The 143,533-nt window shown below is 43.7% G+C and overlaps 7 protein-coding genes and 1 non-coding gene across 10 annotated transcripts; 4 read left to right on the forward strand and 4 right to left on the reverse strand.

Moving 5' to 3' along the window:
- Nucleotides 1–1,428: 1,428 nt before the first annotated feature.
- LOC139368102 (twinkle mtDNA helicase) lies at nucleotides 1,429–7,702 on the reverse strand. The gene is made up of 5 exons (XM_071106673.1): nucleotides 7,623–7,702; nucleotides 4,075–5,465; nucleotides 3,590–3,830; nucleotides 3,247–3,496; nucleotides 1,429–2,921 (listed from the first exon to the last, which is right to left on the reverse strand). Exons 2-5 carry the CDS (start codon nucleotides 5,438–5,440, stop codon nucleotides 2,538–2,540), a joined length of 2,241 nt encoding a protein of 746 aa, XP_070962774.1. The 5' UTR covers nucleotides 5,441–5,465; nucleotides 7,623–7,702; the 3' UTR covers nucleotides 1,429–2,537.
- A 190-nt stretch (nucleotides 7,703–7,892) lies between these two features.
- Nucleotides 7,893–10,519, forward strand: LOC139368104 (mitochondrial ribosomal protein L43). Its single transcript, XM_071106676.1, has 3 exons — nucleotides 7,893–8,157; nucleotides 8,356–8,462; nucleotides 8,824–10,519. The coding sequence occupies exons 1-3, from the start codon at nucleotides 8,027–8,029 to the stop codon at nucleotides 9,039–9,041; spliced, it is 456 nt and encodes a 151-aa protein (XP_070962777.1). The 5' UTR covers nucleotides 7,893–8,026; the 3' UTR covers nucleotides 9,042–10,519.
- A 139-nt stretch (nucleotides 10,520–10,658) lies between these two features.
- LOC139368103 (sema domain, immunoglobulin domain (Ig), transmembrane domain (TM) and short cytoplasmic domain, (semaphorin) 4Gb) lies at nucleotides 10,659–47,610 on the reverse strand. Of its 2 annotated transcripts, XM_071106674.1 has the most exons (16): nucleotides 47,525–47,610; nucleotides 41,822–42,095; nucleotides 28,214–28,362; nucleotides 27,698–27,760; nucleotides 27,244–27,342; nucleotides 26,986–27,079; nucleotides 26,732–26,845; nucleotides 25,102–25,256; nucleotides 22,796–22,971; nucleotides 21,195–21,333; nucleotides 20,613–20,835; nucleotides 20,336–20,451; nucleotides 20,074–20,228; nucleotides 19,452–19,513; nucleotides 16,870–18,981; nucleotides 10,659–13,095 (listed from the first exon to the last, which is right to left on the reverse strand). In XM_071106674.1, exons 2-15 carry the CDS (start codon nucleotides 41,949–41,951, stop codon nucleotides 17,957–17,959), a joined length of 2,700 nt encoding a protein of 899 aa, XP_070962775.1. In that variant the 5' UTR covers nucleotides 41,952–42,095; nucleotides 47,525–47,610; the 3' UTR covers nucleotides 10,659–13,095; nucleotides 16,870–17,956. The 2 variants fall into 2 exon arrangements, with proteins under 2 accessions (XP_070962775.1, XP_070962776.1); XM_071106675.1 differs by lacking the exon at nucleotides 47,525–47,610 and having other exon boundaries at nucleotides 41,822–43,667.
- A 7,640-nt stretch (nucleotides 47,611–55,250) lies between these two features.
- Nucleotides 55,251–63,607, forward strand: LOC139367490 (major facilitator superfamily domain containing 13A). The gene is made up of 8 exons (XM_071105717.1): nucleotides 55,251–55,528; nucleotides 57,450–57,716; nucleotides 57,884–57,963; nucleotides 58,203–58,652; nucleotides 59,016–59,233; nucleotides 61,030–61,201; nucleotides 61,702–61,895; nucleotides 62,080–63,607. The coding sequence occupies exons 2-8, from the start codon at nucleotides 57,546–57,548 to the stop codon at nucleotides 62,328–62,330; spliced, it is 1,536 nt and encodes a 511-aa protein (XP_070961818.1). The 5' UTR covers nucleotides 55,251–55,528; nucleotides 57,450–57,545; the 3' UTR covers nucleotides 62,331–63,607.
- Nucleotides 63,608–66,465: 2,858 nt separating this feature from the next.
- LOC139369041 (U5 spliceosomal RNA) lies at nucleotides 66,466–66,581 on the forward strand. The gene has a single exon (XR_011627042.1). It is a non-coding gene; the product is annotated as a U5 spliceosomal RNA (small nuclear RNA).
- Nucleotides 66,582–80,106: 13,525 nt separating this feature from the next.
- Nucleotides 80,107–94,177, reverse strand: LOC139368105 (pleckstrin homology domain-containing family M member 1-like). The gene is made up of 12 exons (XM_071106677.1): nucleotides 93,932–94,177; nucleotides 92,867–92,958; nucleotides 90,793–91,040; nucleotides 89,752–90,399; nucleotides 88,998–89,427; nucleotides 88,132–88,309; nucleotides 85,776–86,744; nucleotides 83,547–83,692; nucleotides 83,116–83,309; nucleotides 82,482–82,545; nucleotides 82,184–82,341; nucleotides 80,107–82,086 (listed from the first exon to the last, which is right to left on the reverse strand). Exons 2-12 carry the CDS (start codon nucleotides 92,918–92,920, stop codon nucleotides 81,978–81,980), a joined length of 3,198 nt encoding a protein of 1,065 aa, XP_070962778.1. The 5' UTR covers nucleotides 92,921–92,958; nucleotides 93,932–94,177; the 3' UTR covers nucleotides 80,107–81,977.
- A 2,164-nt stretch (nucleotides 94,178–96,341) lies between these two features.
- On the forward strand, nucleotides 96,342–109,691 carry LOC139368106 (histone acetyltransferase KAT7-like). Of its 2 annotated transcripts, none has more exons than XM_071106679.1 (14): nucleotides 96,342–96,564; nucleotides 97,118–97,268; nucleotides 97,471–97,719; nucleotides 97,884–97,966; nucleotides 98,089–98,169; nucleotides 98,648–98,746; nucleotides 99,056–99,166; nucleotides 99,306–99,497; nucleotides 101,451–101,540; nucleotides 101,921–102,061; nucleotides 102,220–102,313; nucleotides 102,637–102,783; nucleotides 103,426–103,532; nucleotides 108,401–109,691. In XM_071106679.1, the coding sequence occupies exons 1-14, from the start codon at nucleotides 96,547–96,549 to the stop codon at nucleotides 108,500–108,502; spliced, it is 1,665 nt and encodes a 554-aa protein (XP_070962780.1). In that variant the 5' UTR covers nucleotides 96,342–96,546; the 3' UTR covers nucleotides 108,503–109,691. The 2 variants fall into 2 exon arrangements, with proteins under 2 accessions (XP_070962780.1, XP_070962779.1); XM_071106678.1 differs by having other exon boundaries at nucleotides 96,370–96,564; nucleotides 99,056–99,164; nucleotides 99,292–99,497.
- On the reverse strand, nucleotides 109,582–111,101 carry LOC139368107 (protachykinin-1-like). Its single transcript, XM_071106681.1, has 6 exons — nucleotides 110,988–111,101; nucleotides 110,708–110,798; nucleotides 110,481–110,516; nucleotides 110,212–110,265; nucleotides 109,845–109,919; nucleotides 109,582–109,648 (listed from the first exon to the last, which is right to left on the reverse strand). Exons 1-6 carry the CDS (start codon nucleotides 111,099–111,101, stop codon nucleotides 109,611–109,613), a joined length of 408 nt encoding a protein of 135 aa, XP_070962782.1. The 3' UTR covers nucleotides 109,582–109,610.
- Nucleotides 111,102–143,533: the final 32,432 nt, after the last annotated feature.

Genomic DNA, 143,533 nt, shown 5'->3' on the forward strand with positions numbered 1-143,533 from the left:
CAGATCAGATTTAACAAATCATAAATCAAAACAACAAAGTTTCAGGACTTTGAGGAACTGGGGATATCAATACCTGATCATAGTTCCTCTTTCAAAACGGAACTCTTATTCACTGCTTATGGTTTCCTATGTACTCAGTCCATTCAATAGCAGGTTTCTATTCCATGTGATCTTGCGGAAATTGATAAACATGGTTGTTGAAATGCAATATATAGCTGTTACACGAAGAAGAAAAACATATGTGAACCATTCAGGGTTTCATGGATGTATGATTATCACAAATGCTGACTACGGTAATGACTGTTTTTTACCATGTGTGCGTAGAAACATGTGTATGTGACATATGCATTCAGTTGTGTTTGTGTACGTTTCCTACCCCTTGGAGCCGATGCTGGCAAGTGATGGAGCCGCCGTCCCCATCCAGGAACGCCCAGAGAGCACAAAGGACCTCTTTCAACCACTCTTTTAACGCCAATGTCCCACACCCACACTGTCATCCAGACACCCAGAACCACACAGCCTGGAATCATTATGGAATGTTCTGTTACTGTAGCCTACTTCGACAGCAGTAAAGCATTCACATGAAAACGGCACATTAAGAAAAACCTCAGAACCGAGGGGGGAAATCATGGAATGAAAAACCTAGCACCAAATCTGCCCAGAAACTGTCTCCCCTGCTGCTGTCTCAGCAAAGCTGTGTGTCACACTAAAATTGCTCCCATGTCCATTGCTTGTGTTTAGCAATGAGTGGATGATATCCTGTTGGTTTTCCCTACCTCTCAAGCCAAGTACAGCATGCGACTCTGTGGCTAGACTACAAGAATACAATACCATTTTTTTTTTTTTTTTGGGGGGGGGGGGGGGGGGGGTGATTAACTGTGCTAAGAACAATATTTTAGTTCCAGCAGCTGCCCAGAGAGCTCAGGTGGACTACAGGCCATGTGTTTAAACAGTGTGTCTTGCCAGCCAGGAGCTTCCTAGGACTGCTCTGTGTAGGGAAGACCACTAGTGGATCTGACAGACTCCACAGTCTTATCATTTCAATCCTGAGAGAAGAGGAACAATACTATGAACCCCGATATCCCTGTACTGTACATCAATCTGAATATCATGAGAATCCCTGACATGGAATGCAAGTTAAGGAATAATTGAGTGTTCTTTAGTGAGTATCTAATGTAGAAACGCATGGTCTGCGTCGAGGTCGGTTTAAAAATGTAATGCTGTTATGACATTGGGACACAGTACATCAGGGGTGTCGGATAATGTTTCAGTAGGGGGCACAAACCTGATTTTTTTCATCTGGACGCTGGTATTACATAAACGTACTAAGCTGTAGGTTAGCTACATAGGCCTACTGTAAATAAATCACTCATGAGTATGCAAGGCAACTCACTGCGGACACTATTTGGATGAATCACAGACACCCTCTAGGGATCAGAATTGCACATGAGCGCTTGACGTTTTAATGAGGCAAACAAGCAGCAGCACTATATCTGTGTTCAGTAGAGGGTAATGTTCACATTCTGCAACAATCCACATACAGTGATGGTGCTTATCCTTGTGGAATACTGTACCTCAGAAGTCCTAGCTCCTGTTATGACAGTATACTGTTACTATATAGCAATACATGTAATAACATGGACAGTCAAGGGTTTGGATTAACGGAATTTAGCTTAACGGAATTTCACCACCTTTGAGTGGGGAAAAGCAGACATAACAGTACAGTAGTAGTAGAAATATAAATACTGTCAGAACTTCATTTCGGTAAGTCAACTATTTTTCAACTATTATTTTAAAGGAGCTGCCCAGTGAAAATATCACTTTTTTAGAAGTTAATATTCTGTTAACTCATATGCAAATAATGTTGTTGACTTGTCCTATATTTGCATTTGTGGCCAATGCATAAATTGAAGAAAAATCAAAATAAAACCATCTCAAACTTATATTTCAAACATCCAGTTTCAAAATGCTTGCTATTTCCCCATAGAATATGATGTCATCTCCCTGAGGTGGATGAGCTGGCCAATCAGTAGTTTAGAGGAGGATGAGCTGGCCAATCAGTGGTCTACTTGAATGAATATCTTATGACCATTATATGCCTACACCATTCCAATACAAAAAAAGCTGCTTTTCAACCTACTTAATTACAATTTTTGTAAGGAAAACTATTTGCCTCATTATTGTAAGTATTAATAATCATTTCATAGAAATCTGGAAACACTGGGTAGTTACTTCAAGTGCCAATACTGTACTCTTCAATGGTCATTCGTTGCCAACATCCAACATATCAACATATCATACTAATGTTATTTTACACAGCTCTTTTCTCCTTTAGATAACACCTTTCATTCCATCTTTCTGTGACACAAGTAAGCACATGTTCCAACCAGGTGACAAATCATCAATATTAAGCAATACATTTTCCTTCCTTTTATGATACTGTACCATAAATGAAGTCCCGATACCTTTCTGTCATTTCAAATCATTATACACTGAGACAATGTTCTTTGCTTAGATCAATGAGTGAAGTCTTCTCTCTATGGCTGTTTCTTCCCCTCGCCCTCTGGTGTGCCCTTCCCTGCTGCAGGACTCTTAACAGCTCTGGGAGTTTTGGTAGCTTTGGGTGGCCTCTCCAACTTCACTAGTTTCTCCTTTTTAACCGTTGTCTCCTCCTTCTTTAGAGTTTCTCCTAAAGACTCCTCATTATCTGACCCCTCCCCCTTGTCACCTTTGACCTTTCTCAGCTTGTGCTTGCCCTTGACTGGGGCGGAGAAAGTAAGCGAGGCCTTGTTGAACTCCAGAGGGAAAATGCCCACGTCTCCGTCGAAGCGGTTCTTGGCCACCTGGAGGGACCTCCGGCCGGGGCATGTCACCAGCTTCTTCTCCTGCAGGATGAGCACGTTGTCTGCCTCCTGGCTGGCCTGGTAGACAGGAGTTTCAAAGGTTACTAGTACCAACACATATAGGTTAAACATACATTGGTGACAATGTGTGTTGTGGTGAATCTCTTTGATTGAAAAAGAATGCGGGCCTGTGAAACTAATACATATACAGTACATGGAACTGTTTTTGATAACGTTGTCACTAGCACCACCTATCAATCAAACATAGCGATGCGCCCAACAGAATGACAGGTGTAATGAAAGCACTCAATGCTTTAAAGAGGCAAACAAGGAAGCCGCGTTATATTTATCTGTCTACATTTATATTGCCATGATTCACTATTAGATTTAACCCTGTACTCACCTTGGCTGTTCCAAAGATGGACGCTGTCTGTAGTTCTCTGTCGTCCTCCTCTTTCCTGGGGTGAATGATCAGAGTGACGTGACAGCTGCTGTTGGTGGCAAACTTCCTGAAAGCTCCGATAATGTGGTCCTGGACGGCAAACTTGTCTACAGAGAGGTTCTCCTGGCCCATCATGAACTGCAGGTTGTCAATGATCACGTGACTGATGTCGTAAAGGTAGACTGCGTGTTGCATGGTGTCCAGCACAGCTCTGCAGAGGGAGAGAGGAGGAAGTTATATACAACTCAAGCTGTACAGTACATCTACAGATTGACATATCACTCAACACGTTCAGAGGACTCACTTGATGTTCTGCTGCCCATGGAAGGTCATGAAATAGAGGGGCAGGTCCTCGAACCTGTCGGCCCACGAGTCGTACTGGTCCAGGTTCTCCTCCAGCCTCTGCATGGCGAACTGGGTCAGCATGATCTTGGCCAGGCGCACGTTGTTGATCTCAAAGCTGCCCCACAGCGTGTTGACGCCCTGCATGCACAGGTCCAGGGCAAACTCACTGATGAAGGTGGTCTTGCCGCTGCCCGTGGGTCCTGGAGGGGAGAAGAAAAAAAAGGGAGGAGAGGTACGTTAAAGTTAGAGCCACGATCAACATAGTCTGGTAGCAGATTGATCATTTGCTTTTGTTTTGACTTACACAGTAAAGCAATATTCTCAGTCTAGTGTCAGGTTAAAAATCAACCTCAATTTGAAGCATATTCTACCATAACTAGCTATATACGTCTGTGTAGAACAACATGATCAAATGACAATATGTCATCCTACTATACGCTATACCTGTGAAGACTGTCAGTTCCCCTTTGCGATGACCCTTCATGATCCTGTTGAGCTCTGGAAACCTGGTCCATTTCACCCCAGCCACCTGTTCCGTATTGGCAAGCTCCCCGTAGACGTCCTCCCTGAGCTGCCTGAACGACACAATGGACTTGTGGGCGGCGGGGATGGAGGCTTTGACGATGCGGGCCAGGTTCCTGCCCTGGAACAGGGCCTCCAGAGGACAGGGCTGGAACTCCCCCGGGCGCACTAGGGAGCAGCGCTTAAGACCCAGCTTCCTGGAGAAGATCTTGGAGGCCTCCCAGGAGCGCATGTCCCCTCCCAGCCACAGGGTGACCCGCTTGAACTGCTCCAAGTAGGGCAGGAGAGCTGGGGGCAGGGTGTTAACACCCCGGGGCAGAGCCACACTGGGCAGGCCTGTGGCCTGGCTCACTGCCAGGGTGTCCACCTCCTGGCCTGTCAGCACCACCTCAGAGTCCATGCGTCCCACCAGAGGCAGTCCAAACAGGTTGTGGTAGGAGCCAGCCTTGGGCACCGTGGCCTCGGTATAAGCCACCGTCCCGCCCTCCATGCTCTGGGCGGATAGCAGCTTGACGCCCCGCAGGCTGGAGTCCCTTCCACCAAACCAGGGGAACACCAGGCTCTTGGTGGGCTTGAATAACCTCACCGCAAACTTTTTGAGTGTGGCGTTGGAGATCTTGCTGATCTGGAACATGGTTTTGACTAGCTGTGCCTCCTCGTCAGGGAGGTCTGAGAAGGGCACGGCACTGGACCAGATCCTCTGCACCTCCCTGAGCTCCTGTTCCTTCTCCTCCCGCTCCTCCAGGCTCTCGGGGTAGCCCAGCAGCACGTGAGGGCTGAGGGAGGCCTGGCCCTCCTTTTGCATCACCTCCAGGCAGTCCTGCAGGTCCTCCCAGCTCCCCTCCACCAGCGTCTCCTTGCACAGAAATTGGCCTGTGGTTTTGTCAATGAACATTGTAAAGCTCTCCCTCCCTGTATCCGCAGGGACACCCACAGCCGAGTCCAGGAACATGCTGGGGGCGTGCAAGCAGCTGTAGCCATCATGGAATGGGATGTCTTTAGAGCGTAGATATTGTTTGATATCGGTCACTGTAATAGGGTCGACAGGAAAGTCTAGGATAGACTTGGTATCCTTTTTGTAGCTCCTGGTACAACTGATTGGCAATGACATCCCCCATAGTTGTCCCTGAGGATAGTATGAAGGAATAGCAAATCTTGGGGTGTGTGGCTTGGTTAGGACTCTGACAAGGGAGGAAGAGAGGCATCTTTGGGGAGGCAGCCTTGGGGTGCTGCGGGCTGCCACCTGCAAGAGACAGGTGGTCCCTTTCAGGAACCAGCTCATCCACATTTGTTACCTGTTCAAGACATTGGAACTGAAACATACAAAAGAAGGATTACACATCTACGCTAATCAGTTAGCTCGCAAGCTACTAGCTACATACTGTACATTAGGGATCCCAACTACATTCAGCCGCGGGACAATTTTTTTATTGAGTGTATAGTCAGGGCCGGAACCAGTGTTTACGTTAGCCGTTAATTGCCGGCCTTTGCTCCCCCCCCCCCCCAAAAGAAAAGCAGGTAAATAAAACTGTTGTTCGACAAAATTACCAGAAAAAAATCCATGGCAAAATAATGCTTTTTATTCATTGATGGAAATACCAGTTGATGTAAATACATTTTACCTTCATGCTTATTGGTCTATAGGTTAATTTGCATTATTTAGTGGTATTAAATTGGTCTGTGTGTATTTTCGTAATTCATCATGTATCTTATTTATCCAACACACACACACAAGCCTTCCACAACCATAAGACCACTAAAAATGAATTTATTTAATCAAAATAGTTTAACCTGCTTTTTATTTGGCTTTCAAGTATCTATGAAAATGCCCTTTTTTGTTACAAATTTAACTAGAACTAACTTCTTGTAGCAGGCATCTGGCTATAGAAAATTAACACTGGTCTCAACAACCTCAAGGCCTCGTGCTAGTGATTAACCAGCTAATCTTTATATTTCAAGTTTAGACAACTTGGATCTATTTGCTAGCTAACAAATTTGAACTGTTATGAACACACCGTTCTGTCTGTCTCCAACTGTTTGAAAAGCATGTTAGGCTGTCCACTTCAGCACTCAGCAGTCTTGTTCTGTGAGCTTGTGTTGCCTACCTACTTCACGGCTGAGACGTTGTTGCTCCTAGATGTTTCCACTTCACAATAATAGCACTTACAGTTGACCGGGCAGCTCTAGCAGGACAGAAATTTGACGCGTTGGAAAGGTGGCATCATATGACGGTGCCACGATGAAAGTCACTGAGCTGTTCAGTAAGGCCATTCTACTGGCAATGTTTGTCTATGGAGATTGCATGGCTGTGTGCTCAATTTTATACACCTGTCTGCAGTGGGTGTTGCTCAATTCACTAATATATACTTTTGTATATATAGTGTATCTCAAATGGCCGGTAAATCTAAATTTTCCGGGTCACCCAGTCCGGCGCCACATTTTCCTAATGGAAACCATGGCCAGAAAATATAATTAATTTGTACACTGCAAATTGACCACAAGAAGCCCAAACAAATATAGTTAGCTAGTATTTGACAAAAATAAAATAATGTCTTGATAACATTTGTTTACGATTCCATAGCTATGTCTCTCTATTTATGCTGGAAATACTTGAGAACAGATTTCCTAAATAAAAATGGCTTTGAACTGATTTCCTGGGGATTTCTTTATTTTCTGTTATTTATTTTGTTCAGAAAACTTGGGGCCAAATCAAATCTATTTCCAATTGGGGAACCCTGCTGTACATTAACCACTAGATCAGGGGTAGGCAACTGTTCCTGGAGGCCGCAGGTACTGCAGGATTTTGTTCCAAATGGGCACCACACTTCTGACCAACTGAGACGATTGATCAGTTAAATTACTGCCTAAATTTATCCCACCTGGTCTTCCAGGTCGGTTAAATCAATAACACGTGGCACTCCAGAACCAGGGTCACCAACCCCTGCACTAGATGCTGGTTGTTGTTAACCAGCTAACTACCGGTTTCCACTGGCTATATTGTAAACATTCATGGGAGTAGCTTTCTGGTCTTAATTTAAGGTTAGTCATAAGGTTTGCTGTGTGGTTAAGTTAAAATCACATGTTAAGAAGATACATTTTATAAATTGGTGTGGTTTACGACTTAGTGGCTGTGGTAATTAGCTAACTGACGTGAGTAATTTGTGACCTAAGCTAGCTAGCAACATTTTTACAGGGGTGTCAAACTCAAGACCTAGACAACCAGGTGAGGGGAGTTCTTAACTAATCAGTAACCTTAATTCATCAATCAAGTAACGTTACTTGATTGACGAAGGGAGGAGCGACATACCGCAAACACTCGGTTCTGCATGGAATGCGTTTGACACGTGATTTAAGAGGCCAAAAAAAGGAAGACAGAAGTGTACAAAAGCGAGCTTTAACCTTTTATATTGATATGCATCCCCGCATACATTCTTTCAAACTAAACTAAAATTATAATGATGCACACCAACCTTTTCTTACAATTATTCTCCCATGCATGCTTTTGTGGGCTTTTGTTGCGTTATAAAAATACGTCCGTGTGAAACAAAGCCATCAAACCAGTATTCTAATCGCATACACAAATTATACAAAGAGAACGCTTTGATTGTAAGTTTGTGATTGATAAATCTATTTTATATTCATATTTTATATTTTTTTTACATCGAAAATCCAACTCAAATGTATAACATGTATAAATGAATTCAACATTTATTGATTCCTGTGTTTTGTCTTTCCGCCCGGACTTTTCACTTGACGGACTGCATGTTCTTCTCATGCCCGTCAAATCGTCCTTTAGCTACTTAGTCCATGGAAGTTAAAAAACATACACATTTTACATTTATATAGAGGGCAAAGTATTTATCAATATTGCAAAATGACATCTAGAGGCACCCCGAGTCGCTTCCTACAAAGTGTTCTGCAAAACGGGGTGGGTCGGTATGTTTGTCAAATGAAGCGCATTTCCCTCATCTTCTCCAAGAATGGACAGAGCTCTCTGGGAGCCAGGTTAGTGTCAAAGCTAGCTATCTATCTAGCCTATTGTGATTAGTTACCATTTATTATCTAGTGTGCTTTCTATGCCTGTGATATGTGGTTGTCCCACCTATTTATCTTAAGATGAATGCACTAACTGTACGTCGCTCTGGATAAGAGCATCTGCTAAATTAATAAAATGTAAATGATTATCAACAAATTCTTTCTTAGGGAATTCATCGAAGAAGGAGTGGTGGATTTTGCCCAAAAGAACCCTGGAACCGTTGTCTACGTATCTCCTCAGTCCTGCAGGATCCCTAAAATTGTTGCAGAATACTGTAAGTGTGAATTAAGTAATATTTTGTGTGGAGAAATGTGTTCACGTCGATGTATTAAATATTGTTCCGCCATATTAGAATTCACTGCTACAGTAATATGAACTCGTCACATTTTTTGGATGCATTACACAAACATTACGGTAGGTGGCGCTAGAGCCAAACCGTTCATGATCTGTCATTGAGTGTGATCCAGGATCATTGTGCAGTGAAAACCAATGTCGTTGTATAGATTTTTTTTTAAATTCATTTTTACATTACATTGTGATTATTGCAGTTTGGATATTCATGTGATGCAGATCACGTTTTATCAAAACATCCCATATCTCGAGGAATTGTGAATGTGCCTTGTGTTTTCCTGCAGTAAACGGCAATGTGAAGGAGGAAGCCATCACAAGCAAGACGTCTCAACAGATCGCAGAGTTAATAACCAAACTGACCAACCAGTCTGGCCTGGATATCATCCGTATCCGCAAGCCCATCCACACAGACAGCCCCAGCATCCAGGGCCAATGGCATCCCTTCACTAACCGACCCCTGTCCATTGGACCAATCGGACCCCAGAAACAGCAGGCCAACTAAAGACTATGAAACCTCATCATACTGGCAATATTTTTGTCTGTTATCGTCACCCTCATCAGTGGTAGAACGACTACAAGTCAGGTGTCCACTCTCCACAGAACTGTCCAGAGCAACTCCATGGCAGACAAGCCATTGTGTTTCTGAAACACCTGAATCACCAGATATGTTATAGCATATCTGCCCTTTTCGTTTGAATGAATTTTGCACAGTTATCAGAGGCTTGTCAACTGGTATCAGTGGCGTGCATACAGAACAGTTTGTGTGTCCAAACCAGTATTTCAAACTGCTCACTGCAGCTGTGTTTTACGAATAGAATAAAGTGGTCAATGTTTTAGACTCAGAAGTGACTAATTTGTGATAATTTGGGAGGGGCTAATTTAAGACCCTGCGAGGCTAGGTATTTACGTGGATGATCATTTAAACTGTAAAAGCGTTTGAATCAGTCGACTGAGTTCTCTGAAAGACACATCAAAATAATTACAGATGACTACGACAGACAATCCTAGACACATTGTAGAGATGTTTATTTTCCATGGCATGTAGCAGATGTACTCATTTACACCAACCGCAGTGTTTCAAGTTGCCATTACACCACAGTTCAGACAGAATCTCAACTTACAAAATGTCTGCCAATCTCCAAAACCATCTAAACATTGTGGAATGACCCAGAAACATATGGCTCTTGAACATCTCTATCAGCTACCCATCAATAAGAGAACAGTGAATGTTCCCAACGACTTGACTGTAAGCATGTCTTGTATGAACTCTGTGTTGATTGTCTGCCGATGACAACATAGCTGTGGGTGGTGCTGTAAAATAAGTGGTCAGATAGGATTTCTGGTTGAACTTGATGGATGAGTTCCAGGCAGGTTGCGTGTGACTGGTCACAGGAAAGGAAATAGTATAATCCGAAGGTTGATTGTGTAAAATGCAAAGGGTGCGTGAGTCATGAGTGTGGAAGGGAAGAGGAAGTGCACCTGTGACTGCAAAGCAATTACAGTCATGTGGTCATGTGTTCTCAATTTGTTTGGCATTACGTTTTCCGGCTGTGAAGTCAGTGTTATAGATTATAGTTTAAACAATTCATAAAATGTAAAATTGTGCCTCTTCATTCGGGTATGTTTTTTGACGGTTACCTGTCAGAATGTAGGGTGGACTTAAAACAGGAGATGATGACCTTAATAGAGTCCACTTCATACTAGTTATTTAAGTTGGGAAAAATTACAACAGTCTGTTATTCTAAGAACATCTACTGAACAGACTGCTGATTTTTCTATTGATCGGAGTTGGGTTGCCACTAGTATTAACATAGCTAATTATTTATCACACACCGATTACAGGCAGCAGAGACTGACCAGAGTAGAGTTCTCAAATCACATTTTCCCCCCCGATGAGAACTGTCAGAGCTTGACTGACACTATGGGTGTAAAAGCTCTAAATAAAGATTGCTGTTGCTTAGTTACGGCCCTAGACCGCCACTCAGACTTGCCTTTTTTCCCACCAGTCTTTCAGCCTGTGCTGTACCCCCATACCCTGTCACAATCATATGTGTGAATTACTCACAATGATATGTTGCGCAGTCTGTGGAGAAAACAGGGTCGTGTTCATTAGGTTCCAAAACAAATGAAAACAGACTAAAATAGGGAGGGACTACCGGTCTTTGCATTGTATAAAACGTTTTCCATTGCGTGTCCTAATGAACATGACCAAGGCCTTGATTATCATCATCACCCAACAGCAATACTATTGGGTATCATGCTGTCGAGACAAAAGGACGCTGTTGGAACATGTTTTGCATAATGCTGTACGGTACTGACTTCGCCCTTGGGCATTGACACACAGGATTATTTCCAGTCAATCTGATGCAAAATAGTGTTTTTATCCTTTACAGGTAGTTGCACAAAACAGTTACAACATACAGTGCCATTCAAAAGTTTGGACATTCCTACTCATTCAAGGGTTTTTCTTTATTTGTACTATTTTCTACATTGTAGAATAATATTAAAGATACTTTGGTATCTTTAATATTATTATACAATGTAGAAAAAACTATGAAATAACACATGGAAGTAACTAAAAACGAACAAAACTAAAAACACATGTAGTAACCAAAAATGTGTTAAACAAATTAAAATAGATTTTAGATTCTTCAATGCCTTAATGACAGCTTTGCACACTATTGGCATTTTCTCAACCAGCTTCACCTGGAATGCTTTTCCAACAGTCTCGAGGGAGTTCCCACATATGCTGAACACTTGTTGGCTGCTTTTCCTTCACACTGTGGTTTTTAACCCTTTTTCTCCCCAATTTCATGGTATCCAATTGGTAGTTACCGTCTTGTCTCATCGCTGCAAGAGCCATGCTTCCTCCGAAACACAGTCCAACCAAGCCGCACTGCACACAATGTCCACTTAACTTTGAAGCCAGCCGCACCCATGTGTCAGAGGAAACACCGTACACCTTGCGACCATGTCAGCGTGCACTGCGCCCGGCCCGCCATAGGAGTCACTAGTGCACGATGGTACAAGGACATCCCTCTCAGCCAAACTCTCCCCTAACCCGGATGACGCTGGGTCAATTGTGCGCTGCCCCATTGGTCTCCCGGTCGCGGCCGGTTGTGACAGAGCCTGGACTCGAACCAAGAATCTCTAGTGGCACAGCTAGCACTGCGATGCAGTGCCTTAGACCACTGCGCCACTCGGGAGGCCTAAATTAACTTTTAACGTGGCACACCTGTTAATTGAAATGCATTCCAGGTGACTGCCTCATGAAGCTGGTTGAGAGAATGCCAAGCGTGTGCAAAGCTGTCATCAAGGCAAATGGTGGCTACTTTGAAGAATCTCAAATATAAAATATATTTTGATTTGTTTAACACTTTTTTTGGTTACCATGATTCTATATGTGTTATTTCATACTTTTGATGTCTTCACTACTATTTTACAATGTAGAAAATAGTCAAAATAAAGAAAAACCCTGGAATGAGTAGGTGTGTCCAAACTTTTGACTGGTATTTGTATGAGAATTGTATTTTCTCCTCAAGTTCAATGATGGCCAAAGAATTACACATGACATGGCCAATTACATGGCTGATAAAATACTAAGTAGATTGTGAAGTAGTAGTCATATCTACACCGAGCCAGAAAACAACACATAACATGTATGTAACACATTGATGTAACACTTTACAAGGGTATACTAAATCTCCTTATGTACAGAGCAAGAAAAGTCCTCGCAAGAGGTATAACGCAAATGAATCATTTAGTCATTGTTAACTCAAATGTATTCTGTAGGTGATGTGGAGTTAAAGGCCCAGTGCAGTCAAAAATTCGATTTTTCAGTTTTATTTATACTGTATTTCCACACTGAGGTTGGAATAATAATGTGAAATTGATGATCCTTCCCTTTTAGTGTAAGAGCTGTTTGAAAAGCCTGCCTGAGTTTTCAGCCTTTTTTGGTGGGATGGAGTTTTGGCCTGCCTGGTGACATCATAGTTACTAGACCAATAGGAAAGAGTTCCAAACCTCTCTGCCAATATCAGCTAGTTTTCAGCTAGTTTCCCCCTCCCCACTTAGACCACTCCCAGACAGTCACAGCAACATTCTTGCTTGAGAAATTGCCCTTTGCTAAGAAGCTATTTTTGTCACAGTAAGGTACTTCATTGTTACCTAGAAATGATTTGATATTGAGATAAAAACGGCTGCACTGGGCCTTTGTCTAAACCTCCATTTGAATGTTGTCATGTCTGTACAGTATGACGTGAGCGAGTATGTTTGTTGAAATAAGTGTTCCACAATGTTTATGGGGGCATACAGTATATACTGGAGGTGCGTATTTGACTGTAGTAGCCAGCATATTTTCCAATTGACCGTAAGTAGTAAGTACACTACAATAACCATATCCAAGTCCCCTGCCATTGGAGATTTCACGTGCTGATTGTCCTTCTGTGTATTTTGAGCAGTCATTGGCTCAGATCATCAGGGTTCCTCACACACTCCTTCTTCCATCCATCTTCTCCATCTCTTCTGAGATCAATGTGATCTGGCTTCTTGCATATCTAAAGACAGATGCAATATAAAACAGCAGACATAAAGACTTAATATGGCAGCAATACACTCTACATATACATATACATGTCTGTTTTTTGTTGTTGTTTTAAACTAACTTCTCTCTGTTAAAACTTTAAACGTAACGTGACAACATCAGTGAATCACCTCTAATGAGAAATGACATGCCCTACAGTTTAAATGCCCAGTTTGTCATAAATGTCCAGTTTGTTCTTTCAACTTTGAATGTTCTATTCATAGGCTGAGTGAACACGCTCAACTACCCTCATTTGTGTGATTGCACTTTCGATACATCATTATTTATTTTACATGAAAAGATAATAAGATAAGCAAAACACATTCATCCGGCTGCTGTAGACAAGCTTTTGAACAACATTAATATAACGCTCCTGTGCCATTGTGTTTTTTACACTTCCACCGAGACACCTTGTGAAAACTGCATGTGTAATGACACACATATCATACTGCATAAATATTCTAAACAACCAGGTTCTGCTCGGCTATTATAATGACCAATGGGAGATGTGCCGTTTTTGTTATAGCCCAGCACTAAAACACCCGATTCAACATAAATCACTGCCAAGCCCTTGATTAGTTGAATAGGGTGTTTTCATTAGTGCTGGGCGAGAACAAAGAATGCACACCCGGTGGGTCCTTCCAGGCACAGGGAACAGGATTTAGGAACACTGCAGTAGCCCCTTTCCAAAGACAAGGTCACAGGCACTGTTTATAGGCCAGGCTTAATTGATTGGGGTGCTATCATGGAGGTTTGTGAACTCAGCAGAGTCCTCTAGAGCAGGGTGTCCCAAACGCAGTCCCCCCCCACCCCCCGGGTGCACGTTTTGTTTTTTGCCTGAGCGCTACGCAGCTGATTAAAATAATCAAAGCTTGATGATGAGTTGGTTATGCTGGTCAAAAACCAAAAACGTGCACCCAAAGTGGGAACCCAGGACCAAGTGTGGGAAACCCTGCTCTAGGGGAGAGGGGGGGTGAGAGAAAAGGAGGGCAGGAGGGGATGATGATACTGTAACGTGGAGAGGCCAGGGAATGGAAAAGGGAGGATATAACGAAAGAGAGGGAGGGAGTAAAGGTAGGGGGAGAGAGGGTTAGGAGGAGGAGCAGGAAACCTCTTGGGGTGCAAAGCAGTTCCTGACAGCCCCCCTCCCACACACAAATACAGACACGCACATATGCACACACCCTCCCTCTCCTACTCTATCAGCTCACTTCATCAATGCCCAGGACACACAGGTCAAAGGTTTCCCTGTGCCGCTCGGCCGCCTTCGATAGAATCCACACAAAAAAGGACAACAAGCCTTCACTTGGTGTCTCTATGGAGTCCAGCCCATGAGCGATGCCAAGCACCGCTGTTACCGTCAGCAATGCAGTAACAGATACACAAACCGGCGCGCTGTGCTGCGAGCCACCAGGGAGCAGCCGGGCAAGAGCTGATTGCACTTCACTGTGATGAGGAAAGGCCTTTATTTATCACGGCAAGCCTTGACATGTTTAGAGAGTACCGACTGACTGGCTGTTTGTGATCTTGTTCCTATGCTGGATGCATATTCCACCATACGGCACCATATTCCCTATGTAGCGCACTACTTTTGGCCAGAGCCTTATATATTCCCTATAGTGCACTAAACGTAGTGCACTTTATAGAGAAGGATGCCATTTCAGACACAACCACTACTTGCTTTGGTCAGAGTGGACTCAAGGAAATGAAGCAGTGGAGTAGGTCGTCGCTAGCGGCATACGTTGTTTTTGCGTTGACACTGATGTCACGTAAACATTGAGAGAGCGTTGCAGGTTAAGTAACAATGACGCAGGTCTTTTTTTGTGCGAAGGTCCTATAGCTCATCTGGCATGTGGCCACCAGCTTGGGACAGCAAAGGACACATAGCAGCAACATCAAACTGGGATGGAATCTGGACTGGACTGTTTCTTTTATACTGTTTTTCACACTGTGTATCCATATACTGTATTATTTTACGTAACTTATTTTAATACATCTACTACTGTATATATCATTCTTAGTAGATCTTTTTGGTGTACAGAGCCTTCAGAAAGTATTCACACTCCTTGACTTTTTCCACATTTTGATGTGCTACAGCCTGAATTTAAATTGGATTACATTTAGATGTTGTGTCACTGGCCTACACACAATACCCCATAATGTCAAAGTGTAATTATGTTTTTAGACATTTTTACAAATGAATAAAAAATGAAAAGCTGAAATGTCTTGAGTCAATAAGTATTCAACCCCTTTGTTATGGCAAGCCTAAATGACTTCAGGAGTAAAAATGTGATTAACAAGTCACATAAGTTCCATGGACTCATTCGGTGTGCAATAATAGTGTTTAACATGATTTTTTAATGACTACCTCATTGATGTACCCCACACATACAATTATCTGTAAGGTCCCTCAGTCAGGCAGTGAATTTCAATGGTTACTTTAAAACAGTTACAGAGTTTATGGCTCTGATAGGAGAAAACTGAAAATGGATCAACTTTGTAGGTACTCCATAATATTAACCTAAATGACAGTGTGAAAAGAAGGAAGCCTGTACAGAATAAAAATATTCCAAAACATGTATCCTGTTTGCAACAAGGCACTAAAGTAAAACTGGAAAAAATGTGGCAAAGAAATTCACTTTATGTCCTGAATATAAAGCGTTATGTTTGGGGCAAATCCAACACAACACAACACATCACTGAGTACCACTCTTCATATTTTCAAGCATGGTGGTGGCTGCATCATGTTATGAGTATTCTTGCCATTGGCAAGGACTAGGGAGTTTTTTTGAATAAAAATAAATGGAATAAAGCTAACCGCAGGAAAAATCCTAGAGGAAAACCTGGTTCAGTCTGCTTTCCAACAGACACTGGGAGACAAATGCACCTTTCAGCAGGACAATAACCTAAAACACAAGGCCAAATATACACAGGAGTTGCTTACTAAAATGAGATTGAATATTCTTGATTGGCCTAGTTACAGTTTTGACTTAAATCGGCTTCATAATCTATGGCTGTCTATCAATGATCAACAACCAATTTGACAGAGCTTGAAGAATTGTAAAAAGAATAATGGACAAATATTGTACAATCCAGGTGTGCTAAGCTCTTAGAGACTTACCCAGAAAGACTCGGTTGTAATCACTGCCAAAGGTGATTCTAACATGTATTGACTCAGGGTGTGAATTCTTATGGAAATAAACTATTTCTGTATTTAATTTTCAATACATTTGTAAAAATTTGTAATAACATGTTTTCACTTTGTCATTATGGGGTATTGTGTGTAGATTGGTGAGAAAAAAATATATTTAAATTTACATTTTGAATTCAGGCAGTACCACAAAAATGTGGAATAAGTCAAGGGGTATGAATAGTTTCTGAAAGCTCCGTATCTACGAATAGATTGCATTTGGATTACCGATACAGTGTTATTTGGGATTGTTATCTGGATTCGTTCTGACATTCGTTTCTAGTTTTTAATTGTTTGATATTTGTACTGCACCGTTAGGAGCTAGTAACACAAGCATTTCACTGCACCCGCTACAACATCTTCTAAACTGTGTACATCAATATGTCTGCCGCAATCGCCTTCCTCTTTCATGGAGAGGAACATGAAAGCTGATGTTTGGTGGTGGTGGACTTTGACTTTCAAAAAAAGGTTGAAATGACAGTGACAATGTGCATGTTCATAGTAATTTGAGAAGTATTTCAACAACATGTGCAGGGCACAGCTTTCTCTCAGTCTTACCTTTGCCTTCTGGTCTCCTGTTGGGCTCACACATCTCTGGCAATCAGATCCATCATCATCATCATCATTATCATCACTCAGTTTCTCTGATCAATCTGACCAGAGATCAGTCATTAACGATTGTCTTCATTCTTTAATGATAGTCTTCATCCCCGCCAAGTTGAGATAAAACCTGCCGTCTATCCATTCTGCTGTTTTCCCCCTTTGACACAATCCGACGCTAACAACACAAAGATGCTAAAAAGTTCCATTTCAATTTGGTTTCGGCGCAACCATTTCAACTGGCATTGTTGCTACTGATGGCTGCCACAGCGATACTATTGCTATTTACATAAAGCACAAAAGAAAATGAAGATAAGTGTGTGGTATTAAGTTATGACTGCAATGTATTATTTGTCCAACCATATTTGCGCTCATATGAAGTTCTGTAGGCCTGGGTCAATAAGAGCCATCTTAGACGTGTATGGCACTAAACTACCGTACCCATTGTTCTCCGAACTCAATAGTTTAGACGATGGTCTATAATGTTCATACCGGATTTGGTAGTTCCTCACAGTCTTACGTGCATCACCATCTCACTCCATGGTCGTTGGTCATATGACCTGGGCTCTCATCGTCCCGTGTCCGACGATACACCACAGCACTCGCTGTCAGTGTGCCTGCTGACCAGACCATCACTGACCCTACTTCCCCAATAGGGTAAGGATCTGAGGTAGGATTGTAACTAACTTGTGTATGTATCATGTATGTGACCTTAGGTCCTTGAAAGTCAATCAAAGGGTCCATGTAATAGTAGAATGTGTGTCCAAAATGGTTACCATGACTACATCAATGACTGCTCCAGTTTGGTCAAAGTCAGAGAGTCTTCTTTACTCCAGTGTTCAGGAGGGAACGTGGGCCACTTGTCTCGAGTCACAGGAAGCTGCACATTGAGTTTTAGGGATGGATACTCCCACAAGTTGCTTTGACACTGGGTAAAGAGCAGCAGTATAATACAAAAGTTCGACCTCCCTGCCTCTTGGGGGCACTCTGGGGTAGTTGGGTTAAACCAATAAAACAGATCAATGGGAAAGTGAGGGGGGGGGGGCTAGACAGAGCTCTCGTCTGGCAGCTGGGGGTCCATTTGTGTGTGCTTCCTCTTCTCTAGGATGCGGTTGAGCTCTTCGGTGAACGAGTGGTAGAGGGGAGACGTGCTCCCCTCGGGGTCTGCCGTCTGCCTCAGCAGCACGTAACTGTTGCCGTTCATCTTGCGAAGGACACTGGGTAACGTGGCCGACATCCCGTTGGCGTACTCTGACGATGCGTACGCCGAGGAAGGCAGGGGCGGCGGCATTGGGAGAGGCGGGGCGGGAGGGGGCGGCGACTTTCCCGGAGACCCTCCCCCAGGCACAATCTGAAGGAAGCTGTCGCCCACGTCGTCCACGTTAGAAGCCGACAGGGAGCGGCGTCCGCGCTTGCTGTCCTGCCTGCCGTTGCAGTGGATGGACATGGTCTTGAGCTCCAGATGAGAATGGGAGCTCTTCTTCCTCTCGGCTGCGGCCCCTGACTCGGGCAGCCCCACCTGGGAGTACTTGCGGCCCTGGTAGGGCCCTCGTTTGCAGAAGCTGACGTAGAGCAACACTATGGTCAGCACCAGGCACAGCCCGCCCAGCACAGCCACCAGGGAGATATACATGGCCTCCATGTGCCTGTAGGTCTGGAACTCTGGTCCAAAGGGGAGGGGAGCAGGTGGGGAGGGCAGGGGCTGCTCGGTGGGGGTGCTGGGGGTAAGAAAAGTGCTTGGTGGGGCGGTAGTGGCGGTGGTTGATAAAGTGTTCGTCGTGACTGTTGGCCCCACAGGGAAGGGCAGGTCAGGGTGCACCTTCACCGTGTACAGCCTCACTGGCACCCACACGTCGTTTTCCACGGCGTAGCAGTGGTAGTCTCCACTCTGTTCGGCCCGGGCGCCTATGAGGAGCAGGCCATCGGTGCCCACGCGGTGGCCCGAGTCGAGGTCATAGCCCTGGAGCTCGTGACCATCCAGGGTCCAGTGGGGCGTGGCCAGGTTGGAGCGCAGCTCGCACTGGAGGAGGATGTCGTCCCCAGCCATCACTGTACGCCTGCGGTGGACTACTGAGTGAGTGAGAGAGTGAGAGAGAGAGAGAGAGAGAGAGATGAAAACAGAAACGGATGTAAAGAGATGGCAGGTCATATTATCAAAGCAGAGCTAGCAGGACATATTAACCTTTCAGCGTCACTTCTCATCTTTATTCGTAGTAAGCTTCTGAAAGCGGACAGAACCCCGCAATGCAGACAGCTCGATCATCTGACCTCTAATTTAATGTAAGAGGAACTGATTAAAGTGAGTGGAGCTGCCCAGGGGAGTAGTAAAAGCGCTGCACACCTCATGAAATCCCTTAATGGCCTTTAAATGGTTTGGGTTTGCGGGCAAAAGAGCCACATGTCGGAATATATTAATGCTGTGATATCCCTTAAAATAGAACTTGTGTGTGTGTGTGTGTGAATGTATGATGCATGTGTTTGAGAGCGATTCGCACACGCGTGGTGTGTGAGTGTATGGTGTGTGTGTACTCAGTACATACCAGCTCCTGTGCTGTTGTCACAGCCTCTGTTGCCTTTCTGTATATCCTGGGTTAGATTGGAGCTGAATAGGAGCCAGAAGAATGTTAGTACTCATTTATGCTTCCAGGGTAGTGGGCACCCACACATGCTGTACACGCAGACAAAGTAGGAACCCAGAAACGGTAGGACAATTGAACAGGAGTCATTACATATTACTCATTGAAGTACACATAAAATAGGATGTTGGGTTGTGTATTTAAGTAATCAAACAATCCACCCATTTTATACAGGTACCTCACGGTGTGTTCAGTTAAAGTCAACAAAAGAAAGTAAGCAACGACAAAAATTGTAAGCAGAGCATTTTAGAATATGATAGCAGTTGATCTGCCAGGTTTCTTTTAATTGGAATGAAAGTCTCTCAAACGAACGCGGTGCTCAAAGCCCATCAGCGAATCCACAGGAAAACCACCGAACAGTCTGATACGTCTGCAGCAGTAATGAAGATTCAAATGTCTGACGCTCACTCATGCAGAGTAAATGATTCCAGACACAAAACAGTCCCCAGCCTCACTCACTGGTGTCCCACTAGTGTGTGTGTGTGTGTGTGTGTACGTACGGGTGCGTGCGTGTGCCTGCCCTCACCTGTTTGTGCGTGAGGATATTTCCACACACAGCGCCCCGTCCCAGCCACAGTAAGGGTCCCGGGCAAACACACAGTCGAAACAGGACGTGTAGCGCTGGCAGGAGGACAAGGGGACCTGGAGCACTGCAGAGTTGGAGCCCACATAGATACTTCCCTGTTGGACGAGAGCTCATGTTACACTATTTGGTAACAATTTACTTATAAACGGCAGGCACAATGCTTTAAAACGTGTCATTAGCATGTATGAGCAACGTATAGTACCTGTGTCTGGGAGATGACCATGCTGTCTACAGGCTGAGGGTTCTCAAAAAGCTGCAGCTCCTCTATGATGTGCATTTGACCTCCGACCTCCACAGCCCTGTGCAGCCAGCCCTCATCTGCAGGGAAAAACACAGACATACATGTTCATCCAACGTTTATACAACGTTCAAATAACATTCATGTGATATGACACTGATATAACTCTCATATAACATTCATGTAACATTCATTCAAGAAAAAAATATGTATTCTGCATTACACATCTAGCCAGACTCACCAGTTCCCAAGAAGAGCACGGTGTAGACGTGTCTGTCCAGAGCTGCCACCCGGTGCACGGCCATCTTGATGTAATTGACACTTCTCTTGAATAGTAGGGGGCGCCCTCCTATGGGGTGGACCTGTGTAGACATCAGGGGGTGGCGCCTCGCAAAGGTCAACACGTTGTCTGGGAGGTCACGGGACGAGTTGATGCCCTGGGACCGGTGTATGTTTGTGATACACTGGAGGAAGGGAAGGCAGTGAGAGAGAGAGAGAGGCAGGAGAGGGAAAGAGAGAGCAGTCAATACAGATCAGGAGAGAGTGAGTGAGACAGAAATAGACAAGGGCTCACCTCAACAGCATTAAGTGGCATCCTCTTCTACACCCGCATATTAAAGAACTAGTCAGGTGACAGCCAAGTCTAAGTACTGCTTTCACTTATTCAGTCTTTTCAGATGAAGGAAAGAAGACGAGGAAAGGAGGACACTGTGTCGAGAGTATTGAGACTGATCCAAGGTGGTAAGAAATGGGGGAAAAGGGAGGAAGAGAGGGAGGAAGAGAGGGAGGAAGAGGTGATTGAGGGGTATTCCTAGAGACTTACCGAGCCAGGTCTTGGTACTGGAACCTTCCCTCTATATTCCCTCCATTTGGAATCCTGCACCTCCATGTAAGGCCCCTCGAAGGCCCTCTGAATATCTGTGAAGGAGTACTGGCACACTGCAGACACCTTGACATTTTTCCTGAGAGAAAAAAAAATGCCCCAAGACACAGAAGAAAAGTCAGAGAATAATAATTCAACGTTTTATAAAACATTGAAGCTTGTTCTTGGAAAGTAACTGCCACCGGCCACCCAAAACGAATTTCAAACACATCAGTGATCCACTCACCGAGAGAGAAAATGTCAATAGACTTGGTCAGGTTTTAGTAGATAATTCACTGAAAGCTGTAGTGAGTGGGAAGCAGGGATGGAAGCAGGGATGTAAAGTCACACTCAAGTTTGACAACGGAGTATTTTTTTCCACCACTGGTGGGGAGGAAAGTGGGGGTTTGGTTTTGGGTAACAGTCATCTTTTCCTTGTTCGCTTCTTCCCTTTGTCTTCAACAGGGATATGGGGAGTTGGCACCACGTCATTGACGGGTAAGCTCTTGTCTTACTGTATATCAGCACTAAGCTTGTAGTTTATTCGTATTCAATGTGCAGTTGAGTCATGTACTCTCAACTGTGTTGGCATAAGTCTTACTACCTGAGACTACCTGGGACTACACAGGGACTACCTGGGACTACACGGGAACTACCTGGGACTACACGGGGACTACCTGGGACTACACGCTTGGGTGAAAGACTGGCTGGATGACCGCATCTAAAACGATACCCGATTTCCTACAGTACCAAATAGTCTGGTCAAGGTAAGGTGTCATTTGGAACACACACTCTAAGCCACATGACATGGCTCTGTTGGGGAGTACCTAGGAGAGAAAGAGTAGTTTTGTCCTGTGTATGTGCTAGTAGATAGGAACCAGGTTAAATAACTGCCAAATGCTCCTAGCTTGCAGGTAGGATTAGCCTGTGTGAGTCACTGTAAAGCCTATTGTGTGTCCTCCTTAGCCCGCACAGCCAACCCAGGACTTCTTCTGGTGTCTGCCCAGAGTAATACAGTGTTGCCCAAGGGCCTACTCACGTTTACTCACTCAGGTCACACACATGGTGATGGGTGTAACTCACAAAGGTGCACTTTAGCGTGCCATAAATGGGGGATGGAGAAAGGGAGAGAGAGAGAGAGAGAATTCTATATTTGTCTGTTTTTACACCATCTGATTCTCAGAACCGTGGTGACTGTTTGATGCAGCATGATTATGCATACGCACACACACACGCGCACACACGCACACACACACACACACACACACACACACAAAACACTGCTGCCTGCTACCCTATCTTCGCCTGACAGGGTCATTGATATGCTCCTACTTCAGCCTGCAGCCCCAATGTCAGCCTCTCTCACTCCCCATCATTCACTATCAGCTTACAATCTCCCATCTGATAACCACAACAAACTACTATCTACTTACACTGTCAACAGATTACAAATCTCTGAATACAAAGTGATGAGTGCATGACTACACAACAGTATAAAGCCAGTTGACAATTATCCATTAGCGGTATGGTAGACAACAAATACCATTGCTCCATTCTCTTACCATTCCAGGCCAAAGATCCCGTAGAAGACGGTGCTGTGTACGTCTGGGCCCTGCAGTACGAAGACGCTACGCAGCACATTCAGGTGGAGCTCGTAGTCAGGAACGGAGCACACCAGTCTAGCCTTCAGGAAGGACGTCCACTTCCTCTGCAAGGTCCTCTGGCCACCCCAGTCACCCTGGAAGGGGGGGGGGGGGGGGGGGAGAGATGGACCGAACATCAGTCACACACACAGATATACACTCATAAGGTAACACACACACGCATACACAGATACACACTCATACAGTAACACATACACACACACACAGATACACACTCGTACAGTAACACACACACACACACACACACACACACAGATACACACTCATACAGTAAGACACACACACAGGTTTACTCATGATCATACGTACACATACCACAAACTCATCCACATACTGTATACACACACACTTACTCACAACCCCACTGCACACACTAGAAGCAGTACTGAGCACCATTGAATGAGAGTGTTCAGTTGAGGCTCACAGTGTGCCTACTTGAACACATTTACTCCAATTGAATTTCGGGCAGCAGCAGCCGAGGAGGTGCTGGGAGGAGAAGAAGCCTGAATAGAGTGATTTAGCACACCTCATTTAGTGCAGAGACTTCTCGCCTCTTTGTGTGGCGGGGTTTTAATACACCCATCGCTCTTCATTTCCGTCTTTCATAGACCTCTATCATCTCTCTACCCAGCCTCAGTACTGTATCCGCCGCAAAACACTGTAGTCACAGTTAACAAAGTAACCAAAACAAACACAAAACAGCACACATTACTCATACATAAAAAGGGCTGATCCATCGAGAACAATAGCATTGTTCTCAATGCAAAAAAAAAGAGAAGATTAAGCAGAGAAATACACCCGCACTGAAGGTTAATCTTCTCCCTAGTGAATTAGACCCCTGGTGAGAGCTGGCAACCAGCTCTGGGCAGAGAGACAAGATGGCCGCCATCCAAAAGTAGGCACAAGTAGCCGGTATAGAAGACTAAAGATGTTTTGGTTGTGATGATGTTGGTTGTGGTGATGTTAACGACAGCCTGTCAGGTGAATTGTAATGCACACGCTCTGTGGCTAATCATGTTGTCACTTCATAATCTCTGTTAACAGACACAAGGACCCCAGCACAGCACCCTGAGGATATGCCTGTGTAAAAATAAATTGGAGGAAGTGGACCAGTGCCAAGTGGTGCACATTTTCATTCTAGCCCAACAGTAGCACACCTGATCAACCTATTAACTAACCAAGCCCTTGGTTCAGGTGTGTTAGTGCTTGGCACTGGTCTAAAACAAGGGGTAGAAGCCATGCAGGGGCTATGGCTGAGAGCTATATAGGCTGATAGCCAAGTAGGCCCGCCTCAAGCATGGATGCCACATCTGGCATCTGGGTGGCTGTGCAATAGATTGCACACCACATATGTGGGTTGCCGATGAAAAGAAGGTTGGGGATTGGCTGAGAAGCAGACCGACCAGTGGCACGCCTACAGTTGTCTCTGGCTAGCGACTAATGGGAGTTCTGTGTCTGGGGATCTGTCGCCGCTGCAACTGTCATTATCATGGGTGACTGCCACTGTGCCGAGTCCCCCCCCCCCCATTAACCCCATTCCCAGAAAGCTGCATTTTTGAAATAGGGAGACTGCAAGCATGAAGATTACAGTTACACAAGGCACAGCCAAAGAGAAAGGAGGAGGGGTGAAACAACCATTTTCTGTATCTCCAGGAGTGGTTTCTGGGCACAGTGTCTGACAGAGAGACGCTGATCTCCAGTAAAATTAGGTAGGAGGGAGAGAGTGGGGGGAGGGAGCGAGAGGGGAGAGGAGAGAGAGAGAAAGTGGGGAGAGAAAGAGAGTCTACCATTGCAGCGGGGGTTGGGTGGGCTTCTACCCTGCCTGGCAACTGTGAAGCCCTTCAGAAAGCAGCCAAGATGTGAGGAGAACAATAATCAACCTGAAGTTCACTCAGTGGGTGAGAGCACAAAGTGAATGAAAAACTCGCTACTCCTCTCCTCAGAACTGAAAACAAGAAGTACAGTAAATTAATCCAATATAAGGTTGCCAACCCTCCAGGTTTGGCCTGGAGTTTTAGTGAGAAGGGAAGCTGGTAGAGGGCGTAATTGGAGGATGGGCTCATAGTAATGGCTGGTTTCCTTGTGTTTGATCTATTCATTCCATTCCAGCCATTGAGCTCGTCCTCTAGGGCAACCCCAAATTAGGGCAACCCCAAATTAGGGCAACTCCAAATTACATAACACCTGTCCCCCTCCAGGCCTACCTTGCAGACGCGGGCAACCCGTGCCACCCTGGTCTGGCTGGGGTAGGCCATCTGCTCCTGGCTCCTCTCCGTGAAGAAGAAGTAGATCTTGTCGTCGTCGCCGAGCGAGCTGTTGACACTCTCCTTCAGCAGCGCCGAGCCCACAAAGTCCGCCTCTGCTCATACAATAGCAACACACCATTATTCTGTGCATATTCTGTCCAACTTCGGACAAAGCACATAAGGATAGATTCATGTTATTGACAACCTGCTACCATGCCACCAACTCCTATAGAGATAATGTAGGCTGAAAGCAAGGATGACCACAGTATATCAATTCAAGAATGCTAAAGTGAAGGAAGATCTTGTATTATGAAGGAGTGGATATTAAATTACCTATGTTATCGACCAGTACTTCACACCAGACCTGGTTTCAAATACTATTTACTGTATTTGAATTACTTTTAAATACATTTAGAAACAATTCCACTACATGACCAAAAGTATGTGGATCCCTGCTTGTCGCACATCTCATTCCAAAACCATGGGCAGTAATATGGAGTTGGTCCCCCCCTTTTGCTGCTATAACAGCCTTCACTCTTCTGCGAAGGCTTTCCACTAGATGTTGGAACATTGCTGAAGGGGATTTTCTTCCATTCAACCACAAGAGCATTGGTGATGTTGGGTGAGTAGGCCTGGCTCACAGTCGGCTTTCCAATTCATCCCATAGGTGTTCGATGGAGTTGAGGCCAGTCAAGTTCTTCCACACCGATCTCGACAAACCCTTACTGTATGGACCTTGCTTCGTGCACCGGGGAAATGCATCATCCTGTATCATTAAGATTTCCCTTCACTGTAACTAAGAGGCCTAGCCCGAACCATGAAAAACAACACCAGACCATTATTCCTCCACCACCAAACGTTACAGTTGGGATTAAGCATATCGGCAGGTAGCGTACTCCTGGTATTTGCCAAACTCTGATTCGTCTGTCGGACTGCCAACCGAGGACATACGATTTTTACGCGCTTCAACACTCGGCGGTTCCGTTCTGTGAGCTTGTGTGGCCTACCACTTTGCGGCTGAGCAGTTGTTGCTCTTAGATGTTTCCACTTCACAATAACAGCACTTACAGTTGACCGGGGCAGCTCTAGCAGGGCAGAAATTTGACACACTGACTTGTTGGAAATGTGGCATCCTATGATGGTGCCATGTTGAAAGTCACTGAGCTCTTCAGTAAGGCCATTCTAGTAATATGTTTGTCTTTGGAGATTGCATGGCTGTTTGCTCTATTTTATACACCTGTCAGCAACGGGTGTGGCTGAAATAGCCAAATCCGCTGATTTGAAGGGGTGTCCACATACTTTTGTATATATAGTGTATTTTGACAAAGTTTCTTGAATTATTTTCACAAGTAGTTGAATATTGCCATAATGTATTTGGAAATTGGAAAGTATTTGCATGTATTTACAACCATGTCTATTTGAAGTAGTTGTTTTTTGGCTGTGTATTTGAAAATACCCTCAGGTCTGCCTAGTGCCGTATAGCTGTAGTATTATGAATCAAAATGACAGTTTTGGTATTCCAAAATTGTATAACCGTAGGGATCAAGCCACAAAATGTGACCAGGGATGGGCCATAATCTGTCCTTACCCAGCAGCCACCTGGTCGGGGCCTCCTCTGTCCTCAGAGTGGGGAAGGGGAAGTTCCGACGAACGTCCGGAGAGCTGCGGAACTCATACTGGGTCGCTGAGAACATCTCACCGTCTGACAGACCACAGAGAGAGATATGGAGGGGTCAGAGAGAGAGGACACAGAACAGGAAATCGAAGAGTGTCTCTCGGTTTCTTCTTACTGCTTGGTTAGGACAAAATAGTGAACCCCAAGGAGTAGATTAAGGTTCTTACCCACAAGAAGGCTGGTGTAGCCCTTGGCTGGGTCGTAGGGACACCTGTCCCTGCCCTCCTCGAAGCCAGAGGAGAAACTGAAGCGCTCCACATCCTGATAGAGAGAAGAAGAAGAGAGAGGGTCAATAACTACACTACGGGAATATAAATCACACCACCACCATAACAAAACAGATAACACAGCATGCTGATGGGCAGTACGTTGGAAGCCAGAATGTAAACAGGGAAGTTTCCAGCAACAGGAAGAACAGGTCTTACTATGTAAGCACAGAGGGGCCTGAAGGCGTGCGTGCCACAGACGTACAGGTGAGTCTCATTGTACCTCTGTAGGACGCGGATGTGATTGTAACACTCTGTCTGTAGGAGAGACAACGCAGGATGGTTATACATCTATATAGCATCAACCTAGTCAAGAAGACACAGGCTAACACATTCACTTGACTCCTTCTGTATGAGGACTACATTATTACATTATAATAACAACAGCACATCATTGTTATACCATTTAATAAGGAGACAGACAGACAGACAGACAGACAGACAGACAGACAGACAGACAGACAGACAGACAGACAGACAGACAGACAGACAGACAGACAGACAGACAGACAGACAGACAGACAGACAGACAGACAGACAGATAGACAGATAGATAGATAGATAGATAGATAGATAGAGTTGAGCGGTGTGAGCTGCATGCAATGGGTTGTACCTGATTGTCTTTTCCTTTGTTGAGACACTGCTTCATCTGCTCGGCCGAAGCTTCCCAGTCAATCTGTAAGGGGGAGAAGAATGACCTCTCATGTCACCCAAATAGGTAGTGGGAGGATGGACAGTGTAACATGCCAACATTTAAATACCAGTGAATGCTGCTCTTTAATATTCCAGTGAATACTCAATTTTAATACTCCAGTTACTCCCATCAACTACATTGTGTTTTAATCTATTCTGTTGGCCCGTGAGTAAACTTGCCCCATGCATTTAATCCAATGCCTACACTGAAGAAAATGAACGTACAATAGGATTTACTGAATCTCCTTAAGGCTATTATTAGCCTGTCCTGTTTAAAAGTTGTGAAAGAGAAAAAGATTTGTGAAAGAGGGTTAGTTTCGCAAATTGCAACATAACGGTCATGTGATATGATGTGCTGTACCAGCTAACCAGTTACAAATACAATACAACTTAATTGCCGATCTAAACATTAGCAAGTTAGCATCCCGGCACTCACCGTGAGGTTGCCAGGAGTGGAGATGTTGGTGGTGTCCAGGGCATAGAGAGCCCCCCTGGCCCCCACGTATAGCACCCCATTGTCCTCCTCCAGTAGTAGTGTGCTGTAGTTTTGAGATGGGCTGCTGAAACGCTGGCAACCTAACAGGCCTGAAAACAAACACACAAACTTACTGAGTCTTTGGGGTCGATTTAACTGAACCTGCATTGTGGTATTTGCACAGTTTTCCCATGGTCAAATAAAGTCACAGAATGGTGTTGTTACTGGAAAAAACTATAATTATTATTACTACTGCCAAGTACTAGACCCACAAGTTGATGCTTCCACTTTCAGAATAAGAAAATATAGCGCAATGACAAAACATTCCCCAAATATTACTATGTTGGATCTGGTGGAATTCCAGTCTTAGGTACAGTGCCTTGCGAAAGTATTCGGCCCCCTTGAACTTTGCGACCTTTTGCCACATTTCAGGCTTCAAACATAAAGATATAAAACAGTATTTTTTTGTGAAGAATCAACAACAAGTGGGACACAATCATGAAGTGGAACAACATTTATTGGATATTTCAAACTTTTTTAACAAATCAAAAACTGAAAAATTGGGCGTGCAAAATTATTCAGCCCCATTAAGTTAATACTTTGTAGCGCCACCTTTTGCGATTACAGCTGTAAGTCGCTTGGGGTATGTCTCTATCAGTTTTGCACATCGAGAGACTGACATTTTTTCCCATTCCTCCTTGCAAAACAGCTCGAGCTCAGTGAGGTTGGATGGAGAGCATTTGTGAACAGCAGTTTTCAGTTCTTTCCACAGATTCTCGATTGGATTCAGGTCTGGACTTTGACTTGGCCATTCTAACACCTGGATATGTTTATTTTAGAACCATTCCATTGTAGATTTTGCTTTATGTTTTGGATTATTGTCTTGTTGGAAGACAAATCTCCGTCCCAGCCTCAGGTCTTTTGCAGACTCCATCAGGTTTTCTTCCAGAATGGTCCTGTATTTGGCTCCATCCATCTTCCCATCAATTTTAACCATCTTCCCTGTCCCTGCTGAAGAAAAGCAGGCCCAAACCATGATGCTGCCACCACCATGTTTGACAGTGGGGATAGGGTGTTCAGGGTGATGAGCTGTGTTGCTTTTACGCCAAACATAACGTTTTGCATTGTTGCCAAAAAGTTCAATTTTGGTTTCATCTGACCAGAGCACCTTCTTCCACATGTTTGGTGTGTCTCCCAGGTGGCTTGTGGCAAACTTTAAACAACACTTTTTATGGATATCTTTAAGAAATGGCTTTCTTCTTGACACTCTTCCATAAAGGCCAGATTTGTGCAATATACGACTGCTTGTTGTCCTATGGACAGAGTCTCCCACCTCAGCTGTAGATCTCTGCAGTTCATCCAGAGTGATCATGGGCCTCTTGGCTGCATCTCTGATCAGTCTTCTCCTTGTATGAGCTGAAAGTTTAGAGGGACGGCCAGGTCTTGGTAGATTTGCAGTGGTCTGATACTCCTTCAATTTCAATATTATCGCTTGCACAGTGCTCCTTGGGATGTTTAAAGCTTAGGAAATCTTTTTGTATCCAAATCTGGCTTTAAACTTCTTCACAACAGTATCTCGGACCTGCCTGGTGTGTTCCTTGTTCTTCATGATGCTCTCTGCGCTTTTAACGGACCTCTGAGACTATCACAGTGCAGGTGCATTTATACGGAGACTTGATTACACACAGGTGGATTGTATTTATCATCATTAGTCATTTAGGTCAACATTGGATCATTCAGAGATCCTCACTGAACTTCTGGAGAGAGTTTGCTGCACTGAAAGTAAAGGGGCTGAATAATTTTGCACGCCCAATTTTTCAGTTTTTGATTTGTTAAAAAAAGTTTGAATTATCCAATAAATGTCGTTCCACTTCATGATTGTGTCCCACTTGTTGTTGATTCTTCACAAACAAATACAGTTTTATACCTTTATGTTTGAAGCCTGAAATGTGGCAAAAGGTCGCAAAGTTCAAGGGGGCCGAATAATTTCGCAAGGCACTGTATGCTGTAAGTCTTGCTTCATAGAATGAAACTGTCTGTTCTTAAAGTTGTACTTACAGTTATATAGTTGGAATATACAACTATGCACATACTGCCTCTTTCCAATGGTCTCGGTGACATTATATCAGGTTGTGTTTTCTAACGATTCATATTTTTTTCCGGTAGCTTAGCTATCTATCAGAAGTAAATGGGAAGTGCAACAGATTGACTGTGACAAGCGTGCATCCGTCCCCAGTAAATCAATATGTGGGACGTCATGCATATAAGTTCTTATTACTGCAAGCAGCCTGGGATATACTCCCATCAATTCACCAAAATAAAGGGGGGAGGAAGAGGAGAGGAGGAACAGAGGGGAAGAAGGAGGAGGAAAGGAAAATGAGGGGGGAGGAGGATCGAGGAAGGAGGAAGAGGAGGAGAAGGGGAGGAGGAGAGGAGGTTAAAGAGGAGGGGAGGATGTGTGCTAAATTATTATACCCATCTTACACCATGCTGACTCATATTCCTCAGTGTATTTTCCATTATTCCTCCCTCCTTTTGTTCAACTCTCCCTCGCTCCATCTCACATTTATTCTGGTCATCTCTGTCCGCCTCTATCCCGTTCTTAATCTCTCTTTCTTTTCCTATCCAATATTCCTCACTTTTTTTTATCTTCCAACTCCATCAATGAACGTTCAGTGCTGCTACTCACAATTAAAATACGGTCTTATCTGCCTCACCACTAAATAAGATCACATCTTAAATATAGCATCCTAGATGAAAACAATGACCTCTTTTTCACCACTTCGTAGAAACGGAGCAGCTTGCCCCCATTTCAGAGGTTCCAGACTACTGATAAAATATTTAGTTTGATCCGTTTCCATGAATTAAGGTCAAAACACAAAGGAATGAAAGAAATGTGTAACCTTGTGTTGCTTGCCTGCTGTATTTGTTCAAGGGATATGAAGCTCAGGCTCTGTACAATATGCAGTGATTGAGATAACCCTAATCAACCCTTCTTGTGCACCCCTTCCCCCAATGGCACACACACACACAGACACACGCACACTGCCCTAATTGTGGCATTTGTACGCTTATATGATTTGACAGTACTGGGGCACATCTCCTGCTGAATGGCCTTAAAATGCCCTCCCCCAATACCCCATGTCAAACACAACCATCACTTCTACTACCCCACAATATTAAGATTTACAGCATAGAAACATGCAATGGTTGTGAGCAGGTGCTATAAATCAAATTGCATGTTCAGCTAAAAGAAGACTCATCGATCGATGCTCCCATGTGGTTAAAAAAGCATTCATGATATTACCCTGAAGAAGGCACTGTAATTCTGAAATATTGGTGGTTTACCCAATATTACTGGGAGCTTATATATGATGTCGACGACAGACATGGTCGCCCTGTTTCCAGCTCCTATCCAATTTTGCATATTTGATTTGTTTGTGTATGTTATTTCTTTCATTATTTGCTCAGAACGTTTCTTGCATTATTACCTAGAGCCGAAAATAACTTCTGGATATTAGATCGGCGATCACTCATCAGCATTTCAACCAGAAATTAGATTTCCCTAAATTGGATCCTTTCTTTCAACTCCCTGAGGCATTTCCAGTCATCCCGGGGGCTGCTCCAAGACGCCACCGCCGGAGAAGAGGTATAAGGAGTGGGCTCCTAGCATAGCTGCGGGAAGTAAGGGTGCTAGGGGTGCTGCAGCACCCCCTGATAAATAAAAAAGAAAAGAAAAAGAAATTGACAACAGCACCAGTAACCCAAAACATCTTCCCACGGCCATGGCTCCTAGTCAGACTCAGGAGGTGTGAATATCATCCACTGCTTCCAAGTATATTACTCGCTAACGTTCAGTCCCTGGACAATAAAATAGACGAGCTCAGGGCGAGCATCTCTTTCCAGAGAGACATCAGGGACTGTAACATACTCTGTTTTACGAAAATCATGTCTCTCTCCGGATATACTGTCCCCGTCCATTCAGCCATCCGGGTTCTCCGTCCTTCACACAGACAGGAAGATAGAATTCTCCGGGAAAAAGAAAGGTGGAGGTGTAAAGTATGTTTCATGATTAACTACTCGTGGTGTGATTGTGGTAACGTACAGGAACTGTCACGATCGTTTAGAGATGGATTGGACTAAGGTGCAGCGTGGTAAGCGTACATTTTACTTTTATTAAATGACACCGAAAAAACAACAAAATACAAAAACGAATGTAAAGCTACATGCAGTGCAGAAAGCAACTACACACAAACAAGATCCCACAACTAAAAGGTGGGAAAAAGTCTGCCTAAGTATGATCCCCAATCAGAGACAACGATAGACAGCGGCCTCTGATTGGGAACCATACCCGGCCAACAAAGAAATAGAAAAACTAGAATGCCCACCCAAATCACACCCAGACCTAACCAAATAGAGAAATAAAAATACTCTCTAAGGTCAGGGTGTGACAGGAACTCAAGTTCCCCTGATCTGGAAACTCTCACCATCAAATGCCGACCGCATTACCTCCCGAGATATATCTGCCCCAAGCTGATACAGCTTTCAGGAACTAAACTTGACTATGTGCAAACTGGAAAGCGCATATCCTGAGGCAACATTTATTGTAGCTGGGGACTTTAATAAAGGAAATCTGAGGAAAATGCAACCAAAGCTCCTCGCTCATCGAGCACTCTTGACCATTGCTACTCCCCCTTCCGGGACGGCTACAGGCAGACACATAAACAGGAAGCACCCATGTAAAGACTATTCAATGTTGGTCTGACCAATCAGAATCTATGCTTCAAGATCGTTTTGATCACACAGACTGGGAAATGTTACGGGTTGCCTCTGAGAATAGTATTGACGTATACACTGGCTCAGTGGCTGAGTTCATCAGGAAGTGCATAGAGGATGTTGTTACCACTGTGACGATTATAATTTATCCAAACCAAAAAACATTGATGGTTGGCAGCATTCGCGCAAAATTGAAATCGCAAACCACCGCATTTAAACACGGCAAGGTAACTGGGAACATGGACGTGTACAAACAGACCATCTATGCCCTCCACAAGGCAATCAAATGACAGTACAGGGACAAAGTGGCCGCAAGACATATGTGGCAGGTACTCCAGAGAATCACAGATTATAAAGGGAAAGCCAGCCACGTCACGGACACCAACGCCTCGCTCACGGACAACCTAAACACCTTCTTTGATGAACAGAATGCTGTTCATTAATTACAGCTCAGCCTTCAACACCATAGTGCCCTCCAAGCTCATCACTAAGCTCGGGGCCCTGGGTCTTGACCCCGCTCTGTGCAACTGGGTCCTGGACTTCCTGACAGGCCGACCCCAGGTGATGAAGGTAGACAACAACACTTCCGCCATGCTGATCCTCAACATGGGGGCCACACAAGAGTGCGTGCTCAGCCCCCTCCTGTCATCAAGTTTGCTGACGACATAACAGTGTTAGGCCTGATTACCAACAACCACGACACAATCTACAGGGAGGAGGTGAGGGCCCTGGCAGAGTGCTACCAGGTAAATAACCTCTCCCTCAACGTCAACAAAATGAAGGAGCTGATCTTAGAGTTCAGGAGACAGCAGAGAACACACCCCCATCCACATCAATCGGGCCGCAGTGGAGAGGGTTAAAAGCTTCAAGTTCCTCGGCGTGCACATCACTGACATCCTGAAATGGTCAATTCACACAGACAGTGTGGTGATGAAGGTGCAACAGCGCCTCTTCAACCTCAGGAGGCTGAAGAAATTCAGCTTGGCCTCTAAGACCCTCACAAACTTCTACAGATGCACCATTGAGAGCATTCTATCGGGCTGTATCACTACCTGGGACGGCAATTGCACCATCCGCAACTGCAGGGCTCTCTAGAGGGTGGTCTGGTGTTATGTACACCTCTTGGAGGAGGGAACGCAACACCCTGCTACAACTCAACTCCCCTTGGAGTAAAGAAAAGGTATGTGATTGTAGGTACGGGTAAGGATGACAGAGACTATTACCGTTTACAGGGAATTTATTCTTCCTTCACACGGTAAGGTGGGGAAAGGGGCTGGACGGAACCAAAGCACAGAAAGTAAAAGTTAAAGTTCTGCCCAACTCATCACCGTGGGCACAATACCTGCCCTCCAGGACATCTCCAGGCCCTGGTGTCACAGGAAGGCTATGAAGATTATCAAGGACCTCAGTCATCTGAGCCACAGCCTGTTCACCCCGCTACCATCTAGAAAGGCGGAGACAGTACAGGTGCATCAAAGCTGGAACCGAGAGACTAAAAAACAGCTTTTATGTCCAGGTCATCAGACTGTTAAATAGTCACCACTAGCCGGGCCTCCACCCAGTACCCTGCCCTGAACCTTAATCACTGTTACTAGCCCACTACCAGTCTGGACTCTACCCAGCACCTTAGAGACTGCTGCCCTATGTACATAGTCATTGAACACTGGTCACTTTAATAATGTTTACATACTGTTTCACTCACTTCATACAGTATGTACAGTATATATTGTATTCTAGTCAAGGCTCACATACTGTCTATACACACCATTATATACATACAGTGCATTTGGAAAGTAATCAGACCCCTTAACTTTTTTCAGCCTTATCCTAAAATGGATGAAATCATTTTTTCCCGATATCAATCAACACACAGTACCCCATAATGACAAAGCAAAAACAGGTTTTTAGTCATTTTAGTAAATGTATTAAAAAAAATCACAAACAGAAATATCACATTTATATAAGTACTCAGACCCTTTACTCAGTACATTGTTGAAGCACCGTTGGCAACAACTACAGCCTTGAGTCTTCTTGTGTATGATGCTACAAGCTTGGCACACCTGTATGTGTGCCAAATTTGGGGACCACTCAAGGACATTCAGAGACTTGTCCTAAAGCCACTTCTGAGTTGTCTTGGCTGTGTGCTTAGGGTCGTTGTCCTGTTGGAAAGTGGACCTCCACCCAAGGCGTAGGTCCTGAGCACTCTGGAGCAGGTTTTCATCAAGGATCTCTCTGCACTTTGCTCCGTTCATCTTTCCCTCGATCTTGACTAGTCTCCCAGTCTCTGCTGCTGGAAAACATCCCCACAGCATGATGCTTCCATCACCATGCTTCACCATAGGGATGGCGCCAGGTTTCCCCCAGAAGTGACGCTTGACATTCAGGCCAAATAGTACAATCTTGATTTCATCAGAGCAGAGAATCTTGTTTCTCAATGTCTGAGAGTCCTTTAGGTGCCTTTTGGCAAACTCCAAGTGGGCTGTCATGTGCCTTTTACTGAGGAGTGGCTTCCGTCTGGCCACTCTACCATAAAGGCCTGATTGGTGGAGTGGGGCAGAGATGGTTGGAAGGTTCTCCCATCTCCACAGAGGAACTCTAGAGCTCTGTCAGAGTGATCATGGGGTTCTTGGTGACCTCCCTGACAATGTTTTGGTACACTTCCTCAGATCTGTGCCTCGACACAATCTCAGAGCTCTACAGAAAATTCCTTCGACCTCATGGCTTGTTTTTTGCTCTGACATGCACTGTCAACTGTGGAACCTTATATAGACAGGTGTGTGCCTTTCCAAATCATGTCCAATCAATTGAATTTACCACAGGTGGACTCCAATCAAGTTGTAGAAACATCTCAAGGATGATCAATGGAAACAAAATGCACCTGAGCTCAATTTCGAGACTCATAGCAAAGATTCTGAATACTAATGTAAATAAGTTATTTCTGTTAAAAAAGTTATATAAATTTGCAAACATTTCTAAAAACCTGTTTCGGGGTATTGTGTGTAGATTGCTGATGTTTTTTCATCCATTTTAGAATAAGTTTGTAACGTAGGAAAATCTGACAAAAGTCATTGGGTCTGAATCATTTCCAAAGGCACTGTATTTATATACTTATATTCTGAACTTCGACATTGCTCGTTCTGATATTTCTTAATTTCTTTGTTTTGATCTGTGTGTATTGTTAGGTATTACTGCACTGTTGGAGCTAGAAACATTAGCATGTCGCTACAACTGTGATAACATGAGCAAAATATATGTATGCGATTAATCAAATTTGATTTGATTTATAGAATGTGCGACTCTTTCTTTTTATAGCCCATGTGGTTCATTTAAATCTTGCTTTGACTCTTTGGTCTTCTATAATGGTTGGAAAATGGTTTCAATAAAACACACTAGGGAAAGACCACACTGTGCCAAGTCTTATAATACACACAATCGTGCCAGTCAGATTTATTGGGTTCTTCTGACAGGGTTAATAAATGTCATCAAATGCATTACTGTAGTTTCTGACAAAAAAAAGTTGTGAATGTCTTTCAATACATCTCGGTGGACAGGTGCACAATTCGCATAATTCAACCACCCTCGCAGATGGCAATGGCTTAAATGACAAAACAAATGGGATTGCAGGTTACTACAACAAATACTACATGTTGTCACTTGTCACTGGTAAAGTCACTTCGTTATGCTGGCAAACCTGTTTGAAAACCTCCTCCCCACACAAACAGTCACTGAGGGATACAATGGTGATACTATGAGTAGCACCCATGACTAGCATGCAGGCAGGCAGGCAGGCAGAGAGATAGTCAGACAGGCAGTCCGAGAGACGGGCAGTCCGAGAGACAGGCAGAGACATGAGTGAGCCATGAGAATCTCTTCTCCACTGACCAACTCAAAGGTCAGGCCACACTCGAGGTTATGTAGAAAGGGGGGGGGGCAGTCACGACACAGCAGGGCACACACAAACTGAACAACACACACAGACAAGAAAATCCGCGCGCATACACACACAGACACACTCACCCTCTCTATCACTCTCCCTTTCTCAAAACCCGACAAGAACATTATGTTTTGTCCCAGATTATTTTATTTTGCGCAGTTATGCTAACACAATGACAACCCGTGGCAATGTAAAAACAAATCTCATTTTTCATTTGACTAATCCAAGTGTGTGCACAAGAATAGCCTTGGATTCTTCATTTTAAAAATAGTCCGACCATGATGACGATGAGGATGACGCAAAATGGCCGCCGCCCAAGGCAGTCGGGGGCGAAGTGTCCTTGATGTCTGTCAGAAGCCTGACCTATGAGCTGCTCCGAAGGCAATGTTCTAAGGCCAAACAAACACATAAGTAGGGATGTGACGATTATTGAATTTTGCTCGTAAAATTATTACCAACTTTACCCTCTTCGTGTTAAAATGAAGAACTTCTATTGGGTGAATCTACTTGAAAATAAAGTTGAATCCTACAAGAACGCAATAAAACGATTATGATGATTGAATTATTTTGTTCAGTTCTTACAGTAAGTGCATTCATCTTCAGATAGCTAGGGGAGACAACCACATATCATAGTCATAGAAGGTACATTTTTCTCAACACAGAAGAATAAGATTATATAGACATAAGTATTAGGACGGCCCCGGCTTCCTCCCAACTATGGAAAAACCAAGAATCTATTGGGCACAGATCCAGTCCTGCTGATTTCATATATACTTTTTTACATCAACTAGAAACTGACTTACACACAGGCAGTCAACAACAATACTCAGAAACTTGAGGGCCTGAGTTGTGCACTTCTGAGAGAGAGAGAGAGAAATAGTGAGTGAGTACAGGATAGACAGAGACCAAGAGAGAGAGACAGGGAGAGAGAGAGAAAAAGAGAGAGACATATACTGGCTTACGGTTCCTGTTCTAAACCCACAGCACAAACTGCACCTTGCGCTCGGTTAACAAATCGATGAGGAGAGTCAACAAGCGACGGAGAGTACCAGCTGAGTCTGAGCCGACGGGGCGGTTTCTTCTATCTATCATTGTTGTGCAGCGATCTGAGGGAGGCTGTTGCTGTGACCTCTCACCCCTGTCCCTAGTGCCGCACGTGGAATGCACCCTGTGTGTAAACTGAACACACACACTTTGCACCTATGCCATTTCACCTGTCTCACAGAGCAAAAGGAAGGACGGCTCTCTCGGCATCAGAAGAGGTCTGAGGGTACATGTATGTTCATGTCTGTTCATGTATGTGAAGAGATTATGTCCCTACAGGTGCTTTCATGGATAGAAGAACAAATGATGTGTGTGTGTGTGTGTGTGTGTGTGTGTGTGTGTGTGTGTGTGTGTGTGTGTGTGTGTGTGTTGTCCTATCCTTAGGGTCGGTCCAAAAGCACAGTAAATCTAGTGTGTGTCTGTGTGGATTGAGGGAGTATAGAGCTGTACTGTGTGTGATTGCCCTTGTGACTCATTGCGCACGCCTGATCCTCTCTGACTAACTAAGACAGGCACATGACACACACACACACACACACACATGGGTACATGGGCTGGGGGGACAACACATGACTTAACCACTGTTGACACTGGTGAGAACTGTCAGCTGTTGCTAAATTGATCAATGTTATTATATTAGTCCACCAATACCTGACAAGGCAAACCGTAGGAGTTCTAGCCTTCTAGTCATAACTATCATAGATTTCTCTATAGAACATGATTGGAATAAATTTCACCCAAATGTACATCTCGAGAAGCAAGACTATAAAGTACTGACTTTTAAAATGAAGTTTGACAAAAATAAATGATCAAGAATGCAATACTTCCTGTTCCCTATTTTCAAAAACCTCTAAAATGTCTGAGCATATCGGAAAATAGATTATTTCGACCAAGGATCGACATAGCTGCCTCACCACTAGTGGCTTCATTTCCTTAAATCATCGGATAGAACAGCCCACACACTGTCAACATAAACAAGTGTGTTCTCTCTATCACGAGTGGTCTGTCATATTTACCATCATTCTTGTGATGTTTGGCAGTACTGTGGTTTTGGCCTTATGCAACTCCCATGGTTTCCGGTCACAATGTAACCCTTTCTATTTATCTCCATCAGCCTGACTGTGGTTTTCCCAATATATTTTTGGTACCATGAGTGTTCTGAAAGACAATATTACAATGAAAGCAGTGCACGCACAGCGATAACAAAAAAGCAGAGATATTTCTCTTATGATGGTATCAAAAACACCTACAGTTAGTGCATACATCCTGGTGCCATTGCAGGTATCTAGGCAGAGTCTGTCTCTGCTAAGATCCTGTCAACCACCAAGCTCAGGGAACACCAGAGGAAGAGGTCGATCAGAGCATCACTGAATAACTCACCAGGGATAAGATGTCCAATTCTTCTCCATTGTCACCCGAGTGTCACATTAAAAGAAGCCGTTTTCTGCAAAGACTGACTGGTGAGAACAAATTGTGAGATGCTGCATCCAACAAGAAGAACGAAAGGCAGAGAGATAGACTCTAGGGGCTGAGAGAGACAAAACACTTGTTTTCAGATTGAGCCTTGTCAACTCATTAGTATTTTAGTGAGTCCTTTTTTCTGTTCACCTAGACACAACAACTGCCTTGACTAAATAGATACAAGCATTTCACGACACCCGCAATAACATCTGCTAAATATGTGTATGTGACCAATACAATTTGATTTGAAATGTGAATTACAGATCACTATTGCCAATTATGAACCTTACTATCGCAAGCCCTGAACATAGCTACATGCCTCAGGAGTGGTATGCTAGTCTACATAAAATCTCCCCCTTTCAACTGAAGAAACTGTAATATTCTAAACCAATGACTAAATAACACAGAAATCCACAGAAATCCACTACTATCAAGACCTCCGCTGCACTCTCTCCTCATAGCAACAGTAGACAGATCTTACACATGCATCAATATTGCATGCATGTTTCCATTACTTCAGGTCTGGTTGGCACCAGCAGAGTGAGTGGGAGACAATCCCCTAGGTTCCTCCCTTGAGTTCAGACCAGAGACAGGCATTCATCTAACCATAGAGAGAGACACACACACACACAAACACGCACGCATACACATTTTTTGAATTTCAGAATGTCAGATATGCCAGTTCTTAGTGAGTTTTATTGTGAGTCAACGTACACCCACTCCTACAGACCAACTGTAAAACACAGAGCAAATTAATGATCGCCCTCTCACCCCACCCACCAGAGGTAAATATAGCTGAGATCTCAGACTACCAAAACGGTGGTCATACAGTACCACCACTAGCACCACCCACATAGAATAGCCCTCCTTTTCATACACATTATAGTCATTTGCCCGGCGGCCATTTTTCTCTACGAGGTGCTACTCTCTCCATTCTTCATTCTGCACTGGGGCATGTTTCTCCTAAGTGAAAGTGACTGGGGGTGCATGCAAGTGCAGATTTTAGATGTGAGTAGAGATCATACATGCATGCACACACACACGCACGTGCACACACACACACACACACAGCCCATGGGAGTCTGAATGTAGGTCACGGGTTTCCTTCTACAAGGACAAGGAGAAAAATAAGATTGACTGTGTTAGACCGACTTAGCAATAGAGGCTTTCTGAACAAAAAAAAAAGATTTCCATAGGGCACCCATCAAATAATCTGGAATCCATTTCCCTGATTGGGTAGAGGGAAGAAATATTCAACTAATACTTTTGGGTGGTTTTATGTCACCTTTATCCCCCGCCTAAAAGTCCTGTCTATCTTATCTCTAACCATCTCTTTCCACTGTAATAGCCTGGTTTTGTGACGGCACCACTGTCCAGGAAGGCGATACACCAGGCTCTCTTTACTCCCCTCCTCTGTTAATAATATTCCTCCTCTCGAGACAGGAGTAGAGAGGAGTGGAGAGGAGAGAGTAGCCAGGTACAGTATAGTCATCTGAAGAACCTGCCAGGGCTGGGTAAATCCCTTTGCTACAGTAGCTTTCTGGGTGATAGATATGCTGCAGTGGATAGACAAAGAGAGGCTGAGCTGATATGAGAGGGAAAGAGATGCTGATGCGTGTAAATGATGTACCCTAACCCCTTTGTAAAATACTATTTCATTTTCTACACAGGCACTGGTCAGGGTTCCACCGTAAAGGGGTCCTCTTCTATTCTCTAGTGTTTCATTAGAGCTGCATGGTGAACTAAGTGAACTAGGACTTGACTTGAGAGAGACGATTAATAACTCCCTGGAAGTAGGGGCTGGCAGTCTTCAGGGAAAATGTCAAAACTGTGTCACTTGCTAAAAGTCAGTTGTATTGAATCAGGACACCGCGTGTGATACTATGATACTAGTACACAGTAGATGTCCTATAAGTAGAGCCAGGAGTTTTCTCAGGCCATGTGATCTGACCAAAAAAACTCCTAGGCCTATAGCTAGGTCCCAGAGGTTTCTCTAGGTCAGGTGCAGTCATGTTGACAGGACAACCTTCTGGCTCAAACTAGTCTACACTCTTAGGAAAAAAATGCTATCTAGAACCTTAAAGGGTTATTCGGCTGTCCCCATGATAACACTTTGAAGAACCCTATTTGGTTCCTGGTAGAAACATTTTGGTTCCAGGTAGAACCCTTTTAGGTTCCATATAGAACCATTTCCACAGAGGGTTCAACACTGAACCCCAAAGTGTTTTTCCTGGAACCAAAACTGGTTCTAACTGGGGCCAAATACGTTTTTCTTATGGGGACAGCCAAGGAACCCTTTTGGAACCCTTTTTCTAAGAGTGTACAGCAGAGCTGGAGCCTTGGTCTGATCTTACCTTGGGAGAACACTGTGGTCCTGGGGGTGACGTCCATGTCAAGGACGGGGCCGAAGGGGAACCCCCACACCCCTGACAGGCTACAGAGGAGCAGCAGCAGGGGGGGCAGCAGTGTGACGTGGCCCTCCATGTTTGACAGATTGACCCGGGTGCAGCTGGAGCCCTGTTTGCTGTCACACACCTTGTTGCTTACACACACAATAATGATATCCTGCTCTGCTGGGCTCAGCAGTGGTGGCTTCTAGGTCATTCTCAGTCTGTAGAAAGGCTCACTCTACACAGGAGAAAAACAGATGTTATCCCTCATAGAGATCCATAAGGATATAGCACAACTTGCAACTATAGATGCCATTGTTTAGATGAGAGAGAGAGTGTGTGTGTGTGTGTGTGTGTGTGTGTGTGTGTGTGTGTGTGTGTGTGCGCGCGCGCGTGTTGATTTCCTGGGCCTGGTTGAATTTGTGCATAATCACACTGCGTCACCCCACATTAGCATAGGAATAATTAGTACAAGACGTGTTACATAAAACACCAATTTAAAAAGTAAATGATGAAGAAGTATTGTTGTTTTCTCTCATATTCTGGCACATGGCTCCACTTCTCCACTTCCTAATTAGCAGTCTGCGTCAAGGGGCTAGGCTAGGCGGGCTAGGCTATCTGATGACTAATCTAGTGATTAGGCCCGATGCCATCAGCACAGTCTTCGCCTGGTCTCCTGCACTCACGCGCTCTGTCGCTGATCAAAGGCCTCTGCCATGAATCCTGTTCTCCTCTCCTCCACACGGTGACACACGAGAATTCCCATATCCTTGATCTCCCCGGCTGCCTCTCTGACAATGTTTTCACAGTAGAAGACATGATGTGGCTAATGAACTCTGTAGTAGCAGCAAGGGCACCCTAACCTCTCTATAGGATCCCACACGGAGAGAGAAAAGAGAGAGGGAGGCAACTCTTTCTGGAAGGTTGAGTCTGTTGTATGTCTGTGTGTTTCTCAACTCCAGTCCTTGTGTAGGTAGGCTACCTCCAAGGTATAACTTATTCAAACGGGCTTGGTGATTAGTTGAGGAGTTGAATGAGGTGTCCTAGTGCTAGGCTGGAACACAAACGAGCAACCTTGGGGGTATCTGAGGATCAGAGTTGAGAAACACTACTACACACGCACACAGCCTACTGTGTAAACACACCAGGGTCTCACCCATCTGCCACTATTGTGTTGATGGTGTCGCTTGTGGAAGGTGGCCAGGCGATGACGGCCTATCTGTTGTCACCGTGATGACAACATGGAAACTGCACATGGAAAGGTAAAGACATCTGCCTGAGCAGTATCACGCCTGGATCATAACACACGAACGAACGAAAGGGTCGAACAAAACAGCACGAGCAGGATTTCCCCTGAAACGCTTTGAAAAACATTTCAAATCTGGCCAAAAATAAATAAATTGACATCTAATTGGAGCTAAAATATATTACATGTATTGTTGACATAGAATTAAACTATTTCTAAGGGTTTTATCTGGGACAGAAGAAGTACTGGGTTGAGTGTAACTTCTTCAGCACTACTGCTGGAGGCTACATCCCCTGAGCGTTTTTAAACAGTTCTGACAAACTGACCTCAGTTGCCTCCCTGTTCAGAAAGCACAGTTATATTGATTGATGGCCTACAGAATGTGCAAAGATATAAAATGGAGTTATAGTCTCTCTGGATATGGCCATCTGTCAGGCAAGACATAATGATATGCAAAATATTATCCAGTCTGACATTTCTACAGATACGCTCCAATTGTCTCTTCTCTTCCTCGCTTTAATATACAAAACCAATCAAATGTTTGAACACACCTAGTCATTCAAGTGTTTTTCTTTATTTGTACTTTTTTCTACATTGTAGAATAATAATGAAGACATCAAAACTATGAAATAACACATATGGAATAATGTAGTAATTCTTCAAAGTAGCCACCCTTTGCCTTGATGACAGCTTTGCACACTCTTGGCATTCTCTCAACCAGCTTCACCTGGAATGCTTTTCCAACAGTCTTGAAGGAGTTCCCACATATGCTGAGCACTTGTTGGCTGCTCTTCCTTCACTCTGCGGTCCAACTAATCCCAAACCATCTCAATGTGTTATTTCATAGTTTTGATGTCTTCACTATTATTCTACAATGTAGAATATAGTAAAAAATAAAGAAAAACCCTTGAATAAGTAGGTGTGTCTAAACTTTTGACTGGTACTGTAGCTATGAGAAGAACATTTTACCAAAATTCTCATTGAAAGCAAGTCTAAGAAGCGGTAAATCGGATCTATGTGCACTATTTCTATACTTCCCAATGTTAAGTTTTGTTTTTGCTTTTACTTTCGGTTTTGTACTTTCGGTAAAATACAATATTTTTTGGTTATGGTCAATATATTTCATAGAGGTTTAGATGGTACAATGATTATCTACACAATGACTGCTTGTTTTGTCACATAAACGGGAATTAGGCAAACTATTTGAATTTTAGTAACCAGGAAACCAAGTGATTGGGTTAAGACTTACTTTTTCTGTCCCACATAGAAGGGGGAAAAGAGCTCTACCTTTGCTGCTGTCGGATACTTGTTTGGCAAGTATGAAATAAATAACCGTAACTGAAGAGATTAATCAAATGAATGAGGATGGATGAATGAAATCACCCTGTTCTAAGCAGAGACCATATCCACTCGGAGACAGCAAACATCAAATGTACCAAGGCAAAGTAGCATGAAATGGGGATTGTGTCTCAAATAATCTGTCATTCTATTCTGGATAAGTCTAAAGAACTGTATACAGAATGATTGAGATGTCTATGTCCATCTTATTTGGGTATCAAGCACATCCTTTGAACCGGATGACAATTTAACATATGACATCATTGTTAATATGCCTGTATTACTATGTTGTGCCAATTTATTTAGCCTTATCTGACACATTGCAGCCAATTGCACCCAACAACAAATACATTGGCACAACATTCTAACAACATTACCACAATGTAGTAATTAGAGGCATATTAACCATTCTTTGTAAAATACCAAACTGCATAAAAAGTGTATTTTTTAAAACTAAAGCCAATCCAGATAAGGGCATTAAAAGGCTAGTGGATAGCCATGACGCAATGTAATTTCCTTCTGAGCGATGGACAAGTAGCTACGCACTATCATTTTAACACTTTTAATTGGTTGGTGATACACAAACATGAAGAGGATGGCACTGGATGCCCATGATGTTGCCTGTTATGTTTGCTCATGAAGGTGAGGCAAGTTGTAGCTAATACACCCTAGCATTTTATAAAGAATTTAGTTAGTCTCATTCTTTCTACATAACAGTATTTTCTCTTGAACGGAGTTCTTCAAGTTTCACACTTTTTAACTATACATGTCACCATGTAACGCACAGTCTATTTTCTAGCAATTTATCCGCTCACTTTACCCGCATTACTTTGCGTAGACGCAAGAAAAATAGACTTGGTATTGGTATTTATTAGAATCCCCATTAGCAGCTGCAAAAGCATCAGCTACTCGTCTTGCGGTCCACATGAAACATAACATACTACATAGTACAGTACATTATTAGTCAAGGACTGAAAAACATACATTTAAACCGTCACACATAGCCTACATATCAGTACATATACACAATATATTGGTCTAATACACAGTACAGTGGAAATTACAATACAAGATGTATAAAATGCCTGTCTCTTCACAGTCCCCTTTGTGCAGTAAGGTGTTCTTTTATCTGTTTAAAAAAAACTGCTTTATTGCTAGCTTGAGTTACCTGGGGAGGCAGAGAGTTCCATGTAGTCATGGCTCTATTTAATACAGAGCGTTTCCCAGACTCTGTTCTGGACCTGGGGAAGAGACCTCTGGTTGCATGTCTTGTTTTGTACCGATGAGTGTCCGAACTGTGTGTCACCTGCTTGAACAGACAGTTCGGTGCCTTCGACACATCAACACCTCGCACAAAGACCAATAGTGATACAGTCAATCTCTCCTCAACTTTGAGCCAGGAGAGACTGACATGCGTGCTACTGACACTTTCCCTCCGTGTACATCTAAGTGCGATACTGTACGTGCCTCTTTGTTCTGGACCAACTGCAATTTACTTATGTCCTTCTTTGCCGCACATATGACCACACAGCTGGGCAGTAGTCCAGGTGCGACAAAACTAGGGCCTGTAGGACCTGTCTGGTCGACTGGTCCTATCATGGACAGACCTCTTCCCATTTTAGCAACCATTGAGTCTATATGTTTTTACCATGACAGCTTGCTATGTAGGGTTACACCCAGCAGTTCAGTCTCCTGAACTTGCTCAATAGCCACATGATTCAATTATTGAAAATCCTCTGTGTTCTACTAGATATGCAACTCTCAATCCATAATAAGGCAGAGAATGCAAATCCATAACAGCTATGTTTTTTTCAGCAATAGGTTATGATCAATGACATCAAAAGCTGCACTGAAGTCTAACAAAAGCGCTCCCACAATCTTCTCACAAACAATTTCTTTCAGCCAATCATTCATTTGTGTCAGTGCCGAGCATGTTGAATGCCCTTCCCTATAAAAGCATGCTGACAGTCTGTTGTTAATTTGTTTCCTGTAAAATAGCTTTGTATTTGATCAAACACAATCTTTTCCAAAAGTTTGCTAAGCACTTGTAACAGGCTGATTGGTCGGCTGTTTGAACCATTAAAGGGTGATCTGCTATTCTTGGGTAACGGAATGACCTTTGTCTCTCTCCATGTCGGAGGGCACACTCCGTCTTCTAGGCTAACATTTAAGATGTGGCATATAGGAGTCAATGTATTCCGCTACCAACCTCAGTAGTTTACCATCCAGGTTGTCGGTACCAGGTGGTTTGTCCTTATTTATAGATAGCAACCATTTTCTCACCTCTTCCACACCCACTTTGTGGAACTCAAAACTACAGTGTCTTTCAGTATTTTGTTCATTATGCATGAATATAAAGGCTCAGTGTTTGTTGTTTGCATGCTTTCTAATTTGAAGTTGACACTCAGAGTCCGTCTTTTTTCTCTCATTCTCTACCATGCATTATAATTCCAGTGTGTACACTCTCATTCACGCTCATTAAAAAAATTATTTGGACTTTAACCTTCTGTCTTGTGTAACCATACCAAACGTAACAAATCGTACTAATTTGAATGTCCCGGATTTACATGTGTTATGTTACGTCTAGTCTATGCGACCAGGCTGGTTCTCAATATCGTAGCAATTTTGTAGACTAAATATTTTGTATTATTTCCAAGATCAGACAAAACCATAGCTATGCTTAATTTGCATTCCGATTCCCCAATGTACACATTCCAACATAACTTCTGACGATTCTGCCACGCGTGCAAGTGTTGTTCCATGTTATTACACATTTACAGATATTGATAAAATCGTTCGATGTGCTCTGTCTAAAAAAATGTACATAGCCGAGTACATTCCCGATGCAATACACATTTCCACATCGTAACCTGTTTGACGAACACTGCAGCATTTTATTAAAGAACACCTAGCAGAGCGCATTCTCATTCACCTTCACCTGCCTGCAATTTGTTCCATACCTCTTACACCACATTCAAGGCTGAATAGGTAAATGGAACGAAATACAAAATAGAGCAGTAGGCTACGGTAGAGTAGCGTACAGTACAGTAAGCCTACTGTAGTTACAATGTTGTTAATCTTACCGTGAAAATCTTCTACGAAACTAGAGAATTATCTTCTGAAGAATAATTATTTGAGTCCCTCCGTGGTGAAGTGGTGCGCAGATGCCAGCCTCTGCTCTGTCAAAACCAGCGTATTTTTGCACATGTGTATTCTAGACGTACACCGGTGTCGCTCGCTCGCCCGCGCTCTCTCTCTCTCTCTTTCTCTCAAAACATGCGCAAATTGTTTCAAAACAGAATTGTAATCCCTTCTTGCCATTGTAAACAATTATTTCTATGCTTATGTCTTTGCTACTCCTGACATGATAACATGCAACTCATTGGTCAAATGTGTCACCACACATAGGTTAACGTGTTATTTTAATGGGTTAATAGTGTTACTAAATGTGTATGCCTGATGTCGAAAGCCTACAGCATATATAATTATACTAGCCGCCTACGATTAAAATATATTCAAATCGATATAATAAATGTTATTATCCCTCATAGAAATGTGTGTGTGTGTGATTGATTTCTGACAGGTTAAATGATTTTACACAGGTTATACTTGAAACTGCATCTGGCGCTCATATGTTTTTACGTGATTTCACGAATTTCTTCATGATGATAAAGATGCACCCATATCGACTGAGCGCCACCTGTTGGGGGACAATGGGAGTTGAAGTGAGAGGGACCGTATGTTTCAGGGACACACTCTTTTCACGCCACTTCGATACAGCTATGACCGGAAGTGGTTTTCGTAGTAAGTTAGGAGAGCAGGTTCTCCTAACCTGCTAGTGCTACGAAAAAGTAACTTCCGGTTGTAGCTGAATCGAACTGGTGATGCTCGTACAGCACCAGTCAAAAGTTTGGACACACCTACTCATTCAAGGGTTTTTCTTTATTTTTACTATTTTCTACATTGTAGAATAATAGTAAAGACATCAAAACTATTAAATAACACATATGGTCTCATGTAGTAACCAAAAAAAGTGTTTAAAAAATCCTAATATATTTTATATTTGAGATTCTTCAAAGTACCTCCCTTTGCCTTGATGACAGCTTTGCACATGCTTGGCATTCTCTCAACCAGCTTCATGCGTTTCAATTAACAGGTGTCTTGTTAAAAGGACATTTGTATAATTTATTTCCTTCTTAATGCGTTTGAGCCAATCACTTGTGTTGTGACAAGGTAGGGGTGGTATACAGAAGATAGCCCTATTTGGTAAAAGACCAAGTCCATATTATGGCAAGAACCGTGTAAATAAACAAAAAGAAACGACAGACCATCATTACTTTAAGACATGAAGGTCAGTCAATCCAGAACATTTCAAGAACTCAACGTTTCTTCAAGTGCAGTCGCAAAAACAATCAAGCGCTATGATGAAACTGGCTCTCACGAGGACCGCCACAGGAAAATACCCAGAGCAGCAGAGGATAAGTTCGTTAAAGTTACCAGCCTCTAATGCAGCCCAAATAAATGCTTCACAGAGTTCAAGTAACAGACACATCTCAAAATCAACTGTTCAGAGGAGACAGCGTGAATCATGCCTTCGTGGTTGAATTGCTGCAAAGAAACCACTACTAAAGGATACCAATAACAAGACGAGACTTACTTGGGCCAAGAAACACGAGCAATGGACATTAGACGGGTGGAAATCTGTCCTGGTCTGATGAGTACAAATTTGAGATTTTTGGTTCCACCCGCCGTGTCGTCGTGAGACACAGACTTGGTGAACGGATGATCTCCGCATGTGAGTGTAACATTTGTTAAAGTACTTTGTGAATTTCACCAGGTTCATACATGAATATGGCATGTTGATTTGGTATTATGCATGCCTGCATCCCGGGAATAGGGGAGTGTGTGCTTACGTTTTGCCCTGTGTGCTCGTGCTCAAATCATTGTGATGCACTGTGAGAGGTAGGCACATCTTTTCTGTCATCTTCAGAAAAGCTTGTTTCCGCTAAGCACAAAGTCATAAACACAGTGTTTTGTTCATGAATAATGTTGTATATTTAGAGGTTACTCATAAGTGGATTATATTGTTAAAATGCAATTGTACTTTTTAGGATGATATTAACATTCTGAATTCAACATGCTGTTACTAGCTAGCTATTGTATGTGTGAACGATGGCTAGATCCTCGAATGAATTCAGTCCCTTGTATTGTGCGTCTGTTGTAGAAATAGGCGATGATTCGCAGAACATATTTGTGCTCAACAAATGTTTTGTCTTTTCTTTTTGATGCAGGTATGTGGTTTTCTATGTCAAATATATGTTATGTGTTGATGCATAATAAGGAGAGGTTGTACTCATTTTTGTATTCTGGCAAATCATTTTGATGCACTAAAGAGACAACGATTTGCATAACATATTTGTGCTCTACAAATATTTTGTCTTTTCTTTTGGATGAAGAGAGTGAATTCTGATTCATTAAAACAACCTGATCTCCGAAGTCCACGTCTATAGTCTCAATCAACCACACACAACGCAGAGCTACAGTGGTGCAGTACAGCACTGGTTAAATGTGTTTCTCACTGTGAAGCATGGAGGAGGAGGTGTGATGGCATGGGGGTGCTTTGCTGGTGACACTGTCAGGGATGTATTTAGAATTCAAGGCACACTTAACCAGCATGGCTACCACAGCATTCTGCAGTGATATGCCATCCCATCTGGTTTGTGCTTAGTGGGACTATCATTTGTCTTTTAACAGGATAATGACCCAACACACCTCCAGACTGTGTAAGGGCTATTTGACCAAGAAGGAGAGTGATGGAGTGCTGCATCAGATGACCTGGCCTCCACAATCACTCGACCTCAACCCAATTGAGATGGTTTGGGATGAGTTGGACCGCAGAGTGAAGGAAGAGCAGCCAACAAGTGCTCAGCATATGTGGGAACTCCTTCAAGACTGTTGAAATAGCATTCCAGGTGAAGCTGGTTGAGAGAATGCCAATAGTGTGCAAAGCTGTCATCAAGGCAAAGGGTGGCTACTTTGAAGAATCTCAAATATAAAATACATTTGGATTTGTTTAACACTATTTTGGTTATTACATGATTCCAAATATGTTATTTCATAGTTTTGATGTCTTCACTACTATTTTACAATGTAGAAAATAGTAAAAATAAAGAAAAACCTTTGAATGAGTAGGTGTGTCCAAACCTTTGACTGGTACTGTATGTATCAAGCATCTCAGATTAGGAGTGCTAGTTTAGGACCAGCTCCCCCCATCCATTGAATTTGATTCATTCTGATCAAATGGAAAAACTGATCCTAAATCAGCTCTCCTACTCTGAGAAGCTTGATACATAAGATTCCAGAGGCAATTACTGTTTTTTGGAGGCTATACAATTAAAATAGATAGGTATTTACGAATTAAACGAATGTCCCACAAGACCCAAATAAAGAGACACAAACGCCCAAATAGCTCCTTTTTCAAGGATTCACCTCATACTGAGACATACAGTAGCAGTGTATAGCCTACACCAATACAATATTACACCTCTAACAAAAAGAGCCCAATGATGGCCTGGGCCCTGGGGTGGTCTAGCAGTCTAAGCTGCTGCCTCTAGATTCACATGTACTGTGTACAGCTGCAAGCACGGCTCTCCCCCTTCCTTTCATCTCTACCTTGCTATCTCTATCCTACCCAATAAAACACACAAAAAATGCTTAAGGAGTGGGACTGCCCCATTCTTTAAAAAACATTTGTTTAACACCACAAAGGTTACAGGGTGACATAATCTGAAAACATCTAATTTTATCACAAGTTTTTCTTCCTCCAGTCCATAGTCCATCTTCAGTTCTCGTCTCTCTGGACTATGTTACAGTTGAATCTCAACTGGGGGAATTCCTAGTTCCTCCTCCAAGTAGTTCCCTTTGTATTTTTATGGGAACCAAGGGCCGGGCAGCCAGTCAGCTGTTTCTCTAGTCTCAGAACTGCTTTGTATATTTGTATTGATTCAGAGGCACCCTCCCACCCCTTCCCTTCATACTTGGAAATGATTGCTTGGCTCAACTTGAAGAAAGACAGACACAGAAACAGATATGTCACAGAGGGTATGTAGAGTTCGTCATACACTAATGCTAGTATGTATCAGAAAGCCTTGCAATAATCGAAGTCAAACTGAAGACAGAACATAGTTTTCTTTGGATGAAAGTAGGCTTTTTCTTTCAACAGGGATCTATTGTACAACATGGTAACAGTGCTAATGTCAACAGGGACCAGGGACCAGTGTAACTGAAATGTAAAGGGGTAAGTTAGCGATTCTCTCTATTGTATTATTATGGTAATGCTGCTCAAGATTGTTTTACTAGTCTCCCTAACAGTTGCTTGTGACTGATCTCTTTCTAATTTTATTCAGTGAAATAAAACCTTAGTAAAGTGGATCGTTTTGATAATTTATTGTGATTTATCCCCATACTTGTACTTCTTGAGAGAGAACGAGAGAGAGAGAGAGAGATTAAACAGTTGTGACTTAAATCAGACTCAACAAGACAAAGATCAATAATTAACTTTACACTTGTCCTCTACATACATATTGTGACAGGCTATAGCTTACCTAAAGTATGTGTTGTCATGTCTTATTCCATGAATATTCCATTCCACGCACTCAAATGCCCACCCTGGGCCTCATGTGACTCACACAAACTGTCTGATCGCACACGAGAGTGGCCTAGAGATAACCCTGACTCATTCATTCTCATGTGAGTTTGTTTTCTCTGCAAATATATTGTGAAATACCGTGGCCACTCTTTTTCCAGTTAATGGACATTTCACTGTCATTTCAGCTGGGGACTTTGGAGGGTTGTGAACCAGCCCTAGCACTGTACTTTCAATGGGCTCTCACAGGGAATAAGCACCTAGATGTGCTATCAAAGATTAGGTAGAGGTATGTATGGTTTTAAATGTCAATAGCAGTGCTATTTCATTTCATATTAAGATGTCTACCAAATAAAACAACAATTAATTATGAAAACATTTGTTTCTGGCCTTTCTGGTGTGCTACTTTCTGGTCTACTAATACAATGTAATTGTAGAAACCAACAAGTCTATCTGATGCTGAAAATGAGCGTTCGGCCATGAGAACTGAATTCCATAGATGGTAGTTGCTCAGATAGACATCTATGGATTCAGTTCTTCTTGCCTGGCAGCTACAATCAGCAACCCATCACCTATCAAGGACAACAGGGACAAGGAAAGAAACACTTTGTTTATTTGACGTTGGTAAGATATTGCAAAAATGTCTGGCCCCCCTAGCAGATACATGAGAATTATAACAAAGTTGCTTCATTCTTATTGTCAGCACACTTGTCCCATTATTGTGCAGATATTTGAATCTGCAGAAAAGAAAGAAAGAATAAACCATAACAAGCACACAAACACAATTTCAAGCAAACTTTACTCTAGGTGGCACTACAACCCTTGTCATAGCCAGAGATGGGCAGTATTTCTGTAACATGTATTTGATATAAGCATTTGAATGATTTTGTCATTTGAATTACACTGGGCTGAACTACACTCCAATGTATTTATTGTTTTGCATTTTCAAAATACTGTGATTACATTTTTTTAAATATAAAATACTTTTCTATACCATTTTTATTTATAGCGGTTCAAATGTTGTGGCCCCCCTTTCACCCTGCATTGGTATCATAAGTCTGATAGCACTACGGTGTGATAAGAGCGTCTGCTAAATTAATTAATATAAATGTAGATGTAAACTTTTTGATAAATCATTTGTTGAGGGAAAATGTACTTGATACGATTGTGATATGCTGTTGTCTCACTTAGCTATCTTAATATGAATTCACATAACTGTAAGTCGCTCTGGATGAGAGTGTCTGCTAAGTGACTCAAATGTAAATGCAAATGTAAAAACATTTTAAATCGACTACTGTCGAAACTTCATGAACTTTGATCAAATAGTTGTTCTAAAGTTCATGCAGTTGACATGTAGGCGCAAGCAGGACAATTTTTATCCCCATAATGCAATACATGTTGAAAGGCAGTGGTCAACGACTTGACAAATGTGATCTACTCCAACGAGCCCAATGATACCCAAAAGCCTTATTAGCATAGGCTCAAGGTCCTAAACGATATCTTAACCGCCATCGATAAGAAACACTACTGTGCAGCCGTATTCATTGATCTGGCCAAGGCTTTCGACTCTGTCAATCACCTCATCCTCTTCGGCAGACTCGACAGCCTTGGTTTCTCAAATGATTGCCTCGCCTGGTTCACCAACTACTTCTCTGATAGAGTTCAGTGTGTCAAATCGGAGGGTCTGCTGTCCGGACCTCTGGCAGTCTCTATGGGGGTGCCACAGGGTTCAATTCTTGGACCGACTCTCTTCTCTGTATACATCAACGATGTCGCTCTTGCTGCTGGTGAGTCTCTGATCCACCTCTACGCAGACGACACCATTCTGTATACTTCTGGCCCTTCTTTGGACACTGTGTTAACAACCCTCCAGGCAAGCTTCAATGCCATACAACTCTCCTTCCGTGGCCTCCAATTGCTCTTAAATACAAGTAAAACTAAATGCATGCTCTTCAACCGATCGCTGCCTGCACCTGCCCACCATCACTACTCTGGACGGCTCTGACTTAGAATACGTGGACAACTACAAATACCTAGGTGTGTAGTTAGACTGTAAACTCTCCTTCCAGACCCACATCAAACATCTCCAATCCAAAGTTAAATCTAGAATTGGCTTCCTATTTCGCAACAAAGCATCCTTCACTCATGCCAAACATACCCTTGTAAAACTGACCATCCTACCAATCCTCGACTTCGGCGATGTCATTTACAAAATAGCCTCCAATGGATGCAGTCTATCACAGTGCAATCCATTTTGTCACCAAAGCCCCATATACTACCCACAATTGCGACCTGTACGCTCTCGTTGGCTGGCCCTCGCTTCATACTCGTCGCCAAACCCACTGGCTCCATGTCATCTACAAGACCCTGCTAGGTAAAGTCCCCCTTATCTCAGCTCGCTGGTCACCATAGCATCACCCACCTGTAGCACGCGCTCCAGCAGGTATATCTCTCTGGTCACCCCCAAAACCAATTCTTTCTTTGGCCGCCTCTCCTTCCAGTTCTCTGCTGCTAATGACTGGAACGAACTACAAAAATCTCTAAAACTGGAAACACTTATCTCCCTCACTAGCTTTAAGCACCAACTGTCAGAGCAGCTCACAGATTACTGCACCTGTACATGGCCCACCTATAATTTAGCCCAAACAACTACCTCTTTCCCTACTGTATTTCTTTTATTTATTTATTTATTTTGCTCCTTTGCACCCCATTATTTTTATTTCTACTTTGCACATTCTTCCACTGCAAATCTACCATTCCAGTGTTTTACTTGCTATATTGTATTTACTTTGCCACCATGGCCTTGTTTTGCCTTTACCTGCCTTATCTCACCTCATTTGCTCACATCGTATATAGACTTGTTTATACTGTATTATTGACTGCATGTTTGTTTTACTCCATGTGTAACTCTGTGTCGTTGTATGTGTTGAACTGCTTTGCTTTATCTTGGCCAGGTCGCAATTGTAAATGAGAACTTGTTCTCAACTTACCTACCTGGTTAAATAAAGGTGAAATAAATCAATAAATAGGCAGAGCCATTGAGGGCTTCCACCATTTTAATGTAATCAACTGGGTGGGAATTTCAACTTCATTGGCTGAACCCTCCTGTTGACATGGAGTTATGTCAAAATTGGTCATCAGGAGGGATCGGCCAATCGTGAAGAAGAAAATGGACAACTTCAAAATGGAGATTGCCTCCAAGGCGCTGCCCATGCTGTCAAAACACTATAATAACACAAATACAAAGATGAGTCCTCTATCTATCTCTATGGTGGGGAAACCCTTCTGAAATCCGATTCGTGATCAGCCCAGTGGGCGAGGCTGATATATGGTTGATGTGACGTGTACTAATGTAAACTGTCTTGCTAGCAGCCGCCTGTTGAAAATTGTATTGATTAGCAAGGTTTCCCACTCGTTTCAGAGGCTTCATTCAATGACGATGGTAAGTACATTGTCTTTGTGGTTAGGCGCCTGTCTAACCACAGCCAGGGCGAGCTACTTAACTCGTTGGTTACTGGTTAGCCTAGCTGTAACCAGCTAACTTAACGTTAACCTGTGGAAGGACTGGACAAATATCTAGTACGGGGCAGAAATCGTATTGTGTAGCTAACTAGTTATATGTGTACAGCTAGCTATATGTGTACAGCTAACTCAATTTAAATAGGTAACGTTACTAACTAGCTACCAAATGCCTTGACTGGCTGATAATCACGACCTACTCTTTCTGCCAAGAAGCGTCTCCAGTCTCTACAGTCAGGTGAGAGCTGCCCTGATATCCATTACAACTTAGTTCTACCTTTAATTAGAGGTGCACTGAACTATACTGTACACATACTACTCTCCTACCTGTTTCCAGAAGATTAGATCAATTAAGACGACTGGGATGGGAATCACATTTGGAAATGTACAATGCTCCGAAGTCGTTCCGCTCCACCGCATGGATCTGATGGGATCAGACACAGCTGGCACTTGCTGTTCTTGTATTTGTTGAAATGTAGTCTAACCAGAACCCTGTGTGCAGTTTCTATAGTGAGAGCTGAAGCAAATGTAATTGTTTAGAATGAGTTTTTGCGAGTTGACTGATTTCACTTTTTTTCTGTAAAATGGCATAGTGGTAGAACAGGACCATGGCTTGTGAGGTGTAGCCAGAGCCTAGGCTGTGTATTTTTTTCCATTGGATGCCACATGTGAGACTTGTGCTCTGAAGGGAGGATCGTGCTGGAATAACTGCCTCTAGGCTTCACTTTACAGATGGCAAAGCTACAGCAGTAAACCACCAGGCCACAGGAGGAGGATATGAGGATAAAAATAATTGTTAGGCTTTGCAGGCAATGCTCCACCCAGTTAACAAATAGCAGATGAGCTAATTATTTGCTGAAGTGATTCAACAGATCAATATTGAATTAAGGCAACTTTTCTTTATTGACATTTGACAGAGGACAAAGCAAGGCTACACCTTAGTGTGCCTCAGGCAAAAAGAGGGCCTACCTACAAAACCAACCATAGAAGGAGGACCAAAAGCTAGAATATGAGCGTGAGAGAGATTTGGTGTCTTTTTAAAGTGTCTCCCTGTGTGAAAGAGGCCAGCTAAGAGCTTTTATGAGAATGGTGTCGTTAGTATCCTGAGATGGACCCCATAATCGCAGTGATCAGAGGATAGGATTACACCCTCCCCTGTCATCCAGCTGGGCCAGAGGAGACACAGGAGAAACTAATGCTGTCCTAAAGGGCTCCTTATTCTCTATACAGCACAATGCTTTTGACCAGGGCCCATAGGATTTTGATCAAAAGTAGTGCACTGTGTAGAGAGTAGGGGGCCATTTGGGACATGGTGTAACTGCTCACAATAGCTTCACTCTCACCTAATGAATAGAGTAGGGGTTGCCATGGAAATGGCCTGTTCTTCCTCACCTGCTTACACAGCCCTGCGATCCAGTTTATAATGCATTGAATGGCCCTCGGTGTGTGAAATTACCCTGATCTCTGTAATGGAGACTACCCTGTTCAGACATGGCCTATTGTCAGTTTTGTGTGTGTGTGTGTAAGTACGCTATGTGTTACTCTTGTTCCTTCATGTCTATTTGCTCAAGCTCGCTCTTCTCCCACTGTACGGTAACGTAACCCACCTCATACTTCACACCACAGGAGGTCGGTGGCACCTTAATTGGGGAGGACGGGCTCATGGTAATGGCTGGAGTGGAATGGTATTAAACAGGTGGTTTCCAGGTGTTAGATGCCATTCCATTCACTCCATTCCAGCCATTATTATGAGCCGTCCTCGTGTCAGCAGCCTCCACTGCTTCGCACATCCACATTTAGTCAGCCCTCCAAATGGTTATTCACATGTTTGTTTGCTCTGGCAGGAGTGGGCACGGTGGTGCCCCTAGCCCCGGCTGGTCTGTGGGATGAGCGTGGTGTAGCGGCGGAGAACGGAACAGCAGAGTGACTGAGTGACGAGAATGGGTAGGAGGGGCTGCACGCTAGCTGTCTCCACTGGTGTCTCCACTGCAGTCCTCTACGGCTCCCTGGCCCTGTTTGTCTCCATCCTGCACAACGTCTTCCTGCTGTACTACGTGGAGACCTTTGTCTCTGTTTACAAGATCGACAAGCTCTCCTTCTGGGTGGGAGAGGTGAGTGACACTTCCTGCTCTCCATGGGTTATTATAATAGCTGTATTTTGGAAGCTTTCTGCTTTAGACAGTGTGACAATGACTGATTCCCTGGCTTTTTTCTGGGTTAGGGTGTTTAATGCTAGTCTGTTCTACTAACTCCTCCCCCTCTCTCTCTGCCCACACAGGCAGTGTTTCTGATATGGAACAGCTTGAACGACCCTCTCTTCGGCTGGCTGAGTGACCGCTCCTTCCTCAGCTCCTCACAGTAAGACCTCGTTCTCTTTCCTCTCTTTCTCAAATCAATGGTGCCGCTTTCTCGTTCCCCTGCTCTTTTTAAATATCTTTGTCTTGCTCTCTCTCCCGCTTTCTCGCTCCCTCCCTATTTTTAACTTTCTCTCACTCTCTATCTTGAAAGCACGGTTGAACGCCACAGTTGGTGAAAAGTGGGAGAAGTTTGTCTTTACCGTTGCACTGAACTTTTTTTTCCACTCCCCTCCATCGTAGGTCTGGCACCCAGATCTCCAGCCCAGAGGTGGTACTAAAGCGGTTAGCGGCCCTCTCCCGGAATGGCCCCCTGTTCGCCATCTCGTTCCTGGCCTTTTGGGTGTCATGGGCACGGCCGGGCATCCAGTTCCTAGTGTGCCTGTGCCTGTACGACGGATTCCTCACCGTGGTGGACCTCAACCACAACGCCTTGCTGGCCGACCTGGCCGTGTCGGCCAATGACCGCACGCGCCTCAACTTCCACTGCTCGCTGTTTAGCGCCCTGGGCTCGCTCTCCGTCTTCCTGTCCTACAGCGTCTGGGACAAGGGCGACTTCCACTCGTTCCGGCTCTTCTGCGTGACGCTGGCGGCCGTCTCGGCACTGGGCTTCGCCGCCGTGTCGCGCCTGTTGACGAGACGATTTGAGAAGGAGGCGCGTCTGAGGCAGGACGAGGCGCAGGCACTCAAAGAGTAGGTGACACGATCATTCATGTATGCACTTGAGAAACACTCGGTTTACATTGTTCACTGACAAGCAAGGGGCAACTGAACAACACCTGTTGTTTATGGGTTTGCGTCCAACAACTCACCTTATGGCTTCAAATCAAGCCTTTAATATTTCTATCCCGTGGTGCCTATGCCAGCCTTGGCCATGGATATTGCTTGCTAATGGTATTGCGAGTTAATAACATTGCACAGTCTGCACACACTCATACGGTATGTCTGGCAGGGAGATGACGTTAACACTTGCTCAGTTTACAGACTCAATCCCCTGGGTAGTGTGTGTGACACTGATTGTCCTTTCACTAATCCCCCTCCTCCTCCCCCTCTCAGGTTGAGCATTGTCCAGAACCCTCTGACTCAGCAGGAGACGCCAGTCACTCTAGGAGAGTATCTAAGGCAGCTCTCCAAGCACAGAAACTTTATGTGGTTCGCCTCTATGAACCTGGTACAGGTGTTTCACTGCCACTTCAACAGCAACTTCTTCCCTCTGTTCCTGGAGCACCTCCTCTCTGACAGCATCTCTGCCTCCACTGGCTCCATTCTGCTGGGTAAGAGACGAGCGTACTACTGCTGGTTATGTTTCATGACCAGGGAAAGGCCTCATTCATAGAATGGGATTAGTTTCATAGCCTGGTCCCAGATCTATTTGTGCTGTCTTGTCTATTATACTGTACATTTGGTCTGACAATGACCATAGGAATAGGCAAAACTGCACAAACAGATCTGGGACCCGGCTTTTCGTATTGGTATTTTATTTTTTTGGGAGGATTCGTTTTTAGAATGTGAGGAAACATTTATTATTATTGTCAGTAATTAATATTATTTGTCTACATATTTAATACTTAGCAAAAAAATAAATGTCCTCTCACTGTCAAATGTGTTTATTTTCAGCAAACTTAACGTGTAAATATTTATATGAACATAAGATTCAACAACTGATACATAAACTGAACAAGTTCCACAGACATGTGACTAACTGAAATGGAATAATGTGTCCCTGAACAAAGGGGGGGGGGTCAAAATCAAAAGTAACAGTCAGTATCTGGTGTGGCCACCAGCTGCATTAAGTACTGCAGTGCATCTCCTCCTCGTGGACTGCACCAGATTTGCCAGTCCTTGCTGTGAGATGTCACCCCACTTCCACCAAGGCACCTGCATATTCCTGGACATTTTGGGGGGGGGAATGGTCCTAGTCCTCACCCTCCGATCCAACAGGTCCCAGGCGTGCTCAATGGGATTGAGATCTGGGCTCTTTGCTGGCCATGGCAGAACATTGACATTTCTGTCTTGCAGAAAATCACACACAGAACAAGCAGTATGGCTGGTGGCATTGTCATGCTGGAGGGTCATGTCAGGATGAGCCTGCAGGAAGGATACCAAATGGGGGAGGAGGATGTTTTCTCTGTAACGCACAGCGTTGAGATCGCCTGCAATGACAACAAGCTCAGTCCGATGATGCTGTGACACACCGCCCCAGACCATGACGAACCCTCCACCTCCAAATCGATCCCGCTCCAGAGTACAGGCCTCGGTGTAACGCTCATTCCTTAAACGCGAATCTGACCATCACCCCTGGTGAGACAAAACCGCGACTCGTCAGTGAAGAGCACTTTTTGCCAGTCCTGTCTGGTCCAGCGACGGTGGGTTGTTGCCGGTGATGTCTGGTGAGGACCTGCCTTTCAACAGGCCTACAAGCCCTCAGTCCAGCCTCTCTCAGCCTATTGCGGACAGTCTGAGCACTGATAGAGGGATTGTGCGTTCCTGTTGTAACTTGGGCAGTTGTTGTTTCCATCTTGTACCTGTCCCGCAAGTGTGATGTTCGGATGTACCGATCCTGTGCAGGTGTTGTTACACGTGGTCTGCCACTGCGAGGATGATCAGCTGTCCGTCCTGTCTCCCTGTAGCGCTGTCTTAGGCGTCTCACAGTACGGGCATTGCAATTTATTGCTCTGGTCACATCTGCAGTCCTCATGCCTCCTTGCAGCATGCCTAAGGCATGTTCACGCAGATGAGCAGGGACCCTGGGCATCTTTCTTTTGGTGTTTTTCAGAGTCAGTAGAAGGGCCTCTTTAGTGTCCTAAGTTCTCATAACTGTGACCTTAATTGCCTACCGTCTGTAAGCTGTTAGTGTCTTAACGACCGTGCCACAGGTGCATGTTCATTAATTGTTTATGGTTCATTGAACAAGCATGGGAAACAGTGTTCAAACCCTTTACAATGAAGATCTGTGAAGTTATTTGGATTTTTATGAATTATCTTTGAAAGATGGTCCTGAAAAAGGGACATTTTCTTATTTTTTTGGGCTGAGTTTTACTGTCCACTAACAGTTGCTCTCACCTCACAGGGATCTCCTACATAGCCCCCCACCTGAACAACCTGTATTTCCTGACCCTGTGCCAGCGTTACGGGGTGTATACGGTCATCCGCTGGCTGTTCCTGGTCAAGCTAGCCCTCAGTGTGGCCATGCTGCTGGCCGGGGCCGACCAGGTCTACCTGCTGTGCATCTTCATTGCCAGGTACTGACACACACACACACACACACACACACACACACACACACACACACACACACAGTTTAGATATCAAGGTCATGTACTCAAGTCATGGAAGTTATTTTCATATCAAGGACCCAGTGGGTTTTTCCAATACTTGTTTTGTGTGGCTCTGTTTGCATTGGATCTGGCTGAGTGTTGTCAGCCAAGACGACCAATCCCTTTATCAACATGGGGCTGGCAGTGGCTGGGCGAAGCCTACCACTTGTCCTCTTGGCACAGTGTCATTGTTTTCATAGCGTACACTGAGATAAAGTCAGAGTGGGGGAGAGGCTTTGCTCTATTGGTTTCGGACTTCGTATAAATGCCTTGACCCAGTATTATTATTATTATTATTATGATTATTGTTATTTTTAAACTCCTGCTCAGGAAAATCTGATGCAGAATCCACCTCATTTGTATATTAGCAGTTTGAAACAGTGCCAACACTTCAGTAACGGCTCTGAAATGTCCTTCTCCCTCAGTAACCGGGTGTTTACGGAGGGCACCTGCAAGCTGTTGAACCTGGTCATCACGGACCTGGTGGACGAGGACTTTGTGGTGAACCGGCGCCAGCAGGCGGCGTCGGCGCTGCTCTTCGGCATGGTGGCCCTGGTGACCAAGCCTGGCCAGACCTTCGCCCCTCTCATCGGCACCTGGCTGCTGTGTGTCTACACAGGTATACTTTATATGGACAGTGGGGGGAAAAGGTCTGTTTTTAATGAAGGCTCCTTGATGATGGAAATGCAGATATCCGCCGCTGTGAATGAACTAGAATCAAACCAATTTCACCAACCTTACTCTAGGTGGATTCCCACGGGTTCATGCCTGTTATTTATTCTAATCTGGCTATTTCTTTCCAGGCTACGATATCTTTGAGAGAAACTCTGTACAGGACTCAGTGGCAGCGCCCCCTGTCTCGGGCCAAGCGAGCTCCACTGTTCCATTGCGCCAGGGCTGTTTCTACTTGCTGGTGTTTGTGCCCATCTCCTGCGCCCTGCTGCAGCTAATGGCCTGGTCCCGCTTCACCCTCCACGGCCGCAGACTGCAGGGCGTCAAGGCCCAGAGGCAGGGAGCCCAGCACAGCCATCTCATGGACGTCAAGGCTATCTGATATGAGGCCAGCTCGTCCGCACCTTCGCTCAACTGCGTAATGCCATACCACCCACTGCCATTGGGGTCAGCAGAGAGGAATGTAGACAGGAGAACTGATGAAATCTCACTGTCTAGCCAGGGACAAAAATATTTCTGTGGTGTGAAACATGCCTTATTTTGATATGAAGAGGACAAAGACTATATTTATGTATGAACTGATGACCAAATGATACCCCAGAGCCAATCAAAGAATGAGAAGCTCATACCCCTCTCTGGGATAGAGCAAAGGTGTGACGTCTACTCGCTGGATAAACAGGAGGCATCATCCTAGGTTGAGGCGTAGCCTGGTATGCATTTCTATCCCCAAAGGAATACACATCGTCACTAACCTTGCTATTACAGTGTGGTTAACCAAAGCCAGAGTCTGCATAGCTAGGTAAATACCCATCTTTCTGATGTGTGTGTAGGGAAATATTAAGTACTGAAAACAGGTGTGTGTGTGCGTGCACATGAGCATAACATCTAAATTCTGATTTGCATAGACGTTGCTCTTGAAATTGCAATAAGGTTTGTGACCATCACCATGCTATTGTCTTCATGTAGTACTAATCTGTATTTTCCAAAGTCTAACAAATGTTTTTCTATTTGTTTTACTGTGACCGGTACTAAAATAACTGCCATCTCCAATATTCAACTCTGTTGTCTCCTATGTTTTCTCACACATTATGTTTTAACCTGATGCGTGGAAGCATTTAGGTGACTATTACAAAACAAGGCCCTAAACAACATCTGTTTACATTTGTACCCCAGATCAGGAAAGAAATGCATTTTTATAGACCATGAAGATAATTGAGAAACCGATTTGACTGAACATCAAACTATTGTGTCATGATGACCTGATATATGATGATCATGGAGAATACATTCTGTACTTTTTTTCAAAGTTATTTTTTATTACTGCTGCTACATGAGTTGTCTGAGTGTTAAGGAGTCTTAAATTCCATTATCAATTTATATATCTAAACAAAAGTATTCTCGTAATTTGTCAAATACTGGAGACCCCTTCATGGAAGTGTTTGAGTGACTCAGGAATTACAGTTTCAGCACAATGTGATTTAAGTAACCAGAATTAAAGCAGAGGTTATCTTACAAGACAGCCTTACAGCAGAGATGCCTGTATTTGCCAGCTTTGTTACAAAATACTGTACAATGTTTGTCTGGTTGTACCACTGCTCAATGTAGCATCTGCCATTTTCTGACTATCCTTGTGACTAATTAAAGTGATCTCACTACTTGTGGAATGTGTCTTGTTGCCCCCTTTCACAGATATGTTTTCTGCTCTGTCAGGACAAGTCTAGCAGCCTTGCGCCAAACCCAGAAGCGCAGGTCTGTCTCTGGTCTACCTTAATTTCCTCAACTGGGACAGGTGAAGTGTCTCACCTCAGGCCTCTTCTGGAACACTAATTACAAAATACAGAATGTTACCATGGTGTTTTTTTTTAACTAGGCTAAACATAGGTGCTCTCACTGCAGTGCATACACAATGATAATGTGTAAGACAGATCCATGAACATGGTTTCTGCAGATATTTTGTTGCCTAGTCATGTGGATATTAATTGTGTATTTTGCTCAGCTTAGTAGAGGGTTCAATGTAGCATTCTATGCTGACTGCAGGAATGTCCACAAGCTGTTTTGCCTGAGAATGTCATGTTAATTTCTCTACCATTGGCTGCCTCCTACATCGTTTTAGAGAATACGGCAGTACATCCAAACAGCATCACAACAGCAGACCATGTGTAACCACGTCAGCCCAGGACCTCTGCATCTAGCTTCTTCACCTGCAGGATCGTCTGAGACCAGCCACCCGGACAGCTGATGAAACTGGGTTTTCACAACCGAATAATTTCTGCACAAACTGTCAGAAACCGTCTCAGGGAAGGTCATCTGCGTGATCGCCGTTCTCACCAGGGTCTTGACCTGACTGCAATTAGGCGGCGTAACCAACTTCAGTGGGCAAATGCACAATTGCATTTTGTCGATGGCAATTTGAATGCACAGAGATACTGTGACGAGAACCTGAGGCCCATTTTTGTGCCATTAATTCGCCATCACCTGTTTCAGCATGATAATGCACAGCCACATGTCACAAGGATCTGTACACAATGTCAAATGGCCCAGTTTTTCCGTCGCCTGCATACTCACCAGTTATATCACCCACGGAGCATGTTTGGGATGCTCTGGATCTACATGTACGACAGCATGTTCCAGTTCCCGTCAATATCCAGCAACTTCGCACAGCCATTGAAGAGGAGTGGGACAATATTCCACAATCAACAGCCTGATTTGGCTATTTCAGCACACCTGTTGCTGACTGGTGTATAAAATTGAGCACAGAGACATATAATCTCCATAAACAAACTTTGTCAGTAGAATGGCATATACTGAAGTGCTCAGTGACTTTCAACGTAGCACCGTCATAGGATGACACCGTTCCAACAAGTCAGTTTGTCAAATTTCTGCCCTGCTAGAGCTGCCCCCGTCAACTGTAACTGCTGTTATGGTAGGCCACACAAGTGGTAGGCCATACAAGTGGTAGGCCACACAAGTGGTAGGCCACACAAGCTCACAGAACGGTCCGCCGACTGCTGAAGCGCGTAGCGTTTACAAATCGTCTGTTCTCGGTTGCAACACTCACTACCGAGTTCCAAACTGCTCCTGGAAGCAACGTGGGCACAATAACTGTTCGACGGAGCTTCATGAAATGTGTTTCCATGGCCAAGCCTAAGATCACCATGCGCAATGCCAAGCGTCTGCTAGAGTGGTGTAAAGCTCGCCGCCATTGGACTCTGGAGAAGGGGAAACGCGTTCTCTGGAGGAATCTTGGTTTGGCAGATGCCAGGAGAATGCTACCTGCTAACTGTAAAGTTTGATGGAGGAGGAATAATGGTCTTGGGCTGTTTTTCATGATTTAGGGCTAGGCCCATTAGTTCCATTGAAGGGAAATGTTAATGCTACAGCATACAATGACATTCTAGACGATTCTGTGCTTCCAATTTTGTGGCAATAGTTTGGGGAAGGCCCCTTTCCTCTTTCAGCATAACAATGCCCCCCCGTACACAAAGTGAGGTCCATGCAGAAATGGTTTGTCGAGATCGGTGTGGAAGAACTTGACTTGCCTGCACAGAGCCCTGAACTCAACCCCATTGAACACCTTTTGGGATGAATTGGAACACCAATTGCGAGCCATGCTTAATTGCCCAACAGTGCCGGACCTCACTAACGCTCTTGTGGCTAAATCGAAGCAAGTCGCCACAGCAATGTTCCAACATATAGTGGAAATCCTTCAAAGAAGGATGGTGACTGTTAAAGCAGCAAAGGGGGGACCAACTCCATATTAATACCCATCATTTTAGAATGAGATGTTCGACGAGCAGGTGTTCACATACTTTTGGCCATGTAGTGTATCTGTGACCAACAGATGCATATGTGTATTCCCAATCATGTGAAATCCATTAATTAGAACCTAAGGATTTTATTTCAATTGACTGATTTCCTTCTATGAATTGTAACTCAGTAAAATCTTTGAAATTGTTGCATGTTGTGTTTATATTTTTGTTCAGTGTAAATATGTGCTGCAGGGAATCATGATCAGACAGGTAGAGAAATATATTCCTCCATAATCTCTGTCACTATTAAAAGTTATTATGGTAAACATTCTAAGATCTGGTGGGGACACTTCTACTTTACCTAAGATAAAATGACCCAGTTTATTTAATTTTATATTATAATTTTTCTCTTTGGAACTGAAGCTGGGTTTCAATGATACGTGGTTGATTTCAGAATCTCTGACAGCCTCTAACGCACGGCGAAATCAACACAAGAGTGCCACCTGCCGTTAAGCAAGTGCAAATTCAACTGCGCATGCGTTTCTAGTTACCCATCATGCACTTCATGGGAAATAGTTTTTGTTTTCTACTGTAATATATTAAAACAGGAATATTTTTTTACGATCATAATGTTATGCATTATATAGTTATGACTGTACACGTTGAACAGGGCACGAGATTTGTTTCTGGATCGCGAGATTAGTATTACCGCTATCGGAAAAGGGAAGTCCTTGAATCCCGTCCCAATGTCACGTAAGAATAGTCAGTAAACTCTGGTTTCTCTTCATATCGCATAAATCTTTCGCCTTTTACTAAAGATTTCCGTGGAGAGGAACAATATGAGTATCAATGAATTTTTTGATGCCCTGCTTAACTGCGGGGCTGCCTTTGGGTTGTGAATTGTAATCTCAGACGTTTTCAGTTAGGTATAAAAATGTAGGATATGAGTATCTCAAGGTAAACCCTACATCAGTAAGCGAATCCTGGTGGACTAGGCTAGGCGGTGCATTTACAAGTTACTTCTGTTTGATGATGAGAGTATTACTTTCTGCTTTGCTGCTCTATTACTACTATAATTATTTTCAGTCGCTGTAACATTTATACATTTATACATGTTATTGTACAGTGCATTCGGAAAGTATTAAGACCTGTTTCCACATTTTGTTACATCACGTTCTTATTATAAAACGGATTATATATATATTTTTTGCAAATGTATTACAAATACTAAATTTAAATAGTACATTTACATAAGTGTTCAGACCCTCAAGCTCTGTCAGGTTGGATGGGGAGCGTTGCTGCACAGCTATTTTCAGGTCTCTCCAGAGGTGTTCGATCGGGTTCAAGTCCGGGCTCTGGCTGGGCAACTCAAGGACATTCAGAGACTTGTTCTAAAGCCACTCCTGCTTTGTCTTGGATGTGTGCTTAGGGTCGTTGTCCTGTTGAAAGGTGAACCTTCGCTCCAGTCTGAGGTCCTGAGCGCTCTGGAGCAGGTTTTCTTCAAAGATTTCTCTGTACTTTGCTCCGTTCATCTTTCCCTCGATCCTGACTAGTTTCCCTGTCCCTGCCCCTGAAAAACATGCTGCCACCACCATGCTTCACGGTAGGGATGGTGCCAGGTTTCCTCCAGGCGTGATGCTTGGCATTCCGGCTGAAGAGTTAAATTTTGGTTTCATCAGACCAGGGAATCTTGTTTCTCATGGTCTGAAAGTTGTTCAGGTGCCTTTTGACAAACTCCAAGCGGGCCTTTTACTAAGGAGTGGCTTCCATCTGGCTATTCTACCATAAAGGCCTGATTGGTGGAGTGCTGCAGAGATGGTTGTCCTTCTGGAAGGTTCTCCCATCTCCACAGAGGAACAATGGAGCTCTGTCAGAGTGACCATCGGGTTCTTGGTCACCTCAATGACCAAGGTCCTTCTCCCCTGATTGCTCAGTTTGGCCAGGAGGACTGCTCTAGGAAGAGTCTTGGTGATTCCAAATTTCTTCCATTTAAGAATGGGTGAAAGGGGGATACCTAGTTAGTTGTCCAACTGAATGTATTCAACTGAAATGTGTCTTCTGCATTTAACCCAACCCCTCTGAATCAGAGAGGTGTGGGGGGCTGCCTTAATCGACATCCACGGCGCCCGGGGAACAGTGGGTCCTGCCTTGCTCAGGGGCAGAATGATAGACTTTTACCTTGTCGGGTCAGGGATTCAATCCAGCAACCTTCCGGTTACTGGCCCAACGCTCTATCCCCTAAGCTACCTGCCGCCGGAGGCCACTGTGTTCTTGGGGACCGTCAATGCTGCAGAAATATTTTGGTACCCTTCCCCAGATCTGTGCTTCTACACAATCCTATCTCGGCGCTCTACGGACAGCTCCTTTGACCTCATGGCTTAGTTTTTGCTCTGACATGCACTGTCAACTGTGTGACCTTATATAGACAGGTGTGTGCCTTTCCAAATCATGTTCAATCTATTGAATTTACCACAGGTGGACTCCATTCAAGGAGGATCAATGGAAACAGGATGCACCTGAGCTCAATTCCGAGTCTTATAGCAAAGGTTCTGTATACTTATATAGGACATCACCTTCAAATAATATTTTTGCAGGAATCTCCTTGCGAATGATTTTGCCGAAGATTGTATCACCCCCGGGCTGGGCTGGGCATATATTTTTATTTGTAATAAATGTGCAAAAATGTCTAAAAACCTATTTTCGCTTTGTCATTATTTGTTATTGTGTGTTAATGGATGGGGAAGAAAATACATGTAATCAATTTTAGAATAAAAAGCCAATGGGTCTGAATACTTTCTAAATGCACAGTATATTACAAGTGATGAACTTTGCTTCCTTCATATTACCATGCTTTTATTGTCAGTTAATTACAGAAATATATACATTACTGTTTGACAGTAGGCTATTTTCTCCTCTTTGGTATAAGCCCTTTTGACAGCTTGTCTCGTAATTCAGTTTAGTGCCAATTGCCACACCCTGATCTGTTTCACCTGTCTTTGTGCTTGTCTCCACCCCCCTCCAGGTGTCACCCTCATTATCCCCAGGCTATTTATACCTGTGTTCATTTTTTTTAATTTTTTTTTAAAAACTTTTATTTAACTAGGCAAGTCTTAAGAACAAAATCTTATTTTCAATGACGACCAAGGAACATTGGGTTAACTGCCTTGTTGTCACGGTTTTCTTGGTGAGGAGAGTCGGACCAAAATGCAGCATGTCGATTGCGATTCATGTTTAATGAAAAAACACACTAAACACTACAAAAACAATAAACGTAACGAAAACCGAAACAGCCTATACTTGTGTAAACTAACACAGAACAAGGACATCAGGACACTAAGGACAATCACCCACGACAAACTCAAAGAATATGGCTGCCTAAATATGGTTCCCAATCAGAGACAACGATAAACACCTGCCTCTGATTGAGAACCACTCCAGACAGCCATAGACTTTGCTAGATAACCCCACTAGCTACAATCCCAATACATACACACCAAAACCCCAAGACAAAACACACCACAATACAAAAACCCCATGCCACACCCTGGCCTGACCAAATACATGAAGATAAACACAAAATACTTCAACCAGGGCGTGACAGAACCCCCCCCCTTAGGGTGCGGACTCCCGAACGCACCTCAAAACAATAGGGAGGGTCCGGGTGGGCGTCTGTCCATGGTGGCGGCTCCGGCGCGGGACGTGGACCCCACTCAATCAATGTCTTAGTCCCTTCTCCTCGCGTCCTTGGATAGTCCACCCTCGCCGCCGACCATGGCCTAGTAGTCCTCACCCAGAACCCCACTGGACTGAGGAGCAGATCGGGACTGAGGCAGCTCGGGACTGAGGGAAAGCTCAGGAGTGAGAGGAAGCTCAGGAGTGAGAGGAAGCTCAGGCAGGTTGATGAATCTACCAGATCCTGGCTGGCTGGTGGTTTCGGCAGATCCTGGCTGACTGGCAGATCCTGGCTGACTGGCAGATCTGGTAGATCCTGGCCGACTGGCGGATCCTGGCGGATCCTGGCCGACTGGCAGTTCTGGAAGAGTCTGGTAGACTGGCAGATCTGGAAGAGTCTGGTAGACTGGCAGATCTGGAAGAGTCTGGTAGACTGGCAGATCTGGAAGAGTCTGGTCGACTGGCAGATCTGGAAGAGTCTGGTCGACTGGCAGATCTGGAAGAGTCTGGTCGACTGGCAGATCTGGAAGCTCCATGCTGACTGGCTGCTCTGGCTGCTCCATGCTGACTGGCTGCTCCATGCTGCCTGGCAGCTCTGGCTGCTCCATGCTGACTGGCTGCTCCATGCTGACTGGCTGCTCCATGCTGACTGGCAGCTCTGGCTGCTCCATGCTGACTGGCTGCTCCATGCTGACTGGCATCTCTGGCTGCTCCATGCTGACTGGCTGCTCTGGCTGCTCCATGCTGACTGGCGGCCCTGGCTGCTCCATGCTGACTGGCGGGCCTGGCTGCTCCATGCTGACTGGCGGCCCTGGCTGCTCCATGCTGACTGGCGGCTCTGGCTGCTCCATGCTAACTGGCGGCTCTGGCGGCTCCTTGCAGACTGGCAGCTCCTTGCAGACTGGCAGCTCTGGCGGCTCCTTGCAGACTGGCAGCTCTGGCGGCTCCTTGCAGACTGGCAGCTCTGGCGGCATCCTGCAGACTGGCAGCTCTGGCAGCTCTATGCAGACTGGCAGCTCCTTGCAGACTGGCAGCTCCTTGCAGACTGGCAGCTCCTTGCAGACTGGCAGCTCCTTGCAGACTGGCAGCTCTGAACAGGCGGGAGACTCCGGCAGCGCTGTAGAGGAGGAAGGCTCTAACAGCGCTAGACAGGCGGGAGACTCCGACAGCGCTGGAGAGGAGGAAGGCTCTGGCAGCGCTGGACAGGCGAGGCGCACTGTAGGCCTGATGCGTGGTGCTGGCACTGGTGGTACTGGGCCGAGAACACGCACAGGAAGCCTAGTGCGGGGAGCTGCTACCGGAGGGCTGGGGTGTGGAGGTGGTACTGGAAAGACCGGACCGTGCAGGCGCACTGGAGCTCTTGAGCACCGAGCCTGCCCAACCTTACCTGGTTGAACGCTCACGGTCGCCCTGCCAGTGCGGCGAGGTGGAATAACCCGCACTGGGCTATGCAGGCGAACCGGAGACACCGAGAGCAAGGCTGGTGCCATGTAAGCCGGCCCAAGGAGACGCACTGGGGACCAGATGCGTAGAGCCGGCTTCATGGCATTAGGCTCGACGCTCAATCTAGCCCGGCCGACACGCGGAGCTGGAATGTACCGCACCGGGCTATGCACCCGCACTGGAGACACCGTGCGCACCACTGCATAACACGGTGCCTGTCCGGTCTCTCTAGCCCCCCGGTAAGCACAGGGAGTCTGCCCAGGTCTCCTACCTGGCGTAGCCATACTCCCTGTTAGCCAGCCCCCCCCAAGACATTTTTGGGGCTGACTCCCGGGCTTCCTTGCGCGCCGCCATGCTCGCTTCGCCAACTCCATTCTCCGATAACCCTCCTTGCACTGCTCCAGCGAATCCCAGGCGGGCTCCGGCACTCTCCCTGGGTCGACCGCCCACCTGTCTATCTCTTCCCAAGAAGTATAGTCCATACTGTACTCCTCCTTGGGCTGCTCCTGTTGCCTCTTCTCCTGCTGCACCTTTGGGCGGCTACACTCCCCTGGTTTAGCCCAGGGTCCTCTCCTGTCGAGGATTCCTCCCATGTCCAGAAATCCTTATTACGCATCTCCCACTGCTGCTGCTCCTGCCTTTGTTCCTTCTCCTGCTGCTGCTGCCTGTTGACACGCTGCTTGGTCCAGTTGTGGTGGGTGATTCTGTCCCGGTTTTCTTGGTGAGAAGGAGAGTCGGACCAAAATACAGCGTGTCGATTGCGATTCGTGTTTAATGAAAAAACACACTAAACACAAACACTACAAAAACAATAAACGTAATGAAAACTGAAACAGCCTATACTTGTGTAAACTAACACAGAACAAGGACATCAGGACACTAAGGACAATCACCCACGACAAACTCAAAGAATATGGCTGCCTAAATATGGTTCCCAATCAGAGACAACGATAAACACCTGCCTCTGATTGAGAACCACTCCAGACAGCCATAGACTTTGCTAGATAACCCCACTAGCTACAATCCCAATACATACACACCAAAACCCCAAGACAAAACACACCACAATACAAAAACCCCATGCCACACCCTGGCCTGACCAAATACATGAAGATAAACACAAAATACTTCGACCAGGGCGTGACACTTGTTCAGGGGCAGAACGATAGATTTTTAGCTTGTCAGCTCTGGGATTCAATCTTGCAACCTTTCAGTTACTGGTCCAATGCTCTAACCACTAGGCTATGTAGTGGCTATCTACTATCTGTTGCCAGTTCGTTCAACAGGACAAAAAACCCACCAGCGTTTTCCGTTTGCTTCTGTCTTTCTCTAATACCTGTTTTCTAGCTTTCCCTGTTTTGACAATTCTGCCTGTCCTCACCCTGAGCCTGCCTGCCGTTCTGTATCTTTCTGACTCTGCTCTGGATTACTGACCTCTGCCTGCCCTGACCCTGACCTCTGACTCTGCTCTGGATTACTGACCTCTGCCTGCCCTGACCCTGAGCCTGCCTGCCGTTCTGTATCTTTCTGACTCTGCTCTGGATTACTGACCTCTGCCTGCCCTGACCCTGAGCCTGCCTGCCGTTCTGTATCTTTCTGACTCTGCTCTGGATTACTGACCTCTGCCTGCCATTGACCTGCCGTTTGCTTTGCCCCCAATTTTTGTAATAAACTTTTGTTACTTTGAAACTGTCTGCATCTGGGTCTTCTCCTGAGCCTTGATAGTACAAACTGGCCATGGCGGACCCAGCAGATAGGACCAGCTCTGCAAAGCTGTCTCCTCTCATGGAGACACCATTGGAAGGTACGAGGAGTTGCTTCGTGGTCTTTTGGAAGGGTTCCAGTCCTTGGCTGAACGCCTTGACTGAGCGTTGAACACATTGCTGGAGCAATTCCGCGGGTTGTCTGTCAGGCAGCCTACCAAGGCGGTAACCTCCCAGCCCCTCAGTAACCCGGCTGTTAGCAGCGCGGCCAATCAGTTTCCAGAGAACCCTGCTTACCTTCTCCGGAATGCTTCGCTGGAACGGAACCTGTCGGCCGTTTCTCACGCAGTGTTCTCTCATCATTGAGCTGCAGCCCTCCTCCTTCCCCTCGGACTGCTCGAGTTGGCCGTATGCTTCAGTCTGGAAGAGTTTGTGGCAGAGGTGAAGGAGGTTTTATATTTTCTATTGTCCGGGAGAGAGGCTGCCCGGAAGTTACTCCAGCTTCGGGAAGACTCCCGCAGTGTGGCAGACTTTGCGGTGGAGTTTCACACATTGGCAGCGGAGAGTACCTGAAATCCGGAATCGCTGTTCGACACATTCCTGTACGGATTATCGGAGGAAGTGAAGGACGAGCTAGTAGCCCGGGAACCCCCGACGGATTTCGACTCGCTCATTGCCTTGACCATCCGGATCGATGGGAGGCTAAGGGAACGTAGGAAGGAGAGGAGGTCCGATTCCACTCGCCCACCCAAGGATTCCACCTTACCTCCAAGGAATCCCGGGAAGTTCCCAACGTCTCCGTGGCCGAGATGACCCAAGGCTACCCGAGTTCCCCTGAGAGTCTGTATTGCGGGACTACTGGTCATTTCGTGTCCTCCTGTCCACTAAAAGACCAGGCTTGACCGTAGGGGTGAGTACTCTGGTGGGCCATACAGATAACTTTTCCTCTCCCCTTACTTGCAAAGACTTGTTCAATCATCTCTGTCAGAAAAGTGACTATGACCAGGAGGACCCCACTCAGTCTTCACATATTTTACCATGCCCCAATTGAGAAAAGCAGAGAGATGGATTCTCTACTAAGAGACTCAAATGAACAGAGTGAAACAGTGTCGGATGAAGAGAGCTATGAAGAAACAGAACCAACATCCAGCTACTACTGTTTTGCAGCTCAGGATGTAAGATGTGAATGGATGGAGAATGGAGGACAAAGCTCCCATAAGACCAAGTGTGGCAGGAAGTCTATGTCCCAGCTGAAGTCGACCGGTCAAGGTCATGCTGGTCCTAGTTGTAAGGTGTGTTGGGAGTCTAAACAAAATGGGTTCTTTGATTTAAACATGTGCAAACGCATAAAGGGATTGAATAACATTTTTGCAGTATGTGCGGAGAAAAATTTGAGTCCACATAAAGTTTGATCATCACTTTAAAATTCACATTGGAGCACAGATTTGTCATGTTTGTGGTAAAAATTTCAGCAAGAGTACTAAAATGAAGAGACATATGAAGAGACTCACACAGGGGAGAATCCTTATCAGTGTTCAATCAGAGTGGAAATCCGTAATTGCACATGAGGAGCCACACAGGGGAGAAACCTTTGTGTGCACAGTATGTGACGAATGTTTTAGCGACAGAAATACATTAACCAAGCATCTGACAATTCACACTGTGGAACACACTAACGACAAACCCATGAGGAGAATGCCCAAGAGGACGAAAACATGATTGTTTCCTGTGTGGCAAAAAAGGCATCTTAGTTCCCTGATCAGTGATCTATAAATAGGCATCTTAGTTCCCTGATCAGTGATCTATAAATAGGCATCTTAGTTCCCTGATCAGTGATCTATAAATAGGCATCTTAGTTCCCTGATCAGTGATCTATAAATAGAGGCTGTACTCACAGTACACACACAGGGCTATGTCTTCCTTGACTGTTTCTGGTGTCATCTTCTATCTAGTGCATTTTCTTTACTTGCACATGTTGGAGATACACAAATGTGTCTAAATTAGACTGTTTTTCTACATGACTTTTTGTACATCTCCTACCTGGAAGCAACCTGTCAGTGTTTTGCAGATCTGCTAATGTTAATGTTCCATTTGTTAAGATTTAGCCTGTGGTTAAAGTGCATTCTTTATTTCCACGTGTATATTGTACATGTAATATGATTAGTATAGTAATTAAATTAATTGAGAAAAGACTTGGAACATCATTGAGATGACAAATGTGGTTGTTTACTGTCAGAGTGGTTGAACCCGGAGAGATTTCAACTGGTTTCCCACAGCAGGATGGAATGGAAAGGGGAGATATCAGACAGCAGTTCTTGAAGTTGCTTTTTGTCCTGACTTGTTGACTGACTGAGCTCTTGTTTCCCTCTAATCTGTGAGGGCTCTGGGTCTTTCTGGTCCAGGCACCTCTACTGGTGAACCACAAGCAGCGCAGGGCTAATATCTACTGCAGCAGACAGAGTGAGTAGCCATTGGCCTAGACAGATGGAAGGAGAAAGGATTAGACAAACAGATCGGCTAGGCCTATTGAAAACCTAAATGTGTGATGTGTGCTATGTATTTTAGCAAGATGTGTATCTGTATTACTATTAGCTAAGCGTTTGAACTGGTCTAGCTGGGTTCTTCACCTGCGGGATCGTCTAAGACCAGCCATCCAGACAACTGATGAAACTGTGGGTTTTCACAATCGAACTGGCAGAAACGTTCTCAGAGAAGCTCATCTGCGTGCTAGTCGTCTTCACCAGGGTCTTGACCTGACTGCAGTTAGGCGGTGTAACCGACTGACCCCCTTCATTGTTCACTGGAACGCTGGAGAAGTGTGCTCTTCTCGGATGAATTCAGGTTTCAACTGAACAGGGAGACGGCGTGTATGGCGTCGTGTGGGTGAGAGATTTGCTGATGTCAACGTTGTGAACAAAGTGCCCCATGGTGGCGGTGGGGTTATGGTATGGGCAGGCATAAGCTACGAACAACAAACACAATTGCATTTTATCAATGGCAATTTGAAATGCACAGAGATACCGTGACGAGATCCTGAGGCCCATTGTCGTGCCATTAATTTTCCGCCATCACCTCATGTTTCAGCATGATAGTACACGGCCACATAACACAAGGATCTGTACACAATAACTGGAAGAAAAAGAAATGTCCCAGTTCTACCATGGCCTGCAGAGTCACCAGACATGTCATCCATTGAGCATGTTTGGGATGCTCTGGATTTACGTGTATGACAGCGTGTTCAAGTTCTTAACCCTGCCACAGTCAACTGTAAGTGCTGTTATTGTGAAGTGGAAACGGCTCAGCCGTGAAGTGGTAGGTCACACAAGCTCACAGAACGGGATCGCCGAGTGCTGAAGAGCATAGCATGTAAAAATCGTCTGGCAGTCCGACGGCCGAATCCAGGTTTGGCGGATGCCAGGAGAACGCTACCTGCCCCAATGCATAGTGCCAACTGTAAAGTTTGAGAAATAATGATCTGGAGCTGTTTTTCATGTTTCAGTGAAGGGAAATCTTGACATTCTAGACAATTCCGTGTTTCCAATTTTGTGGCAACAGTTTGGGGAAGGCCCCTTTCCTATTTCATCATGACAATGCCCGTGCACAAAATGAGGTCCATACAGAAATGGTTTGTTGACATCGGTTTGGAAGAACTTGACTGGCCTGCACAGAGCCCTGACCTCAACCCCATCGGACACCTTAGGGATGAATTGGAACTCCAACTGCGAGCAAGGCCAAATTGCCCAACATCAGTGCCTGACATCACTAACGCTCTTGTCGCTGAATGGAAGCAAATCCCTGCAGAAATGTTCCAACATATAGTGAAAAGCCTTCAGAAGAGTGGAGACTGTTATAGCAGCAAAGGGGGGACCAACTCCATATTAATGCCCATGATTTTGAAATTAGATTTTTGATGAGCAGATGTCCACATACTTTTGGCCATGTATTGTATCTGTGACCAACAGATGCATATGTGTATTCCCAGTCATGTGAAATCCATAGATTAAGGCCTAATTAATTAATTTCAAGTGACTGATTGGTTTATATGAATTGTAACTCAGTAAAATCTTTGAAATTGTTGAATGTTGCATTTATATTTTTATTCAGTGTAAATATGTGCTGCACGGAATCATGATCAGACAGGTAGAGAAATATATTCCTCTTATTAAGTTATTATGGTAAACATTCTAAGATCTTGTGGGGACACTTCTACTTTACCTAAGATAAAATGACCCAGTTGTTGTTTATTTAATTTTACATTATAATTTTTCTCTTTGGAACTGAGGCTGGGTTTCAATGATACGTGGTTGATTTCAGAACCTCTGACAGCCTCTAACGCACGGCGAAATCAGTACAAGAGTGCTTCCGGTTAAGCAAGTGCAAATCCAACTGCGCATGCGTTTCAAGTTACCCATCATACACGTCGCGTAAAATAATTTTGTTTTCTACTGTAATATATTAAAACAATAATATATGATTTACTATCCTAATGTTATGCATTACATAGTTATGACTGTACACGTTGAACAGGGCACGATATTTGTTTCTGGGCAGCGAGATTAGTATTACCGCTATCGGAAAAGGGAACTCCTTGAAACCCTTCCCAATGTTAACGTGTATGCTCTCTTCTCTTCAGATCGCGTGATTGTTTCGCCTTTTACTAAAGTTTTCCGTGGCGCCGGAACAATATAAGAATCAGAAAGCTTTTTGACTCCTTGCTTTACCACGGGGCTTCCTTAGATTTTGAAACGAAATCGCAGTCTTATTCAGTTGGGTATATTGAATATCTTAATGTAAACAATACATATTTTATTCAATTTGTAACTCTGTGTTGTTTGTGTCGCACTGCTTTGCTTTATCTTGGCCTGATCGCAGGCTAGCCTACCTGGTTAAATAAAGGTGAAATAAAAAATAAGCGAAACCTGCTGGACACGAGGTTAGGTGGTGCATTTACCAGTTTTTGGTTTAATACACGTTATTACCTTTGCACTATTACTACTCTTACTACAATATTTTTTTCAGTTGCTATCACATTTCGAATCTACATTTCTAATCTACACCTCATCTAGAGTAGGCCTACTTATTGTGTATTACAAGTGGTTGATTGATTTAATATCAACATGTTTACATTATCAATTAATTACACAAATATACACCAAATGTAACGAAAAAGAAAACGGAAATGACATACACTTGCCTTGATGTTATTGGGGGTGCACGACTTTATCGCCACCTGTTGGACTGGAGTAAGACTCGGTCGGTTTAGAACTGTATGTTGATGAGGCATTGCATGCTTTTTTGATGCAGTATACGTTGCTGGGCACTACTTCAATCTGATGAAAGCAATGAAAATTCTAAAATAATACAGTGATGGGAAAAGTACCCAATTGTCATACTTGAATAAATGCATAGATAGCTTAATAGAAAGTTACTCAAATGAAAGTTAAAGTCACCCAGTAAAATACTAATTGAGTAAAAGTCTAAAAGTATCAAAAGTAAATGTAATTGCTAAAATATACTTACGTATCAAAAGTAGAAGTCATTTCAAATTCCTTATATTAAGCAAAGCAGACGGCACCATTTTCTTGTTTTTAAAACTTACGGATAGCCAGGGGTACACACTCTAACACCCCAATATAATTTACAAACAATGCATGAGGTTTAGTGAGTTTGCCAGATCAGAGGCAGTAGGGATGACCAGGTGTTCTCTTGATATGATGCATATGGTGCATGATTTGGACCGTTTTCCTGTCCTGCTAAGCATTCATCATGTACAGTTGGAAGTTTACATACAATTAGGTTGGAGTCATTTAAACTAGTTTTTCTGTAGTTTTGGCAAGTCGGTTAGAACATCTACTTTGTGCATAATACAAGTAATTTTTCCAACAATTGTTTACAGACAGATTATTGCACTTATAATTCACTGTATCACAATTCCAGTGGGTCAGAAGTTTACATACACTAAGTTGACTGTGCCTTTTAACAGCTTGGAAAATGTCGTGACTTAAGAAGCTTCTGATAGGCTAATTGACATCATTTGAGTCAATTGGAGGTGTACCTGTGGATGTATTTCAAGGCCTACCTTCAAACTCAGTGCCTCTTTGGCTGACATCATGGGAAAATCAAAAGAAATCAGCCAAGACCTCAGAAAGAAAATTGTAGACCTCCACAAGTCTGGTTCATCCTTGGGAGCAATTTCTAAACGCCTGAAGGTACCACGTTCATCTGTACAAACAATAGTACGCAAGTATAAACACCATGAGACCATGCAGCCATCATACCGCTCAGGACGGAGACATGTTTTGTCTCCTAGAGATGAACGTACTTTGGTGCGACAAGTGCAAATCAATCCCAGAACAAGAGCAAAGGAGCATGTGAAGATGCTGAAGGAAACCGGTACAAAAGTGTCTATTTCCACAGTAAAACAAGTCCTATATCGACATAACCTGAAAGGCCGCTCAGCAAGGAAGAAGCCACTGCTCCAAAACCGCCATAAAAAAGCCAGACTACGGTTTGCAACTGCACACGGGGACAAAGATTGTACTTTTTGGAGAAATGTCCTCTGATCTGATGAAACAAAAATAAAACTGTTTGGCCATAATGACCATCGTTATGTTTGGAGGAAAAAGGGGGAGGCTTGCAAGCAGAAGAACACCATCCCAACCGTGAAGCACGGAGGTGGCAGCATCTTGTTGTGGGGGTGCTTTGCTGCAGGAGGGACTGGTGCACGTTACAAAATAGATGGCATCATGAGGGAGGGAAATTAAGTGGATATATTGAAGCAACATCTCAAGACATCAGTCAGGATGTAAAAGCTTGGTTGCAAATGGGTCTTCCAAATGGACAATGACCCCAAGCATACTTCCAAAGTTGTGGTAAAATGGCTTAAGGACAAAAAATTCAAGGTATTGGAGTGGCCATCACAAAGCCCTGACCTCAATCCTGTAGAACATTTGTGGGCAGAACTGAAAAAACATGTGCGAGCACGGAGGCCAACAAACCTGACTCAGTTACACCAGCTCTGTCAGGAGGAATGGGCCAAAATTCACCCAATTTATTGTGGGAAGCTTATGGAAGGCTACCCAAAACGTTTGACCCAAGTTAAACAATTTACAGGCAATGCTACCAAATACTAATTGAGTGTAAACTTCTGACCCACTGGGAATGTGATGAAATAAATAAAAGCTGAAATAAATCATTCTACTATTATTCTGACATTTCACATTCTTAAAATAAAGTGGTGATTCTAACTGACCTAAAACAGGGAATTTTTACTTGGACTAAATGTCAGGAATTGTAAAAACCTGAGTTTAAATGTATTTGACTAAGGTGCATGTAAACTTCCATCTTCAACTGTAACTGATACTTTTGGGTGTCAGGGAAAATGTATAGAGTAAAAAGTACATTATTTTCTTTAGCAATGTAAGTGAAGTAAAATAGTAAAGGAAAGTACAGACACCCAAAAAAATGACTTAAGTAGTACTTTAAAGTATTTTTTCTTAAGTACTTTACACCACTGGTAGTACAATAGTACACACTTTCTACACAGACAAACTATTTTGGGAAATGTGAATGATTCAATGGAACTACAAAGCAAATGATAACTAGATAGTCTTTATTCTTATGTTCATCACAATATAATAATGAGCATTTATAAAATGACCACACGAATAGAGACCTTCACACCAAGAGCAGTCCCCATCGGAAGCTGTCAAGACTAGAGACTTCATGCCATATCTTTTGCTTCAACTTTTATCTTCTTTCTTTTTTTGCCTGTATACTGCAATTCAGCTTTTATCTGTGAATGTGTACAAGTCAGTCTAACTACTAATAAAACCTTGATATACCTCATAAAAACATGGGTAAAAGAGATGTAATGATTTTCTGGCACCTCGTGAGTAACCATTGGAGCCCAGTGGCATAGTGTAACATAATTCCAGGGCTCTGCTTTCAGTACGTAATTCTGCTTTACACATCGTCTCACATGATCTCGGCGTCAGATATCAGGAAAGCCATCCATTTCCTTCAGTTAACATTTCAAATAATGACAACTTCTCACAATGGTTGAATGGTAAAAGCATTCCCACACACAATTATACATTATATAATTAAAAAGGCCATATTCCCTTTGAAAGAATCATGATTTCTCTGGGAGGACAACTGGCTGAAACTATTGAATAAAAATAACTACAGGATAAACAGTCATACCAACGTGTTAAGGTGCAAGTATGCAAAATGATTTAGAATTTCCTGAAACATTGAGAAGTTCAGGTACGAAGCAAGAACATTGACGAACCAACACTCACTCTACAAAGCTGCTTTTTGGTTTTGCTGCAACATTAGCATTTGTTGTTATGCTAATCAATATTCTGTTATTTCATATGGCTTTATCATACTGGTAGGATACCACAATGGGTGGGGAACAAATTTCTCAAGACTATAAAGCTTCTTTTCAACGTTAGCCTGGAACTACTGATATTTTGCAGCAAAAGGGTTTCAGGGTATCAATGCATCTAATTAATGACTAGCTATTATAACTTGGGCAGAATAATGTTTCTTTATGTGGTCAGAACTTACCAGATGGTGAAAACATCAAGAAATTAATTAAGAAATTCCCATTCTGAATGAATGGATTTGTATCAAGATGCAAGTACTCACAAATGTTGACATTTGGCAACTAACATTCAATAATGACAATCTATGCTTTGACCCTACAGTACCTAAAATCGTCCGTTTCTTAACTTCAGTGATGTTGCATGATGCACAATTCTACAATCAATGGAACATTATGTTTTTGAGTGTAAAAGTAAAAAAATCCAAATGAAGGCACAATCTAAGTTTCAGAACGTTTTCAAGTGCAGTTTTTTTCTTCAGGCGTATACATGTATCCCGTCTTGTGGAACTGGAAGTAGTTTAATATTTATTTTTATATGAGTGACTTGCTCCTTTGAGCTTCCCAGAAAGTCCTGTACAAATTTACACCGAGCGTTTCCTGTAAACATGAAATAACTAGGTAACAAAACACCACAAGCCCCCCAAACAATGACAACATCAACGTATAAATGTCATAGAAATTGCATCAAGGAGATTCTTGGCATCATCCTTTACTGGATTATATTGTTCAGATGATTCATTGGCTTGGGCACTCATGACGTAGAGCTAGTTCAGAGAGGTAAGAACATATCAGCTTGCTTCACCTTGTCAATCATGTCAATAGCAGAAACCTCTCCATGTTAGTGCAAGTTGACAAATAGCTCCTGGCTCGACCACTATCCAGTTCAGTTGATCATGTTTGGTCTGTGGTCGGTCCATACAGTCGCACTTTCTAATTGCACTTGAGGTTAATTCATGTAGAAAAAAAGAAACTAGAAGCAGGATGTCAATGTCTGTTATTGTCATTTCATAGGTCTCTGCAGCTATGGGAAGCCCACTGGGTCACAAAGACCATTCCTGCAGGGTTGCCGGTTAGTCCTGCAGATCTCTCTCGAGGTACCTCTGAAGACGCAGGCATCGTGGACAGGAAGGCGACTTGGCCTTGCAGGTTACGTGAGACACGGCCTTACACTCTTTACACCTGTGTGGGAGACAGAGGGAGAGTATGGGAGGGGGGGGGGGGTTCAGTGAGTGATCACATTTCAGTGTATTGAAGTGATAAATGGCCAGGGTCCTACCTGGTGGTGGTGTCAAACTGGAAGGGGAAGATGATGTCACTGGTGTGACAGATCTGGCAGATGAAGCCCCTCTGGGTGCAAAGGTCACAGTGGTGGACGTGGTTGGAGGCAAACTGGATCAAAGTGTTCAGGTAGGCCACATACATTCCCTCCGCTATCTGAACACACACACACACACACTTTTTACCTACATCTATTTGGTTTCTGGTGGTGTAGTTTTGCAGGTAAATAATGTGCATTATTTCATTTAAAAGTGAATTGACTAACAGGGATAATTAAGTAATGACTGTATTGATACCTGTCGTAAGTCCATGACACTGTAGAGATGGCTTGATTCTAATAAGTATGTCCTTGGACCCAGTCTTGAGAGAAAAATAACACAATAGTTACACAATAAAGGTTTACTGGTATGTGGAAATCATTAATCTATTGACGTTTGGCCCAAGTCCAGATCACCTGAAGAATGACCTAGATGACCCGAGTTCTCAGGAAGCAGGATCAATATGTTAACCAGCTCACTTTGATAAACTTTCATTCTGCAATACTTAAAGTATTTCCTGGTTACTAAAATTCAAATAGTTCGCTTAGTTTCAGTTTGTGACAAAACAAGCAAGCATAGTTTAAAGAATCGTTGTACCATCTAAACCGCTGTGAAATATATTTTCCATAACCCAAACTATTTTATTTTCAGCTGGTGTTCAAAACCGAAAGCAAAAGATGCAAAAACGCAACTTAAGGGAAGCATAGAAATAGCGCACATAGAACAGATCTATCACTTCTTAGACTTGCTTTCAATAATAATGACAGTTCTATAACACACATATCTATGTGCATTTGGTCAGGTCACCCAAAAAGTTACATATTGCAGCTTTAAACAAAAAAGACAAACATACAAAAGGGGATCGCACACACACACACACACACACACACACCTGGTCTGGATGTTCTTGCATGCTCCGCTGCGGCAGGTGAGCAGGTAGTCTCCTAGGAGACGCAGCCTCTGTCTGAGGCTCTGTGCCTGGGCCATGGCCTCGGCATGCTCCCACAGGTCAGGGTTCAAAAGGTCAAGGTTGAGCAGGGGCTCATGTTCAATCTGAGCCAGCAGCTTAAGGGCATGCCTGGAGACCTACATTTACACAACCAGGGCAAAGGATGCATACAAGAGCATCTTAACAACAAACACATAATATTAAGGACAACAGTACTGGTTTAGTTCCATGTCAAAGGTAAAATAAAAAAAGTTATGCAAGGAGGAAGTTAAGGTATGATTATGTTGGAAAATTATTTATTTTTTATTGACCTTGGATATACTTTGGCGACAAATAGTGTGTGTGTGTGTGGTCCATAGACCCTTGAGACTCACCTCCCGAGGTGCGAGGTCCCAGTTGTGCACCATGCGGGAGGGTATGACGATGGTGTCGCCCTGGTGACAAGCGTCGCAGTAGTACTGCCCTGAAAACTCACACAGTCTGGCTTTCCCTCGGGAGACGCCTATCACCTTTGGACAACCTGCAGAGAAGAAAGGCGTTAATAAGTTGATGTCGGAAGTTTACATACACCTTAGCCAAATACAGTTAACCTCAGGTTTTCACAATTCCTGACATTTAATCCCTGTTTTAGGTCAGTTAGGATCACCACTTTATTTTAAGAATGTGAAATGTCAGAATAATAGTAGAGAGAATGATTTATTTCAGCTTTTGTTTATCTCATCACATTCCCAGTGGGTCAGAAGTTTACATACACTCAATTAGTATTTGGTAGCATTGCCTTTAAATTGTTTAACTTTGGTCAAACGTTTCGGGTAGCCTTCCACAAGCTTCCCACAATAAATTGGTGAATTTTGTCCCATTCCTCCTGACAGAGCTGGTGTAACTGAGTCAGGCTTGTAGGCCTCCTTGCTCGCACACACTTTTTCAGTTCTGCCCACAAATTTTCTATAGGATTGAGGTCAGGGCTTTGTGATGGCCACTCCAATACCTTGAATTTTTTGTCCTTAAGCCATGTTGCCACAACTTTGGAAGTATGCTTGGGGTCATTGTCCATTTGAAAGACCCATTTGCGACCAAGCTTTAACTTCCTGACTGATGTCTTGAGATGTTGCTTCAATATAACCACAATTTTCCTACCCCATGATGCACTCTATTTTGTGAAGTGCACCAGTCCCTCCTGCAGCAAAGCACCCCCACAACATGATGCTGCCATCCCCGTTCTTCACGGTTGAGATGGTGTTCTTCGGCTTGCAAGCCTCCCCCTTCTTCCTCCAAACATAACAGTGGTCATTATGGCCAAACAGTTATATTTTTGTTTCATCAGACCAGAGGACATTTCTCCAAAAAGTACAATCTTTGTCCCCATGTGCAGCTGCAAACCATAGTCTGGCTTTTTTATGGCGGTTTTGGAGCAGTGGCTTCTTCCTTGCTGAGCAGCCTTTCAGGTTATGTCGATATAGGACTCGTTTTACTGTGGATATAGATACTTTTGTACTCGTTTCCTCCAGCATCTTCACAAGATCCTTTGCGGTTGTTCTGGGATTGATTTGCACTTTTTGCACCAAAGTACGTTCATCTCTAGGAGACGGAACGCGTCTCCTTCAAGAGCGGTATGACGGCTGCGTGGTCCCATGGTGTTTATACTTGCGTACTATTGTTTGTACAGATGAAAGTGGTACCTTCAGGCGTTTGGAAATTGTTCCCAAGGATGAACCAGGCTTGTGGAGGTCTACATTATTTTCTTTTTGAGGTCTTGGCTGATGTTGTTTGATTTTCCCATGATGTCAAGCAAAGAGGCACTGAGTTTGAAGGTAGGCCTTGAAATACATCCAAGGGTACACCTCCAATTGACTCAAATTATGGCAATTAGCCTATCAGAAGCTTCTAAAGCCATGACATAATTTTCTGGAATTTTCCAAGCGGTTTAAAGTCACAGTCAACTTAGTGTATGTAAACTTCTGACCCACTGGAATTGTGATACAGTGAATTATAAGTGAAATAATCTGGCTGTTGTTGGAAAAATTACTTGTGTCATGCACAAAGTAGATGTCCTAACCGACTTGCCAAAACTATAGTTTGTTAACAAGAAATTTGTGGAGTGGTTGAAAAACGAATTTTAATGACTCCAATCTAAGTGTACGTAAAACTTCCGATTTCAACTGTACATTCACGGGCTCTCCCATTAACGGCATGGTAAGGGTAACTTAATGGAAACTAAAGTGTTGCCTGGTTAAGGGCAATTCCACGGTATCAGATTGACACAGACTAAGATTTGTCACTTTAAAAAATACTTCTGATTGCAAAGTTAAACAAACCATACAACTCTATTAAGTTACCCTTACCACTTTTAGCAATTTCCACTGATTTTTTTGACAAAAAAACACTTACTTGAAAAACAGTGCAGATGCAAGTTTGGTAACAGAATGACAGTTTGTGCCGTCATTCTGTCACAAAACTTTGCATATGCATTGTTCTTCAAGTAAATGTACATTTTTATCAAATGTAATTTTTTGCAATCCTTGGATTTGGTTTGAATGAAAAAGTGTCACTGTTACTGTGGTATTGCCTGTAACAACTAGTAGGTTGATGAGATTTAGAGCTACCTGCACACTTGAAGCCCTGAAGGTCCAGCCCCTTCTCTGTGGGCACTGTGCATAGATGGGCCAGCAGCACCCCGTCCCCCTTCAGTCTATGCTGCACCAGTCTGTGGGTGTTCCCTCCCGCCCCAGGGGCCACCCCGGGGCTCTCAGGCTCCCAGTCTTCTCCACTCTCCAGGTAGGAGTCCAGGGCTCCCCTGATGAGGCCCCTCCAGGCACGTGCCTCCTCAGAGCTCTTGGCCCTCAGCTTGAGCGTATCCCTGGCCGTTACGACCCTAAAGAAGGCTGGTCCGCCCATAGAAACGTCTGGGACCACGTCCCGGATCCCCTCGATGGGGTGGGAGCAGCGCAGCACCTTCTGCCCGTCTTGCATCCGGAAGCCCTTGAGAGTCTCTAAGGAGAGGGAGAAGACGAGAGGAGTCCAGTTGCGAGCCTCGGAGTCCTGGCAGAAGTACAGCACTGCTTCCTTAATGGCGTCTGACTCTGAGTCTGTGGGACGCGTCCAGTCCAGCTCCAGCTGCTGCTCCTGCTCAACCACAGCCCCCCCTCGATCGGGACTGGCGGGTACGGAGGAGGGGGATGAAGGGGAAGATTTTGGGGGCTCATCCGGGGTTACACTGCTGTCAGAGAGCTGCAGCACCTCCCACTGGTCATCGAGGAGGTGAAGCGGGCGGCACTTGTTGACGGCTTCAGTGATGCGGTCCACCCAGTCCTCGGCCTCATCGCAGTTGGCCGCCCGCATAAGGAGCCTTTTCCCGGGGAAGGCAAGGTCGAAGCGGCCCTCGGCCGAGGTGACGCAGGCATCCTCGCAACGCAGCAGGGAGCAATTGTCGCAGCAGGTGCGCTCCTCTGCATTCAGGTAGAGGCGGAACTCGAAGGGCGAGAGCTCGCAGTAGTAGTCGCGCCACATGCCTACCGTGCCCCGCCGCTCCAGGTGTCCCAGCTTCAGTAGTCCGCGGAAAGGGTTGGAGAGGCCTGAAGGACAGAGAGAAAGAGTGAAAGAGAAGAGGGAGCGAAAGAACGAGTTAAGTCAACTCAAGGATGCTATAGAAAAACTGCCCAACAGATCTCTAAAGTGCGTGGGTCTAATTTCTGTCCAGATAAAAATGTGCATGCCATCAAAAAAACATTATTATTTTTTAAATGACACTAAACCGGTATAACAGGTTTTATCTGATCATGAAACCACCGGGCAAAAATGATATTCAACACTGAGGTTCAAACATACCATAAGGAGGAAGTACCAATAATTCTGTGAAGTTGGCAGCAAAAACAAGGAAGCACGATCATATACCAAAAAGGTAAGAGAATTCATGAACATTACTGGTAGAACTAAAAAGTTCTTCCTGGTTTGAGCCTAGATTGTTGTTTCACAATTGACCCTTCGCTAATCCCCGCCCCATAATTTTGAGCAACCAATCGCAGTGCTCCAATGGACACATCGGACAAGCTCACGTGTCAAACGCATTAAAGCCACTGAAAACAGAGTTTTCATGAAAAGGAAGATAAATTGTTTAAATGGCTGAATAACAGTGCACCAGGGGTACCTGAAATGTAGAGCCTGTTGGAGTATTTTTCTAATCCAAAATTGTACTTTTGTTACATTGTTTGCTAGCTCAGCCGGTTAGCTAGCTCTGTCTCATTGACCACCAAACGTGGCTAACTAGCCAGTTACTGTACATTTCAAGAAAACAAGTTATATTATGTTAGAAAGTTAAGTTAGCTATATTATGAATAGAACTACAACATCACCTGTTGTTGACATCAGGATATGACTTGAGGGAAGTAGTTAGCTCCAAGAGTGGTTAGTAGTAGCTTTATCTGCTTGACAGCGCATTCAGAACCATTCAGTGGCTAACTAGCCACACTACAAACTAACTTGTACCAGGTTCCTGTGAAGCAATTGTAATGACAGAACACCATAACATACTCAACAGTCTCCTGATTAGCAAGGGGTTGTCTGTGTTGAATTTTATTATGTATTAAAAACACAGTTTGAGATCATTGTGTAGGGTTTTCTGAATGAGGAATGGAGCTTCCTGGGAATATTTTGGCCGAGGTTGCAACAGTAAGCAAGGGTGTGTGAGGCTTAGCAAAGGGTAAATTATGGAAGTTGTGGACTGTCCAATGACTCACAAACCCTGCCATTGCACAAACAAGTATTTGGTTAATCTTAATTTCCTTGAACTAAAGTGTGACAATGACCAGAACAACATGTGCTGAAAACTAGGAACAATCCTTTGGCATACTGTCACCTCATGACCAAGGCCATTCGTATGGTGGTTACAACAGACTGCATCACAAGGTGTTCTGTGTTCAAGAAGTGCTAGAAGAGTTGGTGTCCCTGGTTTTGGGAGCTTACCTATCTGCCTGCGGTGGACCACGCTGGGGGGGGACTGGGGGGTCTCGGGCTCTAGAGGGGGAGAGGTAAATCCATTCACACAAGCTGGGCCAGACCCTAGCAAAGACTCATCGGGGTCAGCCAGTTTCTCAAGGTGTGGCTTATAGATGTCATCCTCAGAGATCCAGGAGTGGGAATGCTAAGAAAGGGTAAATGGGTCTTAGTGGTGATCGGTTGCTAATTTAGCAAATCTGGAAATAATTGTTGTTTCAGCTTTTAACCCTATAAGCCCACAGATGCGTTACTATTTAGCAAAGCTTTGCACAATATAAATTCTACTAATGCAGCCTAGACTACAGTGGAAAATATATTATTATATTATATCATTATCTAGGGCAAAGGTCAAGGAGAACTCAAATAACTTAGAGCAACTGAACATGCCGATTGGCACGTTTTTTCTGTTACTCATTAGAAAAATTATGAGACAAGGTAGACGTGGAAGCCTATTTCACTTCCTTAAAGTCCCCAGAATGCTGGGCAGGTCTGTCTCACTGTCTATGCTTTTGGATAGAGAGCAATCACCGCAGCCTGTTCACCCCATGCTAAAGGCAAATGGACATCATCAAAACCAAACGGTAACTTACCTGTCATACGCACGGATGCTACAAACTCTGTTTATAGCCTGACTTTATGACCAAAATTATCATACTTACACTTCGTCGTCAATTTTGACACGATAATAACTGTTTCTGACTCATATTGATGCCACATAGGCCATTTTCAACGGGATTTGTTGCTTTTAAAAGGCAGTCGCTCTTTAAGGTAAATCACATGACGAGTGAGTCAGACAGGTGGATGGGAGGGAATAAGAGAGAGATTAAATTTACTGTGACTGAGTCTGTAGACACCGTCCGACTGAGCACGCTGGTAGTGCGGTGTAGGTTCATGTGGGCTGAAAGCTCCGAGCCGCTCTTAACAGAATATTCTGTTTTTTTCTTCTGTGGCGTCTCAGTGACAGGCAGGTGAGGAGTTGTCGATGTGCTCTCCACACAGTCACTGAGACTGGAGGGCCCTTCAATGTGCGAGTACACGTTGGAGGGGGCGTGGGTCTTGGTGGACGGCTCCTCCTGGTCTGACCCCAGTGAAGCAGGGTTAGAGGGGCCAGTGAGATGTGTGACATGTCCCTGGGTCTCGCTGTCGGAGCCACTGAAGGCAGTGTTCTCAGAGAGGTGGTCTGCGCCTGGGGTGGACACGTACGAATCCTCGCGCATGGAGTCCTGACTGGAATGGGCACTCTCCCTGAAGTCTGCCAGAACACTGCATGGTTACACAAAATAGGAGATGTCAGAGGTCGTCAGAAATCACCAAATGAAACAAGGGACAACATGTTAGACAGTTCCTTTAAGTATTTAATACATTTCTAACATTGTTAGTCGAATCACGTTGCTTGCATCACCATAATTGCGGTGGGTTTCATTCTTGCGTGAGTACGCCTACAGGCATTGACCTCAAGTTGCTTTGGATAAAAGCATTTGCTAAATGCAGAAATTATTTGGGTCTATGTCTTATACTGCTTTGGTGATCTTCCAAGGACCTCATTTATTAGCACAGGTACACTAACAACACTCACACATGACTTACTCTTTGAGAGGCCTCTTGGCATTGCCATTGTTCTCCATGTTGGAGATTTCCAGGTCACATGGCCAGGGCTCCTTGTCTGGGCTCTTGGGGTCGTGACCTTGAAGCAGACTGTCAGAGCTCAGACTGGAGGAGAGCTGAGACGACCCTGTGGTGTCCAGGCTCAAATTGGACGAATTCAGTGGGGTCTTAAACCCTGAGACCCCCCCAATCCCCTTCCCCAGCACCCCTGGCCCCCCTCGCTGCACTTCAACCGTATCCGACCCGCCGGACGACTGTGACACCGTATCATAGGATTCCTTGCGCTTGGTGAGAAAGGGGAGGTCGAGCGCTTCAGCCTGGGCGGCAGGGCAGAGGCCAGCCAGAGCCAGAGGGGTGGTGGTCCACTCGTTGAGCACGGCCGATTTGTAAGAGAGGTTGAAGGTGAGGGAGGCCAGGCCCTGGATGTAACTGAGCAGCACCTCACGCTCCTCAGGGTCCAGAAGCAGGGCGGAGGGCTGGTAGTGGGCCTGCAGTTTGGAGCCCTCGCGGAACAGGGAGGCCAGGTAGCACTCCATTAGGCCGTGGTTGAGGGCCAGCCGCAACCAGGCCCGGCTGCGACCCGTGTCCGTACCCACGAAGCTCAGCTTCTCCAGCTCCGTGATCACGTCACTGAGGGCACCAGGAGGAGGCATTGCATAATTTATCATTACAGAGAATTGTTTCATGTACAGTATACACCACACATATTGAAACAAGCTACACCATCTGATCTGAAACATTTTCTTTTGTCATTCTGCTTAACTTGTGTAAATAAATAGCATTCTGCTTAACCACTGTAAATAAACATTATTCTGCTTTACTACTGTAAATGAATAACATTCTGTGATTTGTTATGCACACTTATTGCAACATAATAGAGGATATAAACATCCCATTATCTGAACTTCAACTTCTCTAGCACACTAAAACGATTGAGGGTGGAGACACTGCACTAGAGGCGCCTGTACGGCTATCTATAGGGGAAGTGGGATTCTCATTGTACAGCTTCAGGCATCCACCCACCCGTGAGTGACAGTCTTGAGGAGGCTCCAGAACACAGGCTGGGGGAGGGCTCCCCGGGACCCCCCTTTCCTGCCGCGTCCCCCAGCCTCGGAGCGAACATATTTGCTTTTGATGCCGTGGATAAAGATGGCCTCCAGTGCGCAGCACAGCAGATTGGCGTCACCATCCTCGCTGGTAACCACGACATCGGTTGTCACGTAGCGCTTCTGCAACGCCTTGAGTGACCACGCCAACTTCTCCTTAATCCACTAAAGAAATTGTAAGATTGGTTTAAATCACATATCCCAACAGATGAAACATTTCCAAATGTCTTCAACTGTTTGAAGTGACACAATTTCGCAATGGACTTCCCCAGATATTGGAAACAAAATGATGGCAGAAAAGATGTGTCATCACTTTAAGAAGGGTCATTAGCCATGTGAATATGAAACATACCCTGACACACATACAAGTGGCCCGATGTCAGCTGACACTGGCAAGAGGGCCAGAGAAAATCAATTTTATGCAATAACACACAAAACAGACTATTTATGAGCTACTGTTGGGCTGGAATGGGTTTTGGCATTCATGACAAAGCGTGTTCTGGGCATCTAATAACACTTGACCACACACAAGTTTGTCAAAATGGCTCTTTGACATCTAAAACAGACTGTAAACCTACTTAACTGCTGCTCATACAAGTTCTACCAACCCGACTACAAATAGGAACACTTTTGATCTTTATTTTCCCCAGAAAACAGGAACAGTGGACACTGGCCTACAATTTGAATTGATAAAACAAACCTTTGCCTCATTGACGTTGTCGGTAAAACTTGAAAATGACAGCATATTATTGATTATCTATGATATTTATCACACAGGCTACATTGCACAATGTCTAGCCTAAATCAAACATCAACAGAGTTCAGTTAAAGGAAAACTCCACCCAAGAGCTATCTTTTAGTATTTGATTCATTAGCCCATTATTGATAGACCCAAATTGTTTTGCACGTCAGCAATCAAGTTTTCAAGATGTATAACTTTAAAAATACAGAAACAAAGGTGGTATGAGACATTTTGCATCATATAATGGTGCGTTTTGCAGGCTATTACTAGAACAGCAAAGATAGCCTACACCACTTAAACAGACCTAAAAATAAGTTTCAGATATTGATTTTATTCACTTAGTTTAAACCGTCTGTTATAAAGTAGTGCAATCAAACTGTGACATAAAAACGCCACGACATCAATGGGCTGCATTAAAGCAGAAGTCTGTTTTTTCACGCAAAAAAAATATTTAAAAAACACATAAGAAATATTTTGTTGCGTTTTATAAACGCAGATCTAAAATGCTTCTTATTGTAATTTCTGCTGTGCATCAGACTCATTTTGTGCTTCAGTTGCACTTCACTTGGATGAAAATTCATGAACGAGCATTCTATCAGCAGACAGGGCTCTGACTGATGCGTAGCTACTTTTCTCCTGTACTTTCTCAGTGTAGCCTACTTTTCTCCAGTAAAATGCAAGATTAACTTCAAGCAAAACATTAAGAAATGTAGCTGGCTGCATTTTTCTATGATAAACATTCTAAAGATCTGGCCATGCATTGTTTTTGCCAAAAATATTATTTTCTGCGAAGAAAACCTGCCCCTGATCACTCTATTGAAGCAAAAAAACTGTTTTCTTTCAATATAAAACACTGGTGAACTGGTTTAAACACAGATGTTTTGATGGTCTGCATTTTGAAAATGCACATTTTTGAATTCTAACACGACCCCAGCTACTTGTCCACACGGTCACTTACGTGAATAACTATGCCATGTCATATAGGCTAAGGTGTTTGACATAGTAGCCTGGACTTCAATGACTAAGAACTGGAAATCAGGGCATCCCAGTAAGCAATAAACATTAGGCTAAGCAATAAATATTCACTTAGGCTTATTGTTAAAATACTAAGATTGGTCAGGCATAGACAGGGTCGATGTGTCACTAAAACAGTATCTGTGAGAGAGATCTGATCACCTTTTCAGAGTCACATGGAAGTGGTTTATGGCATTGGGTGAGCCATTAACAGTAAAAAAAAGGTTTAGCTTACCTGCTTGACGTCTTTTGCCTCTGGCCCTGTATCTGGGGTCTGTGTGGCTAACATCTTGCCTCCAGGGATGAGAGTTACTCCCACATGACACGCTGTAACATACACATAAGATATCTCCGGTGGTTATGCTGACAACAAGCTGAACAAACAACCCCACGAAAAACACATTGTTACAGGGCTCTACAGTGTGACCATTTTACTTGCAAATAAATATTTTGCTGTACTTTAAATTTTAATTTAGGAGCACCAGTGCGTCTAGAAAAATGTACGATTCTAGCTTTAATACCTCAAATATTTGTCCTTGTGCTCCTAAATGTATTTGTGTGAGACTACATTTTCCAATTTAGGCGCACATGTGCTCCTTGTAGTTCTGCAAGCCCCCTTTATATCCATTTAGGTGGCATTTGACATAATTTAAGTAAACAAACACATCAAGGGCTGTCAGTACAATATTCTAGTGATAGTGACATTCATTGACAGAAGAGAGACTGACTATAAGATTATTTCCACATCATGCCGAGTCACACAATTTAGAGATCACAAGACTGTTTTAGCTTACATGTATGGTGTGTGTTGACACCAGCTCAGAAATCAATCACACGGTCTACTGAGGTTTTTGTTGACAGTAAGACAAGTTGCCACAGAGGAAAAAATGCTAGCAGTGAGGAATAGAACTTCCTGGAAGAAGGGAACGTGAACGTACAGTGAGTGCTCACGAGAGCATTAACGTGTTTGTCAAAAGCTTTGGCTTGATCACTGGAGCCCATCCCTTTATCCCAATTTCTATGACACTTATCTAACGGCTGTGTCTATCTAGTGGACAAAAACAACATACCTTTAAAAACATATATATATAATTCCTAAACCCTAATTCCCAATGACAATGTTAACGTCTACAAATCAGCTGATTGAGAACCCCCGGTACTGTCGTAAAGAGATGCCCTTAATAGAAGGCTAAATAAACAATATAGTTACATAAATACAAACATGCATGTGTTGTTGACAAGAAACACAAAGAAAAACACAAGGAACATTGCGTTACTAACAAGCTAGCTAGATACATACCGTGTTATTGTTGGGTCAACGTCGTTAACTAGCCAGTTAGCGATGTCCAAAACAAGCGATTTAACAGGATTTTTCCCCGCTGCTTTGTCGTTCTTGTTTGACTCCTACGTGGACTGCAACATTGTATCGCATGATGCCATTTCACAGAGTCGTTTCTTTCACATGTACATTCCTGAATCGGAGACAGGAAGAAAAGTCTAATCGAATGTGTCTGCAACCTTTAGCTCAGCTTCAGGCAGAGATGTTCGAGAAAGTAGGAGATCGGAATCGCATTGGACAATGAATTAGGTATAAGCCTCCACCCAGCAGACTGTCGACCAATCGCGTTAATGTTGTTATGTTGCGTCGCACGGTTGCTAAACAAATCGTCACGCAATCCCTTCTCGAAGTCAGGTTATGAGTCGAGAAACCTGCTATTTTCCTCAGAATAGCCCAGAATAAGCTGTGCGGCCCATTGACAATGTATGGGTAAAGTATACAGGGGGCATTAACACAATTCCGTCTCCTCAAAAGTGCCTATGGTTCAGGTTCAGCTCAGCTGAGGGGACAAATGCATGATGTGATATGTCTGGCTCTACATTCCTTCAGAACATACGGGCTTGCAGAAAAGGTATATGTGCGCTTGCATGCAACCAGATGGGACCACCTACTGTGCCCCACTAAGTCCCCAAAATATGTCAGCTTCATGTAAAAAGCAAAATTCTTCTCATTCCTGTTCAGTGACGTTTTGTTGGATACATAGTCTGGCTGCAGAAGTCTTCCAGAACCAGGTATGCTCTGCTATTTTAATTTTGCAATATAGGACAACATTCCGCTCTAGCATATCCTTACCCCTATATTCTTTATAGGCTATTGCTGACTGTCCTATATGCCTAGGGCCCTATGCTATGTTTGTCAATTAATACAAGCTTTTAACTTTTCCACATGATAATTTCTTTGAATTCTTTGGAGGTTTGCCCAATGCTTTGGATATGTTCATGCTATTAGGTCTACTGATTTTTGTTTGTTTTATGTAGTGAGTTGTCCTAGTTTTTTCTAAAGCATTTATATGTGTGTGTTTTTTTCTCTTCTTTTTAAAAATAAAGGATGTGTGCACAGTTCAGCAATAGAAAATTAGAAAAGTAAGAAAGCTTGAGAAATAATATAGATTGATTGAATTCAAGTGATTACTGTAACATATCATAGCTTTTTTTTAAATCTGTTCATAATCAGTATTCCAGGAAATGTTGCACAGCACTACGAGTTATTTTTCTCTCTCACTTTACCAAGGTTTCTGCTGAGTATGAATGATTGTGTCATGGTATTTACTCTTTGATTGAATTACACTATCAGTGTATAGACAGTTTCTATTTCGCAATGATACTAATCTCTCATATTGATGAAAGACATTTACCACAAACAATAGTCCAGAGACCAATATCAAATAGAGGCCAAGCAGTAGCAGCTAATGTATTCATTTATCCTTTGATGAGCAGTGATCTGAGTAACAGATAGGCTTGTTACCATATAGACTATATTTTTACATAGAGTTACTGAGCTTCACAATAAAAGGTGAGTAATGTCCAATCAGTGGGATAATACATTTAATCATCACTGATATGTCTGCTTTGGTTTTTGACATGAGACAACACATAGTTATCCCATAGTACAGATAGCTTTAGAACTCACACCAATGTATGTAAACTAGTAGAACTGTACAAGAGTCATACAAATTAGAAAGAAACAAAGATTTCGAAATATATTCGAGACCTATAACCTACCTGTGACAGAAAGTGTTAGCAAAGATGGCAGATAAATTAAGATAGTTCAATCAGGCCGTTTATTACCATTGAAAAAATGACTTTTCTTGTTGAAAAGCGGTATCCCAAGTATTAATACAGTAAAGTACACACACTAAAGGGTAATTATTATTATTTTTGTTTCTTCTGTAAAATAGTGTTTTTAGACACAACTGCAAACTTCAAGGAGTAGGGCATTCAAGGCTTTGGTTTGATGGGAAGTCGTAATGTCATAGGCCTCCCCTTGCTTGAAGAACAATATTATGTTTCTTCAGAGAAAATATATTTGTAGTGATGTCCAATGTTTTTTTGTTATTGTATTTGAATTTGAAATTTTAAATAAAATGTTTAAAAATGTTTTTTTTAAAGAGACGAAGCGAGGAACAATCTTCTCCCCCAAAAAAACAAAAACAAAAGAGGGGCAAAAAAAGAACAAAAGAGGAAAGGCCCACCCCAACACTTGTGCTATTTCATGATGTACAAGCATGTGTATGTGACCAATACAATTTGAATTTATCTGGACCACGGATTGAGATGTGCCTTTTGATAAGTAGATCAGATGTTAAATGAGTTGAAAATAAGACTGGCGTGCCACCTATACAGTGCCACCCAGTGGAGACAGTACCACATGTGACATTACACAGAGGTTCCAAACGGAAGTGTGTTGTACCGAAAATGTGGCGCGAGACATAGCCAATGTTGTGTGTACATACACGTTTTTTTTAAAGTAAAAACTTAATCTAAAACAGTTCCATCCACTGCATTTATTATACAATTTGGGAACTACGTTGTTTTATGAGACGGGCGGCATAGAAACCGGCGTTCATCAAGGCAAATATGCCCCGTAGACGACAGGTACGAAACATGTAGGTCGGAAGCTAACGTTACGGCGTTAGCTAGCTGGATAAAGCTAACTTGACTAGCTATGCTGCTAGCATAATGTTGCTAAAATGTTAGCCAGTGGTCTCTATTATGCATTCGAAAGTATGTATGTTTCTTAACTAGCTAGATAACTTAATGCTAACTATCTAGTTAGCTACTGCAGATAACCTAAGTTAGTAAGCTAAAATGGCCTCTCTTTTACGCTTTCAAGGTAGATTGCTAGCTAATGCTGCAATGGTGTTTTGCTAATGTTGCGTTGCCTATTTGGCTAACTAACGTTAACTGACTAGCTAGCTAGCTATTAAGGCTGTGTTTACATATCGATTTGTAGAGAGTAATTAGCTAGCTGTATATCTCATTTATGAGAAATTGATACATTTGAAGGAGCTAACGTTAGCAACAATTCTATAACCTAGTTTGAGCCATCATGACAAGCAAATAGTTAACGTTAGCTAGCTAGATATCGTCTAGTTACCTGGCTAACGCGTTAGCCCTACCAGTCTTACTTTTTTTCATTCTATCACAGAGTGTGCATTTGGGGAGCGGCTCTGATGGGACTGAAGATTCAGACTCTTCTGCAGAGAGAGAACAGACAAACAGCTCAGAGAGTGATGGGAACATGCCCAAGAGAACACGCCTCACAAGAGCATCTCTGCGCCTCAGCCAAAGCTCACAAGGTAAAGAAAGCCATGGGATGGATGCTTTAGTTATGAATCAAATCCTACATTGCAACTGTAGTAGTTAGGCTAGCGAACAATGAGTCAATCACCTGTATAGGAGACCTTGTGAGGGCTAACAATTGCTAGAAGATTCCATTATTTTATCCTACAGTGTCAGTGTAGCTGAATGTTGTGCTGTTTCTCCCACATGCCAATGTAGACACACCAGATGTGAAGCGAGTCGGCGACCATGACGAGTCTCCGCCGTTGACGCCCACAGGCAACGCCCCATCATCTGAGTCTGAGCTGGACATCTCCAGCCCCAACGCCTCCCACGACGAGAGTGTGGCCAAAGACCCCGCCCTCAGAGACTCAGACAAGGACCTCTCCCACCGGCCCAAGCGCCGCCGCTGCCATGAGACCTACAATTTTAACATGAAGTGTCCCACACCGGGATGCAACTCACTGGGTAAGACAAGAGACTATTTGGTTAGTGGCACCACTGCTAGTTTAGTGGATGCTGAACAAGACTTGTCATGATTCTTGTTAAGATTCTTATTATGAAATATCTCTGGTCAATTAATTTAATTATATGTAAACTCATTGCTTTTCTGTCTCTCGTGTTCCTTGCAGGACATCTAACAGGAAAACATGAACGCCATTTTGCGGTTTCAGGATGTCCTCTTTACCATAACCTATCTGCTGATGAATGCAAGGTAAATATGTCATTAACATATTTGGCATTGCTTATTGCGGTACATTAACTTCATTGTCTCGTACAATGAGAGCTACAGAGAATCAAATGCCCAATAAGTTTATTCATCCTTTTTATTGACAGGTGAAAGCAACCACTCGCGAGAAACACGAAGAAGAATCAAAGGTGCAGGAGGAAAGCAACAGACACGCTACACGACATCAGGTAAAATTAATTAAATTAATGTTGAATACTTTTTAAGGTGATTCATTTTATCATGTAAAAGTAAATAAAGGTCCTCCCAAGTGGTGCAGTGGTCTAGGGCACTGTCTCACAACCGGCTGTGATCGGGAGTCCCATAGGGCGGCGCACAATTGGCCCAGCGTCGCCCGGATTAAGGGAGGGTTTGGCCGGGTGAGGCTTCAATTGGCTCACCACGCTCTAGCAACTCCTCCTGGCTGGCCAGGCGCCCGCAGGCTGACCTCGGTCGTCAGGTGAACGGTGTTTCCTCCAACACATTGGTGCGGCTAGCTTCCGGGTTAAGCAGGCAGGTATTAAGAAGCGCGGTTTGGCTGTTCACGTTTCGGAGGACGCATGACTCGACCTTCGCCCATTGGGGAGTTGCAGTGATGAGACAAGATCAAAAAAGGGGGTAAAATAAAAAATAGCTAAAATCACAATGAATTCCTGTTGTGTCCACCAGATGCCCACATCAAAACAGACGAGATACAAAGAGCAGGTGACGGAGATGAGAAAGGGGAGGAATTCTGGGCTTCCCAAGGAGCAGAAGGAGAAGTACATGGTGAGACATAGGACAGATCTCCCCCATTCTAATGACTAGAGGGAGAATCATGTTTGCTATGGGGATCCTCTGGTCACTTGGCCCTTCCACCCCTACGGGAGGGCAGCTCCCGATCAGCCCAGTCAAAGCTCTTCTCTGTCTTGGCACCCCAATGGTGGAACAAGCTTACCCCTAATGTCAGGACAGCGGCCCATCTTCCCGAAAATGTCTGAAACGCTACCTCTTTAAAGAGTATATTCAATAAAGCCCGTTTATTGACACAATCAGCACTCCGTCACCCAACTCTTTTTCTTTCCATCTCGTCTACAGGAGCATCGACAGAGCCACGGCAACACCAGAGAACCTCTTCTGGAGAACATCACTAGTGAATATGACCTGGAGCTTTTCAGAAAAGCCCAGGCACGCGCATCTGAAGATCTGGTAAGACAAAAACCTCAGTGCACCTTCATGCATAATAAACCAATCGGGTTTTAGATTATTGTAGATAAGATGTTCTTGGTAGTTTAGAAGAATTTCATATTTCTCCTCTCTCGTTTGCCGCTTATTGAAAACGCCACAGGAGAAGCTGCGGATCCAGGGACAGATCACGGAGGGCAGCAACATGATCAAGACCATCTTGTTCGGCCGCTACGAGCTGGACACGTGGTATCACTCGCCCTACCCCGAGGAGTACGCCCGCCTGGGACGTCTCTACGTCTGCGAGTTCTGCCTCAAGTACATGAAGAGCCAGACCATTCTGAGACGACACATGGTAAGATATACAGTGCCTTCAGAAAGTACCCCTCGACTTTTGTTACAGCCCAAATTCAAAATAGATGAAAAATGATTTATTTTTTCACTCACCTGTCTACACACTATACCCCATAATGACAAAGTGAAAACATGTTTTTAGAAATCTATTGAAAATGAATTACAGAAATATCTCATTTACATAGGCATTCCCACCCCTTTGCTATGCCACCCAAAATGTAGCTCTGGTGCATCCAATTTACTTTGCTCATCCTTGAGCTGTCACGACAACTTGATTGGAGTTCACCTGTTTCCAATTCAGTTGTTTGGACATACATTTAGAAAGAAACACACATGTCTATATAAGGTCCCACAGTTAACCGTAGATGTCAGAGCAAAAACTTGTCAAGTCCAAAGAACTGTCTGTAGATCTCCGAGATAGAATTGTTGTGTCTGGGGAAGGGCATAAAACCATTTCTAGTGTTAAAAGTTTTGAAGAGAGCAGTGGTCTCCATCATTGAAAAATTAAAACACATATGAAACTGCCTAGATCTGGCTGTCAGACCGAACTGGGTAAGAAGGACCTTGGTCATGGAAGTGACCTAGACAGAACTACAGAATTCCTTGGCTGAGATGGGAGAACCTGCCATGAGGACAACGGTCTCTACAGCACTTCATCAATCTAGGCTTTATGGGAGAGTGGCCAGTCGGAAGCCACTCCTGAGAAAAAGTCTCATGACAGCATGCATAAGGCAAATTATTCTGTGGTCTGATGAGACAAATTTAACTCTTTAGCCTGAATGCAAAGCTCTGTGTCTGGAGAAAATCAAGCACAGCTCATCTCCCAATGGGGAAGAATCATGCTATGTTGGATGCTTTTTAGCGTCAGGGACTAGGAGACTGGTAAGGATAGAGGGAACAATGACTGGAGCCAAATACAGCAAACTCTTGATGAGAGAGTTTCTTCAGAGTGCAAACGACCTTAAACTGGGGCATAGATTCCACGTTCCAACAGGATAATGACCCCAAAAATACAGCCAAAACACTGCTGGATTGGCTTCAGAACGCGAATGTGAAAGTCCTTGAGTGTTCCAGTCAAAGCCAAGATTTAAATCCCATTGAAAATCTGTGGAAAGACTTGGGAGAGGCGATGAACAGCAATCTAGCTTAAGAGCTTTGAGAAAATCTGCAGATGTTCAAAGATTCTCCCAAATGGTCTACGGTACAATTCCCGCAGCCGCACTCCTTTTGAGAAAAAGTATTTTCCTTTTTATCCTGACAAATGTTGACTCTCCTGAACACTAACGGCGGAGTACAATGTTAATGATATAGGGTCCTATCATGGTACAAAAATAAACATTGTTCTAAGCTCATAGACATACCCAAGACGACTCAAAGCTGGGCTTTATAAATACATTTGATTGAATCGCCACCAACGGTGCTTTTACAAAGTATTAACTCAGAGGTTTGAATGCTTATGTAAATGAGATTTCTGTGTTTCATTTTCAATACATTTGCAAATATTTCTAAAAACATGTTTTCATTTTGTCGTCATGGGGTATTGTGTATGGATGGGTAAGGGGAACAATCAATTTAATCCATTGTGAATTCAGGCTGTAATACAACAAAAATGCGGAATAAGTCGAGGGGTATGAATACTTCCTGAAGGCACTGTAGAAAAGCCAGTCCTATCACCTCTTAAGCTGGGGTTACACAAATCAACTTTCACACAATGTTTGTTGCAGGTTGCAAGTGACATCCTCTAAAGCAACCTTTGCTGATACTCGAAGAAACTCAAATGTGATTGAAACTGCATGCAACAGCCAATCAAAGTTTAAGATCCTTTTGTCATATGTTTGGGAATTCTAAACTCACCCAATGACTTCAATTTCAGCTGAAACTCTTCAGAGAGGCCTTTTTTAATGGGGGTTTGAATGAGCAAATCAATAGTGTTGTCTCCCTGTGTGTTTGTTAGGCTAAGTGTGTGTGGAAGCATCCGCCCGGCGATGAGGTCTACAGGAAGGGAGCCATCTCTGTCTTTGAGGTGGATGGCAAGAAGAACAAGGTGAGGGGGCCTACACACTTGAACTCGTACACAACAAATGCTTTTTTTCCTGTCTCCGTTTTATTCTCCGATCTAAAGAACAAAGAAATAATCATGGTTGAATTATTACCTTTAGTTTTGTCATGTCTCACGTTTCTTCAGGGACCCTAACCCCACTGGTGCCTTGCACTCCTATAAAACAAGCTACATAGAATATGAATCTATGGATAGGTCACATACACTGGATAGGTGCAGTGAAATGTGTTGTTTTACAGGGTCGGCCACAGTAGTACGGCACCCCTGGAGGAAATTAGCTCTAACCGCTAGTCTACCTTTCGCCCTTACATTATCCCTGGCAAGGTCTTTGGGGAATTTAAATGGTGTGTGGTTTCCTTTTCCAGATCTACTGCCAGAACCTGTGTCTACTCGCCAAGCTCTTCCTGGATCACAAGACGCTGTACTACGACGTGGAACCCTTTCTGTTCTACGTTATGACTGAGGCAGACAACACAGGCTGCCATCTTGTGGGATACTTCTCTAAGGTACCCATCCATTATACTCTGTTCAAATTGATAGTGTCTCCCATAACTTTTTGATACGGTTTATAGCGGAGCTTTTTTTAAAATTATTATTAGGGACGTCTCTGTCATTACTTTAGTTTTAAAGATGAGATTCAGACCCATATCCTCTGTTTTTTCAGGAGAAGAACTCTTTCCTCAACTACAACGTCTCCTGCATCCTGACAATGCCCCAGTACATGAGGCAAGGCTTTGGGAAGATGCTGATTGACTTCAGTAAGTATAGACCAACTCTGTTTTCCCCTTGTTAGATTGGCTACTGCAACTACAGCCAGGTGGCATTTCGAGATACTGATTTATTTTGTTAAGCCTCCCAGGAATGACAACAGAGTTTTGCTGGTCAAAAAGGGCTTTTAATGTCCTGAAAGCAACTTCTTTATGTGTTGTCATTACGCAGTTATTGCAGTAGAAACTACAGTTCCTTTAGCAGTTTTTTTTGCTTTTCTCCACCAGGTCTCATTGCTATGTAAGTGCAGTCCCTCTCATTACTTATTAGAACTGCTAGTGACCACCCTGCCGGCGCTCTCCCCTTTCTGTAGGCTACCTGCTGTCCAAGGTGGAGGAGAAGGTGGGCTCCCCAGAGCGGCCCCTTTCGGACCTGGGCCTCATCAGCTACCGTAGCTACTGGAAAGAGGTGCTGCTGCGTTACATGTACAACTTCCAGGGCAAAGAGATCTCCATCAAAGGTGACAGAGGACTTTACAAAGAACTGATTTTTGCAAATATGTTTTGGTGCTTAATGTCGCTCTTGACTGTTGAGAAAATATTTTCTCAACAATCTACAATTAGTTTAGGGTCAAAGGTGAGGGTTTAAAATTACCCGGGTAAATTATGTAGCTTGTTCCGGTCACGCACACACGCCATACACAGACACTCACACACAATCTCCAAAGTGTCCTCTTTAAATTTCTCCCATGGTTAAGCATATGTATTTTTTTTCTCATTTAGAAACATTTTAATTTGGGCCTGTCCATATCGGCTAATTCTCCTCTCATAATGAATTAGTCCGTAGGTGGAGCATCAAACTGCTTAACGAACATGTACTAAGCATTAAACCTGGGAAGGCTACCTTTGATTTATCACTCTATTTGTCATGTATTCGCTGTAGCTTGTGTGTTTACAGCCCTATCAATCTGTTTTATGGTTGTCAAGTCTGTAAATGTTGATGATTTAATGTTGTTAATTATTTAGCTTTTTCAGGTTAGTCTCAGTTTCATTTGAACACATGAGATGATTTTCTTCCAAGCATTTGAATGACTAGTATTTGAATGATTCAGTATTTTGAATGAGTGCGTGAAGAGCTGTGCGTTGTACTCGTGTGTGTTCAGAGATCAGCCAGGAGACCGCGGTGAACCCAGTGGACATTGTCAGCACCCTGCAGTCCCTGCAGATGCTTAAGTACTGGAAGGGAAAGCACCTCGTCTTGAAGAGACAGGTAAGTGTCCCCTTCATGAAGGTGTGTCATGACAATATCAACATCGGTTAACCCTTTATACTCTGATCCCATGTTCGGGATCAAAAATGGGAGATTTGGTCACTGATAAGAGATTAAATTGGAACGCGGTGGCTGTACAGTAACATACTATACATTACATCAGAACTCTGGGTGTCCGCTTTACGATGTATAGCTTTCAAATGACAGGCGTTCTAAACGGGACTACCACCTGCTAGCTACAAGTGTGCTCTGTTCAGTTCCTCCAAAGGCACAGCCAGGAAAGCTAAAAAAATAATAAACTCCTAGTTGAATGCTCTACTGCCTGAGTCCTACGTGTATTGAAATCACTGCACACTTTGGAGTGGCCACTTGAAGATACCAGTGAGACCTCTCACTCAAATCCTTGTAAGGTTATATCTTATGTTGTATCTACCCCAGATCTTGCAGGAATATTCGTATATATTAATGAATGTATTCAGCGTTTTAGTATTGCCCGATTTTCTGTTATCGAAACAAATGGCTGCAAAAAGTACAGTGCCGGTGAAATGCACATAAAATCAACAGTGAATTCGGTTCCTGTCTCAGGTGAACTGTTTGTTCAGATAATTCTCAGAAGTTTTTCCTTTCAATTGCAACTGTGATTATGCATATTCTTCTAATATTTTTTTCTGTTTGACATATTTCATGGATATGTCATGTGTTTACTGTAGCTTGTGTGTATGTAGCCCTGTCCATCTGTTTTATGTGGTTATCTGCAGTGCGTTTCATAATTATTCACCCCTTTGGATTTCTTCACATTTTGTGTTGCAAAGTGTGATTTTAAAATGGATTTAATTGTAAAAAAAAAAATACAAAAAATAATAATAATTTGTCAACGATCGACACAAAATACTAATGTCAGTGGAAAACATTTTCATAGATACACTACCGGTCAAAAGTTTTAGAACACCTATGCATTCAAGGGTTTTTCTTTATTTTACTATATTTTCTACATTGTAGAATAATAGTGAAGACACAAAACTATGAAATAACACACATGGAATCATGTAGTAACCAAAAAAGTGTCCAAATCAAAATATATTTTATATTTGAGATTATTCAAATAGCAACCCTTTGCCTTGATGACAGCTTTGCTCACTCTTGGCATTCTCTCAACCTGTGTCATGAGGTAGTCGCCTGAAATGCATTTCAATTAACAGGTGTGCCTTGTTAAAAGTTAATTTGTGGAATTTCTTTCCATAACCTGTTGCGACGAGCAATCCCGTATCCGGGAGCGTAATTATAGCCTCAAGCTCATTAGCATAACGCAACGTTAACTATTCATGAAAATCGCAAATGAAATGAAATAAATATATTGGCTCACAAGCTTAGCCTTTTGTTAACAACACTGTCATCTCAGATTTTCAAAAAATGCTTTTCAACCATAGCTACACAAGCATTTGTGTAAGAGTATTGATAGCTAGCATAGCATTACGCCTAGCATTCAGCAGGCAACATTTTCACAAAAACAAGAAAAGCATTCAAATAAAATCATTTACCTTTGAAGAACTTCGGATGTTTTCAATGAGGAGACTCTCAGTTAGATAGCAAATGTTCAGTTTTTCCAAAAAGATTATTTGTGTAGGAGAAATCGCTCCGTTTTGTTCATCACGTTTGGCTAAGAAAAAAACCAGAAAATTCAGTCATTACAACGGCAAACTTTTTTCCAAATTAACTCCATAATATCGACAGAAACATGGCAAACGTTGTTTAGAATCAATCCTCAAGGTGTTTTTCACATATCTATTCGATGATAAATCACTCGTGGCAGTTTGGTTTCTCCTCTGTTCAAAATGGAAAAATGCACGCACCTGGACATTACGCAATAGTTTCGACGGAGGACACCGAGCAGACACCTGGTAAATGTAGTCTCTTATGGTCAAATTTCCAATGATATGCCTACAAATACGTCACAATGCTGCAAACACCTTGGGGAAACGACAGAAAGTGTAGGCTCATTCCTTGCGCATTCACAGCCATATAAGGAGACATTGGAACACAGCGCATTCAAAATCTGGCTCACTTCCTGTATGAAAGTTAATCTTGGTTTCGCCTGTAGCATTAGTTCTGTGGCACTCACAGACAATATCTTTGCAGTTTTGGAAACGTCAGTGTTTTCTTTCCAAAGCTGTCAATTATATGCATAGTCGAGCATCTTTTCGTGACAAAATATCTTGTTTAAAACGGGAACGTTTTTCATCCAAAAATGAAATACTGCCCCCAGAGGTTCAAGAGGTTAATGCGTTTGAGCCAATCAGTTGTTTTGTGACAAGGTAGGGGGGTATACAGAAGATAGCCCTATTTGGTAAAAGACCAAGTCCATATTATGGCAAGAACCGCTCCAATAAGAAAAGAGAAATGACAGTCCATTACTTCAAGACATGAAGGTCAGTCAATCTGGAAAATTTCAAAAGTTTTTCAAGTGCAGTTGCAAAAACCATCAAGTGTCATGATGAAACTGGCTCTCATGAGGACCGCCACAGGAAAGGAAGACCTAGAGTTACTTCTGCTGCAGACGATAAATTCATTAGTCAACTGCACCTCTGATTGCAGCCCAAATAAATGCTTCACAGAGTTCAAGTAACAGACACATCTCCACATCAAATGTTCAGGGGGGACTATGTGAAAAAGGCCTTTTAATGATCGAATTGCTTCAATGAAACCACTACTAAAGGACACCAATAAGAAGAAGAGACTTGCTTGGACCAAGAAACACAAGCAGTGGACATTAAACCGGTAGAAATCTGTCCTTTGGTCTGAGGTTTGAGATTTTTGGTTCCAACCATCGTGTCTTTGTGAGATGCGGAGTAGGTCAATGGATGATCTCCACATATGTGGTTCCCACCGTGAAACATGGAGGAGGTGGTATGGGGGTGCTTTGCTGGTGACACTGTCAGTGATTTATTTAGAATTCAAGGCACACTTAACCAGCATGGCTACCACAGCATTCTGCAGCGATATCCCATCTGGTTTGCGCTTAGTCCCACTATCATTTGTTTTTCAACAAGACAATGACCCCAAACACACCTCCAGGCTGTGTAAGGGCTATTTGACCAAGAAGGAGAGTGGTATAAGCGCTGTATCAGATGTCCTGGCCTTCACAATCACCCGACCTCAACCCAGTTTGGGATGAGTCAGTCCGCAGAGTGAAGGAAAAGCAGCCAACAAGTGCTCAGCATATGTGGGAACTCCTTCAAGACTTTTGGAAGAACATTCATGAAGCTGGTTGAGAGAATGCCAAGTGTGTGCAAAGCTGTCATCAAGGCAAAGGGTGCCTACTTTGAAGATTCTCAAATATTTTGATTTGTTTAACACTTTTGGTTACTACATGATTCCATATGTTATTTCATAGTTTACGATGTCGAAAAAAGTAAAAATAAAGATATAACCTTCGTAGGTGGTGACTGGTACTGTGTATATGTTTTAGATTAACGAAGAATAAATCACTAATATACTGTATCTTTTTAAGTATTGAACCCCCTGAGTCGATACACGTTAGTAACACCTTTTGGCAGCGATTTATAGCTGTGCGTCTTCTTGGGTCAGTCTCTAAGAGCTTTGCACACTTGGATTGTGCAATATTTGCCCATTTATTATTTTTAATTCTTCATGCTGTGTCAACTAACTTGGCCACTCAGGAACATTCACTGTCTTCATGGTAAGCAACTCTAGTATCTATTTTGCCTGGTGTTGTAGGTTTAGGTTATTGTCCTGCTGAAAGGTGAATTCCTCTCCCAGTGTCTGGTGTAAAGCAGACTGAAGCGGGTTCTCCTCTAGGATATTGCCTGTGCTTAGCTCCATCCCATTTCTTTTTATCCCAAAAACCTCCCCAGTCTTTGCCGATATCAAGAATACCCATACCACGATGCAGCCACCACCATGCTTGAAAATAAGGAGGCAGTTACTCACTGATGTGTTGGATTGGCCCCAAACATAAGGCTTTGGATTTAGGCCAAAAAGTATATTCCTTTGCCGCGCTTTTTTTTTTTAGGTATGTATTGTTGCATACATGATGCATGTTTTGGAATATTGTTTTGTTCAATACGTATTTGTGTTCTTCTTTTCTCAGTCATTTAGGTCATTATTGTGGAGTCACTACAATGTTGTTGATCCATCCTCAGTTTTCTCCCATCACAGCCATTGAACCCCGTAGCTGTTTTAAAATCACCAATGGCCCCATGGTGACATCCCTGAGCAGTTTCCTTCCTGTCCTGTAGCTCAATTCAGAAGGACGATTATCTTTTGATGTGTATGGGTGGTTTAATACATCATCCACAGCATAATTATTAACGTGACCATGCTTAAAGTGATATTCAATGTCTGATTCGTTATTGTTACCAATCTACCAATCACGGCCCTTCTTTGAGGCTTTCGAAATGCTCACTGGTCTTTGTAGTTAAATCTATGCTTTAAATTCAATACGTGACCTAGAGACCTTACAGATGAATGGGGGACAGTGGAAGGGGTAGTCATTCCAAATAATTTCAACCCCTTGTTTTACTCCTGAACTAATTTAGGCTTTCTTAAACAGAGGTGAATACTTGACCTATATTTGAGTTATTTAGTACATTTATATATTTTTCTTTTCACTTTGACATTATGGATTGTTTTGTGTAGGTCACTAACAAAATCACAATTCAATCTATTCCATTCCCACATTGTAACGCAACAAAATGTGAAAAAATCCAAGGGGGGTGAATACTTATGATACCCACTGTATTTCATATCTGTAAATGTTGATCATTTTATGTCTTTGACTCGGTGCTCTTGAATGCGAGGCAAATTCCTCAAGGGCCAATAAATGAATTGAATTGAACTCTCCCTCACAGGACCTGATCGATGAGTGGAAAGCTAAGGAGACCAAAAGAGGCAGCAACAACAAAACCATCGACCCCAGCTCGCTTAAATGGACCCCGCCCAAAGGGACATAGGCTATAGGCTCACCAGTGAGCCACTTAATAAACTTGACTTTCTTCTACCACACCTGCCGGGATAGGAGTCCTATCAATACCACAGTGATCTTTATTCTACCACACCTGCCGGGATAGGAGTCCTATCAATACCACAGTGATCTTTATTCTACCACACCTGCCGGGATAGGAGTCCTTTCAATATCACAGTGATCTTTATTCTACCACACCTGCCGGGATAGGAGTCCCATCAATACCACAGTGATCTTTATTCTACCACACCTGCCGGGATAGGAGTCCTTTCAATACCACAGTGATCTTTATTCTACCACACCTGCCGGGATAGGAGTCCTATCAATACCACAGTGATCTTTATTCTACCACACCTGCCGGGATAGGAGTCCTTTCAATATCACAGTGATCTTTATTCTACCACACCTGCCGGGATAGGAGTCCCATCAATACCACAGTGATCTTTATTCTACCACACCTGCCGGGATAGGAGTCCTTTCAATATCACAGTGATCTTTATTCTACCACACCTGCTGGGATAGGAGTCCCATCAATACCACAGTGATCTTCTATCCCTAAACCCACCCTGTAGCTGTCCCTTACTTGTTTTTTTTTGTGTCTGGGGGAACTCTCTTCCCTTTTTACATTTCGACTTGTATTTATATTTTAGTAATATGCCACCATGTAACCATTCAATCAATTCTTGGCTGAAATATTGTTAAACAATGAAGGTTACAGAATTTGAGTTGATGACTTGTTTTAAACGATCCACTTAAAGATGAGCTATGAATGTAGGTACATCTCGTCTGAGCTCTGACACTAGTGGATCACATGAGTGTTTTTGCTTCTTTGTCCACAAAAAAATATATAACTGACCGGCTGCAGCATTCCTGGCTATTTTATTTCATTCAACACAGTTGCGGTTGTTTGCAGAGACAAGTACATTTTTTGGGGGGATGGAACATTCAATAATCATCAGCATGAACTTTGATACCTTAGATATAGCATTTTGTTTCTTACAAGTATGAGATACAGTTTCGTTTTGTATGGTAGTTATTTTTGAGTCTATATCAAAATTGTATAGGTCATGAAAACAAATCTTTTTTTTTTTCTAGCTTTAGTAATATTGGAGTTGGTCCCATTCCTCTTGTGAATCTGCCAAATGAAGAAATAAAAAAATATTACACACAAGTTCAAATGTTTCGTTTGCATTTAGTCAACACGAATGCAGGTTTTACATGTATGTTTTTAAATTGCACAGTAAAACTTGTATTCCATTTTGCAAACTGTACATTACAATGTTACAAAGTGCTCTCCGGTTTTAACCGTAACATCAATGTATATGACAGACCTGGTTGTGTGTCTGATCCCTCAGCGACATCGACCGCAGTGCTTGGAGCATCTGGGATGATCCTCGTGAACGATTCTGCAGCACAAAACATTGCATTTGGTTATGACACGCGACTGCAATTGTTGACACCCGTTTTAAATTAGACTTCTCTCTGCTGTGTGTTTGTCTAAAAAAACAAATGCCTTGAGATTTCAAATGATATAAATCATGCCATTTAGCAGACACTTTTATCCAAAGTGTTTTAGTCATCCGTGTATACATTTTTATGTATTGGGGGGGTTCTGGGAATTGAACCCACGCTGCAAGAGCCATACTCCTCTACCAACTGAGCTATAGAGGATTTTATATGAAGTGTAATAATTCTTACCCCCACTTAGTGCTCTTCTTCCCATAAGTCCAACAAACATGTCCCCTTTGTTTCCTGTTGAAGACATCACCAGGAAAGGGTAATTTAAAAGGAGATGCATATTTTTTTCTCATGTTAAATGTAAAACATATTTTAAATCCATATAATGCAGAAAATGTGTTATTGTTATGATTTAGATACTGAATAATCCACAATATAGTATATGGACCAGAGTGTACTGTATACCACTATTCAAAAAAAAAAGTGTTAGTCCATTGTGCTATACTCACGTTTTCTATCCACTTTAATAGGCTGCGGCTGATCGTCTGTAATTAAAGGGACCTGATAAGCACTCAAATGTATTTGAGTTCAAAATATTAGCTTTTCTTGTCAATTAGATATAATACGTACTCAACATACAATCATCATACAATTTTGTATTCTAGTCTACCTCCTTCAAGATCCTTTTCAAGTCATTCATTCTTGTTATGGACAGGCAGAATGTTATAGTGCTTACCTGAGCGTTTGCCCATGAGCCCGTAGAACTGACGGGCTTTGGATCTCTTTATCAGACTAGCCACTTGGCTGGACAATCTCTCTTCCAGTGGCTCATCCTGGCGAAAGGATTAAAGAGTCTTTTTTCCACAACACATTTTTTCTTGATTTATTTGTGAAAAAGCCATGTTCGATTGCGACAATTATTACTCGCAAATATTTTTTTGTTCTTGGTTCAAATCAGGAATATACTAATGATATAAACTCCTCTTGATAATAGAAATCTAAAATGTTCCACTTACCTGCCAGTCTTTTGATACCCAGTGTTCCTTGTCAACACTAAACGACAATCCTTGATATGTATACACCAGTGCAAACAGGGTAACTATTACCAGCTGGAATTTCAAGATATCCATTGAATGTGATGATACTAGGCAAAGCTATATTCAAATAATATATATATATTTTTTTTTTTTTTTTTTTTGACTTAAGAAGTATATATCTTCAAGCAATAATGATAGTTGGCTGCTGAGTGAGCTCAGAAAAGGTCTGCTATCTTCTCTGATGGATTGCGGACTGAGTCTATTCCCTGTCGGTCTGATCCTGCACTGAATACAACGTCCATTTTATAACACAGTACCCCGTACAAGCTCATGTTCCCTCCCCTCTGGACGCCATCAAATCATCAAGCTCACACTATTATTATGCAACATTTAACAAATATGACGTGTTTTTCACATCATGCAGAGAGATGCAGGAAAAATGTTTTTGAATACTTGTAGTATGCAGGTCCATCGTTAAGGAAACGAAATATAGGTGAGGCGAATGCAACGAGCTGTCGTCCAGTTTGAGCACTTGGACTGATGATATATGCATAATGCCCAATATCCAATTTGCAGAAAGGGCCATTGTGCTTGTACTTTTATAATCCTTGGTTTGATTTAAAAGTTTATCCTGGTGCTCACCTCGTTCCCTTGGGTTTGATTGGGATCTGAGTGTATGTATGTGATTCACAGTTAAATATTAGCATTTAAAAAAAAAAAATTGGTTCTGTAATTTCCATGTTTATCAAACCTACAACCAGAACTCTGTATTTGCCAGAACCGTAAGTCAGCAGCCTCATGTTTGACCTTCTGATCTTTCTCTTTGATGTGAGGGCGCTTGAAAACTGCCGCCTGACATCTTTGAACACTGTCTTGTTAATAATGGCTCCTTGTAACCCAGTCAGTGTTTGCCTGTTCATTAATTGGCTCAGTGAATCATACCTAGGACAGGTCAGCCCAATAAAGACCTCGTAAATAAGGTTAAAAAAAACCTGACATAAAAACAAACCAAGTGGATGGCTAAATGGCTCATTCAATCATCTGAACTTGAAGCCGTATGTCTTGAGAAAGCGGTGTGCACTATGGTATGGTATGGTGAGTGATCGGGTTGGATACCGCTCTGTGACCGCGTCTCATGTCGGCCGAAGTGGGTTCAGCTGAGATGAACAGAGCACCAGAGAATCTGACACTCTCGTATGGGTTCTACACTTCAATAATAAGCCACATTTTAGTGACCTACTTCAGGCTTTTCTTGAGAGAGATGGCTATAGCGAGCAGATGGTTTTTCCTTACAGCACTGAGGGTAGTGCGATGTCCAGCTGAGAGCGATGCTCTCAAACCACTATGTTGTGCTGGCACAGCTGAAATGTTTTTTTTTTATATATTTATTTTCGAGACACAAATCGACTAATAATTGTTTTTAAAAAAGCCATCCATTTATCTCTAGAGGATAATTAGTGTAGCAAAGCCTTTTATATGATATTTGGTTGCTTAGTCCATAGACATTAATAACTGCTTAGTCATTCAAATGCTTGCGGTTTTACTTCAATCATATAACCTTTTCATTATTTTTTCCAGTATAATCCGGCTACAAAATGTTTTCAAGGAGCAATTACTTGTCAATCGGGTGTTCTAAGGATGTCCTCTTGAAATGTGGGCAACACACACATCAAATGCTTGGAACTCTGCACAGGTGCTCCACAAAGCAAGGAAAACAGGGCAATTTGAGCTGAAAGGCAATTACACCAGAGAACAACCCTCGTGTCATGTTCCCACAGACGCGACGGCTAACGCTGAGTGGCAAATCAAAGGGAATCGGAGGACCTTCATTTGCATGTGAAATGGCTTCCTACTTCCTGTAACGACTAGGCCCATTATGTTTCCATGTTACACAGAGTGAACCAGTGGCAGTCGAACAACCCCAGCCTTCCACTGGGGATTGATTTGGACTTGACATAGATCACTGCATTCCTTCTATTCCCGCTTTTTAAAGGAATTGTATCATTGCAATTTGGGGAAACTCAATGGGAAGTCGACATGGTAATTCACCCATTTGCTGCGTCGTCTCCGTGTCATTTGAATGTCTTCTCATCTAACGGTAAAGGTGACATTTTCCGTCAGGCGCACCGCTGCACTACTCTATGAACGTGGCCACGTCATGCTACTTCAAAGTCCAATCATGTCCCTACAATAACCATGTTCAGAATGTCCTGGGTACAGTACTATCCAACAGAAAGTCAACGGGAGGCTGCTATCTTCACCATGTCCATAGCTGCCGAACTTCTCAATGAAAAGGGAGGGATGCACTGCTATTGGACTTTGCTCCATAGAGAAATGATCCGATTTCAAGTATAATGTGTTTCCTTGGAACCTCTTGAACCCAGCTACTTAGCTGCAAAACTGTTACTTTTGCCTTGAAAGACTTTCTTGGTGGTCTGAGACTCGCCCGATGCTAGAAATATTCTGACATCTTTTACACGCCTGAAATCTGGGAGGATTCTTCAGTGCCTGTTTTGATCTGAAGTATACCTGCGCTGACAAGTACAGTAGGAACAGTCTGTACTCTCTTGGAATTGGTTCTCTTTCAAAGATTTTTGTTGTTCTTGATTGGTTGCATCCTTCACCATGTACATGGATGAAGTAATGGGACATGCCAAATTGATTTGTACCCGGTAATGGCCTCCAGAGTCCTCTGGAAGTAGGCTATTATTAAATTTGAGCCCTCTTTGCAAAAATGTGACTTGTGCGTTCCTGACTTCATTCAAACTTATAGCTTTCTTTTGATGATGTGTGGGTTGTACATTTAATGATTAATTTGAGAATTGATTTTTAACCAACCAGTGGAAAGGTCCCAGAATGGCGCAAACTGCTCAACCTGCACACTGGTCAACCCATATGGGTAGACCAAGGTATCATATACTAAACCTGTACTTATGTCACAGGTGTGACTCATTTGCAACGTTTAATCTAAACAAGTATTTTTATTGGTTCATTGCCTGGCCATGTGACTTGTGCTGCACGTATTTAAACCCACCTGTTTTGTGCTTCTTGGTGGCTGTCAACAGGAAATGATGCAGTCTGTAGGCATGGTGGAACTTTTGAGAAGAGCATGTAATGGCTTTGTTTAGTGAGAGAAGATGGCTAAAAGGGAGTATAATAAAATAGAATGTATGAAGAAATGGTTTCCTGCCTGCTGGACTGTGTCGCTTCCTCTGCCTCTTTTTGTTTGGTTTGTGCTGGTTTATTGTATTTTAAATAGCATGGTTTGTAAAGCTAAAAGAATAAGAAAATGACACGAAGTGTGGACATGGAATGTGAACTGAGAACGTGTCTGAACTTTGATTTCAACTTGTGGCGAAAACTATGCCTTCAGGAAATAAATGTTAACTTCCCTTTCTTTGTTGTCTGCCTCTGCTTCGCTCTGCTAGCTCAACCCAGACCTAGAACATGTCACTTTCCACCCAAAACAGAGGCCTCTACCAACCAACCTGTGATATACGACACCAAATGTCTGAGTTGTGGCCTGTAATCTGGTGTTGACAGGTACTGTGTGTTATCAGATGGGCAGGCTGCCACAGATCGTAAAATGTGAGTTTAGTCAGGACGCGGCCTATCCTCACCTTCCATTGGTTTGATAGAGCTGCTTTAATGGCCCCTAAGGCTCCTTGTCTTTATTCCTCATTGATTATCTAAGCACAATCTGGGGTTCATCTTAACAGGAACAAATGAGTCTGATCATGGAACTAAGTAGGGATGGCTTAGTTGGACTACTCGGGTGACAGAGGGGATTTGATTGGTCTCTGAGAAATATTAATGAATGGATTTCCACTAGTGTTAGCTATATCACACTGTTCAAATATTGTTCAATGTAATTAACTGACAATACAGACTGCATTGTGTATTGTGTATTGTGTCAAGACTACACAACTTGTTTTCTGTGCTAGCTTGTTAACAGATCAAATCATGATTAAATGACGACACCCCCTTGCCTGTTTCGTTTTCAAAATGCCGCAGGGTTAAGACTTGTCAAGCTGGCTCTTGTGGAATGTAGCCTTCTGCTCAGTAGGCCTGACATTATTCAAGTGGTCTTAGATAAAGTTCCCGTTTTAGTGGGGGGTAAATGATTAGGTTTAGGGTTTAATCAAATCAAACTTTATTTGTCACATGCGCCGAATACAACAAGTGTAGACTTTACCGTGAAATGCTTCCTTACAAGCCCTTAACCAACAGTGCAGTTCAAGAAGAGTTAAGAAAAGATTTACAGAGTAGACTAAATTAATAATGAAAAAGTAACACAGTAAGAATAACAGTAATGAGGCTATATACGGGGGTACCGGGTCAGTGTGCGGGGGTACAGGTTAGGTGAGGTAATTTGTTCATGTAGGTAGGGTTGAAGTGACTATGCATAGATAATTAACAGCAAGAAGCAGCCGTGAACAAAAGAGGGGGGGGGGGGGGGTCAATGTAAATAGTCCGATGGCGATAGTAGCTGTTGAGGAGCCTCTTGGTCCTAGACTTGGCTCTCCGATACCGCTTACCGTGCGGTAGCAGAGAAAGTCTAATTTGGGTGACTGGAGTCTGACAATTTTATGGGCTTTCCTCTGACGCGGTGTCAGAGGAAAGCCCATAAAATTGTCAGACTCCAGTCACCTATTATATAGGTCCTGGATGGCAGGAAGCTTGGTGATGTGATGTACTGGGCCGTTCGCACTACCCTCTGTAGCGCCTTACCGTCAGATGCCGAGCAGTTGCCATACCAGGCGGTGATGCAACCGGTCAGGATGCTCTCGATGGTGCAGCTGTAGAAACTTTTGAAGATCAAATCTTTTCAGTCTCCTGAGGGGGAAAATGTTTTGTCGTGCCCTCTTCATGACTGTCTTAGTATGTTTGGACCATGATAGTTTGTTGGTGATGTGGTCACCAAGGAACTTGAAACTCTCGACCCGCTCCACTACAGCCCCATTGATGTTAATGGGGGCCTGTTTGGCCCGCCTTTTCCTGTAGTCCACGATCAGCTCCTTAGTTTTGCTCACATTGAGGGAGAGGTTGTTGTCCTGGCACCACACAGCCAGTTCTCTGACCTCCTCCCTATAGGCCGTCTCATCGTTGTCGGTGATCAGGTCTACCACTGCTGTGTTGTCAGCAAACTTAATGATGGTTTAATAGTCACATGTAGAGGGTTGCAGATGTAATTATATGGTACAGTGAAATTAAGCTCAGAGTTCCAACAATGCAGGACAAAGTGAAATAATTAAACAAACAGTTAGTGAGAATGCCAAACTGACCTTGGATCAGCATAAAAACACATCTTCCATGCGCATTATAACCAAAAACATCACACAAAAACAATATGTATAAAGTCCGGCTTATATTCTCTGATATAGATATATATATATATATATATATATATTTTTTTTTTTGTGTGTAAATTTTACCCCTTTTTTCTCCCCAATTTCGTGGTATCCAATTCTTTTAGTAGCTACTATCTTGTCTCGTCGCTACAACTCCCGTACGGGCTCGGGAGAGACGAAGGTTGAAAGTCATGCGTCCTCCGATACACAACCCAACCAAGCCGCACTGCTTCTTAACACAGCGCTCATCCAACCCGGAAGCCAGCTGCACCAATGTGTCGGAGGAAACACCGTGCACCTGGCAACCTTGGTTAGCTCGCACTTTGCCCGGCCCGCCACAGGAGTTGCTGGTGCGCGATGAGACAAGGATATCCCTACCGGCCAAGCCCTCCCTAACCCGGACGACGCTAGGTCAATTGTGCGTCGCCCCACGGACCTCCCGGTCACGGCCGGTTACGACAGAGCCTGGGCGCAGCTGTGCCACCAGAGTCTCTGGTGGCACAGCTGGCGCTGCAGTACAGCGCCCTTAACCACTGCGCCACCCGGGAGGCCAGAAAATATTTTAACTTCTTAGTGCTGAGATCCCGCTAATGGGATCAAAATGACAACAGCCAGTGAAAGTGCAGGGCGCCAAATTCAAAACAACAAATCCCATAATTTAAATTCCTCAAACATAGAAGTATTTTACACTATTTTAAAGATACACTTCTTGTTAATCCCACCACAGTGGGCAATTTCAAATAGGCTTGACAGCGAAAGCACCACAAACAATTGTTCGGTCAGAGCCAAGTCACAGAAAAACACAGACATTTTTCCAGCCAAGAGAGGAGTCACAAAAATCAGAAATAGAGAGAGAGTTAATCACTAACCTTTGATGATCTTCACCGGATGACACTCTTAGGGCTTCATGTTACACAATACATGTATGTTTTGTTCAATAAAGTTCATATTTATATAAAAAAAATCTCAGTATACATTGGCGCGTTATGTTCAGTAGTTCCAAAAACATCCAGTGATTTTGCAGAGAGCCACATCAATTTACAGGAATGATCATAATAAATGTTCATGAAAATACAAGTGTTATGCATGGAACTTTAGATACACTTCTCCTTAATGCAACCGCTCTGTCAGATTTCAAAAAATCTTTACGGAAAAAGCAAACCATGCAATAATCTGAGTACGGCGCACAGAGACCTAACAAGCCAAAAACATATCTGCCATATTGTGCAGTCAACAGAAGTCAGAAATAACATTATAAATATTCACTTAGCTTTGATCTTCATCAGAATGCACTCCCAGGAATCCCAGTTCCACAATAAATGTTTGTTTTGTTCGATAATGTCCATTTATGTCCAAATAGCTACTTTTGTTAGCGCGTTTTGTAAACAAATCTAAACTCACAAAGCGCGTTCACTAGGAGCAGACGAAATGTCAAAAAGTTTCATTACAGTCCGTAGAAACATGTCAAATGATGTATAGAATCAATCTTTAGGATGTTTGTAACATAAATCTTCAATGATGTTCCAACCGGAGAATTCCTTTGTCTGTAGAAAAGCAATGGAACGCTACCTCTCACGTGAACGAGCGTCACGAGTCTGTGGCACTCTGCCAAACCACTGACTCAAAGAGCCCTTATGAGCCCCTCCTTTACAGTAGAAGCCTCAAACAAGTTTCTAAAGACTGTTGACATATAGTGGAAACCTTAGGAAGTGCAACATGACCAATATCCCACTGTATATTCAATAGGGAATGAGTTGGAAAAACGACCAACCTCAGATTTCCCACTTCCTGGTTGGATTTTTTATCAGGTTTTTGCCTGCCATATGTGCTCTGTTATACTCGCAGACATCATTCAAACAGTTTTAGAAACTTCAGAGTGTTTTCTATCCAAATATACTAACAATATGCATATATTAGCAACTGGGACTGAGTAACAGGCAGTTTACTCTGGGCACCTTTGGGCACCTTATTCATCCAAGCTACTCAGTACTGCCCCCAGCCATAAGAAGTATTAAGATAACATGTTGCAGAATTGTTGTAATTGATAGCTTGGGCAATAACTTCAAATCAACAAACATACACTATAGTTAGGCCTATGTGATGGTTAAATCTCGTTAACAGACATTGTGCATTTTCAAATCGATCTGGATTCATGAACCGTCAGGGCGCACACTGACACGAATGAACAGGACCACTGTGATTCCCTGTCATAGGCTCAATAAAAAAATCTATGTGAGATTAGTGGGGACAAAAATAGCTGGAAAGTTGAGTTGCTCTTTATTTGATTTGAAGGCTCAAAAAGGAAGCAGAGAAAGGGAATGACGTAGCTAACCTGTTAAGAGACTTAGCTACAGTATAAATGAAGTGGAAATGTATAGTTAGTGAGCTTTTGTCTTACATAGACACAAGCAACTTTTTGACATTCTCATTGATCTTTTATGTCAAAATGTTTTCCTCGTTGCCATGGGCACTAAAGGCACTTCCTGTTTTCTGTGACAGACCAAGCTTAATTCAGAATGAGGGACCTTGAACATCAGACTTCCAGCGATTTGACCAAAAACCTTAGTCAACCCCCAACCGTAGCCATCTTGACTCTACTATTGATCTCTCCAACCTGCAAGTCACATTCACTCTCTTTGTTACAGCTCCTTTCTCTATACCCTGATGCTACAGTATGTGAAATGACTAGTACAGGGACCTCTTCCTTCTCTCTGACTCGTATCTTTTAGCGACCCTGAGGTCTGCGACGAGGTCGTAAGAATTCTGACGAGCATTTCCCATCATTTTGCCCAGGCTGCTCCAGAGCCTGTGGCCCCACCAGATCAAAGGCCCCTGTGACTGGCCCTGAGTGATCTGGCTGTCACCATGGTGAAGGCAGTGGTGGAGAACCTCTAACAGGTCTGAAGGCCCCTCCTGCACCTCAGGTCTTTTACTCCCGTTCCACTGGTGTCAGGATGGGTCCACTCACTCAACCATAAGATCCAGCGCCTAGGCAGCCCAGAGGCCCTGAAGAGGACTCTTTTCATCCAAAGTCTCTCTCTGATCAGCACTGACATTGACGCTGTGACCACTAAAGTCCAAAGACTGTTTGAAGCTCCCGCTGATTATATTTCATTCAGCTCTATCCATGGTTGGTTATCCGAGGCCAAAGCAGTGGGCGATTGGAACGAGGTTCCTCCAAAGTGCCCTGACCAGCTGGTGATCCCATCAGAGATCCTGAGGACCAGCTTTGGTCTGACAACCATCCTAATCTATGGTGGGACACTGGAGAAAGGCATCATCAACCTTCATGACCGGCCCCTCACAGATGCCATCATCAACCAGCTTTTGCTGTGTGGGGGGTCAGTTATGAAGAAGAAGCGGAAAGCCAACTGGCATCTGGGCTGGGACCAACATCCATACCGACCTTCACTATGGTGGCACAGAGAAGATCTTAAAGTTTGCCACAACTTACAGCGCCACCATGCTAACGAGGCACATGGTTCACCTTGTGGTTGAAGAAATAAAGAAGGCCAAGGACTCTTCGAACAACAGACAAGTTGGTAATGATGAATACCATGGAGGTGTGCTTGGTCATGAACACTGTATGTATGCCCGGCACTGCGCCCTCCACCAGGCTTTGCCCCCGGCACAGGCTGTTCTGAAGCAAATTGTCGTCCGATTCCTGGAGAGGCTCTCTCCTCCTGCACCAAACGGCAAAGTGTCAACGTCCTTCCCTTTTGGCCAAGCAGTTCTGCATGCTGGTTCAGACAGTCGTTGACGGATCCCACAGCGTGTTCACTGAGGAACTGGAGAAGTGTACTGACTCTGACAGTAAGAGCTACTGGGAGTACCTGAAGTGTGTTAACTATCACCCCAGTGGTCTGGGGATTGAAGCCTTCTCAGGGGATGAGAAGAGATGTTTAAATGTGGCCAACATGATGGTCGAGAAACGTCTGGCTGACGTCGAGCCCCAGCTGTGACACTTCGATCTGAACCCGTCCAGTAAGGGACAGAAGGAGAGCAAGGTGATTACTCCGATTGAATCGAACGCCAGCTCCAAAGACCATTGAGGTAAGCAACACAACTTTTTTGAGTTCTCAAACTTTTATAGAAATGATCACTATTAGTAAATTGGTTGTAAAAAATGGCATTCTGTCTTTTCTGCTTTCAGTCTGTTGTGCGCGTGAATACTCCTGTGTCAACTAACCTGCTGACAACAGATGTGGTCAAGCTGAAGAAGAGCAGAGCCAATCGTTTCCTCCGTAGACTTCTGTGCTGCTGCATCTAGTAAAAGATGTCGTGAACCTGACCTTCTCTTCACCTGCTTTTCACATGCCTTGCTTGCCCCCCCCTCATCTCAGTTTAGATGGGATTTGTTTGTGGGTTTTAGAATTTGACTGATTACTGTAGCGCCACCTAGGGGCCAATCAATGCCACCTTTGGCATGCCAGTTACTCTTTCAGGGTTCCACCGTCATGCCAAATGTTACAACCTTTTACTAATTGGTTGTTGAGTTATTGTCTGAAAATAAAGAAATTACTGAATAATCGGAACACTAACAAAAAAGAGGACTTCATGCGCTTTTGCTGCTAGGAGCCTTAAAAGAAAAACTATGTTTAGATAAGATTGAATACATTAAATACATAGCAGTGTTTTCATTAGTTAAAAAAAATATATACAGTATTGATAAATCGATTGATTAATAATTGTACATTTAAGTGACGGACAATTCATCGTCCATCAACACTTTGAATGTGTGTTTTAGATTGAGCTTGTTGGCCAGTCTTTCCATGAATTTGTAGTTCTTCAGTTCTCCAGAAGAGGGCAGTCTTGTCTAACATTTAAACCTATGAAATACTACGACCTGACATTTGAATTCATATTTCTAAAACAGCCCTGTTTGTCTTGACAGTAGTTGTTTAAGTAGGTCTTAGCCTGTGTGGCTTTCATTCATTGTCATGTATTCTTAAAAATTGAACACAACATTATTCCCAAGCAGTCTACAAAAACTTTCTTCTGTATGTGGCTAAACTTTGAATAGGACGGAGAGATGAGTAAGAATGAGGCATGTTTTTAATTATTACTTTTGTTTGTTTGTGGTTGTGACCCTTTTTGGAGATCTCTGAAACATCATACTCTCGGCATATTTCCATCTCTTCTTATATCTCTTCTTATAATCGGCCTCTTATTTCAGAGCTTTACAAAACAGACATTTCTCAAGTTCAAACACTATGGCTACTATCATGATTTAACTTGAATTGAACTGTTTTCTTGCTTTTCCAATCACTTAATGACTGTTGCATTATGACAACACAAACCACATATATATATATTTAATATTTACTATGCCCTCAATTAAAGGTTTGCATTACCTCTGATGCTTCCACTACATATTCATTGCTTTGTTGTTGTCTAACAATCCGACACAGACTGACATTTTCAAGAAAAACTCTCATCCTTCACAATGGTAGTCTGCTTTCTGACTATAAATTATCATCTTAGTTTTCACTGTTGGAGTTGGCCTAAATGCCTCACTCGGCTCTCTTGTTCCTCAAGTTGTTTTTCTCGTTTGGTGCCCTGTGGCACTTCTGTGTGGTTCCTCTAGAGAGCCATAAATTTGGACTTTGAGGCTCTCTGTGTCAGGGTGAAGCCCAACTGTCTGACACTGCAGGCTGGGCCAATTTGGTTCTTTGTGAGGGCTCCTGCTCCCATGTTGCATAGGAGACATGAACTGCTCTGGGAAGCTGTGGTTCTAGGTACAGAACTAGGATCAGTTTACCCACCCCAAAGCCATTAGGATAGAAAGTTCCAAACTGGCCTGAGGTCAGTGTCTATTGTGTACGACTTCATTCTACCCTGTACCACTAGACACTTGACCGCTGCCGGCGTACTGCTCTTACAGAAAGTTTAGTGCTATCCGGGATCCTTGTGACGACCCTGCTGTAAACCCTAAGCCTAACCTTAACCCTTAGCCTAACCATAGCTCTTACCTAACCCTAACCTTTATCTTAACCCTTACCTTTACCAGTTTACATTTCAATGGGGGTAGAGAAGTCCCAAGGATTCCAGGTAGCAAGGACCCTTACAGAAAGGGCTACAGAACCGTTGGTAAAACCTTCTGGAATGGCTGTGTTGGTGTATGCTAGAGAGAGTATTATTTTCACAAGTTTATTACAACATGTTACAGATGTAGTATCTTAAGTTGATCACCGTGTTGCAGGAGAAATGTGCATTGTGTAGCGTATTTGAGGTTTAAAAACACTTCTGAAGTTTTTAATTTCCACTTTGAAATTCCAGATTTGATAATCAACCCCTATAAAAATGTCAGTTGGTTATAATCCACATAATAATTCACATTTCCTGTTTCTGCAGGATTATTTTTCGGCTGTAGCAAATTGGCTCAAATTAAGATCCTACATCTGTACATACTTTTGTTGGCCTTACTTTGCTCTGTTGACATCTCAGACACCCTGGACCCATTCCAATTTGCATACCGCCCCAACAGATCCCCAGATGACGCAATCTCTATTGCACTCCACACTTCCCACTTCCACTTGGACAAGAGGAACACTTACTCTATGTGAGAATGCTGTTTGTTGACTACAGCTCAGCGTTCAACACCGTAGCGCCCTCAAAGCTCATCACTAAGCTAAGGACCCTAGGACTAAACACCTTTCTCTGCAACTGGATCCTGGTCTTCCTGATGGGCCGCCCCCAGGTGGGAAGGGTAGGAAACTACACATTCACCGTGCTGACCCTCAACATGGGTGCCCCTCAGGCGTGAGTACTTAGTCCCCTCCTGTACTCCCTGTTCACCGACAACTCTGTGGCCGCACAGGACTCCAACACCATCATCAGATTCGCTGATGACACAAAGGTGGTAGGCCTAATCACCGACGACGATTAGAGAGCCTATAGGGAGGAGGTCAGTGAGCGACAACAACCTCTCCCTCAACGTAAGCAAGACAAAGGAGCTGATTGTGGTCTACAGGAAACGGACGGCCGCGCACGCCACCCTACACATCGACGGGGCTGTAGTGGAGCGGGTATAGAACGTCAAGTTCCTAGGTGACCACATCACTAAGGAATTAACGTGTTCCACACACACCAACACAACTGTGAAGAGGGCACGACAATGGCTCCTCCCCCTTAGGAGGCTGGAAAGATTTGGAATTGTCCCTTAGATCCTCAAAAAGTTCTACAGCTCCACCATTGAGTGCATCTTGACTGACTGGATCACGTTTGGTATGGCAACTGATTGGCATTCGGGTAGTGTGTACGGCCCTGTACATCACTGGGGCCGAGCTCCCAGCCATCCAGGAACTCAATACCAAGTAGTGTCAGAGGAAGGCCTAAAAAATGGTCAAAAACTCCAGCCACCCAAGTCATAGACTGTTGGGTTAACTATTTGGTTCACTATTTAACTATCTGCATTGACTCTTTTTGCGCTAACGTTTTTTTTTTACTCATCTCATATGCTGCTGCTACTGTTTATTACCTATCCTGTTGTCATATGTACATATCTAAGTCAATTACCTTGTACCCCTGCACATCGACTCGGTTCTGATACCCCGTGTACAGTATATAAGCATTTCACTGTCAGTCTACACTTGTTGTTTAATAACATTTGGTTGATTTGATTCTCTTGGGGAGATACAGGTGTTTTCGCTATGCTTTTACGGTCCTATTTCGCACAACTAAGACAATTAGCAGCTTCCAAACCAGTCAAACTGAAAGCGCCTGTCATCGCCAAGCAGTAGACGGTGAAGGTGACCCCTGGCAACACACTCAGACAGGAGCTGGTCGTGTGGACGCCTTATCTCCTCCGTTACGCTGTATGGCAGTGCGTGCAGCTCCATTGGAGCGACACAAACACAACAAACCCTAACACAACAGTATCCTCAGTGACTGATTTGGAGCGCTCTGTCGGAGGCCAGCGAAGTATAGATGACCTACAGGCTTTGAAGTTGTCCAGACGCCTTCAGGCCTACTTGTTTGTCTCCCTGAATGCCCATAGGCCTACATAACGCTGTCACGGGAGTGAGAGTTTAAGAGGCAGCCAACAAAACAGTTGCTTGGAAATGCCTGTTTATTTATTTTTAAACTTGAGGTAATATCAATGTGGAGCCCTTCAGTGCATGAAACGGTTCTACTCATGAACTTGAACCTAGATTCAGAATAGTTCAGTCAGGTCAATTTCATATTAGCAGCTGTGAGCTAGTTATTTCACCGGCTGTTTGAGTCATCCGCGTGCGTGTTCTTTTTGCCTGATTTAAGAAGTGTGTCTAATTGCTTGGTAAGAACCACTTGGTCCCCAGGGCCTGTAATCATTACGTACACCTGTCACTATCATTACGCGCAGCAGGGCTCACTGGACTCACCTGGACTCCTTCCCGTTGTTGATTGCCCCGTCTATAACTGTCTGTTCCTCCGTTGGTTCCCCGTGTCGCCGTTATTGTCATGTCGTTTCCCCTGTCCACACGCTGTCCGTATTCTGTTCCTGTCTGTGCTATATTAAATGTTCACTCCCTGTACCTGCTTCTCGTCTCCAGCGTCTGTCCTTACATTGCTAGGTCATAATTGGACCAGTCAGAGATGTGCTTGTTGCCAAATCTCGTGGCGTTGTCCTCTCGCAGGCAGCGGATGGCTCAGCTTCATTTGGTCAAAATGTGCTCGTCTCTGACCCAATTACTCACTCATTCATTCGTTCATTCATTCAGAAACCCTAAGGAGTTGAAAAGCCAAGTGCATGATTACGCCTTAAATCAATCTGCACGTTTAGTGCTCTTCAAGCAGCAATCAATTCACCATCTACTGTAGGCATTTAGAGTCCCGGAAAGTTCTGTATCTTAGGGAAAATTGCTGTCTAACTGGAACAGATACCGAATGTGATAGAGATTCAAGTCACATGAATTCTACATTGGAGGATCAGTGCGATCTATTCAATTTCCTCAACCTTTTATGGGTATCATCCTTGTGTCTTTGTGGTTGTGATGGGGTCTAGGGCCACACAGACAGTGTCCTAGTGTCTCTTCATTTTACCATTGTGTGGGTGGGTGTATGAGACTTAACCGACGACAGTCAGCCGCTGCATGTCTGTTTGAGAGAGAAACAGGAGACAGGCAGTGTGGTTGGGGCAGTGTCACTTAAAAACAGACAGCTCTCGTCTCTCTCCTCTCTGCTCTCACCTTAATAACAGACAGCTCTCGTCTCTCTCCTCTCTGCTCTCACCTTAATAACAGACAGCTCTCGTCTCTCTCCTCTCTGCTCTCACCTTAACAGACAGCTCTCGTCTCTCTCCTCTCTGCTCTCACCTTAATAACAGACAGCTCTCGTCTCTCTGCTCTCACCTTAATAACAGACAGCTCTCGTCTCTCTCCTCTCTGCATTCACCTTAATAACATATAGCTCTTGTTTCTCTCCTCTCTGCTCTAACCTTAATAACAGACAGCTCTCGTCTCTCTGCTCTCACCTTAATAACAGACAGCTCTAGTCTCTCTCCTCTCTGCACTCACCTTAATAACAGACAGCTCTCGTCTTTCTGCTCTCACCGTAACAAGACAGCTCTCGTCTCTCTGCTCTCACCTTAATAACAGACAGCTCTTGTCTCTCTCCTCTCTGCTCTCACCTTAATAACAGACAGCTCTCATCTTTCAGCTCTCACCTTAACAGACAGCTCTCGTCTCTCTCCTCTCTGCACTCACCTTAATAACAGACAGCTCTCGTCTCTCTGCTCTCACCTTAATAACAGACAGCTCTCGTCTCTCTCCTTTCTGCTCTCACCTTAATAACAGACAGCTCTCGTCTCTCTCCTCTCTGCTCTCACCTTAATAACAGACAGCTCTTGTCTCTCTCCTCTCTGCTATCACCTTAATAACAGACAGCTCTCGTCTCTCTCCTCTCTGCACTCACCTTAATAACAGACAGCTCTCGTCTCTCTCCTCTCTGCTCTAATCTTAATAACAGACAGCTCTCGTCTCTCTCCTCTCTCCTCTCACCTTAATAACAGACAGCTCTCGTCTCTCTCCTCTCACCTTAATAACAGACAGTTCTCATCTCTCTCCTCTCTGCTCTCACCTTAATAACAGACAGCTCTCGTCTCTCTCCTCTCTGCTCTCACCTTAATAACAGACAGCTCTCGTCTCTCTCCTCTCTGCTCTAACCTTAATAACAGACAGCTCTCGTCTTTCTGCTCTCACCTTAATAACAAACAGCTCTCTCCTCTCACCTCTCACCCTAATAACAGACAGCTCTCGTCTCTCTCCTCTCACCTTAATAACAGACAGCTCTCTCCTCTCACCTCTCACCTTAATAACAGACAGCTTCTATCCACACACGTTGATGCCCTTGGCTTTACAAACCTTGCTTTAATACACATCGTCTCTCTCTTTCTCTCCCTCCTTCCCCCTCCTTTCCCTGCTATATTTGCAGGCAGCTTCAGCGCCAGACACCCTGAGGCAGCAGTAGCGCCAGTGAGTCTTCCCACCTCTGTTTTTGTGGTAGGAGATGACATGTGGAAGCTTTGAAGGGCAGGAGGAGGGCGGGAGAGCGGAGGAACACATCACTCTGCAGCAGAGGGACTGTAATGTCATGTGGCCTGCAGTCCGCCCAGATTCCCTGGCTGTCTATGTGGGCAGTGAGGAATGGCGACAGGAAGAACCACCCCCCCACCTCATCCTCCTTCCCTCGTTCTCTCACTCCTTCTCCGGTCTCCCCCCTTTTCTCTCCCACCATACTCTCGGTCTCTCCTCTCTCTCCCGCTCAGATTTGGGCCACATTTTAACTGTGTGTGAAATTTTAGACAAATAGTTGTAAAAGTCGTTTCCCCCCCCCCCCTCCCCCCCTCTGTTTTCTCCTGGGCGTGACGACCTGTCACTCATAGCTCAATGGTGTGTGAATGGGCAGGTGTGAATGAGCAGAACAGACCGAACATGTTGAATGCAGATCCTCAGGCATTACACACCCCTGAAGAAGAGTGAGGAAGTCAACAGTACTTTTCCAAACGTGGGGCAGGTTTGTGTTTGTAGTCATGTACGGAGCTGGACACACCACCTGACACCTAAGGCCATTGTTGAACGAATGATCAAAAACAAATGTCTGCCAGAAAAAAAGCTCGCTATTGACATTTTTTGGGGGGGGGGGGGGGGAGACCCAAGCTTGTCAAAATGTATGTAAAACCGTATTAGGCTTCATCTCTGTGTTGGGCCTAAAAAAACAGCAGGGATTACAGAGGAGGCAGACAGACCCTCCAGACAATTGCTCCTCTCCTCTGTTAGCATCATGGGGGCTTGAACAGTTTACACACTATAAAGGTAGTAGAAACACCTTGATATCTCCCGGCCGTGGAGATAAAAGGGTGAAAGGGAGATGAAAGTCTGTTGAGGGTTTGGTCTACTTTTGATTGCCGCCTCTGATGGAACAGTAGTTGTTTCATGTTACTTCTCCAGCCTTACCTGGATGTTTTTACTATGGGTTATGTCATGTTTTGCCCTGGGGGGTCACTCTACAAACCGTCGTTGGAAAGTAACATCCAGAACATCACTACCCATTGTTATTAGGTGAATGTCAGTTGGCGGAGTGACTAAAAGAGAGATCTTAACAGGACCCCGACTGTCTGTGTTGATGCATTGCAATTAGTATGTGAATGAGTGCGAGTGTGTGTCGGTTTGCCTGTCTTTTACTAAAACCTTCTCCGGGGAAAACATCCAACAAGGTCGATTCCCACGCCGCCATCAAAGGGTAGCTTCGAGAGGAACCTAGGAGCCTGTCTTTCTAAGAATGCATCAAACCAGTTATTGACCGAAGTGGCTGTCCCGAAATGGCTGTCCACACTCTCCACCCATCTCATGCCTACAGTGGGGTTTGTTGCGTCACTGATACCATCGTAGCCTGGTTTGATATGATAGCCGTTACCACAGACACATTGGGGAGAGATTACAGGGCAAAGCAGTCATGAAACAAACCATTAGTGCGACAAGGTGTTATTATGCAGTAGTCGTCAGGTGAGATGTCAGACCCGTTTTGTGTCACTCCCGGGCTTTCCAAGACCAGCGCTCTCATCACAGAGTGTTCTCGGACTGAATTCTCATGGGAATTCACAATGGCGTTTCATGTTAGACTGTCAGAATATGGCTATTCATGGTACTTTCTCACCAGGTGTAATGGTTAATGTTACACTTACAGCCGACGCACGCAGCGCCGATAGTTCGCTACGTGCAGAGGAACCCAGCGCTTGTTTTGCAACATGAAACAATATTGAATTGTCTAAAAAATAATGTTGAAATAATGTTTGTTTTTTTGTTTCACTTTTCTATGTCAAAGCCCTTAGCAACTCTTCCCTAAAGCGTGTTAAAAGCATCAGGAAAATGCTCACTGCAACAAACGTGAATAAGAACATAAATTACAACCCCCCTCCCCCTCCTCATCTAGTTGCATCTACATTTTCCGCGGCCGGCCTCCCAACTGCTGAGAGTGCTGTTCCTTGAAGCCGCAGTGTATTTTGAAACAAGCTTCAGAGATCCAGCGGCTCCAAAAGCAGGCACAAGGCTGCCAGTGTTCCAGTGTTCAGCCTGGGGCTTGGCACTCACCCTGACCAGAGGGGTCCAGCCAATGGTGGCACTCGCTGTTTGTGTGTGCGGGAAAGAAAGAATGAGAGTTTGAAGAGAGGTGCGTATGTATTTGTGTGTGCATGTGCTGATGGAGAAACACCCTTTTCCAAGTAGAGCTCTTCCTCAGCCTAGGTGAGTCAGAGAGTCTCATGTTTGGTAGTTTGCGGTTTTGTCCGTTTCTTTGGTAATAAGCTCTCTCCCCCTCCTCCAACCCCATGGTGGAGTCTGCTTGTTACTGAGCTGGAGGCGGGCCAAGATGTGCACCGCAGGAATTGGACCAATCCACACAGTAGAAGACAGGGGGAGCATTGCTAAATTGGTTCCATACCTTGGCTGACAGTGGTTAGGTCTTTTGAGCTCTGAGAAGAATGGCCTACACTGGTGATAGATAGTGAGCTGGTGACAATGACACCGCCGTCCCCAAATTCCATAGCTGCTATTTGTCTGTCATTATAGTTTCAACGCAACGTTCCCGCTGGGCACCTACATCAGTTCAACGTCTAGTTTTGACGTTTAGTTGTCAACTAACATGTCTTCAACGTGAAATCAACAAGAAAATTCACCATGTCATTGGATTTAAGTTCAAAGTTTGGTGAAAAAAAGACGAAATGCCTTTACGTGGGGATAACTTTTTTTTCAAAACAATCATTTTCCCACGATGATTCAACGTCATCACATGATTGATTTTTTTTGTTGTTGCGGGTTTGGTTGAAATGGCGTGGAAACAACGTTTATTTAACCAGTTTGAGCCCAGTGGGATGTAATGAACTGTAATTGATGTCGGGCCTACATCGGGTCGGTAGAGGGGGACGACACATAAAACCCTGAGTCGCACTGTTTACACACATGGATATGACATTAGTTCGGAAAGCTCTATGAGTATGTCAGTCAGGGTGTTCATCTGTCTTCGTCCTCTGTCGGAATATCCTCTCGGGGTCTGGAAGTCTAGAACGCAAAACACGCAAAACCGCCAAATCTAAATAAACGGCTGTATTTCTTCTTCTTCTGTCTGGTCAGGATACTCTGCTGTGGCGTTGCCAAGTTGAGCATCTACATTTGGGTTTGGCTGTTCCCTCCTCCCGTCTGCTCGGTCGCCCCAGAAACCACAGGAAAGGGAAGCCGGAACCCTCCGAAAGCTCCGAAAATATTGTCCTGGGTAAAAATGGCCACTTGAATGGCAACATTCAGCCCCCATCCACTACAAACAAAAGGACTTTGACAGAGCGAGAAAGATGTGCAGTTTCCTTTTTGTTTCTGCTTTTCTAGCTACAGTTACACTTCCGTTTTCTCTTTCATTTGACAGTTTACTGTGAATACAGTTTATGAATCATATACTGTATCTACTGCAAATACACTTTTTTTTATACATTGTTTGTTTACTTGTGTTTGTATTCCATCGTCACTTGTCTGCTGGTCGTTGCATTTGTGGATTTATAAGGAAAGAGAAACTTCATTCATCATGAGGTCAGGTCTGTCACGCTCTAGCTGTACTAGTAATGCCTAGCCTTGAAAGTGACTTGAAATGTGGTGGAACTTCAGTCAGTCTCCGCATTGCCATCTTTTTCCATCCCACGACTATGGAACTTTATCTCCAACAAACACATATACAGACGCAGGATCTTCATTGGAGCCAGTTTGGAAAATAATCCTGCACAAACAGGAAATGTGAATTATTATGTGGATTTGAATTAATGGATATGTTTGTAAGGGTTGATATTTTTTTGGGGGGGGTAAAGGAAAATCAAGTCTGAAATTTCAAAGTGGAAATTACAAATTTCAGAAGCCTTTTTAAACCTAAAATACACTAAAATGTCCTGCCTGCATTGCAGGAAAGTTCTCCTACAACAGGGTGATCAAATTAAGATCTTACATCTGTGATCACACACTCACATAAAACCTCCAAATGCCACCCAACACACACACACACACATCCTGGCAATCAAATGCAAACACTCACACACATACAAACAAACACACAAACACCCCCCCCCCACACACACATTATTCTGGTGTCTTTGATGGAAGCTAAGGTGTGGTCTATATGGGTGGTGTGTGTTTTATAGTTGTGTGTGCATCAGTGTCGGTGTCCTCCCTAAGTGAGGAGGGCCATCTGGTCACCCCGCCATTGCTGTCCGTGGTCCCTGTGAAGTCCTGTCAGCGTAGCCGCTGCGGTCGACTGTGGCGACTGACTGCTTGCTGCACAGCAACATCCAGGCTGGGCTCTCACCTCAGAAAATGAGATTTGGGTTTTCTCAAATGGAGGGGTTGCTCCTGAGCTATTTACAGAGCCCAGTACCGGTCCAGTGCCACCCACAATATTCCATATGAGAACCAGTGTGTGTTGTGTGGTGGGAAGGGGGTTTGAGGTTGAGGGGGGGGCGGAGTGTGTGTGTGTGTGTGTGTGTGCGTGCATGCACTTGTGTGCACAATCTGAGTGCATAATGTAAATGTTTGAAATAAAATGAATGGACGTTCCATAAAATGACCTATTATCTTATTATCATGTCATTCATTATCATCACCACTTCGCTTCTTCCTTGTCGACCATTTTAATTGAAAACAATCACAGTACGGTACTTATTTGTAACCCAGAGATGATTTGATATTGAGATAAAAACGGCTGCATTGGGTCTTTAAGATTTAATTGAGAATGTTTTTGGGAAAGCCTTTCCGTCTCTATCAGAAAGTTATCATTGGCATCCTTGCTGACGGCTACAGAAGGTGTAGACTGCGTGCGCACCGCACACATGCACAGACAGGGAGGGGGTATTCCTGTGCAGTTCCAGAAAGCTAGCTGATGCATTTTGTTCGTGTCTTGTGATTAACTCGGGCAAATTCATGAATTACCTAATAAGTTCAGCACATTTAGTTGATTTCCCACTAAGTTCAACACATTTTATTTTTATTTTGTTGAATTACGTTTTAATGTCCCGATTCCGTGATTCTATCCGCGTTCTCGGCAACAGATTTTATATGGACCTAGGTATGGGGTAAATTGAGCCGCTTTGGGGTACATTTCTGTACTGAATGAAATATTACCACCACCTTTTTAAAAACATGTATATCTTTATTTCACAAACACAATTCAACACAATCCCTTTTCCCCCCCTGCTACTCTATCGTAGCCTCTCTTTTGTTCATTTCATTTTCTTTTTTGTCAATCCACCTCTTCAGTGTCTTGATTTATTTATTTGTTCATCCCTTGCTGCTGCTCAAATGAACTTCTTCCCTTCTCTCACTTCCTTGGCTGCTCTTTCAAGAACCTCAAAGGGGGGCCCCAACTGATGTATAGAACAATCTTTAAATTATTTACTTTGGTTTAAATACACGCATCATGAAACCTCTAACACAATAAATTCATTTGACTTGGTGAAAATACATTTTTTGGATCGAACTTCCTTACAACTTTATCCAACTGGTTTCTTCCTTCACATACTCTGTGAAATGAGGACCTCATCCTAAATATTTGGTCAATCAGTCACTTAAGAGATTTTTTTTTCTGCCAAATTTACATTTACTGTAAATTAACTACTGCAAATCAAATATAATTTGACTCATCTACAGTACTCTAGCTGAAATAATACCTCCTTCCCTGAATGCCTATCCAAGACGAAAGCAACCAAATAAACTCCCAACCGCCTACACGTTAAACACGCAAACCACCCAAGTGGGGACGACCTCCAGCAACTCCAAAGGAGTCTCTCCGGGTTGTGAATATTAGGTTAAGGTTATTTTCGGCAACCCCTGCCTTGCTCCAGGAGAAAATTACAGCACAGAGACGAGAAAAGAAAAAGAAAATCGGAAGTGGGCCGTTCCACCGTATAATTTTCCTGTTTCTATTTTCAAAGGATGAGGTATTCCTCGAGGAAGCTCTGTTCAATTTATGAGCCCTCTGGTCAAGATAGTTGACCTCAAATCAATGGGATGGGGCTCGTGCCGCTCCTCTCAAAGGGCTGTCCCTGGAGCTTCTCGGTCTATGGTCTGAAAGAGCAGTAACCCTTACAGGACAAGACTAACTGCTCAGCTTTATCGCCCCGGTTGATCTCAGGGGCGTTATCAAACAGAACAGGTATCAAAACAATATTAGTACACTGAGGCTATTAAAATCCCATGAGATTTTGTTTTCAGGGGGCCTTGAATAAACATAAAACTAAAGCAATGTCAACATTTTAAACTAAACTGGCAATGAATCAAATAAAGCTTTCTTGCTACCTGCTTCGTTGAATGAATGTTATACACTGAGTGTAAAAAACATTAAGGACAACTTCCTAATATTGGGTTGCCCCCCCCCCCCCCCCCATTTCCCTCAGAAAAACCTCAATTCGTCAGGGCATGGACTCTACAAGGTGTCAAGTGTTCCACAGGGATGCTGGCCCATGTGAACTCCATTTGTGTCAAGTTGGCTGGATGTCCTTTGGGTGGTGGACCATTCTTGATACACACAGGAAACTGTTGAGTGTAAAAAACCCAGCAGCGTTGCATTTCTTTCTTTTTTTTTTTTTTTTTGAATTTTACCCCTTTTTCTCCCCAATTTCGTGGTATCCAATTGTTGTAGTAGCTACTATCTTGTCTCATCGCTACAACTCCCGTACGGGCTCGGGAGAGACGAAGGTTGAAAGTCATGCGTCCTCCGATACACAACCAACCAAGCCGCTGCTTCTTTAACACAGCGCACATCCAACCCGGAAGCCAGCCGCACCAATGCGCCGGAGGAAACACTGTGCACCTGGCCACCTTGGCTAGCGTGCACTGCGCCCAGCCCGCCACAGGAGTCGCTGGTGCGCGATGAGACAAGGATATCCCTACCGACCAAGCCCTCCCTAACCCGGGCGACGTTAGGCCAATTGTGCGTCGCCCCACGGACCTCCCGGTCGCGGCCGGTTACGACAGAGCCTGGGCGCGAACCCAGGACTCTGATGGCACAGCTGGCGCTGCAGTACAGCGCCCTTAACCACTGAGCGTTGCATTTCTTGACGCAAACTGATGCGCCTGGCACCTACTACCACATTTTTTTTTTTAAACAATGTAATCTATCTCCTCCTTCATCTACACCAGGTATTCCCAAACTGGGGCACACATACCCATACGCGCAGTGCCGTCGGGGGTATGCCAGATAAAAATGTGATTCACATAAAAATATATATATTATATTTCTTATTGTGGAGGACTTCATTCTTCCTGCTGCCACTGATATGGCTGGGACAATGCTGGGGAAAAAGACCAAAAAACTGTACAGACAATGTCTTCATCAAACAACACTGTTTCACGATGCATCAGTGACATGGCAGGAGATGTTTTGAAACAATTACTTCGCATACAGGTCAGTGAATTATATGCGTTACAGCTGGATGAGTCAACAGATGTGGCGGGCCTGGCACAGCTCCTGGTACAGTGGGGCAAAAAAATATTTAGTCAGTCACCAATTGTGCAAGTTCTCCCACTTAAAAAGATGAGAGAGGCCTGTAATTTTCATCATAGGTACACTTCAACTATGACAGACAAAATGAGGGGAAAAAATCCAGAAAATCACATTGTAGGATTTTTAATGAATTTATTTGCAAATTATGGTGGAAAATAAGTATTAAGTAGTGACGACAACACTCATTCTTATGTTTAATAAATGTATCGTATGGCGTGTGTGTGTGTGGCAGGCTTACAATGATGGCAAAAACAACTTTTGAGAGTGCGCTGACCATGGTGCTAGAGGGGGTACGCAGCTGGAGGTTGAATGTTTGAAGGGGTACGCAACAATAAAAAGTTTGGGAACCACGGCCTTAAAAGAATGATGATGATCACTGCTTACTCCTGCTGTGTTTACAGCATCAGACGTCTGCTGCTGTGCCATAATTATGCCAGTGGTGGAGAATCAAAGGTAAACCTGCCATTACTTTTGATACACACAGACAAGCGCCTGTACCTCTTCACAGACAGACACACACACATGTACATACACATGCACACATGCAGTCTTGTACAGCTAACCTTGTAGGGGGGGACACAATTCCACACACACACACACACACACACACTTTCCTCTCCCATCCATGCTTGTGAGTTCATAAAGTCCCTCAGAAAACCGTTTTGTTTTATACTGCCTTTGATCTCGACCCAAAAAGCACCACTCGCTATAATTATACCTAATGTCACGTGCTAAAATACGACCCGGCAATTCATTACACTTGAAAGTAGCAGACGTGGTGTGTTGACATACGATGCTGCTGATGCGTAGGCTTATACCACTCCCCACATATTCATCATCAATACAGTTGAATGTTAATACAAATCATGCATCATGTTCCCTGGAGGCATATCAACGATGTGGTATATCAGCGATTGCGATCTCATGAACAGTGGGCCACGCTCTTTCCTTCTTTCCGCTTCCCGTCCCGAAGGCCCTTGCCCGCAGAATAGGGAGAGGAGGAAGAGGGGATTGGAGCTGTGCTCTCTTTGCAGTACTGTGCTGGTTAATTATGGGTCTAAGTCGGTAGCTGTAGTTTTGCTCTGCTGGCCTGGCTGGGCGGGTAGTTGGAGCCAGTGGGTCTGGCACAGGGAGGTCTGGCCACAGACCCCGGCGGTGACGGCATAAAGTCTGGGACGAGTCAGAACACCAACTCCAAGGGTTTGGAGCATTCCTCAAATTCCCCTCCCTCCCTCCTACCATGGCTTCCTGCCTCCTCACTAGGCTAGAGTCTCCCCTGCATAGGCAAAACGAGAGAGCAATGGCTTCCCTGTGTGCGTGTGTGCGTTTGTCACATGCTTCGTAAGCAACAGGTGTAGATTGACAGAAAAATGGTTACTTACGGCCCTTCCCAACAATGCATATAGAAAGATAATAAGACAAGGAATAAATACACAATGAGTAATGATAACTTGGCTATATACACAGGGTACCAGTACTGAGTCGATGTGCAGGGGTACGAGGTAATTGAGGTATATATGTACATGTAAGTAGGGATAAAGTGACAAGTCAACAAGATAAATAATAAGTAGTAGCAGCAGTGTATGTGATGTGTCAAAATGGGGTCAATTCAGATAGTCCTGGTTGCTATTTGGTTAACTATTTAGCAGTCTTATGGCTCGGGGGTAGAAGCTGTTCAGGGTCCTGTTGGTTCCAGACTTGGTGCGTTGGTACCGGTTGTCGTGCGGTAACTGAGAGAACAGTCTATGACTTGGGTGGCTGGAGTTTAGAATTTTTTAAGGGCCTTCCTGACACCGCCTGGCATAAAGGTCCTAGATGGAAGAGAGCTTGACCCCAGTGATGTTCTGGGCCATATGCTCTAACCGCTACAGCGCCTTGCAGTCAGATGCCAAACCGTTGCCATACCAAGCAGTGATGCAGCCAGTCAAGATGCTCTCAATGTGTGTGTGAATGCGTGTGTGTGTGTGAGAGAGACTCAGAGTGTGTGTTAATGAGCATGTGGTTGGGTAATGCAAATGATGTACAGTAAGGCTTAGATGCAGGACAGTATCTATCCAGCTTACAGTTTTTTCCAACTGCTTACACAAGTTTTCAAAACTGTCTCCTTTTTTTCAAAACTCTACACACAATTCCCAAAACTGCACACACAAAATGCAAAATGCCTCACATCTCCTTCAAAATGTAACACTGCATCCAAAATTCCATAAACACATGTCAGAATGAAGCATTTGCATCAAATGGCAAACACTGCTTTCATAATAGTACATTTCTGGATATACCATGTAAACACTGTTGTTCTAAACCTAAAGCTCTTTGGTCTTTCATAGGCTTATATCTACATTTCAATACAATGTTCTACAGTGAAATTAATCGGCTGAGAGGGGTAACAAGTACACTGTAAACACCAATACAATGTTCTACAGTGAAAGTAATCTGCTGAGAGGGGTAACAAGTACACTGTAAACACCAATACAATGTTCTACAGTGAAAGTAATCTGCTGAGAGGGGTAACAAGTACACTGTAAACACCAATACAATGTTCTACAGTGAAAGTAATCGGCTGAGAGGGGTAACAAGTACACTGTAAACACCAATACAATGTTCTACAGTGAAAGTAATCTGCTGAGAGGGGTAACAAGTACACTGTAAACACCAATACAATGTTCTACAGTGAAAGTAATCTGCTGAGAGGGGTAACAAGTACACTGTAAACACCAATACAATGTTCTACAGTGAAAGTAATCTGCTGAGAGGGGTAACAAGTACACTGTAAACACCAATGCAATGTAGAAACAGAAAATATTTATTAGGCCAAACATTACTGTTGTATACAGCAGCATACAACAAAACCATAAACATATGTAAACCAAAAGTATATTCTTTAGAATACAGTAAAGAACACAATTGTGTGTGTGGCGTCCCAAGGGGGCAGTACAGGAATTGGTGGGGAGGGGGGCAGTCGCCAGTGCTAAGCTACGCTTCATCTCTTCTCCGGCCTGAGTCTGGCCACGATACTTCGTCCACATCACAAGATAGGTTTTCTCTTGCCAAACATCAAGGGAAGAATCTCCTAGCATGGTGTATCCAACCTTGGACAGAGGCAACCTCTATGTCCCCACATAGACCATATTTATAATTGCAGTCTCTTGTACATCTGTAAACAAGCGTCCTCGTCCTCCATGATGTCTTTGCCTTTCCACTCTGTACAGAATTCAAACACAGTATGTGTTCAGCATAGGAACTGTAAACAATGTACAAAAAAATGTAGTACAGCATGATAACCAACCTCATTCATTCAATGCAGTGCAGTAAATGGATGGCTTAGAGTTACAAATGTTTATGCAATACTATTCAGTCATACGTATTTTACAGTACATTACTGTAATGCTAAAATAGTCATTAGATAGTTGCATACCTGTTCTCATTTCTGAAGGTTCGAATTATGGACGCCACTGTAAATCGACTCAAGTTGGGCTGGACTCTCAGTCCAGCCTCTCTCATGGTCAAACCGTGGTTGATCACATGATCAACAAATTTTGCCCTAATCTCATTAGAGATGCCTCTCCTTCCTTCTCTTCTTTGCCCTCGTCCTCTTCCTCTCCTTCCTACTCCTCTTTCTCTCTGTCCATTGTTGGCATCCATTGTTCAAAACAGGTAATCTGATCGTTGACCTATTTATAGGCCTATACTACAGTAAAGCAGTGATTGGTTAGTGATCAGTTAAGCTATTAGTGTTTGCACATGTGAGGAGTGTGTGTGTGACCTGGTGAATAAGTGTAGCATTTTGATTGGTTGTGTTTGGAAAAGGAAAGCAAGTCACTTCCTGTTAGATTTTTGTGTTTTAGGTTGAGAATTGTGTGTAGTATTTTGAAAAAAGTGTTTTATGCAATTGACAACTGAGTCAAAGGCTGAGAAATAGCTTATGGTTTTTCACATTTGGTGTGTAGTTTTGCACTTTGAGTGAGAAGTTTCAAAAATCGTGTGACATGAAAAGATTTTGTGTGTAAGCAGTTGGAAAAAAACTGTAATCAAAACATACTGGGTCCCTGGTTGATATGCAAGCGGTCTGTTGGCCAAGATTTCCCTCAGGGAGTGTGTTTGATGGTGTGTAGGATAGCTGAGTGTTTGCCGAATGAAAAAGAGGCGCCGCGTGTCAATAAGAAAATATTTCCCATGACAAGTTTCCCATGGAATGTTTACCCTCTAATGACTAATGTACTTGCTATCTAGGGCCAAATCCTATGGAGATACACACATGAATTTCTTGAATAGTCCGTCATGGTAAGTTCTACAAACGAAGGTAAGGAATGTCAAGACAAAGTGACATATGTTGATATGAGGTGTCTTGATATGTGGCTGATTTGCTCAAATGGCACAGTGTGCGTTTCCCTAGCAGGTGCCCTGTAGGGTGAATGTCGTGTGTGTGTGTGTTTTCGAGGCGAGACATGCTGCAGACACTGACAGGTGTGTAGGCTGTGGGGAACTAGAGGCGTGGTTACTGTGGACACGGTAATAACACAGATCAAAGCAGGTTGTGCGTCAAATGGCTCCAGTGTGTACGCAGCCCAGGGTCATCTTTACAAACCTCTATCACCATGACAAAACAATAAGGCATTTTCCACTGTCATTATGGAGACTAAAACATGGAATACATGTTAGCATAAAAGAGTTGAACAGAGTAGCATGATAGTGTGACATGGGGGACCATGATAGTGTGACATGGGGGACCATGATAGTGTGACATGGGGGACCATGATAGTGTGACATGGGGGACCTTTCAGATTTCCACCACGATGGGGCACTTTAAGTTAAATCAAATCATTACCTGCTATCACTGTTAAAAGGCAACTGCAATCAGGCATGTTGAGAAACTACTATGGGGCCTACAGCAGGTGGCCATGTCAGTTTGGTTTCCATTGTTTGAAAGCATAATTTCATTTCAAATTAGTAATAATATTGAAATAGTTTGTTTTGAATATATTCATCATGTAAATGTTATTGCGGCGCACGTTGGTAGATATGGAATCCAGGATGGATTCCCTGGACCACCCATACGTAAAATGTATGTGCGCATGTAACTTTGGATCGAAGGTGCTAAATGGCATATTATTTATTATATTATAAAAGAGTAGAATTGCTTTTAGTTGTTTGTTTTGCTAGTTTGTTGGAGGACCTCCATCTTTTTTTACTTCTCTTAACCGAATGTCAATACTCAAATGGCTGAAGACCTTCACCAATTCACTGCATTATACCATATTTAAAGCTACGCTGTTTCAGGATTTTGGTAGAACCCGGCCCGAAATAGGCACCAAAGTGGAGGAGAGGGTATTTCTTCTCTCCATGCATAAACTTCACTTTGACCAGGATGGGAGTAGTGGGTATTTATATCGAGCTGTGTGCTGTGGCTTCGCCACAATTACAGACTGTGGCTCCCTAGACTCAGAGGTGTGCTGGAGGTTTTTAAGAGAGGGGGGACCGAGTGGGGACCAACCCTCTAGCAACTAACAACCTGACAGGCATGCCTCTAACCAAATATTCATACGCACCGCCATATCATACAGTCATAGACACCCCAGGGGGGAAAGATTGTGTGAACATGCAAAGGGATGTTTAGTTTTGGAATGATGAATTACACATTTATGAGGAGATGATGGCAGAAATATTGCAGTTGTGTCTTGCCCATGGGCCTATTAGTTTTTGGCTCATTTGGTTGAGTTCTGTGTGTTTTGATGTATATTCCTTTTGTAGACATAGCGTTGGCATTCAAGGTCGTCTTCGTGGATCTATATTGACGTTAGGATATAAACAAGGAGTTTCTAAGCCCTTCGTACACAACCACTGTGAGCCACGTAGAACAGAACAGTGGGAGTTTATGTTTGTTTCTTGGATATTCTGTTGACTCTGGCACTGGTCGCAGAGGCGAGTTGAGGGGGGAACCCGGGGTTTGTGGTTATGTGGGGCTGCTTGGAAGTCAGTCAGGGGCGGTGGCTGAACCACCTTCCCTCCACAACCCAACATCCACCCCACCCTTAACACACATACCACCCTATTCGTTCTCCCAACTACACCCCGCTATACACTTGCACACTTGCACACACACCCTGATCCAGCTCAACTTCTCCCCTGCAGCCAGAATGGTATAGTATATCAGGACTTACAGGATGGTGTCGTGCCGAGCAACAGGAAATACTAGACAGCCTTGTTTATGAGGACAGCGTGTGATGCAATTCCACCCTTACCAGAAAGACCGGTGCCACAAGCCTAGAATTCATTAAACAACTCGCTGACAATGTCCAAAAACACAAGGCACACTGCTAAACTACCAGGCATACTGTGGCATTCTGCGACACCAGTGAAGTTTACCTGCATTTAGACATAGAAAATTATATTTAAGACTAGATATTGCTACATTACATAAAACATTTCTCCAGTATTGACTTGGAAACGTATAGCTTGTGTCTTATGAGGTGTGAACGTGCCGTGAGGTTGTTGTTGTAACTGGCTGTCTGACAGATGGCTGACAATTGAAAACAAAAAAATAAAGGTTGTTGATGGAACTTCACATACTTCCCCTGAGGATGAAGAGTCTGGCATAGCTTCTGTGGTGAAAACCTGTGTTGGCACTGGTACTACTACAGTGCTACAGGACATCTTTTGTAATTGCAACCCCTTTTTCCTCATTACTTCACCCACGACTGTACTTGCCCATGTGTCCTAGGTATCCCCTCTCACTCCGTCACCATAGCTGCATAACAAATAGTAGCCGGTATGCACTCCAAAAACAGGTCTGAATAAAAAGGACAAGCAACCGCAAAAATGCCTCTTCCGGCCGTACGGGAGTAAATTAAGATAGTTGCTTGTTGAACATCTCATTCCAAAAGCTTGGGCATTAATATGGAGTTGGTCCGCCCTTTGTTGCTATAGCAGCCTTCACTCTTCTGGGAAGGCTTTCCACTAGATGTTCGGACATTGCTGCAGGGATTTGCTTCAGCCACAAGAGCATTAGTGAGGTCGTCACTAGTGAGGTCGCCATTAGGCGTGTCTCGCAGTCTGTGTTGCAATTCATCCCAAAGGTGTTTGATGGGGTTGAGGTCAGAGCTCTATGCAGGCTAGTCAAGTTCTTCCACACCGATCTCAACAAACCATTTTTGTATGGACCTTGCTTTGTGTACGGGGGTATTGTCATGCTGAAACAGGAAAGGGCCTTCCCCAAACTGTTGCCACAAAGTTGGAAGCACAGAATCGTCTAGAATGTCATTGTATGCTGTAGCGTTAAGATTTCCCTTCACTGGAACTAAGAGGCATAGCCCGAAATTATGAAAAACAGCCCCAGACCATTATTCTTCATCCACCAAACTTTACAGTTGGCACTATGCATTCAGGCAGGTAGTGTTCTCCTGGCATCCGCCAAACCCAGATTTGTCCGTTGGACTGCCAGATGGTGAAGCGTGATTCATCACTCCAAAGAAAGCGTTTCCAATGCTCCAAAGTCCAATGGCGGTGAGCTTTACACTACTCCAGCCGACGCTTGGCATTGGGGATGGCTGGTGCTCGGCCATGGAAACCCATTTTATGAAGCTCCCGCCGAACAGTTCTTGTGCTGAAGTTGCTTCCAGAGACAATAGTGAGTGTTGAAACCGAGGACAGATGATATTTACGAGCTAGGCACTTCAGCACTCGGCAGTCCCATTCTGTGAGCTTGTGTTGCCTACCACCTCGCAGCGGAGCCGTTCTTGTTCCTAGACGTTTCCACTTCACAATAACAGCACTTACAGTTGCCCGGGGCAGCTCTAACAGGGCTTGTTGGAAAGGTGGCATCCTATAACGGTGCCACTTTGAAAGTCACTGAGCTCTTCAGTAAGGCCATTCAACTGCCAATGTCTATGGAGATCCCATGGTTGTGTGCTTGATTTTCTACTCCTGTGTGTCTGAAATAGCCGAATCCACTAATTTGAAGACATGTCCCCCCCATGTAGTGTATTTTGAAATTATAATGCTTGCAGAGCTGTCTAATGGGAGTTTGAATCTGAGATTCCTGGGGGTTAGAGAAGAGACACGTCATACTCATCGTCGACATCTCTAACGCACAGATACTGTCGCGTACTCTTCTCTGCCCACTGCTAAGGTACCAGGATTTGTTCGATAACGGGCTTTGTCAGAGCCGGTCGCGACCGGGAGACCCATGAGGCGACGCACAATTTCACCCAGCGTCGTTTGGGTTAGGGGAGGGTTTGGCCGCCCTAGGATGTCCTTGTCCCATCTCGCTCTGGCGACTCCTGTGGCGGGCTGGGAGCATGCACGTTGACACGGTCACCAGGTGTACGGTGTTTCCCCCAACATATTGGTGTGGCTGGCTTCCGGGTTAAGTGAGCAGTGTGTCAAGAAGCATTGCGGTTTGGCGGTGTTGTGTTTCAGAGGATGCATGGTTCTCGACCTTCGCCTCTCCCGAGTCCATACGGGAGTTGCAGAGATGGGACAAGACTGTAACTACCAATTGGATACCACAAAATTGGGGAGAAAATATATATATTTTTTAAATACAAGGTTCCAGGGTTTCAGACTGGTTGACACAGTCATGTGCATTGTAATGGACACAATATGGTTTTGAAAAGAAAAAACAGCTGAAATACGTGGCAGTAATTTGTGCCGATGTCAGTGCCAATGTTGCAACCATACACAACTTACAACTAAGAAAAGCTATGATGGTGGTCAACCTTTACGCTACTTTTTTACACACAATGTCATGTCCAGAATTATTATTTATTGCCTAGGTATCTACTGTAAAGCAATATTTCACTCCTACTAATCCTTTTAAGCCAGGCCTGTCACCTGTGACATAAATCTGCATGGCAGATTTTTCTTCCTGCTCTCTCTGCACTCTTTTTCAGATCAAATAACTGCTGCTCCAGTCACCTGCCAGTGGAATGCTCCTGCTCTCTCCATCCATCAGCCACTCTTCTCCCACAGCAGGCATGGCTGAGGCCGGGGCAGCACAACACAACAAAGGGCCTCACTGCCTGGTGGTGTGACTCCTACTAGCAGAGGTGTGTTTGTGTGTCTGCGCGCGCATTCATGCTCGTTCGTTAGGTTCCAATCAAGTGATGCCACCAACCACGTGACCCAACAAGTCTCGCTTTGCTCCGGATCGGTCGGCATGTTTGTCTG

Source organism: Oncorhynchus clarkii, chromosome 16, assembly GCF_045791955.1.
Source record: "Oncorhynchus clarkii lewisi isolate Uvic-CL-2024 chromosome 16, UVic_Ocla_1.0, whole genome shotgun sequence".
Classification (NCBI taxonomy): domain Eukaryota; kingdom Metazoa; phylum Chordata; class Actinopteri; order Salmoniformes; family Salmonidae; genus Oncorhynchus; species Oncorhynchus clarkii.

Excerpts from the sequence above, each read along its gene's own strand:
- LOC139368103 (XM_071106674.1), bottom strand. The coding sequence starts at position 41,951 with ATGGAGGGCCACGTCACACTGCTGCCCCCCCTGCTGCTGCTCCTCTGT. Across the intron at positions 27,080-27,243 it reads GGCCCCTCTGTGCTTACATA|GATGTGGAGCGCTTCAGTTT; the intron begins GTAAGACCTGTT and ends TCTCTCTATCAG. Across the intron at positions 26,846-26,985 it reads CTACACCAGCCTTCTTGTGG|ACGGTGAGATGTTCTCAGCG; the intron begins GTAAGAACCTTA and ends GTGGTCTGTCAG.
- LOC139368104 (XM_071106676.1), top strand. The coding sequence starts at position 8,027 with ATGACATCTAGAGGCACCCCGAGTCGCTTCCTACAAAGTGTTCTGCAA. Across the intron at positions 8,158-8,355 it reads CAGAGCTCTCTGGGAGCCAG|GGAATTCATCGAAGAAGGAG; the intron begins GTTAGTGTCAAA and ends ATTCTTTCTTAG. Across the intron at positions 8,463-8,823 it reads TAAAATTGTTGCAGAATACT|TAAACGGCAATGTGAAGGAG; the intron begins GTAAGTGTGAAT and ends GTTTTCCTGCAG.
- LOC139368102 (XM_071106673.1), bottom strand. The coding sequence starts at position 5,440 with ATGTGGATGAGCTGGTTCCTGAAAGGGACCACCTGTCTCTTGCAGGTG. Across the intron at positions 3,831-4,074 it reads GGAACTGACAGTCTTCACAG|GACCCACGGGCAGCGGCAAG; the intron begins GTATAGCGTATA and ends TCTCCCCTCCAG. Across the intron at positions 3,497-3,589 it reads CATGGGCAGCAGAACATCAA|AGCTGTGCTGGACACCATGC; the intron begins GTGAGTCCTCTG and ends CTCCCTCTGCAG.
- LOC139368105 (XM_071106677.1), bottom strand. The coding sequence starts at position 92,920 with ATGTTAGCCACACAGACCCCAGATACAGGGCCAGAGGCAAAAGACGTC. Across the intron at positions 91,041-92,866 it reads AGGCAAAAGACGTCAAGCAG|TGGATTAAGGAGAAGTTGGC; the intron begins GTAAGCTAAACC and ends CAATTTCTTTAG. Across the intron at positions 82,342-82,481 it reads GTGTCATGGACTTACGACAG|ATAGCGGAGGGAATGTATGT; the intron begins GTATCAATACAG and ends GTGTGTGTTCAG.
- LOC139368106 (XM_071106678.1), top strand. Across the intron at positions 97,967-98,088 it reads TATCTGCTGATGAATGCAAG|GTGAAAGCAACCACTCGCGA; the intron begins GTAAATATGTCA and ends TTTTATTGACAG. Across the intron at positions 102,062-102,219 it reads TTGTGGGATACTTCTCTAAG|GAGAAGAACTCTTTCCTCAA; the intron begins GTACCCATCCAT and ends CTGTTTTTTCAG.
- LOC139367490 (XM_071105717.1), top strand. The coding sequence starts at position 57,546 with ATGGGTAGGAGGGGCTGCACGCTAGCTGTCTCCACTGGTGTCTCCACT. Across the intron at positions 59,234-61,029 it reads CACTGGCTCCATTCTGCTGG|GGATCTCCTACATAGCCCCC; the intron begins GTAAGAGACGAG and ends CTCACCTCACAG. Across the intron at positions 61,202-61,701 it reads CTGTGCATCTTCATTGCCAG|TAACCGGGTGTTTACGGAGG; the intron begins GTACTGACACAC and ends CTTCTCCCTCAG.
- LOC139368107 (XM_071106681.1), bottom strand. The coding sequence starts at position 111,101 with ATGGATATCTTGAAATTCCAGCTGGTAATAGTTACCCTGTTTGCACTG. Across the intron at positions 110,517-110,707 it reads GCTCATGGGCAAACGCTCAG|ACGATCAGCCGCAGCCTATT; the intron begins GTAAGCACTATA and ends CTTTAATTACAG. Across the intron at positions 110,266-110,480 it reads TATTAAAGTGGATAGAAAAC|GAAACAAAGGGGACATGTTT; the intron begins GTGAGTATAGCA and ends TGTCTTCAACAG.